General features: G+C 48.6%; 1 protein-coding gene across 1 annotated transcript; it reads right to left on the bottom strand.

The window, feature by feature from the left end:
* Window positions 1-27009: 27009 nt before the first annotated feature.
* Window positions 27010-118103, bottom strand: thbs2a (thrombospondin 2a). Its single transcript, XM_038815978.1, has 22 exons — window positions 117947-118103; window positions 117460-117537; window positions 116757-117310; window positions 116275-116353; window positions 91035-91231; window positions 90727-90867; window positions 76603-76696; window positions 72788-72958; window positions 71376-71552; window positions 69111-69284; window positions 68670-68797; window positions 68422-68574; window positions 64615-64833; window positions 60713-60820; window positions 60434-60593; window positions 58968-59086; window positions 51143-51377; window positions 48664-48891; window positions 47476-47747; window positions 35496-35593; window positions 30590-30729; window positions 27010-29161 (listed from the first exon to the last, which is right to left on the bottom strand). The coding sequence occupies exons 2-22, from the start codon at window positions 117530-117532 to the stop codon at window positions 29154-29156; spliced, it is 3528 nt and encodes a 1175-aa protein (XP_038671906.1). The 5' UTR covers window positions 117533-117537; window positions 117947-118103; the 3' UTR covers window positions 27010-29153.
* Between the last annotated feature and the right edge of the window lie 26076 nt (window positions 118104-144179).

Below are 144179 nucleotides of genomic sequence, written 5' to 3'. Positions count from 1 at the left end.
TTCTCTTAGCCTTACTGGACCCATTCACTGAGTGCCCCACAGTCTCTGTACTCTGTACTGTGGCCCTTTTTGATTTTGGTTTCTCTGCCTGTCACCTTTCCCCTAACTGCCTTTTGTTTCTGTTCCCACTTTACTTCCCTCCGACATCCTACATCAAAAGTCAGTTTGGTGAGATGCTGGAAAGATTTAACTTTGTCACAGATGCCAGAGAAACGGAGGGCCCATCACTGATTTTATTACAGACCTCAAGTTAATAGCACAGGCTGTAATTTAGCTGATTTCAGAGACTCAATGATAATGGATCAATTAATTTCTTGACTATCTGATAAAAATTTGAAGGAAGAACTTTCACAAAATGAGTATCTAACTCGAGAAATCGCTAGACAAAAGTCTTTACAAACAAAGAATCAGTATCCAGAAAACGAAATCCGTAAAAATGGCACGAATACTCACCACGAGGCAGAGGCAGGGTTGAAACAGAAGAAGACGGAAGTTGTGAGCAGCAGCCATCTTGCGCATGTGCAGTCTGACCAGTCCGCACATTATGCAGTTATGAAAAGAGCACACAGTAAAGGATTCTCAGATTGTGCATGCGAGTCCTACGCATGACGTCACGAGCGTCATGACGTCAGAGGACCCGGACCACGCCCACTTAAAGGGGAAATGCCCGAAATCGAAAAAAAGAGTTTTAAAGCGACAGAACCCAATTCCTTTACCTCGAAAGACAGAACAATGCCTGAACTTCGACCAGCAGTTGAAAATAATCTCCGCAGCACCCTGGAACAAGCAGTTTGCACCACCCAAAGTGAAGAGCACAATAACAAATGCAAAGGCAAAGAAAATGATTTGTTCATTGAACATGAAGAGCACAATAACGAATCCGAAACAAAAAGAGCTGATTTGTTTATTGAAGAATACCACTCAGACATGGCTGAGTTATTCGGATACGATGATCATAGCATCAGCAACATGGTTGAAAAGCTCAATAGGAATCTACTCATGGTAGATGAATCCAATACCATGATGCAACGGCAGATCGTTGAAACATTGGATGACAGCAACCTGTCAATCAGCCAAGAAGAAAATGATGCCACACAGAGAGCACAGAATGACTCCGTTGAGAGAGCACAGATCGACTCCAAAGAGAGAACACTGCACGACTCCACACAGAGAGCAATGAGAGACTCCACAGAGAGAGCGACGCAAGCCTCCACAGAGAGCTCGTCGACAGACTCCAGAATGGAAGCAATTAAAGACTCCAGAGCGACAACCATGCACAAAGAAGACTATGAAGGTCCATCCATCTTATCTGAGCAACCAGCAGTAGACTATGAAAGTCTACCAAGCTCACGTGAACAACAAAAAGACTATGAAAGTCTACCCAGTTTCTTTGAGCCATCAGAAGAAGACTATGAAAGTCTACCCAGCTCATTTAACCAAGAAGAAGACACTGAATGTCCACCCACTGTCTGTGAGAATAGTGACAATGTAATCACGATCGACATACAAGATGTGCAAGATCACAGCGCGACTGACAGATCTCAGCTCAGCACTCAACAATCAAAGTGAAACTACTCTCCAGTCCAGTGAGACCACGTCAATTAAAATCTCATCTACTGTAAACTACCCACAAGAAAATTAAATCTTGAAGATTTTGACTCCAGAAGAGGAGCACCAAGAACCCAGAGATGATTCAAGTGAACCAGAAATGACTCCAGAAGAGAAGCACCAAGAAATCAATCATGATTCAAGTGAACCTGAAATGACTCCAAAAGAGGAGCACCAAGGAATCAAAGAGGAATCATATCAACCACAAATGACTGATGTCACCAAAATCAATGCAACATCCGGTCATTCTCACAATCCTCAAGAAGAAACGCTCAATGAAACATTAGACACCAAAAAGGACACTGACACAAATAACTTTGAGACTGACTCGAATTATCCACACAGAACAGTCATTGAGCGCAACAAGAACAACAAAAACTACAAGAAGCACAACAGAAACAAGAGCAACAGCAGCAACAATAAAAACAACAAGAAGCACAACAAAAACTACAAGCGCAACAACAAAAACTACAAGAACAACAAAAACAACAATAAGAAGCATAACAAAATCAACAACAGCAACAACAAGCACAACAAAAACAACAAGACCAACAATGAAAACAACAAAAACAGAAACAACAAGCACGACGAGAACAACAAAAGAAACAACAAAGACAGAAACGACAAAAGCAACAACAATGAAACATCACCTTGTACGACATGATACAACTCTGCACATGAAGGACAATGTAACAGCACAGCTCAAAACAATGGCAAGAGTACAAACATACCATGGCATCACAACGAATCTCACAAATTCACATTTGCTCCACAGCAAACAAGCAAACCAGCTTTCAAGAAAGAAATTCAGAATCAATACCGCAAACACAGGAAAAAGTCTAGGTCAGACAACAAAGATGACATACAGAATGAATACCACAAGCACAGGAAAAAGCCCAGGTCAGATAACAATGATGACATACAGAATCGCTACCGCAAGCATAGAAAAAAAAGTCAAAATCAGACAACAAAGTGATTCGACCAATCGAACACCTCATGACGACTTCTTGGTTACTTAAACACAAGAACGCTGATGATGTTCACAAAGAAATGACAACATCAACATCACCACTTCAACAACAGAAGAAGAAGGTAACTCAACCGAATAAATTCATAAAGTTTGGACTCTTATTTAAGATTAAACTCATAAATATTATAATTATCACAATTTGTACATTTCATCATTTACCTGTTTCAAGCAAATGAAAAAAAAACTAACAGACTAAATGTATTAACATTTGACTGTTTAACTCATTGATTTTATGTAATGCATTTGCAAACTGCATCCATTATGTTTGTTCAATTGTAACACAAGAAATAAAGGGGGATGCAATGATCTCTGTATGTGCATGTACATAAGGGGTTAACGCGTAATCTGTAGCACCACATGATCACGAGAGGGCCGGACCAACAGGGTATAAAAGAAACCATATTGAGTCTCTCTGTCTTTCTTTTTGGTGTACTGTGACCAGGGCAGTATCAGATTAGTTCAGATGGTTAGTGGAGTCAAGCACAGTTACTGCAGTTAGACCTTGTTAACCTTATCACTAGTATCAATGTTAAAGTAAAGAACACATAGAACATAGAACATAGAACAGTACAGCACAGAACAGGCTCTTCGGCCCTCGATGTTGTGCCGAGCAATGATCACCCTACTTAAACCCACTTAACCCGTAACCCAACAATCCCCCCCCATTAACCTTACACTACGGGCAATTTAGCATGGCCAATCCACCTAACCCGCACATCTTTGGACTGTGGGAGGAAACCGGAGCACCCGGAGGAAACCCACGCACACACGGAGAGGACGTGCAGACTCCACACAGACAGTGACCCAGCCGGGAATCGAACCTGGGACCCTGGAGCTGTGAAGCATTGATGCTAACCACCATGCTACCGTGAGGCCCCCATGCAATTATTGTTATAGTTACTCAATAAACCTTTTGTTACTACTGGACGAGTTCGAGTCTTCTTCATCGAGATTCAGAAGACCTCATCAGTAACCGACGTTTGAGTAACACATATTACACTCCGTAGTATATCAAGACACACCGAGAAGTGTAATGAAAGATAATACAGGAGTGTAATAAAAGATATGTGTTACAGCTGGCAAAACTCCAGTTCATAACAGAGGAAATTAGACACAATCCACATAGACAGAATGAAGAAATTCCCCCTCATCCATGAGCGGCCACAACATAACCATAACAATGTTAACCCTTCATACATATTTTATGAGTATATTTATATGTCTGTTTATGTGTACAATTGCGAGTTTGTTCTCTCAGTTCACTAGACGGCTGGTTCGTGACGCAGAGCCAGGCCAGGCTGAGGTTATTCTCGAAGGCCTCTCCTTCTCGAACCTGCCCTTCGCCTGGTGTGTGGTGACCCTCAGGTCAAATCACCACCAGTCAGCTCTCCCCCTCAAAGGGGAGAGAGAGCAGCCTATGGCCCTCTGAGACTGTGGCGACGTTTACATTTTTTTTTCATGGGTTGTGGGTGTTGCTGGCACGGCCAGAATTTGGATTGAATTGGATTTGTTTATTGTCACGTGTACCGAGGTACAGTGAAAAGTATATTTCTGCCAGCAGCTCAACAGATCATTAAGTACATGGGAAGAAAAGGGAATAAAAGAAAATATATAATAGGGCAACACAAGGTACACAATGTAACTACATAAGCACCGGCATCGGATGAAGCATACAGGGTGTAGTGTTAATGAGGTCAGTCCATAAGAGGGTCATTTAGGAGTCTGGTGACAGCGGGGAAGAAGCTGTTTTTGAGTCTGTTCGTGCGTGTTCTCAGACTTCTGCATCTCCTGCCCGATAGAAGAAGTTGTAAGAGTGAGTAAGCCGGGTGGGAGGGGGTCTTTGATTATGCTGCCCACTTTCCCCAGGCAGCGGGAGGTGTAGATGGAGTCAATGGATGGGAGGCAGGTTCGTGTGATGGACTGGGCTGTGTTCACGACTCTCTGAAGTTTCTTGCGGTCCTGGGCCGAGCAGTTGTCATACCAGGCTGTGATGCAGCCAGATAGGATGCTTTCTATGGTGCATCTGTAAAAGTTGGTAAGGGTTAATGTGGACTTGGCGAGCTTACTTAGTTTCCCGAGGAAGTATAGGCGCTGTTGTGCGTTCTTGGAGGTAGCATCGACGTGGGTGGACCAGGACAGATCTTTGGAGATGTGTACCCCTAGGAATTTGAAACTGCTAACTGTTGTGTTATGTAATTTAGAATAACACAAGCTGCCACTTGATGCAGTTTTGAGTAAAAGATGCTCCAGACTTTGAAGTGAGTTCAATGTGTTTATTGAACTATTAGCGCAGTTCTCAATGAGTTCGACTCTCTGCTAATCTAAATGTAGTAACTCAGTCTAACTGAACCAGCCTTGCTCTAAGCCATGTGCTGGGGTGTGATGCTGGGGATACACCCTGTCTCACTCTGTAGATGTTGGTCTGTGGAAAGAGGCGGGGTGTGAGTGCCTCATCCCTTTTATAATGAGATACCACCCTTGAGTGTCCTGACTGCTCATTGGTCGTGTCCTATTCTATGTGTTCATTAGCTGCATGTTTGCATATCATGACACTAACCATCTCCACCTCGGCCCCGTTGATGCTGACAGTGGTGTGCTTCCTGAAGTCAATGACCAGCTCTTTAGTTTTGCCCCGGATTCCTGGTGCGGTGGGATGGAGAATCTGCCCCTTGACTCTCTTAGAATAAGATTAAATCCTTCTATCGATGTAATGGCACTTGTGAACCTGCACCTAAATACACACAAATGTACATATATGTAAAAGACATGTACGCACCTGATTGTTCAGGATGGAAGTGTCCAGAGAATTGGTGGGAAACACATCCCTGCCTACTCCCTCTGTCCCACAGCTATTTTATGTTCTAACAAGCGTTGACTGGCATAAAGCTGGACTTTCGATCTCACACGGGAGGAGGTCCCGCCACAGGTAGCTGTTAGCTAATCTCCAGTCCCTCTGGCACGGCACTGGCACAAGTCCTAGGACCCGAAGGACCATGGTCAGTGACAGGGGTCGCAGGGCCGGAAGGATAGGGAATGCCTGGGGGACCACGAGGGGGACAATCGAGGCCTTGGGGGATAGGGCATGCCAGCCTAAAAATTGAGGCTGGGCGGGTTTGGGCCCTTAAGTGGTCATTAAATGGGCAAGGACCGGCTTCCAGTCCAAGGCTCTGCCTGCCCAGCGTAAAACCTCTATCAATAAATTCAATGAATAAATCTGGAATATTAAGCTCACCTCAGTAATGGTGAATGTAACCCGATCATCAATTGTCACTGATGACCTTTAGGGAAGGAAATCTGCCAATCCTACCCGGTCTGGCCTACATGTGGCTCCAGACCCACATCTGGTTGACTCTGAAGTGGCTCAAGCAAGCCGCTCAGTTCAAGGAGCAATTAGTGATGGACAACAAATTAGGGACGGAAACCACGGCTCAATCGCGAGATTGACTCCCTACTGATGGACAGATCTGAGAATTTCAAGTCAGACGACCCTGACCTATACAATAAATCCAGGTACGACCCCCGCAAAACCATTCGAGATACCAAGAGGGAATATCAAACCAAGCTAGTCACAGACAGACTCTCGGCGATTGTGGCAAGGATTAAACAACATAACAGGCTACAAAGCAAAGCCGAGCAGTATCTCTGTCAGCAGCGCACCCCTCCCCGATGAACTCAATGCATTCTATGCTCGGTTAGAACAGGTAACCAACAATCCGCTGTCGAGTGCCCCAGCAACCCATAATTCACCCATACCCACCATCACAGCTTCCAAAGTCAGATCGCCTTCCTGAAAGTGAACCCTCGGAAGGCGACGGGCCCGGACGGGATCCCTGGTCGTGCACTCAGAGTCTGCGCATACCAACTCTTTGGTTCCAACTCCATCTACAAGTTTGCTGACGATACGACCATAGTGGGCCAGATCTCGAATAATGACGAGTCAGAATACAGGAGGGAGATAGAGAACCTAGTGGAGTGGTGCAGCGACAACAATCTCTCCCTCAATTCTACAGGGGTATAGTATTAATGAGGTCAGTCCATAAGAGGCTCATTTAGTGTCCCCGGGATTCTCCGTCCCGCCAGCCTGCCAATGGGGTTTCCCATCGTGGGCAGCCCCCACGCCGTCGGGAAATCCCCAGGCTTCCGGAGCAATGGAGAATCCCGACAGCGGAGAATGCAGCCCAAGGTCTTTGGACAAACACTATTCAGTCTCGGCCTGACTGAAACTCATCCATTCAGTTTGGGCCTATTTTTTAAATCTGGATGCACGATCGTGACTGTATTTTCTTCAAAAGTTTCTTAGTTTCAATCAGCAATACGGCAGCCTTGAAAGTTTGGAACGCAAGTAATAGCATCGGGAACGCAATGTGCGGAATGCTTCTGAGATAGCTCTCAATCACTGGGACGATGCTGACGCAGAACGCAGTGTGCCAAAATATATCGAGGCCAGAGTGAAGGCCCAAGCCCTTTTGCACAGCGTACAAACTTTAAACAGTACAGAGAGATGATAAGATAAATATAAAGTAGCAATTAATAGATGCCAAAACTAAACTCTGCTGCACACTACTATTGGATGATGAAAGCTCATTGTGTGAGGCCCAAACCCGCTATGTCTGCTGTTTTAATGGAGGCCGTAGAGTAATGGAAGGAGGTTATTCGGCCCTTTGGTTCCATGTCGTCTCAGCGGAGAGCAATCCCATCAGTGCAGTTTCCCCGCCCTATCTAACCCTGCAATTGTATTTCCCTCAGCCGCCCATTCAATATCCTGTTGAAAGGATTCAGCCCCTCTGCTCCCACTGCCCTCATCAGCTGCGAATTCCAGGTCATTGCTTCCATTATGTGGGCAGCATGGCAGCATAATGGTTAGCACAGTTGCTTCACAGCTCCAGGATCCCAGGTTCGATTCCCGGCTTGGGTCATTGTCTGTGCGGAGTCTGCACGTTCTCCCCGTGTCTGTGTGGGTTTCCTCCGGCTTCCTCCCACAGTCCAAAGATGTGCAGGTTAGGTGGATTGGCCGTGATAAATTGCCCTCAGTGTCCAAAAAAGGATTCGGTGGGGTTACTGGGTTAAGGGGTTAGGGTGGAGGCATGGGCTTAAGTCGGGTGCTCTTTCCAGGGGCCGGTGCAGACTTGATGGGCTGAATGGTCTCCTTCTGCACTGTAAATTCTTTGATTCTATGATCATCCGGCCTATCCGCTTCACTTTCCTGTGTGTTTAGTGTCCGTACGAACCTTCAGGTAAGAAGTAGCAGCAAGCCAAGTGTGGTAAACCAATGTAGTATATAATATGTGTATTGTGGTAAACTGCCACTGTATTATATGTAATGTGGTAAACCACTGCCTGATGGCTCCGCCTCTCCTCGGGCTCAGTATAAAGGTGGCTGGTTTCCGCCGCTGCCCCAGTTTGGGATCAGAGGCCAGGAGGCTTTCTGTTTAGTTTATTAAAGCCTCAGTTACGTTCACTACTCATCTTGTGTTCATTGATGGCACATCAATTTAATAAACTAAACTTCTAAGATGAATTCATCGCTCAAGCCTGATAGCTTGGAACTGGACCCACAGGCAGCCGACGCCACTGCAACATTCGAGCACTGGCTAAGCTGCTTCGAAGCGTACCTCAGATCCTTCGCCGACCTCCAAAAGCAGCAAATACTTAACGCACGGGTGAGCCCGCAAGTTTTCCTTCTCATCAGGGACGTCCCCTCGTATACGGAGGTGATAATGCTGATGAAGGGACAATATGTAAAGTCTGTAAACGAGGTGTATGCTAGGCATCTTCTTGCCACGAGGTGACAACGCCCTGAGGAATCACTAGCCGAATTCCTGCGTGCGTTGCGGGTTATCAGCCGGATCTGTGATTGCCAGGCGGTATCGACTACCCAACACACAGAGCTGTTGATCAGGGACGCCTATGTCGCAGGCATTAAATCGAACAACATCCGCCAGCGATTGCTAGAAGGGGGTACACTCGGCCTCTCAGAGACAGTGCAGCTCTCAAACTCGCTGGAGGTGGCCTTCCAGAACATGGAGGCCTACACTTCCAACCACGTGGCACCCTCGTGGACCTTGTGGGCGCTGCCATCATCTGATTCGAGTGCAGCGCAAGCAGCCCGCCAAAGCCGGAAACCCGGAGTGCTACTTTTGCGGCCAGGGTAAGAACCCCAGACAACACTGCCCTGCACGGAACGCGACTTGCAACGGGTGTGGGAGGAAGGGCCACTTTGCAAAAGCCAGGCCCGATCTCTCCCTAAAACTCCGAGGCCCAGCAGCTCTGCCTGCTGCCTGCTGCCTGTCGGGCCCGCCCCCAACTGCCGCGCCGCCCACCATGTGCGACCCATGGGCGCCGCCATCTTCGCTGCCATCTTCGATTTCGCCACCCACACGCGACCCATGGGGGCCGCCATCTTGGGACCATTCCGCAGCCTCCCGGGAGCCCTGCTCACCCGGTCGTATGCTGGCTGCCGCTACCTCCGACCGGCCTACCCATCGCCTTCTGAAGCTCGCCTCCATCACGCTCGACCAGTCCCGGCCTCATCACCTCACAAAATCTACGATGACCGTCCGGATTAACGGGCACGAGACGGCCTGCCTTATCGACTCTGGGAGCACAGACAGCTTCATACACCCAGATACGGTAAGGCGCTGCTTCCTCCCAATTTTACCACGACCCAGAAAATCTCCCTGGCTTCCGGATCACATTCAGTAGAAATCCGGGGGTACTGTGCCACAACCCTTACTGTACAAGGCGTAGAGTACACTAACTTTAAGCTCTACTTCCTTCCCCACCTCTGCGCTGCCCTATCACTGGGGCTCGACTTCCAGTGCCATCTCCAAAGCCTTACTTTAAAGTTTGGTGGACCCCTGCACCCCCCTCACCATCTGAAGCCTTGCGACCCTTAAGGTCGCCCCACCCTCGCTCTACGCTAACCTCACCCCGGACTGTAAGCCCGTCGCTACTAGGAGCAGATGATACAGTGCCCAGGACAGGGCCTTTATCAGGTCGGAGGTCCAGCGACTCCTACGAGAGGGGATCATTAAGGCTAGTACCAGCCCCTAGCGAGCCCAAGTGGTGGTCGTCAAGACTGGGAGAAGCACCGGATGGTCATCGACTACAGTCAGACCATCAACCAGTCCACGCAGCTCGATGCGTGCCCCCTCCCCCGCATATCTGACATGGTCAACCAGATTGCGCAGTATCGAGTCTTCTCCACAGTTGACTTGAAGTCCGCGTACCACCAGCTCCGTATCCGCCCGGAGGACCGCCAATACACTGCCTTCGAGGCAGATGGCGGCCTCTACCACTTCCTCAGGGTTCCCTTCGGCGTCACCAATGCGGTCTTGGTCTTCCAACGAGAAATGGACCGAATGGTTGACCAGTACGGGCCGCGGGCCACGTTCCCGTACTTAGATAATGTCACCATCTGCGGCCATGACCAGCAGGACTATGACAAAAACCTCCGGCCCTTCCTCCATAGCGCTAAACTCCTGAACCTCACCTACAATAAGGAAAAATGCGTTTTCCGCACAACCCGCCTAGCCATCCTTGGCTACGTTGTGGAAAATGGAGTGCTAAGGCCCGACCCTTACCGCATGCGCCCCGACCTGGAACTCCCCCTCCCCCACTGCCCCAAGGCCCTGAAGAGATGCCTGGGGTTCTTCTCTTACTATGCCCAGTGGGTCCCCAATTATGCGGACAAGGCCCGTTCGCTTATTAAATCCACCATTTTTCCCCTGACGGCTGAGGCCCGGTTGGCCTTCAACCGCATCAAGGCAGATATTGCCAAAGCCCTGATGCACGCTGTGGATGAGTCCATTCTGTTCCAGGTGGAGAGCGATGCGCCGGACTTTGCTCTGGCCGCTACCCTCAACCAGTCAGGCAGGCCCGTGGCTTTCTTCTCCTGCACCCTCCATGCCTCCGAAATTCGACACTCCTCCGTCGAAAAAGAAGCCCAAGCCATTGTACTACAATGTCTTGTGTTCATTGATGGCACATCACCAAGAAAGAACAGAAAGGGTTAATGCTTTCTCCTGGACCTGAGGCCTTGGAAATGAGTGAGGTGTGGGAGATCAGGGCTAATTAGTATCAATGTTAACTTTCTAATAACTGCAACCAACTGATAGTAAGATGTGTTGGCTTCAATATAAACCCTGTCACAAGACCTCATCCTGCTTATGAGGTGATATCTCAATGCAAGTGCCGGAACACAAAGGCAGGTTTCACTCTGTGTCCAAGTTGTGAAGTTAATGTGAAGCCATTAATCAATCATGTTAAAGAGGGTTGGCTGTCACGTCCTGTCAAAGAATCCCTTTACATCTTCATGCAGCTCAGACTTTCCAACTTGCGGGTTTGCATTGAGACGAGGTTACTTTCAGGTTCCATGGAAGTGTTAATGGTTTGGTCGGTAACTGGCAGCCGAGGAGGGGGAGATGATTACTTGGCATCCCCATGCTGTTTCATCCAGGAAGAGTGGACCTGCCAGAAACAGAGACTGACATTGTCTCGCACAATCCTGCAACTGAAAAACACTTTCTGTAATGACTGGGACTTATTACGAAGGCACGCAAGCATACTATAGTCTGCTGCCAGAATTTAATTGAATGCAAGTCTTTTGACTGTTTTGTAATGTAGACTTTAAAGGAGCGTTTGATCCACTTGTTCCCAAGCATATACGCATCTTGTGCAGCCGATGGAAACGCCAATGTAAACACGTCGGATTTGCGAGATCCAGTTACCGTGGAGACAGTTTTGTTTCCTTAGGGTTTGTCTAGATCTGATAGATAAGACAGTTTTACACTGGTAATTAAAACGGATAATACTGGAAATACTCAGCAGGTCGGCTAAAGAAATAAGAGATGGATCTAGAGGAATTGGAAAGGGTAACAGCAGATGAACTATCTGCACCTGTTATATGAACAAATAGGAGCAGTGGTTTCACATTGGGACTGCTGCAGTGAGCACAAGCTCCACCTATTAGGCACTGACAACTCTTAGCACTCCTACAAAGCCAGGGTGGAAACAGCTTAGATATAGTTAAATACAGAAACGACAGGCTGACTTTCCTCATGTCTTTAAGAGCACCAATTGCATTCACTGCGGTTATATTCCATCCCTACCTCACTGCCACTGGTACGGTCACTTTTATCCCCACCTGACTAAATCTCAATTTCACCAGTCCTCTCTTCATTAAATCGCACTCGTTCAAAGCCTCTGTCGGCCACTTCCTGTCCCGAATGAGGTCCAGTTTATCCATCGTCCCTGCCTTTGTGAGTCCAGTAAGAAGTCTGACAACGCCAGGTTAAAGTCCAACATGTTTGTTTCAAACACTAGCTTTCGGAGCACTGCTCCTTCCTCTGGTGATCAAAATCACATGCTCATTAGAAAGTTCTTCCTTGTCCCATTGTAACTTGGGAAAATTCACCACCTAGTGTACCCAACCCGAGGAAGGAGCTGCACTCCGAAAGCTAGTGTTTGAAACAAGCCTGTTGGACTTTAACCTGGTGTTGTCAGACTTCTTACTGTGCTCACCCCAGTCCAACGCCGGCATCTCCACATCATGGCTACCATCGACACCGCAAACTGCCGGCTCAAAGTGGAGAGGATATCCAAGAAGATCGCGCATATAGACACTGACATTAAGTTTCTACATTCACCTGAGGAAGGAGCAGTGCTCCGAAAGCTAGTGTTTGAAACAAACATGTTGGACTTTAACCTGGTGTTGTAAGACTTCTTACTGTGCTCACCATAGTCCAACGCCAGCATCTCCACATTATGAGTCCAGTCATGCCTCAATTTTAAAACCGTCCATGGCCTCACCCCTCCCTATCTCTGTAGGCTCCTCCAGTCCAACATCTCAACTCCTCGCCAATTCTGGTGCATCCGCAATCTTTAACGCTTCATCTTCAGCTGTCTCGGCCCCAAGCCTTAAATTCACTTCCTAAATCTTTCCACCTCACTTTCCCCCTTTGAAACACTCCCTATTTCCCAATTCTTCAACCAAAACTTTCGGTCCCCTGTCCTAATATTTGCTGACATGATTTGGTGTCAAATTTTGATTGTTAATTCTGTTTTCTCTCTGTTGTTGCTAATCTCAACTGGGTCCCCAATTGCGAAGTTATTGGGATCAAAATCACAAGCTCATTAGAAAGTTGTTCTTCCTTGTCCCATTGTAACTTGTGAAAATTCATCACCTAGTGTACCCAACGCCCTAGGATTAGCTTGGAGACTCCAGGGATAACGCTGCCGGCATTAAAAAGAAATATCCTTTTTCATGTTCCTTGTTTAATAGTTGCCGTAGCGATCTAGGCTGACTGACTGTCGAGAATGATCCAATTATATAGCGAGGAAACTGCTGGAATTCAACGAGACATGGAAAGGACGGACTCCCCTAGGGTCGACGAGCTGGGGGATCAATTGTGGTGGGTTATGTGGTCGAGCATTTGCAATCCTCCAGTCCTATGGCACCACCCCTGTACCTAAGGAGGATTGGAAGACTATGGAAAGAGGATGGAGTATAAATTAAATAAATTCTTGCTACATTTGTACAGGTCATTGGTGAGGAAAGATTGGGCAGATTGAGTTGACAGGGTAGATGCTGAGCGGATCTTCCCCCTCATGGGGGAACGGGGGCACCATTTGAAAATAAGAGATGTCCCATTTAAGGCAGAAACGAGGGGGAATTCTTTTCTTTCAGAAGGTCATTAGTCTTTGGCATTCTCTTCAACTGGGAGCAGTGGACATCGCTGGGTTACTAGACACAATTAAGACTGAGTTCAACAGATTTGTGATCTGTACGAGAATCAAGGGTTATGGGGGTCGGTTAGTTCAGTTGGCTGGATGGCTGGTGTGTGATGCAGAGCGTTACCAACAGCGTGGGTTCAATTCCCATACCGCCTGAGGTTATCCATGAAGGCCCCGCCTTCTCAACCTTTCCCCTCACCTGAAAGTTGCAACGCAGGTGGAGAAGGTAGTCAAGAAGGCATGCAGCATGCTTGTCTTCATTGGTCGGGGCATTGAGTTTAAAAATTGGCAAATCATGTTGCAGCTTTATAGAACCTTTACAGGCCACACTTGGAATACCAGTATTCAATTCTGGCCTCCACACTACCAGAAGGATGTGCAGACTTTGGAGAGGCTGCAGAAGAGATTTACCAAAATGCTGCCTGGTATGGAGGGCATTAGCTATGAGGAGCGGTTGGAGAAACTTGGTTTGTTCTCACTGGAACGATGGAGGTTGAGGGGCGGCCTGACAGACATCTACAAGATTATGAGGGGTATGCACAGAGTGGATAGTCAGAAGCTTTTTCCCAGGGTGGAAGTGTCAATTACTAGGGGGCATAGGTAGGGGCTGGTTTAGCACACTGGGCTAAATCGCTGGCTTTTAAAGCAGACCAAGGCAGGCCAGCAGCACGGTTCAATTCCCTTACCAGCCTCCCCGAACAAGCACCGGGAATGTGGCGACTAGGGGCTTTTCACAGTAACTTCATTGAAGCCTACTCGTGACAATAAGCGATTTTCATTTCATTCATTTTCATTTTCATTTAAGGTGCGAGAGCCAAGGTTTAAAACAGATGGACAAGGCAAGTATTTGTACACAGAGGGTAGTGGGAGCCTGGAACTATCTGCCAGGGGAAGTGCAACTAACTACGATAGTGACTTTTAAGGGGCATCTGGACAAATACATGAATAGGATAGGAATAGAGGGATACGGACCCCGTAAAGGTAGGGGGTTTCAGTTCAGATGGTCAGTAGGGTTGGTGCAGGCTTGGAGGGCCGAAGGACCTGCTCATGTGCTGTAGTTTTCTTTTTTCTTTGCTTATATGTCAAGGGATTACTTTCTGGATTCCCTTTAACATTAACTGCCAATCTCTTCTCATACTCTCTCTATGCTTCTCTTATTTCCTTTTTCTGACATTTCTATATTCAGCCTGGTTCTCACTGGTATTATCAACCTGAATTCTGGGTCCCCTAATTCTGTATCATCTTATTATCTCTTTTGTCATCCAAAGAGTTCAGGCTTTAGTTGCCCCACCTTTCTGGGAGTGGACCTGGACTGTACCCAAACCGTCTCCCCTTTAAAGATAGTCCATTGTTCTGCTGTTGTTGTTGAAAGTGAAGCAAATTTCCTTGGACCAAAATTCCTCCCTCAACCAGCCCCACCATGGCCCGCCCCTCCAGATCATTGAATATTCACCCTGTTTAGAATGATAGAAGAGTAGCCCAGTACGAGGCCATTCAGCCCATCGAGTCGGCACTAGCTCTTTTGAAGAGCAATCCCCGCTTGCTGCTTCACTCCCAATAACTCCGCATTTTTTCTCCTTTAAGTGCTTATCCTCTTTGAAAGCTGCTATATCCACCATGTGATCAGATAGTGCATTCCTACCCCTTATAAAAAGGTTCTTCCTCGTGTAGCCTCTGGCTGTTTAATGATGGTTGTGAGATGTTATGGCATCGAACAGTCACTTCCCAGCCAAGGTCACCGAGTGTGTGAAATGCTTGGGGGGGATGTTTCACTGGGGTAGCAACATCCTTGATAAATTAAATTCTTAACTGGCATTATCTGCCTATTTAAACAGTTGGTTTCGCTCTCCCCTGGAACAGCTGCAATAATGAATGAACTGTCTGTTCTTGAAGCAAATAGGCAATTTGTGTTTTAATATCGTGACGAACCTTTGCGTCTTGCACTCTCATCCATGGCAAAATGGCTGGCAAGAAATTGTTTTAGACTGGACAACTGTTAATTGGCGGAGGTCAAAGGGGCTTGGCTTGTCTCTGGCAGGACTAGTATTTCTGCTCTTCAATCCTGACAGCAGGGAGCTGTGCAGGCAAAATGTACATCAGCTAATGTGGGTCCCTTAGGATGTAGCTGGGCAGATGGATTAACGTGTGCAATGGGTGCATTCAAGGACAAGGGAAAGCTTGCTTCACCCTCAGTAAAGTCCACAGACAATCTGGGCCTCATTATTGGGGGAAGAGGAGGTGAGTATGGCAACATATTTTTAGTATTCTTTTCTTTTAATAAATTGTTGAGATGAATTTGATGATGATTTTCTGAGCTAGGGGGAGGGAGTGAGGGACCGCAGGAACGTCAAACTATCGATTAGTGCCCACTCCTGGATCTCTTTCTCTTCACATCGGGAGTCAAGCGATTTTTTTCCCCACCCCACCGCCCCCCCACTTTGGTAAAAACTTTGGTTTGCAACGTGCCAGAACTTTGTTTGACATATTCACCAGTCGTGTAAGAAATTATTTTGAAAGAAAGGTCTTACTTGTCAATGAGAACTTTGACATTTATGTCAATGGATTGCCAATAACATGGGCCAGCGATGGCTTACTCTAACATTATGCGTTTAATGTGCAAACTCCTTCAGCCTCCTCGTCCTGAACACTCCTTGCACGGCTCCTGATGTACCATCAATTGGACTCGAGACACGATGAAGATCCAAACTGTGGCTTTAATCAGCTAGTTGTTAGCCAGGTGGTCGACTACAGAGAAAGGCCGACCGCTGGGAAACCTGGGTACTTATACCCCGCCTCGGAGGCGGGGTCTACTTGCCTCTCGACCAATTGGTGAGCAGTCACATGACTAGTCCCAGCCAATCGGACGAGAGGCACATGACCAGCCATAGCCAATGGGGAACCAATGCTCTGCACCAATGGCAGTGCTCACATTCATATCACCACAGCTTCACTGCATTTCCCCCCCGCCCTATACCATGTAGGAGGGAAGTTAAGAGTCATGTGTGGCCAGACCAGGTAAGGACAGCTGATTTCCACCTTTAAAGGTCATGAGTGAAGCAGATGTGTTTTTACAACAATTAATAATAGTTTTGTGGTCTCCATTGTCGAGGCGAACTTTATATTCCTGATTTGATCATTGAAAACTCCGCCAGTGCCATTTGATTTGAATCCATGTTTCCCAGACCATTGGTCGGGGCCTCTGGACTGATAGTCCGGTGACATTACCACCCCTCTAATTCGGGTAATTTGTGGGAGCTTTCTGTGCACAAATTGGAATCTGGGGCAGCACCAAGGAGATCCTGTAGGGTAAAGGTAGAGGGGCAGCTCTCAATCGGGTTGCTAACGGTGGGCCGAGGAGATCCTGCCGGTGGGGAGGGGCTGATAATTCAGCCCAGTAAGTGCATTTTCTGCCCAATGACATCAGGAGGTGACAAGGTGCTAAAAAGAAATCCTTTCTCTGAGAAATCTCCATTTTGCTGGTGGTGGGGGAGGGAGGGGGGGGGGGGGGTTGAAGGGGGAGATGAGGCCAGCTCAAGAGGAAGGGTTTGGAGTTGGGTTGAGGGGGTCCTCAGGTTGGATGGGAGGTCAGACATCGGGGGTGTGGGGGGGAGGGGGAGGATGCGGCAGGGGGTCGGATATTGGGGGAGGTTGGGGGGGTTCCGATGGAGGAGGGGGTTAGATATCTGGTGGGAGTCCGGCCCATGGTTTTTGGGAGGGGCGAATCATAGAATTTACAGTTCAGAAGGAGGCCATTCAGCCCATCGAGTCTGCACTGGCCCTTGGAAACAGCACCCTACTTCAGCCCACGCCTCCACCCTATCCCCGTCACCCAGTAACCCCAGATAATTGTTTGGACACTACAATTGTCTACAATTGGGTGACTCTGTGTGGAGATTGCACTTTCTCCCCGTGTCTGCGTAGGTTTCCTTCGGGCGCTCCGGTTTCCTCCCACAGTCAAAGACGTGTGGGTTACGTGGATTGGCCATGCTAAATTGCCCCTTATTGTATAGGAATGTGCAGGTAGGCTGGAGTAATTTATCACGGCCAATCCACCTAACCTGCACATCTTTGGACTGTGGGAGGAAACCGGAGCACCCGGAGGAAACCCACGCACACACGAGGAGATCGTGCAGACTCCGCACAGACAGTGACCCAAGCCGGGAATCGAACCTGGGACCCTGGCGCTGCGAAGCAACTGTGCTAACCACTCTGCTGCCGGGGAAAGGTGAGTCCATGTGGCTGGGGGGAGGGGGTGCGCATCATCAGTGGGGGGACTCAGCGCTGGTTAATGTTCTGAGGCAAATGCTATGGGTCATTTCTCTCCTGCGGGCATTATGTGTGAGACAACCATGCCAACCCCATGGGGTCATGTGTCGCAAGCAAGCTGTAATCTCAATTTTGGATTGTAAAGGACAATAACATCAACTGCTTTGAAACTTCTTTGACAATTTGAAAGAGGTTTTTGCATTCTTTGGTCCAATGCCAAGCTTGTTTGACTCCAAGCAGTGGGATAGCTTCAGCCTGGTTGCTAAGTTAGGAATGAATTTGCTGACAAATTAAGCAATCCTAAAAATGATCTCAATTATGTCACATTTTGTGGATGTGGAGCCTCTAGAATCTCAATCATCTTCTTCGGCTCTTTGCGTAAACCATTTTTGTTAATGGTATGTTCCAGGCAGTTGATGAAGATTTTAAAAAATTACACTTTTCTTACTTGACTCGAAGATTGTCATTTTGCAAACGTGCAAGTGTAACTTCCAAATTCCTTACATGTTCTTTATCATTTGAACTTGTAATAAGAGTGTCATCTAGGTAACACTGCACACCAGATAGCCTACTCAAAACTTGATCCATGGATCTCTGAAAAAGAGCAGGTGCCAAAGTTATGCCAAATGGAAGTCTCCAATAATGAAAAGGCCCTTTATATGCCACTGTGGTAAGTAACGGTTGTGACTCCGTAGATAAGCTTGAAAATATATATTTTCCTAAATTTTTGGCTTCCTGAGAGTCCAGCGAATAATAAACAATAGAAGATACAAGGTTGATTGTGGTTTTGAAATCTCTACTATTCTACTGAACCATCCCTCTTTAACACAGGAACGATGAGTGTCGCCCAATCACTCGTGGTAATAGGCTCAATGCTTCCTGTCTCAATTAAGATCTCAAATTCTTCTTCCACTTTTGGCCAGAGGGTATAGGGTATGATATGCGTTTTAAGGCACTTAGGCACACTGTCCGCCTTGATATTGAGTTTCACTTCCACTCCAGTCATGTATCCAAGTGACTCTTCAAATACCTTAGCATACTTATTCAAAAGTGGAATCAACGAGTTGATTCACGACTGCCCAGCTGAGCTTTACCTTTCTCAGTCATGATCTACTAAACAATGCTGGAACGTTTCCTTGGACAATGTGGACAGGCGACATTTACCTTGATGCATCCCTTTAATGGCAAGATCTCTTCTGTGTATCTCCTCACGACAACATCTGATGGTTGTAAAGCGAGATGTTTTAGCTTCTGGTTGTACATTATTTCAGGTATCAGTGATTCCGTAGCGCCCATATCCACTTCCATCTTGATAGTGTCTCCATTAAGTTTTGGATAAACCCAAAAGATGTTGCTGATCTCCTTTAACTGAAAGACACCAGGCTTGAATTCTTTAGGCGAACTTGACCCATTGTCCCCTGATGAATCTTTTGTTCTGTCATTTAACTGGTAACCCAACGAGCACACTTAGCTGTGTTTTTCTTGGCACACTCTTGTGCTGATGAAGGTTCACATGACCAACATGCCTTGGCGATGTGGCCTATTTTACCACAATTTTATTCTTCTTACACCAACATTTACCTGCTGAATGTTCCATTTGAGTACAGCGCTGACACGGTAGATTTTTCAGAGACCTGCTTTTAGCAGTCTCCATCTTATGGACTTTTGTTCGGACTCCAATCAAAGAAGCCTCTTTCACTGCAGGTTCCAGGGCAGTAGCGATTTCCATAGCAGTTTTCAGGGCTACTGCATCCTTAGGCAACAGTTTCTTTTGGATGGCTTCATTTCTGAGACCACAGACCAGTCTGTCTCGAAGTGTATCGTCAAGTTTTTGACCAAATTCACAGGACTTGGCTAATTTACGTAGCTACGAAGGGCAAAATACTTCAAAATCCTCTTGCGCACGGCAATGGAAGTGGAATCTTTGAACCATCAGCCGTGGAGGGGGAGAGAAACGTCCTTCCAAGATTGTGATGAACTCTTTGAAGGTCTTTTCTCCTGGTTTAGCTGGGTGGACTCGGTTTTATAACAGGAATGTTTTTCGCCCAACCAAGTGGAAAGGTCACAGCATGCAGATTTTCCGCTATCTGATTTTCTTCAAGATATAATTGGAACCCTTCCTCCTCAGAATTCCATGTCTCATAAGCCTCATCAGACGCATCCATGGTGCCACGTTTTCCCGCCATTTTTGGATCCCCGTTCCCATATCTGTGCTTTTTCAGCCTTTCGCCCTTCCGTTCATTTCCCGAAAGCAAGCAATCGCCAAGCAACAAGAAAACTAGTCCTTTCCTTGCCTGGACTATCGGTACCTGAGCAGTAGGTTGCAGAGTCGGCAGCGTTCTTGGCTCCCGTTCCCACAGTCCATTCACGGTGCCACGTGCACAGTCTCCACAGCTTCTACCCACTACAAGCAGTACGTACGCGTGGAACTTTGATTCTTCGATTGTTTAAACAATATACTTCAGGAACTCACAGTGATGTTCCGATTAATTTCTAAACCCTTATTTTGCACTAGCGGCTGTTATAATCAACCGATTGACTCGCTGACGCCTCTCTATGATCTAAATGTTTCTTTTTACTTGCCACAAACTTGCCGATGATTTTCAGCCCGAGTGTTGACGATGGTGTTCTTCAGACCTCTGAATCTTCATCGATGGTTGTTTACGTCCCAAAACTACAGCGATGGTTTTTTCTGCCCGAATCCTCGCCGCCAGTTTTCTTTTCTGTTATTTATTTGTTGTTGTCGCAAAGAGAAAAAGAAGTAGAGGTGCCATGCTTTAAGTTTGTAAAAACATAGTGCAGGGTTTATTCAGAGATGTTGCTTCTCCAGGGTATGATAGTGAACTCACCCAAATGCCTGCAAAACGCTCTGCTGCTGTCACTGCGTATCACGTGACATTTTGCCAGCCAATAGTGTTATTTGAGTACGTAACACCTCAATTGTGTGGATTGTGAAGCCATGGGCTAAATTTTCTGGCCCTGTTGACATCAGGAAAGAGGATGGATCCCAAATATCACAAGGCCGACTGTCTTGACATTCCCCACATCAGCCATTTTGGTTTCCATAGGTTTGGGCCCTGGGAAGGCTGCCCACCCCCCTGCGAGGTGAGCAGGTAAATAGGTTCATTAAGAGCCCTGTTAAAGGTAGGTAATGGAGACTGATTGGGGCATGGGGCTGATCAATTGCCTGGAGGTGGGAACCCTGCGGCAGGTCGGGATGTCAGCCCTCCTGGTAGGCCTACAAACCCTCAATGCCTGCTTGCCTGGGTATGGGTGCAGCAAAGCCGGACGATAGAGTGAATCCAGGCACCCCTCCCCACCCCACCACCTCCCCCACACACACCTGTGGTGGCCTAACTGCTTTTTATGTTTTTAAATAAAGTATTTAATAAGTGCCTGAGAGGGAGCTTCTGAGTGAAGCGCCGTGCCAGTTACATATCCCTTACTGCAGTTGGGTGCTCCTCTCGAACTGGAAGGCCTCTAATTGGCCCTCCATTTTCTGAATCCTGACTGCCAGCTTTAAATGGACAGGGAACTTCCCTTCAATTAAAGACTTCCCCCATCTGCAGTTCTTGACTTTAATCCTGGCTCCTGTTTCCCACCTCCCTAAGGAAATTTCAGCCCTTTGGTACTGACAGAGTTAATGGTCGTCACTTTGCTCGGTCGTCTGTGGCTTTTTTGCCATGGTAGCAAGACAGGGCAGGTCGATCATGTTGTTTCATATTGAAGTCCACTCCAGTCCACCTTCGTGACTTTTCGCCGCTGTCCTTTTTCTCCTCTTCTCTGTGACACGTGTTGGACCGGGTTTGTGTTGCTTCTGGAGGCTGTCCTGCACATTCGAGGTTGGACAGTCCCCTGTCGCATTCTGTCGCACTGAGGGAGGAATGCTGCATTGCTTTTTGCTTTGGTTGGAGAAAGGTTCAGAAAACCCCATTGGAGGACCCTACTCTACAATTTTTAGTCCTAATTAGCAAAGCTGACTTTTTTTTTGTTTCTTGCTCTCTTCATGCTGCGCTCAAGAGCAGTGAGGGCGTACAACTGGATTCTCAAAATGGTTTCCACAACGTTGCTGCAGGGCCTTCCTATTGTGCGAAGAGGAACTTGCAGGACACCGTATTTTCACATTACCCACACTGCACCGTAGAGATGCCATGTTGCCCCCCCCCCCCCCCAGTAACAACGCTGTCCTAAATATGGCAGGGTGGTATGTACAATTAAACGCAATCCATTAGGGTCACCGTTACGTGCAGGAAGCCATGTGAGGTGTCATAACCGGACCTGGTATTGACTTTGCCCATTCAGCTTATCCGCGCTGAGAAATCTGAAATGTCAATCCATGGAGTGTGGCATATTTGTGTTCCACAATGGGGAGATACTTCCTATTTGGGTTTCGAAGGACTTCAATGAACCTTAGAGCATACAACTATGCGACGAAGGCCAAGGAGGCAGCACGGTAGCATAGTGGTTAGCATAAATGCTTCACAGCTCCAGGGTCCCAGGTTCGGTTCCCGGCTGGGTCACTGTCTGTGCGGAGTCTGCACGTCCTCCCCGTGTGTGCGTGGGTTTCCTCCGGGTGCTCCGGTTTCCTCCCACAGTCCAAAGATGTGCGGGTTAGGTGGATTGGCCATGCTAAATTGCCCGTAGTGTCCTAAAAAGTAAGGTTAAGGGGGGGGGGTTGTTGGGTTACGGGTATAGGGTGGATACGTGGGTTTGAGTAGGGTGATCATTGCTCGGCACAACATTGAGGGCCGAAGGGCCTGTTCTGTGCTGTACTGTTCTATGTTCTATGAAAGGTTGTCAGGCCCATCAGTCAGACATTCGACTTGTCTGAGTCTTCTATTATATCTATAACCCTCTATTGTAACTAACCCCAGGGTCAGTTTCTGGGAGAAATCCCTTCACGATATGTTCCAGGTGACAGTTCCTCATGGTGTATCTAGAGGTGAAATTGTCTAATGCAGGCTATTCCCAAATGTCCTGCTTATTCCTGAACTGCGTCCCGACTACCATACTCGCCAGACCAGCCCAAGCTCAGAACTGGAGCTTTTATTCCACTGCGGCCCTGGTTGACCCCTGGGTTTTTGGAAAGCTTTGTCTCCACCCCTCCCGCCCCCCCCCCCCCCCCCCAAGCTTCCAGTCCAGGAGGCAACACCTCCACCCCCTGCTTTCAAAGACTGACCTTTAGCATGACGGAACCATACAAAACAGAAGGAGGCCATTCGGCCCATCAGGCCAGTGCCAGCTCTTTGAAAGAACTATCCAATGAATCCCATTCCTCTGCTCCTTTCCCCCATAGCCCAGCAACTTGTTGCTTTTCAATTATCCATCCAATTCCTTTCTGAAAGTTTTCATTGAAACTCCTTCCACCAGCTTTTTGGGCAGCACGTTCCAGACCAAAGCAACTGGCTGCATCAACAAAAAGACTTCTTGTCACACAATATTTTCCCACAGGTTGTGCTTCAGACTAAAAGCACAATTTGTGCACAGTGAAAATGTGAAGGCTGTTACTGTCCACCATATAGAAATATATAGAATGCATAGTCACTCATCCCAGAAGGCTGACCTCTGAACCCTTGGTCCACCTCTCCAGGCATCTCCCCCTCCCTGTGGCACCACCCATCTTCCGGCCATGGACATATCCCCGGAGCTGTGTCCCATCCCCTGGGTGTTCGGATATTGCTGCATGTGTGGTATAATCTTTATTATTTTCACAAACAGGCTTACATTAACACTGCAATGAAGTTACTGTGAAAAGCCCCTAGTCGCCACACTCCAGCGCCTGTTCGGGTACACGGAGGGAGAATTCAGAATGTCCTCATTACCTAACAGCACGTCTTTCGGGACTTGAAGGAGGAAACCAGAGCACCCGGAGGAAACCCACGCAGACACAGGGAGAACATGCAGACTCCGCACAGACAGTGACCCAAGCCGGGAATCGAACCTGGGACCCTGGCGCTGTGAAGCAAACATTCTAACCGCTGTGTGACCGTGCCACCCCCACTGTGCTGCCCGCAGTGTTCAAGCACAGTGCCCAGGCATAAATGTGTGTTGGGGTGCTTGGCAATGACTCCCACATGCTACATGGCCCGCCCACCCACGGGAATCCACTTGGGTTGTGTGAAGTGCTCATTTAACCACGCTTACCAATTCCCTATTAGCGATTGCCTTCAGCTGCACAATCAAAGACCTCGGCTGTCGGTGGGGGTTATGGGTGGTCAGTGGGGCAGGTGGACAGGGACGAGGGTTGCCCCCGGAATGGGTAAACACAATCCAGCGGTTGGCATGGTCGTGCTGCGAGTGGTTGCCCCCCCCCCCACCCCACCCCCACCCCCAGCATATCACCCTACCCTCCAAGGGCAGCCCCCCCTGCAGAAGGTCCCCCACCTCCAACCAAGGGTTTCCCCTTGACTCTGGGGTGGCAATCCGAGCGCCCCCGGTCTCTTTGCCCGTGAGCAAAGATGGCTACTCTCCTCCTTGACTCCCTTCAGCCAGGTCCACGTTCTTCAAAAGGAGTAGTACTCAGCGCCAGCGTGACCACTTGCTGGGGAGGCCGATGAATGATGGGAGGCTGTTGGGTATGGGGTGGAAATGGGGTTTAAGTGGGGATAAATGGTTTCTCGCCACGCTATGACAAGATCCTGCTTTCACCTACGAGAGCAGACCGGTTGCATCGCTAACTGTTTGGCGCCTGACCCGGTCCTCGTTTTGACCTCTCCCGCTAATCACCTGACTCGTTTCGTTTGAGGGAGAACGTAATGAGGCCGGAGAATCGCGCCCAAAGTATTATTTTGGGCTATTTTGGCAAAGTGTTTGTCACCAGTTTTGGGGTGAGATCCACACCAGTGTTTACCTCTCAGGGCGCGATCCACTGGTCACATTCTGCCAAAACTGTGGTGCAACGTGGCCGCTAGATCCCGGGAGAGGCCTGCCCTGGGATTCCCGATGGCCGTTAAGCCTCGTGAGATCCAACCAGTTCTCACGAGATGTCATGATCTGTGTCCCGCCCAGACTCGCACGGCTAATTGAGTATAAGGACCCACTTAGCCTGGCTCGCACCGGATCTAACGGCCTCCCAGCATCTACCACAGGCGGCTGCCATTCAGATCTGGTCTCCACAAACAAGGACCAGGCACTTGGGGGGGGGGGGGGGGGGGGGTCTCAAAGCCGATTGGAGGCTCCTGGGTGTTGGGCCTCTGGGAAGGGTGATACCTTGCCACTGCCGGTGCCACCTGGGCACCTTGGCACTGCCAGCCTAGCACCATGGCTGTGCCACCTTGGTAGTGCCACCGAGGTGCCAGCCTGGCAGGGGCACTGCCAGAGCGCCAGGCTGGTACTTTCTGTGCACCGGGATCAGGCCCGGGAGTGCCAAGCCCATGTGAGGTAGGTGCGTGGGGCGGGGATGGGTACGTACAGATGTGCTGGCATGGAGTCGTAAAGTCAAAACTGGCTTAAAGGCTCTCAACGACACCCAAACAGGTGAGTTGGGGGGAGATCCGGGGGTTGCTTCAGGGGGTCGAGTGATCGGGATGCCATTTCATCGGAGCTCCTCAAGTGCAGGAAATGACGCTGAGTGTGGCCTCGGAGGGAGGGGGGGGGGGGGGGGGGGGATGGTTCCCCATCAAGGCGCTAAAAATAGAGTGCGGCTGGATAGCGGGGTGGCCCCCCCGGTGCGTGCGAATCCCGCCCAAAACAGACTGTTTTCTTTTGGTTAGATCCCGCCCTTGGTCGTTGTTTTGGGACTTGGGGAGTTTGTACCCCGTCAAGCCCACACTGGGAAGCTGAATTCCAAGCATTGTAAATCTGGCGGGAGATTCACCCACCACGTCAAGTCACCAATTTGGGCGCGTCCAGTAAATAGCACCTGTTATCGTTCAGATGAAATGTTCAACTCAGGCCCTATTTACCCTCGAAATACAGACAATCCTCAGCTTTATGGCATACAAGTTACGACAAACAGCATTTAGATTATTTATAAATTGACACCCCGTTTCGCCTTTACAATGTCAGTTTTGACTTTACGACTCCATGCCAGCATATCTGTACGTATCCATCAACGTTCTGCACTACCTGTCTGTATGACTGGACAATGTCACTCCAGCCACTGTAACATCTTTATTCGGTCGAATTGTCGTTATTAGGTTGGGAGCGAGTTTATTCTGTCACCCGTAAGGCAATGTCAGGCTTCTCTTGGCACAATAGTTGCGAAAGTGGTCAACTTATCGCCTAACATGCACTCCGAGTCAGACAATTAAGCAGCTACTGACTGTTACATCCCTCGCACTAACCAAAGAACTTGTACAGAGGCGTGCAGGCATCAACAGTCGCCTCGACAGGCCAAGAGTTGAGAGCACTTAACATTGGCAGGCACCCCAGAAGCTATTTGCAGCCTTGGTTCATTAATCAATCCACCATTGTTCCTACGGGGAAAGTGGTTCTGACTGTCATGATGTGCAGACATGCACATAATGAGATACAGACAGGCAGCTAATGAACACAGAGAACAGGACATAACCAATCAGCAGGCAGAACACTGGGGGGGTGGTTTCCCACTGTAAAAGGCACGAGGCACTCACACTCCGCCTCTTTCCACTGGGGACATCTACAGAGTGAGTCAGGGTGTATGTACAGTATCACACCTCCAGCACGTGGCTAAGAGCTAGTCTGGTTCAGTCAGACAGAGTAATCACACTTAGGTTAGCAGGGAGTCGAACTCACAGAGAACTGTGCTAACTGTGTGACAGGTTCAATAAATCAAATTGAACTAACTTCGAGGTCTGGAGTATATTTCAGTTATAGCTGCATCCAGTTGCAGCCCGTGTTATCTCAGTGTGCTTAACACGACCCTGACTTAGGACGCTTTGGCTATCGACACAGTTTTTGGGAACCAATTGTGTCATAGATATCTGAGGACCGTCTGTAGATACAAAAGATCCAATGGAACTATTTCGAATGTCCTGGCCAATATGTGGCCTCAAGCTCCATGGTTACAACAAATGACCTGGCTGTTACCAGGTTGCTGCTTGAAGGACTGCTCTTGTGCAAATTGGCTGCATTTGTGGGGCTGCACTTGAAAAGTACAAAGGCTGTTAAGTGCCTTTGGGCATCCTCAAGTTGATACATAAGCTCATTGTGAGTCTTTTCTCTTAAGGCCTTTGACACGGTTGCTAGCGTTTGTCAATATTTTCCTCCACCGTACTCTGTGGATGATTACCCCAATCGCAGAGGCGTGCTGTCAATGCCAGGGAGGAGAAACTGCTGATTGGCTCCAGTTTGGTGTATCAGCTTTTTTGACCGTGTCCTTATACAGGACGGGGCCGCTGAAGCCACAGTAATTTCTTGCACACGTCTGCTGCAATTCTGATACAAGAATGTTAAAACATAAAGCTGAGTACTTTTATTGAATGCTTCATTGACAAACTGCACTCTTTCGCTATGTACAGTTAATGTGCTGAACTCGAGTGTGCTTATATATATATTTATACATTTAAAAAATAACACAACGAACACGACAAGGGTCAAAACCCAATAAAGGAAATCGAATAATTCTGCAGTACTCAACAGCTATACAATGTGAACGCATGCATAGACGTGGCAAGATTTTGGATCAAGCAACACAGTTATCCTGCAGTTCTAAAGGAGTGGGGTCAGGGGATATCCCCATTTACATTGTGAAGCATTTGAGGTAACAAAATACCACTGGAATGGAGCGACGAAAGATGTGGGAGTTGACTGCCGCCAGCAACGGGGGGGGGGGGGGGGGGGGGCGGCTCAACGGTGACCTTTGACCCAACGTGCAGGCTGCGCGGCCTAGCCCAACAGGGCACGCTGGTCACTGGCAGGCTTGCCCAGTTTGAATTTGCCAGGAAGAAGTGGGGCGGGCTGGTGAGGTTGGGCCATTAGGAAAAAGGGGGTTTTGTTGCATTTCAGGTACGGAGCGGATTAATGGAGAGGTTGATTTAAATGTTGTAGGTGTCTTGAGGGGGCTGCACGGTACCACTAGGCCGGGCCAAAAGCCTTGGCCTCTCCTACTTTACAGAATACCAGAGCTATTTACAGTTTAAAAGGAAACAAGGTAGAGCAAATTGATTCAATTAACAAATATGGCGTATAAACACAAATTGGTTTAACTCACAGAACACTGTTTCAGCCTTTTTTGATAGTTTATTTGCCCAATATTAATCAAAAAAATATAGACTAGGGTTTGTCGGCCAAGTTCCTCTTTCAAATTTCGATATTGCTTCAGTGTAAACAAATAAATAAATTATTTACAATCTTTGGCAAAATTCACTGATTCCCACAAACATTTTTTTTTAAAGAAAGAAAAGGGTGGGGGGGGGGAGGAGAGAGAGAGAGAGAGAGAGAGAATAAAACCATAAATAAATTAAATAGCAAAATATGATACAATTCTAAATATTCACATCTTTTTTTGCCCCCTCGCCCTCTGCAAACTTGGGTCTCTCATTCCTGGAAAGACGGTCGCACTTTGCGATGACTTGTGGAACCACACCGATGTTCCTCGTCCAAAAAAAAGGGAGGGAGGTGGATTGAGGGAGAGAGGGAGGGGGAGGAGAGAGGGAGGGGAGGGATCACATGAGGAAGGAGTTGGTTGCTTCTCAAGTCAGAAAGAATTTTATATAGCCGTTACTAACATTGAAAGACTGCAATGCGTGTGTTAAAAAAAAAGAACAAAAATGATATACGATATATAGAATATATATAGATACACATCTACATATATTCAGATTAAGCCCATACATTATTGGTTTGCGGTTTACTTTGTCCCCCAGCCCTACCCAAATACCAGTCAAAGCCATTTCTCGGTTGGGAGCAAGGAATTGACTTGTCTGTCAGTTAATCGATTAAATGGTACATAAGAGAGTGTTTATAGGATTCGTACACCATCACTGCGATAGCTGTGCCATCCGGTAATATCAAGAGCTGAAAAGCTTCTATATACAAACAATGAAATGTGATAGAAAAAGTTGTAAACAAAGTGGTTTTAAAACATTTTTTTTTTGTAATTCATTAATGTATCCCAGAAGGTGTCATTTTTTAAAAAACATTGTTAAATCAGCTTTCTCATTTAAAAAAAAAACAGTCCACTGCTCGGGTTCCTTGACAACAGCCTTATTAGAAAAATAGTAACGGCGGGCTTACACTGCAGCACGATAAATTTGTTAAGTGATCACTAATCCCTCCACGCAGGCATAGTCACGGGTAGCTGGGACTTGTTTGAGTTCCGGCCGATTCAGCATCCCCGTCGCCACATTTCTGCCCGGCTGTCCAGAGGGCCGGTGGGCAGAGCTGAGAGCGAGTCACCACAGTCGGCCAAAGGCGGGTGTTGGCTGAGGGAGGAGGGGGAGGGGAGGGGGAAGGGTGAGGGTCAGAGGTTACACTCAGGAAGCCAGCGAGTAAAGAGTGGGCGGGAATCGGGACTCCGCCAGTCGGACTGAGGTGACCCGAGGGCTGCGCAGCATGTTCAGGGGTCCCACGAGGCGCGCTGCAGGCGAGGTACTTAGTTATCTGCCGGGGGAGGGAGAAAAAAAAAAGAGACGTTAGTCAAAATTCTTCCTGTTGCAGGCCGGGACTTTTATAACTATTGTCACCCCCACCCACACTCCCCACGCTTTTGTTTCATTCAAAAATTCCCGGGCGCTAGTTCCCTGCTGCATTCTTCCCCAACCAACCATGCCGTGTAAATAGTTGTTCCCTTTGAAATTTGGCACTCTTGCGTCTGGCCTGATGAGTGCAATATGTGGCATTTAACCGGAACGAGGCAGCTACAACCGCGCATGCGCATATAACAGGGACGTTGATTGGCACACTCCCAATTAAATGTTGTTATATAATTACTCTTTAGGTCATTAAATGATTGTTGGAATGTGGCACGGACAGTCAGCAGGTTCTCAGGCCTGGCTGCCAATCCAATCAAAGGTCAAATCATGTGACAGGAAGGGATGGGTATGTTTCACCCCGGTCAGGCCACACCTCGTGTACTGTGAGCAGCTCTGAGCACCACGTCTGAGGAAAGACACATTGACCCTGGAGGGAGTGCAACCTGAATCCATCAAAATTATACCTGGGTTCCAAGGTGCGATCACCCTCAGGAGGACCACGAGGGGTCACTCACTGATCTCCCTGTGGGGCTTGTGGACTGCGAGTTCCCATGGTAACGGGCTGAGATCCTTCCAGATGGGACTCGCTATCGAGCCCAATTTAAACACCGTCCCAGGCGCGGACCGGGACAGTGGGTGCGGCTTTACTTTTGAGTTAATATAAATGTGGTTGAACCTTTATATTCGCGTCCAGGCCCAGACATTTCAGGAGTAAAATTAGGAAACAATGTAAAGGGTTGTAGAAGTTTGGAACTCTCTTCCTCAATTGTTTATTTTAAAACTGAGATTTTTGTGATCGAATGTATGAAGGGATAAGGATCAAAGATGGGTATCTGTGGGCTGGGTCGCAGACCAGTCAGGATTTCATTGAACGGCGGCAAAACAGGCTCGAGAGATTGAGTGGTCGCCTCCTATTCCTGTGTTCAACATTGTGATGAAATTATTCTCTGGCTCACAACCATAGGACAGCTGAATGACTGAGGGGGATTTATTTGTTTGCAGTCTTTCACATTACGTATTTACATTACTACGCATATATTTAAAAACATATAGTAGTAAAATTCATTGCAGTGTAAATGTAATATGTATGTGTACATATCTCTAATGTAAATAGACTGCAAAAAAATTTCTTCCAACTTTGTCCAGGTTGCTTCAACCATTGTGACAGACAGATGGGCCGAATGGACTGTTTCTGAACTGTAGGGATTCCATGATAATATACCTACGTTGAGCCAACTATTGTGATTGGTGCCATAATTCGAGGGATATGGGATGCCCTGTGCATGTTACGGATTACAATATGGACATACAGAGACAAAGGGTAGGGCAGGCTTACCTCGACACTCATACTTGAGGTCAGAGAAGTAGAGGGCCTCCTGGGAGAAGACAAAGAGCCCTAATCGTCCGCCGGCTAACGTCTTATCGTAGATTGGGCCAGAATCAGCCATGATTTGCTTTCCTTCATAAACTACCACCCTGCAGACACAGAAACAGAATTGAGAATCCCACCACAACGGCACTTACAAAATGTCAAAAACAACCTGAAACAGAGTTCAAATGTCAGCAGGTGTAGGTAGATGAAGCATACATGTAGCTGCATTACGACGGAGTCCGTAGAGAATGGTGTGACAGAGAACTAGACTCTTTATGTTCGATGTAAATGTCCCTCTCTCGCTAACTCACATATCTCAAAAGGATAGGTGGTGGTGTAGTGGTAGTCATAGAATTTACAGTGCTGAAAGAGGCCACTCGGCCCATCGAGTCTGCACTAGCCCTTGGAAAGAGCACCTTACCAAAGCCCACACTTCCACCCTATCCCCGTAACCCAGTAACCCCACTTAACCTTTTTGGACACTAAGGGAAATTTAGAATGGCCAATCCTCTGCACGGACAGTGACCCAAGCCGGGAATCAAAGCTGGGACCCTGGAGCTGTGAAGCAACTGTGCTAACCACTATGCTACCATGCTGCCCTATTAGTGATCCAGAGACCCAGGGTAATCGTCTGGAGACCCGAGTTCAAATCCCACCAGGGCAGTTGGTGAAATTCGAATTCAATTTTTAAAAAATCTGGAATTAGAAGTCTAACGATGAGCTGTTGTATAAACCCATCTGGTTCACTGATGTCCTTCAGGGTGGGAAATCGGCTGTCCTTACCGGGTCTGGCCTATATATGACTCCAGACCCACACAGCAATGCAACTGACTCTTAACTGCGCCCCACTGAAATGGCCCAGCAAGCTACTCAGTTGAAGGTCAATTCGGGATAGGCAACAAATGCTGGACCACATCCCAAGAAAATTGAGTACGTCAGTATACTAAGGGCAGTATTTAAAGTGAAGTGTATTCACTTTAATTTTATTTTCTTTTAAAGAGAAGGTTTGCTCTTCACCAATTTAAGATGCAGTTAAGGGAAATATTTATCATTGTCATCCCCACTGTTTATAGATACTGATAAACAGTATCAGCAGCACGGTGGCACAGTGGTTAGCACCGTTGCTTCACAGCGGCAGCAGCCCAGGTTCGATTCCCGGCTTGGGTCACTGTCTGTGCGGAGTCTGCACGTTCTCCCCGTGTCTGTGTGGGTTTCCTGCGGGTGCTCCGGTTTCCTCCCACAAGTCCCGAAAGACGCGCTGTTCGGTGAATTGGACATTCTGAATTCTTCCTCCGTGTATCCGAACAGGCACGGAATGTGGCGACTAGGGGATTTTCACAGTAACTTCATTGCAGTGTTAATGTAAGCCTACTTGTGACAATAAAGATTATTATATTATATATGATCCTGCAGACAACCTTCCGAGGTTTCTTTTTCCTGTCGATTTCCAGTTTTTGTAGTTTGGGTTCAGATTTAGGTTACATTGCTGATGAACTTAACGGAATCACACCACTCGGAGAGCGAGCTGTTGGCAATGACTAGTCCACTGAGGACACATATTTAAAAAACATTCACCCCCATAATGTATTGAAATGGCATCCCACATGCCACTATCTGAATGGTGACATCAAATGGCCTGTGCCTCAATTAAAGTTCATCTTCTTATTCATTCAGGGAATGTGGGCATCATCTGGCAAGACCGACAGTTATTACCCATCCCTAATTGCCCTTGAGAAGGTGGTGATAAGCACTGTTCTTGAAAATAACTAAGTGGCTTATTGGGAGCAGATTTGGGACTGAGTTGAGGAGGAAATTCTTCACCCAAAGGGTTGGGAATCGCTGGAATTCCCTGCCCAATGAAGCAGTTGAGGCTACCTCGGTGAATGTTTTTAAGGCCAAGATAGAAAGATTTTTGACAGTAAAGGAATTAAGGGTTATGGTGAGCGGGCGGATAAGTGGAGCTGAGTCCACAAAAAGATCAGCCAGATCTGGAGGGGCCAGATGGCCTGCTCCTGCTCCTAGTTCTTATGTTCACAGGCTACGTCAGAGGACAGAAAACTTGTCACACGAACGTACTTGTTCTAGCCCTTCCAAGGACCACGGGGAACCAGTGTTGACCTCCCCTTGGGACTCGTGGAGTACGAGCTTCCCAGGTAGGGGGCGGAGGCCACCCAGCTGGAGCTCGTTAAAAGGCTGCACGTGAAAGCCGGCCCAGGCAGGGCCTGGCGTGCTCAATTTCCCTAGCAAGGACTGGACTGGAGTTACGGCTGTGGGAAGAATATTTTGTATAGTTCAATAAATCTTCATTCCACAACCGCTGGCTTCCTCGCATTGCTAAAGTATTAAATATTTATTGGTAATTTTTCTGCAGGAAACTGCCCACACACGAGGATCACTCCCTCGGTCTCGCTTGTGAGTCATGTGTCAGAGTGGCTTGTGAAGGCTTTAGCAAAAATGACGCCTTGGGATTTATATAACACCTTTAACAATAAACTGCCCCAAGGTGCTTTGCGGGAGTGTTATTGAGCAAGAACTGACATCGAGCCACATACTGAGACATTAGTCTGAAGCTTGGCACAGAGGTGGATCTTAAGGATCATCTGAAAGGGGGAAAGAAAATAATTTTACTTTGTCCTTCACATTACTTATTTTTTATTGAACTGTTTTAGCTTTCCAAATGCCTTTTAATCTGATAGTAATAGTTCATCTTGTTTATTTTCTGGACGCAGACTGATAGCTTCACCTTTCACCTTGGCTATTTTGGCTTTGAAATTGTGCTGTGATGTGAGGGGATTTAGTGCATTCCTATGAGATTCCTCTGTCCGCTATTTCAATGAAGGTGTCAACCTAGTTAAAATCAATCGGTGAGCACCTCCGTTATGACGACAGCAGAAGAATTTCATATGACTGTGCCAGGTGTTTGTTGAAGAAAGAAGTACAGTCACCTATTTTTTAAAAATTTAGAGTACCCAATTCATTTTTTCCAATTAAGGGGCAATTTAGCGTGGCCAATCCACCTACTCTGCACATCTTTGGGTTGTGGGGGCAAAACCCACGCAGACACGGGGAGAATGTGCAGACTCCACACAGACAGTGACCCAGAGCCAGGATCGAACCTGGGACCTCGGCGCCGTGAGGCAACAGGGCTAACCCACTGCGGTACAGTCACTTAAATGTACATCTCTCTCACTGGCTACAGTCTGAGATTAAGCCAATCAGTTTGCAACTTTGGTTTCACAGTTGATCCTGAAATGAACTTCCAGCCTCACATTTGTACCATCGCTAAGACCGTCTATTTCCACCTCAGTAACATCACCTGACTTGTCCCGTGCGCCAGCTCACCTGCTGCTTAAACCCTCCTTCATACCTTTGTTGCCTCCAGTATTGACTATTCCAATGGGCTCCTGGCTGATCTCCCACATTCAACCCTCCAAAAACCTGAGGTCATCCTAAACACTGCTGCCCATGTCTTAACGTCCAGCCAAATCTCATCCACCCATCACTCCTGTGCTCACTGGCCTGAATTGACTTTTAGTCAATCAACATCTTGATTTTAAAGTTTACATCCCTGTTTTCAAACCCTCCACGGTCCCACCCCTCCAAACCTCTGTAATCTCCTCCAGCACCCACAACCCTGCGCTCCTTTAATTCCGGCCTCTTGAGCAGTTCCGATTATAATCGCTCCACCACTGATGGCCGGGCCTTCATTTGCCGAGACACCGTGCTCTGAAATTCCCTCTCTAACTCTCCTTAAAACCTACCTCTGACAAAGGTTTTGGCCACCTGACTAGATGCCGTCTTGTGTATCTCGGTGTGATACTTTATTTTCTAATGTTCCTGTGAAGCACTTTGGGATGTTTCTTTATAAATACAAGTTGTTATTATAATCACACATTGCTACAGCATGGTTTAAAAATGTTGTCCCTTTGAAATGGAACTTGTTCCAAAGCTACCCCCCCATGTCCCTTTATCTGTCCTGGGGCGGCACGCTGGCATTGTGGTTCGCACCGTAGCCCCATAGCGCCAGGAACACAGGTTCAATTCCAGCTTGGGCGACTGGACAGTCTGTATGTTCTCCCCGTGTTTCCTCCGAGTGCTACGGTTTCTCCCCACAGTCCAAAGATGTGCAGGTTAGATGGATTGGCCATGCTAAATTGCCCTTATTGTCCAAAGATGTGCAGGTTAGATGGATTGGCCATGCTAAATTGCCCTTATTGTCCAAAGATGTGCAGGTTAGGTGGAGTCATGGGGATAGGGCCGGGGGAGTGGACCTGGGTGGGGTGCTCTTTCGAAGAGATGGTGCAGACTCGATGGGCCGAATGGCCTCCTTCTGCACTGTTGGAATTCTATGGTCCTATCTCTTTTAACTCTTTTCATTTTCAAAATATCTATTCCGCTTCCTTTTGCCAGCAATCGTGGATCCTGCAGCCATCGTCAATTCAGCGAAGACATTTCAGGTCCTAACGAGCTGTTCCTTGGCCATCCAGACTGTCCTCTCTGATTGTCAGCCAATGGGCATGTGAGATCAGGTTTCCTCGATTTACCCTCTCAAAACCCGTCATAATGCCACTTTGCTCAAGTCTACCCATGTAACCGCAGCCTGATATTGTTTTAGCAAAATCCCCTCTGCGCCCGCTCTCATTCTTCCTGGCAAGGCTGTTAACCAGCCAGCAAAGAAAGTAAGAATGGGCCAGCCCAAGTCTCTCCCAATCCAGCATAATGTAACTTGCCCAAACGTCTGCCGCTATGCGATCTATGTGCACTATTTACCCAGAGGAGGAAATGTCCTGGGCGTATAGACCATTTGCCGTAATTTAGTTCCCTTTGCCCGAGTTCCCGCCCAGCAGTGTGGGTATAATGTGCTGCTTACCTGATGAAACCTGTTTTGGGTCGATGGATCAAGTGCCACCTGTAGGCAGTGTAATCCTTCCAGCCAATATTCTTGGGGTCATGCCATAATGTTCGAACCTGAAACATTAACAGATTCACATTAACGTCAATGGAGACTTTCCCGCGGCAAATGCGTTTGCACCAAAGCGGCTCAGGTTCACAAAGCTGATAAAGAATTGGTGGCAAATTCTTTCCAGAAGATTGACTTATCACCTACGTGAAGCTGTAAAGTCTGTTTTGTGTTGGGAACTATTCCTTTTCCTCTTAAAATAAACCACGTCCGGGATTTTCCGCTCCCCCCACCCCACCCCACCCCCCCACCACCACCACCCCCTACCCCCTTTCCGCAGCAGATGCAGCGAGCCATTCAAATCCCGGGGGGGGATCGGAATATCCCACCTGTGGGAGGATCTGGAAAATCTAACCCTATCTCTTTTAAGTTGCTGTTGGAGACTCCTCAACTTATGGCTGAACCAAATTGAATTTTATTGGGTTAATTTGAAGTCAGATAATTGAGTAATTACAAATTGAGATAAATTATAATGCTCTTTATATAAAAACCTACGGGACTAATTTCCTCTTTCCTCCAGCCGTTTCCAGTATTTCATAGAACATAGAACATACAGTGCAGAAGGAGGCCATTTGGCCCATCGAGCCTGCACCGACCCACTTAAGCCCTCACTTCCACCCTATCCCCGTAACCCAGTAACCCCTCCTGACCTTTTTGGACACTAAGGGGCAATTTAGCATGGCCAATCCACCTAACCTTCACATCTTTGAACTGTGGGAGGAAACCGGAGCACCCGGAGGAAACACACGCAGACACGGGGAGAACGTGCAGACTCCACACAGACAGTGACCCAGCGGGGAATTGAACCTGGGACCCCGGTGCTGTGAAGCCACAGTGCTAACTACTGTGCTACCGTGCTGCCCACGCATTAGTCTTTCCGTCCATGGAGGGCCTGGGGAACATCCTCCTACATGCCCACATCCCTTATGCGGTCAGCTTAGCAATAGCCTCTTCATGCGATATCCATGTCTCCACCGCATATAACATAGTTGGCAAAACATCGCACCTCAGCATCCCCTGCCCTGCGGTTCAGGTGCACTTTCTTTGATGTTAACACACCTTCCACTTCACCACCATCGTTTTGGATCATGGATGATCTGAACCTTTATCTACCTGCCTCGGTTCCCTGTCCCATAATAATCCAGCAACAAAAATCAATCACAGACAGTCCTACCCTGCCCATATCTGACGCGCAACTTGCTCTCCAGCATTACTGGCACAATAAATCCCAAATCTGGGTTGAATGACGTTCCAGCTGGGATCAGCCAACTCAGCACAGATTGTGGGTTGAAACGAGGCCAGTCGAGCCCAATGTTTATGGGAGCGCAAATGCTGCGAGTTCAAATCCCACCCCGATTGCCAATGTGCGCTGGTACGTTCAGGACATGTGGTAACTTGTGGATTGGCACCGGATGAATGGTCGTGACATCTGCTGGCTTGTCGTAAAAAATCCAATCTGTTGAGGGAACTGGCCCCTCCTGAGCCAGTCTGACTGAAGAGTGGGCCTCAATCCCACGCTCTGTGGGTAACTCTCACAGCGACTAGAAATGAGACAATTTGGAGCAGGAGTCGGCCATTTGGTCGCACTGACCCGCTCCTCCATCCGAGGGGATCAAGATTGCCCTGACTGTGGCCTCAGCTCCACTTTCCAACCTGTTCCCCTACGCTCCTCGACTCACTGGTCGATCAAAGAATTTGTTGAACTCAGCCTTGAATATATTCAATGAACCAGCCTCCAAGTGCTCTCTGGGGAATCATAGAATTTACAGTCCAGGAGGAGGCCATTCGGCCCATCGAGTCCGCACCAGCCCTTGGAAAGAGCACCCTACTTTTTTTTTTATAAATGTTTTTATTCAGTTTTCGTATTTTATATTGAACAAATTACAAATTGTTAGGAGAGAGAAACAAAAAAAAAAACAAACAAAAACAAACACGCAAAAATTAACATACATATTTACAGGTAAGCATCTTCGTAGTAGTAACTGCGCCCCCCCCCCCCCCCCCCCCCCCAACATGTTTATTTAGCTTGGTTTTGGGCCTTAGCTAGCCATCGAACCCCCGTAGCGAACCTGTAGCCCCCCCCCCCTCCCGCTACCTTCCCCCGACTATTCTTCCTCTTGTACATTGGCCACAAATAGGTCCCGGAACAGTTGCATGAATGGCTCCCACGTTCTGTGGAAGCCGTCGTCCGACCCTCGGATGGCAAATTTGATTTTCTCCATTTGGAGAGATTCGGAGAGGTCGGACAGCCAGTCCGCAGCTCTGGGCGGTGCTGCTGACCGCCAGCCAAACAGGATTCTACGGCGGGCGATCAGGGAGGCAAAGGCAAGGGCATCCGCCCTCCTCCCCAGGAATAGATCTGGCTGTTCTGAAACCCCGAAGACCGCCACTATCGGGCATGGCTCCACCCTCACTCCCACCACTTTGGACATTACCTCGAAGAAGGCTGTCCAGTACTCCACGAGTCTGGGGCAAGACCAGAACATGTGGGCGTGGTTGGCCGGGCCTCTTTGGCACCGTTCACATCTGTCTTCCACCTCCGGGAAGAACCTACTCATACGGGTTCTTGTTAAGTGGGCTCTATGTACCACTTTTAGTTGCGTCAGGCTGAGCCTTGCGCACGTGGAGGTGGAGTTGACCCTATGCAGTGCTTCGCTCCAGAGTCCCCACCCGATCTCCATCCCCAGGTCGTCCTCCCATTTCCTCCTTGTTGCGTCCAGTACGGTGTCGTCCCTATCTACCAGTCGGTCATACATGTCACTACAGTTCCCTTTCTCTAGGATACTTGCGTCCAGTAGGTCTTCCAGTAGTGTCTGTCGTGGCGGTTGTGGGTACGTCCTTGTCTCCTTTCGTAGGAAGTTTTTGAGCTGCAGGTACCGTAGCTCGTTCCCCCCAGCTAGCTGAAATTTCTCTGTCAGTTCGTCCAGTGTTGCGATCCTGTCGTCCGTGTATAGGTCCCTGACTGTCAGTGTCCCCCCGTCCTGCCTCCACCTTTTGAAGGTGGCGTCGGTCAGTGCTGGTTTGAACCTATGGTTGTTGCAGATGGGAGCCCTGTTCGACATTTTGGTCAGGCCAAGTTGCTGCCGCAGTTGGTTCCAGGATTGGAGGGTGGCTGTCACCACTGGGCTGCTGGAGTGTTTTTTGGGTGGGGATGGGAGTGCTGCCGTGGCGAGGGCCCGGAGGGAGGTTCCCATGCAGGAGGCCTCCTCCGCACGCACCCACTCAGCTTCTGGCTCCTGGATCCATCCCCTTACTCGCTCGGCTGTTGCTGCCCAGTGGTAGAATTGTAGATTCGGAAGGGCTAACCCTCCCCTGGTTTTTGTTTTTTGTAAGACCTTCTTTGGGATCCTAGCATTTTTACCCCCCCCATACGAACGCCATGATGAGTTTGTCCAGCACTTTGAAAAAGGCCTTGGGGATGTAGATCGGAATGGATCTAAACAGGAAGAGGAACCTGGGCAGTACGTTCATTTTGATCGTCTGAACTCTCCCCGCGAGGGAGAGCGGGAGTGTGTTCCATCTTTGCAGGTCCTTTTAACTTCCTCCGTCAGGCTGGTGAGGTTCCATTTGTGGATCCCTTTCCAGTCATGGGCTATTTGGATCCCCAGGTAGCGGAATTTATGTCGGGCTTGTTTGAACGGCAGCCCCTTTAGTGCTGCCCCCTCCCCCCCTTGCGGGTGTAATGGGAAGATCTCACTTTTGCTCATGTTGAGTTTGTAGCCCGAGAAGGCTCCAAACTCTTTCAGGAGCGCGATGATTCCGTCCATGCTGCTTTGTGGGTCCGAGATATAGAGGAGCAGATCATCCGCATAGAGTGAGACTCTGTGCTCTCTACCTCCCCTTCGGATCCCCCTCCAATTTTTTGCTGCCCTGAGCGCGATTGCTAGCGGTTCGATTGCTAGTGCGAACAGCAGCGGGGACAGTGGGCATCCTTGTCTGGTGCCCCTGTGCAGCTGGAAGTATTGGGAGTTGGTATTGTTGGTCTGTACACTCGCCATGGGAGCGTTGTACAGGAGCTTTACCCAAGCGGTGAACCCTGTTCCAAGCCCGAACCGCTCCAGTACCTCTATGAGGTATATCCATTCGACTCTGTCGAAGGCCTTTTCTGCGTCCAGGGAGACGATCACCTCTTGTGTTCTCTCCCCGGAGGGGGTCATTATCACGTTCAGCAGGCGCCTGATGTTCGCGGTCAGCTGTCTACCTTTGACAAAGCCCGTCTGGTCCTCTGTGACCACCTCAGGTACACAGTCTTCTAGCCTTTTGGCTAGGATTTTGGCCAGTATTTTGGCGTCTGCATTCAGCAGAGATATGGGTCTGTATGACCCACATTCCGTTGGGTCTTTGTCTTTCTTAGGTATCAGCGAGATTGAGGCCTGTGCTAACGTGGGTGGCAACGTGCCCCTAGCTAGCGAGTCTGTGAACATCTCCCGCATGTGCGGGGCCAGCGCTGTCGCAAATTTTTTGTAGAAGTCCGCCGGGAATCCGTCCGGTCCCGGCGCCTTCCCCGCCTGCATGGAGCTAATGCTGTCCATGATCTCTCCCAGTGCTAGTGGTGCTTCCAGATCCCGTTTTCCTGCCCTCTCCCACAACTGGTATGTTCAGTCCGTCAAGAAACCGGTTCATCCCAGCCTTCCCCGTTGGGGGCTCTGAGGTGTACAGCTCTTGGTAGAAGGCCTTGAAGGTTTTGTTAATCTTCTCTGGTTCTGTTTCCAACGTGCCTCTGGTATCTCTGATTTGCGCAATTTCTCTGCTGGCTGCCTGCTTTCTCAGCTGGTGGGCCAACAGGCGGCTGGCTTTGTCTCCGTGTTCGTATAGGGCCCCGCGTGCCTGGCGGAGTTGGTGTACTGCTTTCCTGGTGGAGAGCAGGTCAAAGTTCCTTTGTAATTCTTTTCTCTCCGCCAGGAGTTCTACAGTCGGGGCCTCGGAGTATTTATGGTCTACCTCCAGTATGGAGTCGACCAGCTTCTGCCTAGCCACCCTTTCCTCCCTATCTCTTTGCGCTTTGTAGGCTATGATTTCCCCTCTTAGTACGGCCTTAAGCGCTTCCCAGAACGTGGAGGGTGAGACCTCCCCGTTTTGGTTGATCTCAGTGTACTCCGCTATGGCCTGCGCTATCCTTTCGCTGAAGGCCTTGTCAGCTAGTAAGGCACCGTCCAACCTCCATTTGGGGCGCTGGGCCCTTCCCGTCTCTAGCCGCACATCCATGTAGTGTGGAGCGTGGTCTGATATCACAATTGCGGAGTATTCCACCTTGTCTATCTCTGGAAGCACCGTTTTCCCCCACCACAAAGAAGTCAATTCTGGTGTACACGTTGTGTACTGGGGAGAAGAAAGAGAATTCTTTCTCCCCCGGGTGGGCGAATCTCCAGGGGTCTACTGCTCCCATCTGCTCCATATAGTGGCTGAGTTCCCTTGCCATGTTTGAGGTTTTCCCCGTTCTGGGGTTTGATCTGTCCGTCGTTGGGTCCTGTACACAGTTGAAGTCCCCCCCCATGATTAGTCGGTGCGTCGCTATGTCCGGGATTTCTGCCATGGTCTTTTGGATGAAGCTCGTGTCGTCCCAGTTGGGCGCGTACACGTTAACTAGAACTACCGGCGCCCCATCCAGGGCCCCGCTGACCATGACATACCGTCCCCCTGGGTCCGTAACCGTCTTTGTCGCCCTAAACATTGTCCTCTTGCCAATCAGGATCGCCACCCCCCTGGCCCTTGCCCCATAACAGGAATGATAGGTTTGTCCCACCCAGCCCTTTCTTACCCGCAGTTGGTCCTGCTCCCTCAAGTGCGTCTCTTGGAGGAAGACTATGTCGGCCCTCATGTTTCTAAGGTGGGTGAGGACTCTAGATCTCTTCACTGGGCCGTTAAGTCCCCTTACGTTAAGAGCACCCTACTTAAGCCCACACCTCTACCCCATCCCAGTAACCCAGCAACCCCACCCAACCTTTTTGACACAGAGGAACAATTTAGCGCGGCCAACCTGCACATCTTTGGACTGTGGGGATGAGACACAAGCAGAGACGGGGAGAATGTGCAAACAGTGAACCAGGGCCGGGATCGACCCCGGGTCCTCAGCACCGTTAGGCAGCAGTGCTAACCACTGCGGCACAGTGCCCCCTCAGGATGTTATGTTTCAAAAGGATCACCTCTCATTCTTTGAAACTATAGGCCCGACCTGCTCAATCTTTCCTTATCGCTTGAGTGAATCTTCTCCGAATTGCTTCGAATGCAATTAAATAAATAATCTTTTATTGTCACAAGTATGAAGTTACTGTGAAAATCCCCTAGTCGCCCCATTCCGCCGCCTGTTCAGGTACACTGAGGGAGAATTCAGAATTCTCAGCCGGTACAGGAATTGAACCCCGCGCTGCTGGCCTTGTTCTGCATCACAAACCAGCTGTCTAGCCCACTGAGCTAAACCGGCTATTTATATCCGTGCTAAAGCAAGGAGACCATAACTGAACACAGTATTCCAGATACGGTCTAAATAAGGCCCTTTCCAGCTACCTTCCATTATATTCCATTAACCTTGCATTAAACACCAGGATTCAGTTTGCCTCCCTACTTCCCAATCATGGGTTATACCCGCATATTAACTTTTTGTGATTCATGTAGCAGGACACCCAGATCCCTCTGCACCAAATAGGCGGCAACCTCGGATTAAATTACAATGGTCAGCTTGGCTTTAAGTTACTTCGTAGGAAAGTTCTATTCAGTGACTGGCCGTGTGTTTGTTCAGATAGATATGCCAATTAGTTTTGTCCACAATCACCTCCTGTACCCGCTCTGTGGCCAATGGCTCATTATCAGCTTTGTTCAATGAAAGCACGATGGTAAAAGATCTTCCTTTTTTTGGTTGCGGGTTTAAAACAGAAGGTTTGCCCGTACAAACACCTTTGTGTGTACACGTGCCCAAGCAACAACAAAAACAATTTCCATCTACACAGCAGTTAGAACACAGTACAACATCCCCGGAACTGTTGACAGGAGCATTATCAAAGAAGAATTTGACACAGAATTTCATAAGGCATTATTAAGACCGGTGGTCAAAAGCTTAGTGAGAGGTAGGCTTTAAGGTGATTCTCTGAGGAGAAGGGAGCGAGAGTCAGAGCGAGGTGGCGGTTTAGGGAGGAGGCTCCAATGCTCGGGGTCTAGGCAGCCAAAGCCCTGGCAGCCAATGGTGGTGCAATTAAAATCAAGAGGGGAGAATTCGAGGAGCGTTGAGATCTCAAAAGGGTTAGAGGACTGGAGGAGATTGCAGAGATGGGGAGAGATTTGGAAACAATGGGCGGGATATTACGGCTCCGCCCACCGCCAGGATCCTCAGTTCCGGCAAAATGGGGAAATTGCCGGACCGGAAACCGGTGTAAGTCAGCAGGCAACGGTGGGGGGGGAGGGGGGTGAAGAGGGGATAGTGATGGGCAAATGGGACTAGAGACAGGTCTGTATTGAGCACGCATCATGGGACCCATTTCACTCGCACCCTCGAACCTCTTCACCCTTGGACTGAGTCTTTGTGGGGGTGGGACACCTCGTGCTGGTGTCACGGGACGGGAGCACACTCGCAACAGCTCTTGACAATCTGAGTTAAAGGCAGATGCATCGATTTCTGAAGTTCCGAACGCAAGTCAGATTGGACTTGCAAACGCTAACTCTGTTTCTGTTCCTCTCTTCACAGGTGCTGCCAGACCTGCTGAGCACGTTCTCTTTTCATTTCAGATGCACCTATCATTGGACCATAACTGATATGGAAAGCTCTGAATTAGCCAGTCAGTAGTCAGCCCAATAAAGTCACATTTGTTCCCGATACAGACACGAGCCAAGAGGATCCAACTGCCCTTGGCTGCTCTGCCAATTTCCCCATTCTCTCTCTCTCATATAGAAAAAGCCAAACTCAATTCACTGCAACCATCATGTACAGACCTGTCTCTGCACCAAGTCTCTACACGGGTCATTTCTTCAGGGAAGATGGTAGCTTAATGGTAATGTCACTGGGCCAGGAACCCAGGCTAGTGATCTGGTGATATGTGTTCAAATCCCACCATGGAAGTAGCTGATGGAATTTAAACTCAATTGACAAAAACCTAGACTATAAAGTTAGCTAGTCGCAGTGTCTATTGTTAAAAACCCACCTGGTTAACTAATATCCTTTTGGGGAGGAAATCTGCCGCCTGGCATCCACAGCAATGTGAATGACTATGATATGGCCGAGTGAGCCAGCCATTCAAGAGCATTTAGGGATGGGCAATAAATACTGGCCTTGCTAGCGATGCCAACATCAAATGAAAGTGGGCAGCACGGTAGCATTGTGGATAGCACAATTGCTTCACAGCTCCAGGGTCCCAGGTTCGATTCCAGCTTGGGTCACTGTCTGTGCGGAGTCTGCACGTTCTCCCCGTGTGTGCGTGGGTTTCCTCCGGGTGCTCCGGTTTCCTCCCACAGTCCAAAGATGTGCGGGTTAGGTGGATTAGGTGGCCATGGTAAATTGCCCTTAGTGTTGGGTGGGGTTACTGGGTTATGGGGATAGGGTGGAGATGTGGGCTTGGGTAGGGTGCTCTTTCCAAGAGCCGGTGCAGACTCGATGGGCCGAATGGCCTCCTTCTGCACTGTAAATTCTATGAAAGACAGTCAGTCGCCTAAATCAATGGCATTTCCTCTCATCTTGGGTGGACTCCGGCACTTACTCAAGGCAGGCGATTCTGCACAGGAAAAGCAGAGACCATGCAGCCCCTCGAGCCTGAACTACTGTTCACCTGGCTGATCTACATATGAAATCCGTTTGCCCACCTTGGCCGTTATAACCCTGAATTAACAAAATCTCAGGTTTAAAATGTCAATAAATCCCTCCAGCCTCAACACCCTTTCTGGGCAGAGAGTTCAATTTTCCACTAACCTTTGTGTGAAGATTATCTCCATGACATCACCCCTGGATGGACGAGTTCTAATTTTAAGGCTATGTCCATTTGTCTGGACTCCCCCAGCCCGAGTAAGTAGTTTCTCTCTCTCTGCCCTATCAAACTCTTTGATTGTCTCAAACACCTCAATTAGTTCTCCCCTCAGCTTTCAAGACTCAGGGGAATTATAAACATATATCACCTTCCCTTATTTTAGTCCTAAATGTCATTGTAAATTAATAAAAGAAAGCCAGCACAGATTTAATAAAGGTAAACCACGTTTAGCTAACTTGCTGGAGCTTTTCTGATGAGGTAACAGAGAGGGTTAATGAGGGTAATGTAGTTGATGTGGTGTACAGGGACTTCCAGAAGGTAAAGTACCAGGTAACAGGTTTGCCAGAAAGATTGAAGCCCGTGGAACAAAGTTGGTAGTCATGGTGAATGGTTGTTTTTCGGACTGGAGGAAGGGTTACGGTGGTTTCCCCAAGGGCCAGACTAGGATCACTGCTTGTCTTGGTCCATATTAATGACTTAGACTTGGGTGTACAGGGCACAATTTCAAAAGCTGCAGATGTTGCAAACTTTGGGCACATAGTGAAGTGTGAGAGGAGGGATATGGGCGGCATGGTGGTACAGTGGTTAGCACTGCTGCTTCACAGCACCTGGGACACGGGTTCTGGTGACTGTCTGAGTGGAGATTGCACGTTCTCCCCGTGCCAGCGTGGGTTTCGTCCGGCTGCTCCGGTTTCCTCCCACAGTCCAAAGACGTGCAGGTTAGGTGGATTGGCCATGCTAAATTGCCCCTTGGTGTCCAAAAAGGTTCGATGGGGTTACTGGGTTACGGGCATAGGGTGGAGGTATGGGCCTAGGCAGGGTACCCTTTCATAGGGTCGGTGCAGGCTCGATGGGCTGAATGGCCTCCTTCTGCTGTAGGAATTCTATGAGAGTGTTGGCATAGATAGGCTGGTGGAATGGGGAGGGAAGTGTGACGTGATACATTTTGACAGAAAGAATGAGAAGAGGCAATATGTAATAAAGGGTATAATTCTAAAGAGGGTTCAGGAACAGAGGGGAATGGGGGTTACATGTGCAGAGATTATTGAAGGGGAATGGGCAGACTGGGAAAGGAAGTGATAAGGTGCGCAGGATGCTGGGTTTATAAAGACTGGCATCAGCACAAAAGCAAGGAGGTTACTGGGAGCCTTTAGAAACTAGACTACTGTGTCCAATTCTGGGCACTACACTTTCAGAAGGATTTGAGCTCTTTACAATGGGTTGAGAAAATAATTATGACAATGGCGGCAGGAATGAGAAACTTCAGCCTCGCGGATCGATTGGCGAAGCTCTGACGGTGTCTTCCTCAGAGGAGATTTGATAGAGGTCTTCAAAAATCACTGGGGCATCTAGACAGAGCCAACAGGGAGAAACTGTTTCCGTTGGCTGAAGGGTTGCGAACCAGAGGGCAGCGATTTTAAGGTGATTTGCGAAAGAAGCAACGGGGGTGCGCGGGAGAACCTTTTCACATAGCGAGCGGTTAGGATTGCCTCAGAGTGTGGAGGAGGCAGATTCAATTGAGGCTTTCAAAAAGGAATTGGAAGAACATCCAAAAAGATATGCAGGGAAAAGCTGGGGAACTGGTACTGGCTCCTCCAGAGAGCCAGCACAGGGAGATTGGGCCGAATGATCTCCGACTGTGCTGTGAGCAGCCGGACTCTGTGCTACACATTGCACCCCCCCCCCCCCCCCACCCCCCCCCCCCCCCCCCCCCCCCCCCCCCCCCCCCCCCCCCCCCCCCCCCCCACCCCACACACACACACACACAAACCCCGTGCTCGATTTCTCCAGTAAAACTAAGGCTGATGGATGACCTGGTAATAGTATTGATAGGGTGGATGCAACACTAAGGGTCAAAAGTGGCTAGCACTGCGGCTTCACAGCGCCAGGGTCCCAGGATCGATTCCCCGCTGGGTCACTGTCTGTGTGGAGTCTGCACGTTCTCCCCGTGTGTGCGTGGGTTTCCTCTGGGTGCTCCGGTTTCCTCCCACAATCCAAAGACGTGCAGGTTAGGTGGATTGGCAATGCTAAATTGCACTTAGTGTCCAAAAAAAAGGATAGGAGGGGCTATTGGGTTACGGGGATAGGGTGGAAGTGAGGGCTTAAGTGGGTTGATGCAGACTCAATGGGCCGAATGGCCTCCTTCTGCACTTTATGTTCTATGTTCTAATAAATCTATAATAAACCCAATGGGGAATTCAGGAGAAACATCAACGAAACATATGGTTAGAATGTAGCACTCAATCATGGAGTGGTTGGGGTGAATAGTACAGATGGCTTTAAAGAAAAAGAACAAAAGGACATGTTAACATAAGTGATTGGTGGAAGGTAAGAGGAGGCCCATTTGGAGCATAAACACCAGCATAGACATCCCAGAGTTGAAGGGGTTGGATTACGAGGTAAGGTTGAGTAGACTGGGACTGTACTCGTTGGAATCTAGGAAGATGTGGGGGGATCTTATAGAAACATATAAAATTATGAAGGGAATACATAGATGCGGGTGGTTATTTCCACTGCGGATGAAAGCAGAACTAGGGGCATAGCCTCAAAATAAGGGGAAGTAGATTTAGGACTGCGTTTAGGAGGGACTTCTTCACCCAAAGGGTTGTGAATCTATGGAATTCCCTGCCCAGGGAAGCAGTTGAGGCTCCTTCATTAAATGTTTTCAAGATAAAGATTATTAGTCTTTTGAAGAATAAAGGGATTAAGGGTTATGGTGTTCGGGCGGGAAAGTGGAGCTGAGTCCACAAAAGATCAGCCATGATCTAATTGAATGGCGGAGCAGGCTCGAGGGGCCAGATGGCCTACTCCTGCTCCTAGTTCTTATGTTGGGCGAATGGCCTGTTTCTGTGCTGTGTATCCTGTGTAACATGACCCTTTACCCATGCGGAGCTGGTGAGGATCTGAAGGTGGCACCCAGTTGGTTGTAACTGGGCAATGCTTACCTGTCCACGGGTGTTCCCGGTGTGCCAGAGCGCATTCCGCAGGTGCTCTCCCCGGCCTGTGGTTGAGTTCACCACCTTGAGGGAAACGCCGGCGTAGCCATGGGCCTTGGAGGGCTTCTCCTCCCAGTAGGTCTGGGTGACCTGCTTCCACATCACCACGTAAAACCGACTGCTGGACTGGTAACCAAAGACAAACCCGGCGTAGTCGTCGTCTCGGTCCGTGTTGACATAGAATGTTCCGCTGAAGTCGATAGCATTGAACTGATCGAAGCCTGCGGATTATCAAGGGAGATATTTCCCCTCAGGTACAATCGCAACTCAAAATCAGATCATCTCAATGTATTCATTTCAAATGGGTGACGGCTGACACTTTCTTTATGCATTCTGGGCGTATGGCATTTATTGTCCTTCCCTGGAGGGGGTGGGAGATCTTTTTGAACGGCTGCAATACATGCGGTGGAGTTGCTCCCAGAGTGTTATTGGATATTTGGGGGAGAGGGGTGCGGTGTTCCAGGATTTTCACTCTGCGATGTGTCGGTGAGTTCCTAACCCCTATCAGTGAGCTCTCACAGACTGATCCCAGTAACACTATTCGCGTCATGCTGCACTGGGGGGTTGTTGGTCTGAAGATATCAACCACATCCCAAAATGCAAGGGTGCCTCATTATAATATTGAACTGTGTCTACAGCTTAAACTCGAAAATACTCATGGGTGCTGGGGGTGGGTGTGTGGGGGGGGGGGGGGGGGGGGGGGGGATCTGCGTAGGGTGCTTATTGTAGATGGGACACAGTCCCAGGAAATGATGAACCTTTTAAAGACTCCTGCTGCATTCGGAGAAAAGCTTATAGGCTGTTGGGGGGAGCGAAGGGTCGCAGGAGAAAACCAAAACTGTCCAGGAGACAGATTAATGCTAGGTGTCTCCTCCAGTGCCTGTTGCTAATGGTTGCTGAGTGATTGGTGCACAGTCAGAGACAGCAACTAGATCATTAGAAGCACCCTTAATTGGTCTGAGCTCTGATGCCTCCACAACCGTGGCACGGTTGATACAAAACATTCCACCCACAATGTCATCTACTTTGCTAGCCACGAGGTTAATTAGGCACCAAGTAGGCCTCAAGCCTCGATGTCCACTGACATGGGGCCCAGGCACCTGAAGCACCTCAGACTGGCTCCTCATTATTGCTTACCAACGGCTAGACCAGGGTCAGAGTTGGCTGTCTGCAGCAGCTCCTTGCCCTGGTTACGCACCACCCAGTTAGGATCGATCTGCGTCGTCCCCTTTGGATCCAGGTGGACCATCTGGAATTTCCTCAGGTCGGTATGGCTGATGGCGTTGTTCTCAGGACACACGTCGTAAATGTCCGGGATGCTGTCATTGTCAAAGTCGTCCTTGCATGCATCCCCTCTGCCGTCACCTGCCAGAAACATTCAAAAGGGGTTAATTCCCGGTGCCCAGTCCCAACCTGCTGAGAAAGAGGAGTCAAAGGTCAAAGACTTCAAAATGGCGGAGGGGAATGATTGCCCATCATGTGTGCAGGATATGTCACGAGAAAACACTGGGCTGAACATTTAGGATGCTGTCAGGATCATTCCTCGGTGTCAAGCTGCAGGGGTCGGCGGTGTGCCGACAGTTGGAATCTCAAAGGGAGGCGGCCTCTCCATGTTAGCCATCCAATTAAGGATGGCGGACTGGTTCCCATGGTGCAAGGCCCAATCAGAGGGCTTGTAGCACTGGCAGCCCCACCAGCAAAGGTAGACAATGCTGAAGCCGGTAGGGGGACATGAGGGCGTCCAAAATGGAAGGTCCCTTGGAAGCTTTCGAAACATGTTAAAATGGAGAGGATCTACAGCTCAAAGAGCCATCATTGTAAACAGGAAGGGCTATGGTTGAGGCTGTGGGCTTCTGACATTTGCAACCCCTTTATGGGGCAAATAAGATAACACCCTGATGACCTTCCAGCTTACTGCTGGGAGGGGCCTCCAGGATGTCCCTGGTCAGCTGACTCCGAGGACGAGCTCAAGATCCCAGCAGTGGCCCAACCTGCCACAAAATTGGCCGTTATTTAAGTTTATTCTATAGTTGCCTCTGCTCGTGAGTATTCCCTGCCAGGGTGACCCCGGCACTGGAAATATCGCTCGCATGTGGGAATGCGTCAGGGAGCTGACCTCTGCGCAACTTTCTGAATTTGTTCCTGGCCTCACCTCCATACCTGCCTTTTACCTGCTGAACGCAGCCAATTATCCGTAGAATCCATAGAATACCTACAGTGCAGAAGGAGGCCGTTCAGCCCATCGAGCCTGCACCAACCCCTACCAAGTCCCTCTCCCCCACCCTATCCCCGTAAACCCACCTAACCTGCACATCCCTGGACACTAAGGAGAAATTTTAGCATGACCAGCCCTGTCTGTGTGGAGCCTGCACGTTCTCCCCGTGTCTGCGTCGGTTTCCTCCGGGTGCTCTGGTTTCCTTCCCACACTCCCAAGATGTGCAGGTGAGGTGGATTGAACGTGCTGAATTGCCCCGAGGGGTTGCGGAGTAGAGTCGGGGATTGGGACTGGGTTGGATGCTCTTTCTGCGGGTCGGTGTGGACCTGATGGGCAGAATGGCCTCCTTCTTCATTGTCGGGATTCTATGATCCCACCCAGTCACCCAAGGCTGGAATTGAATCCTGGTCCCTGGCGCTGTGAGGCAGCAGTGCTAACTGCCACCGCCCCCTATCCCCCGTATCCACCCACTAATACACAGAGACATTCAGAACAAAACAGGGAGTTTTATTACAGAAAATAGAGAGGTACTCTTTTCACTGGCGGGGGGGGGGGGGGGGGGGGGGGGGGGGGGGGGGCTGGTCACCAAAGGACACAGATTTAAAATTATCGGCAACAGACCGGACGGGAGGTTAGGAGAATTTTCTTTTTCTGATCTGATTGCGTTTTCTGAACGGGAGGTGGAAGCAGATTTAACAGTAACTTTCAAAAAGGAATTGGATGAATACTTGATGTGGAAAATATTGCAGGACCACGAGAAAAGAATGAGTGAGTGAGGACGAATGGAATAGTTCTGTCAAAGAGCTATCACAGGTACGATGGGCTGAATGACCTCCTTCCAAGCAGTTATCCTGAATGAATTTACTCAATTCAATGCTTTCATTATGTGGCCAATCCTCACACCAGGGTCCAGGCACGGAACATTCAGAGGGGGATTTCAGTTGAGAGTCGACTACATTATCTGCGGCTCTGGAGTCACCAGTAGGCCAGACCAGGTAAGGACGGCAGATTTCCTTCCCCAAGGAACATTAATGAAATAGATGGGCTTTTACAACAAAAAGTAATAGTTGTCATGGCCACCATTATTGAGACAAGCTTGATATTTCAGACTTATTAATTGATTTTAAATTCCTCCAGCCGTGTGGTGGGATTTGAACTTGTGTCTCCAGCCTCTTGGGGTCGACTCCAATGACATTACCACTACCCCATCATCTCCCCACATGGTGTGGAAGCCTCAAATGCATATTTAAAGGGGTCCGCCACTTCAAACAGGCAGTTGTTTCGGGCACCCACCAGTAGGAGGCCCCCAACATAGCGTTCGCACATTGATTCTCATCTACCATCACCATTCCTGAGACTGTTACCGGGTCCGCCGTCAGACCAATAAAAAGAGCCTCTTACCATCAGTGTCGATCTGGTCAGCGTTGGGGACCAGACGGCAGTTATCCCTCCCGTCGGGGATCCCATCGTTGTCATCGTCGGGGTCGCAGGCGTCCCCTTTGCCGTCCTTGTCATGATCGGCCTGGTTGGAATTGGCGACGTACGGGCAGTTATCCAGGTTGTTTTGGTGCCCGTCCTCATCAATATCCTCATTGTCATCACATTGATCACCCACCAGGTCAGAGTCCGAGTCTTCCTACAGGACAATATTACATGAGTAGCCTTTGTTACATGGAATGGAACAATTCGCATTCACATAGCACCTTTCACAACCTCAGGCCATCCCAAGACACTTTATAAGCAACCATGCCCTTCCAAAGTGTGGTCAACTCAGCAGCCGAATTGCGCATAGCAAGATCCCACAAGCAGCAATGTGACAGTGATATTGCAATCTGAGATAGCGGGGTGGGGAGGATTCCGGCCATTCTCACCAGGGGGCATGTCCGGTCCCACCGCCTGCAAACCCTCGCTGCAGATTTCCCAGTGGCGGAGGGTAGGTTCAATGGCAAATCCCACTGACAGCGGCGCGACCAGAATATTCCGGTACCGGCCAACAGTGGACAACATCCCACCGTCGAGAAACACGCAGCAGGGACGCATGAGAAAAAGCCCCAAGTGTCTGAGGGATAAGAATAATAGGACATACAGTGCAGAAGGAGGCCGTTCGGCCCATCGAGTTTGCACCAACCCACTTAATCCCTCACTTCAACCCTATCCCCGTAACCCAATAAACCCTCCTGACCTTTTTTGGACACTAAGGGCAATTTCGCATGACCAATCCACCTAACCTGCACGAAACCCACGCAGACACGGGGAGAACGTGCAGATTCCGCACAGACAGTGATCCAGCAGGGTAATCGAACCTGGGGCCCTGGCGCTATGAAGCCACAGTGCTAATCACTATGCTACCATGCTGCCCAATCCAGGAGAACTCCATTGCCGTTTGTCAAAATATTTTACATCCAACTGAGAGGAGAGGTAAGGAGTAGTTTAACGACTTGTTCAATAAATCAGCACCTCTGACAATGCGGCACTGGCTCAGATTTGCACAGGAGTGTCAGCCCACATGTTTACGTTCTGGACTGAGGTTACAAACCCATGACTTTCTGACTCAGAGACAATCATGTTATCAACTGACCCATAGCTGACATGGAATCACAGCGAGTCTGGTGGAGGTTTAGCAGTAAAGCAGATTTTACTTGATCTTGTAATGTGGGCATTGCTGGCACACCAGTTTTTGTTGCCAACCCCTGTTTGTACTGAGGGCGTTAAGAGCCAACCATGTATTGGGGTCTTGTCGATGCCCATTCCACCGCAAATTATATTGCCGATGCCCATTACACTACCGATGACCATTACACTGCTGATTCCCATTACACTGCCGATGCCCATTACACTGCCAATGCCCATTACACTGCTGATTCCCATTACACTGCCGATGCCATTACACTGCCGTACCATTACACTGCCGATGCCCATTACACTGCCGTACCCATTACACTGCCGATGCCCATTACACTGCCGATGCCATTACACTGCCGTACCATTACACTGCCGATGCCCATTACACTGCCGATGCCCATTACACTGCCGTACCCATTACACTGCCGATGCCCATTACACTGCCGATGCCCATTACACTGCCGATGCCCATTACACTGCCGATGCCCATTACACTGCCTTACCCATTACACAGCCGATGCCCATTACACTGCCGTACCCATTACACTGCCGTACCCATTACACTGCCGATGCCCATTACACTGCCTTACCCATTACACTGCCGATGCCCATTACACTGCCAATGCCCATTACACTGCCGTACCCATTACACTGCTGTACCCATTACACTGCCTTGCCCATTACACTGCCGATACCCATTACACTGCCGTACCCATTACACTGCAGTACCCATTACACTGCCTTGCCCATTACACTGCCGATACCCATTACACTGCAGTACCCATTACACTGCCTTGCCCATTACACTGCCGATACCCATTACACTGTCGTACCCATTACACTGCCGTACCCATTACACTGCCGTACCCATTACACTGCTGATTCCCATTACACTGCCGTACCCATTACACTGCAGTACCCATTACACTGCCTTGCCCATTACACTGCCGATACCCATTACACTGTCGTACCCATTACACTGCCGTACCCATTACACGGCCAATGCCCATTACACTGCCGTACCCATTACACTGCCGTACCCATTACACTGCCGTACCCATAACACTGCCTTGCCCATTACACGGCCAATGCCCATTACACTGCCGTACCCATTACACTGCCGATGCCCATTACACTGCCGATGCCCATTACACTGCCGTACCCATTACACTGCCGTACCCATACATTGCCATACCCATTACACTGCCGTACCCATTACACTGCCGTACCCATACATTGCCATACCCATTACACTGCCGTACCCATTACACTGCCGGACCCATTACATTGCCGTCCCCATTTCACTGCTGATTCCCATTACACTGCCGTACCCATTACACTGCCGCACCCATTACACTGCTGTACCCATTACACTGCCGCACCCATTACACTGCCATACCCATTACACTGCCGTATCCATTACACTGCTGTACCCATTACACTGCCGCACCCATTACACTGCCATACCCATTACACTGCCGGACCCATTACATTGCCGTCCCCATTTCACTGCTGATTCCCATTACACTGCCGTACCCATACATTGCCATACCCATTACACTGCCGTACCCATTACACTGCTGTACCCATTACACTGCCGCACCCATTACACTGCCATACCCATTACACTGCCGTATCCATTACACTGCCGTACTATTACACTGCCGTACCCATTACACTGCCAATGCCCATTACACTACCAATGCCCATTACACTGCCGATGCCCATTACACTGCCGTATCCATTACACTGCCGTACTATTACACTGCTGATTCCCATTACACTGCCAATGCCCATTACACTACCAATGCCCATTACACTGCCGATGCCCATTACACTGCCGATGCCATTACACTGCCGTACTCATTACACTGCCGATGCCTATTACACTGCCGATGCCCATTACTCTGCCGTACCCATTACACTGCCGTACGCATTACACTGCCGATGCCTATTACACTGCCGATGCCCATTACACTGCCGTACCCATTACACTGCCGTACTCATTACACTGCCGGTGCCTATTACACTGCCGATGCCCATTACACTCCCGTACCCATTACACTGCCGTACTCATTACACTGCCGATACCCATTACACTGCCGATGCCCATTACACTCCCGTACCCATTACACTGCCTTACCCATTACACTGCCGATGCCCATTACACTGCTGATGCCTATTACACTGCCTTACCCATTACACTGCCTTACCCATTACACTGCCGTATCCATCACACTGCCGTACCCATTACACTGCCGATGCCTATTACACTGCTGATGCCTATTAGACTGCCGATGCCCATTACACTGCCGTACCCATTACACTGCTGATGCCTATTAGACTGCCGTAGCCATTACACTGCCGTACCCATTACACTACTGATGCCCATTACACTGCCGTACCCATTACACTGCCGTACCCATTACACTGCCGATGCCCATTACACTGCCGATGCCCATTACACTGCCGTACCCATTACACTGCCGATACCCATTACACTGCCGTACCCATTACACTGTCGATGCCCATTACACTGCCGCACCCATTACATTGCCGTACCCATTACACTGCTGATGCCCATTACACTGCCGATGCCCATTACACTACCAATGCCCATTACACTGCCAATGCCCATTACACTCCCGTACCCATTACACTGCCTTACCCATTACACTGCCGATGCCCATTACACTGCCAATGCCCATTACACTGCTGATGCCTATTACACTGCCGATGCCCATTACACTGCCGATGCCCATTACACTGCCGTACCCATTACACTGCCGTACCCATTACACTGCCGATGCCTATTACACTGCTGATGCCTATTAGACTGCCGATGCCCATTACACTGCCGTACCCATTACACTGCTGATGCCTATTAGACTGCCGTAGCCATTACACTGCCGTACCCATTACACTGCTGATGCCCATTACACTGCCAATGCCCATTACACTGCCGTACACATTACACTGTCGTACCCATTACACTGCCGATGCCTATTACACTGCCGATGCCCATTACACTGCCGTACCCATTACATTGCCGATGCCCATTACACTGCCAATGCTCATTACACTGCTGATTCTCATTACACTGCCGTACCCATTACACTGCCAATGCCCATTACACTGCCAATGCCCATTACACTGCCGTACCCATTACACTGCCGTACCCATTACACTGCTGATGCCCATTACACTGCCGATGCCCATTACACTGCCGTACCCATTACACTGCTGATGCCCATTACACTGCCGATGCCCATTACACTGCTGATTCCCATTACACTGCCGATGCCCATTACACTGCTGATTCCCATTACACTGCCGTACCCATTACACTGCCGTACCCATTACACTGCCGATGCCCATTACACTGCCGATGCCCATTACACTGCCGTACCCATTACACTGCCGATGCCCATTACACTGCCGATTACCATTACACTGCCGTACCCATTACACTGCTGATGCCCATTACACTAGCGATTCCCATTACACTGCCTTACCCATTACACTGCCGATGCCCATTACACTGCTGATTCCCATTACACTGCCGTACCCATTACACTGCCGATGCCCATTACACTGCCGATGCCCATTACACTGCCGATGCCCATTACACTGCTGTACCCATCACACTGCCGATGCCCAATTCACTGCCGATGCCCATTACACTGCCGTACCCATTACACTGCCGATGCCCATTACACTGCCGTACCCATTACACTGCCGATGCCCATTACACTGCCGTACCCATTACACTGTCGATGCCCATTACACTGCCGCACCCATTACATTGCCGTACCCATTACACTGCTGATGCCCATTACACTGCCGATGCCCATTACACTACCAATGCCCATTACACTGCCAATGCCCATTACACTGCCGTACCCATTACACTGCCGATGCCTATTACACTGCCGTACCCATAACACTGCCAATGCCTATTACACTGCCAATGCCCATTACACTGCCGTACCCATTACACTGCCGTACCCATTACACTGCCGATGCCCATTACACTGCCGATGCCCATTACACTGCCGATGCCCATTACACTGCCGTACCCATTACACTGCCGTACCCATTACACTGCCGATGCCCATTACACTGCCGATGCCCATTACACTGCCGATGCCCATTACACTGCTGATTCCCATTACACTGCCTTACCCATTACACTGCCGTACCCATTACACTGCTGATTCCCATTTCACATCCGATGCCCATTACACTGCCGTACCCATTACACTGCTGATTTCCATTTCACATCCGATGCCCATTACACTGCCAATTCCCATTACACTGCCAATACCCATTCCACTGCTGACTCCCATTTCACTGCCAATGCCCATTACACTGCTGATGCCCATTACACTGCTGATTCCCATTACACTGCCGATGCCCATTACACTGCCGATGCCCATTACACTGCCAATGCCCATTATACTGCATACCCATTACACTGCTGGTGCCCATTAGACTGCCGATTCCCATTACACATCCGATGCCCATTACACTGCCGTACCCATTACACTGCTGATGCCTATTACATTGCTGATGCACATTACACTGCCGATGACTATTACACTGCCGTACCCATAACACTGCCAATGCCCATTACACTGCCGTACCCATTACACTGCCGTACCCATTACACTGCCGATGCCCATTACACTGCCGATGCCCATTACACTGCCGTACCCATTACACTGCCGATGCCCATTACACTGCCGTACCCATTACACTGCCTTACCCATTACACTGCCGATGCCCATTACACTGCCGATGCCCATTACACTGCTGATTCCCATTACACTGCCTTACCCATTACACTGCCGTACCCATTACACTGCTGATTCCCATTTCACCTCTGATGCCCATTACACTGCCGTACCCATTACACTGCTGATTCCCATTTCACCTCTGATGCCCATTACACTGCTGTACCCATTACACTGCTGATTCCCATTTCACATCCGATGCCCATTACACTGCCAATTCCCATTACACTGCCAATACCCATTCCACTGCTGATTCCCATTTCACTGCCAATGCCCATTACACTGCTGATGCCCATTACACTGCTGATTCCCATTACACTGCCGATGCCCATTACACTGCCAATGCCCATTATACTGCGTACCCATTACACTGCTGGTGCCCATTAGACTGCCGATTCCCATTACACATCAGATGCCCATTACACATCCGATGCCCATTACACTGCCGATGCCCATTACACTGCCGATGCCCATTACACTGCTGATTCCCATTACACTGCTGGTGCCCATTAGACTGCCGATTCCCATTACACATCCGATGCCCATTACACATCCGATGCCTATTACACTGCTGATTCCCATTACACATCCGATGCCCATTACACATCCGATGCCCATTGCACTGCTGATTCCCATTACACTGCCAATGCCCATTACACTGCCGATGCCCATTACACTGCCGATGCCCATTACACTGCCGTACACATTACACTGCCGATGCCCATTACACTGCCGATGCCCATTACACTGCCCATGCCCATTACTCTGCCAATGCCCATTACACTGCCGATGCCCATTACTCTGCCGATGCCCATTACACTGCCAATGCCCATTACACTGCTGATTCCCATTACACTGCTGGTTCCCATTACACTGCCAATGCCCATTACACTGCTGATGCCCATTACACAGCCAATGCCCATTACACTGCCGTACCCATTACACTGCTGATTCCCATTTCACCTCTGATGCCCATTACACTGCTGTACCCATTACACTGCTGATTCCCATTTCACATCCGATGCCCATTACACTGCCAATTCCCATTACACTGCCAATACCCATTCCACTGCTGATTCCCATTTCACTGCAAATGCCCATTACACTGCTGATGCCCATTACACTGCCAATGCCCATTACACTGCTGATTCCCATTACACTGCTGGTTCCCATTACACTGCCAATGCCCATTACACTGCCGATGCCCATTACACAGCCAATGCCCATTACACTGCCGATGCCCATTACACAGCCAATGCCCATTACACTGCCGTACCCATTACACTGCTGATTCCCATTACACTGCTGGTTCCCATTGCACTGCCAATGCCCATTACACTGCCAATGCCCATTACACTGCTGTACCTATTACACTGCCGATGCCCATTACACTGCCGATGCCCATTACACTGCCATACCCATTACACTGCCGATGCCCATTACACTGCCGTACCCATTACACTGCTGATTCCCATTACACTGCTGTACCCATTACACTGCTGATTCCCATTACACTGCCTTACCCATTACACAGCCGATGCCCATTACACTGCCGTACCCATTACACTGCTGATTCCCATTACACTACCGATGCCCATTACACTGCCAATGCCCATTACACTGCCGTACCCATTACACTGCTGATTCCCATTACACTACCGATGCCCATTACACTGCCAATGCCCATTACACTGCTGATGCCCATTACACTGCCAATGCCCATTACACTGCCGATGCCTATGACATCACCAATGTATTACACTACTATTCTAGGGACAACAACAATAGCAGCAAATGTTCTTTCTTACCTGGTCAGGGTTATGCATAAGAGGGCAGTTGTCACACATGTCCCCAACCCCATCCTGATCTGTGTCTCTCTGGTCAGTATTGTAAACGTAAGGACAGTTGTCATTCTCATTCAAGATATCTGTTGACGTCAGAACAAGATTATGAAGAACAGCACTCAGCATCTCAACATGAAGTTTTAATCAGCTCCAGGTTTTAATATACCTTTTGGTCACAGATTGACTGCATGCATCTGAGGAAGACCTATAAGCCCATCCATCAATTCTATAGGCCCATTCACGAACCTCCCACTCTGTACAAATATATCTTAAATATTTCCAGGGTTAACGCATGCAGGAATCCATCTGGAGATCCATTCCAAATTATGTTAGATCTTGGCATGATGAAAGATTAGTCAAGAAGACACATACAGAAAGAGGTACCCTGCTAAGCGAGGACATCTGGCACATTATTGGTTATGGTGCCAAGAGCATTTCTTTATGTGCTTTCGCTGGCCTGAGAGTGTCAAATCTTGACATGCAGTCCCAAATCAAATGCACTTCACTCCCCACCCTTATCAAACAGGAAACAGAATTATGTAGAATTTACAACATAGACAGAGGACATACAGGCCGCTTGACCCAAGCTCCATACAAGCCTCTCGCCACCTACTTCAGATACCCAGATGCATATATTTCTCTATTCCTCTCTCCCTCGTCTCGCTTCCCCTTCATGCATCCACACTATTCACATCAGCTACTCCTGTGCTAGCGAGGTCCACATTCTCCCCACTCTCCAGGAAAAGGAGCTGCTCCTGAATTCTTTATTGGGTACAGCAACGACAATCTGATCTTTTATGGCCCTCTTTATTTTACTCTTTGTTACACTTTCTCTGTGGTCTTGTGGCGGAGTAGGTAGCACCCCTACCTCTGTGCCAGAAGCTCTGGCTTCTTGTCCCAGCCCAACACTTGATGGCCAAGGAAGGTGGATGCATAATGCAGTCAAACAGATTGAGCATCAACCTTCAAAATCCTTCCAAACACGCCAATGGCTGGCGGTAAGAGTGGGAGACACTCCTGGTCAGCCAGGCTTGATGTGGAGTGGTGCCTATCAAGCTATAAGCCTCTGGCGACAGACTAGCAACCTTTTCCAGGAATTACTGGCTATGGAAACAGATTAAAGTCTGCATCACAAAGTGTGGGAAGAGAATTGGAATTGGAACACCTTCTCTCTGTCTACTCTGTACAATTCCTTCGTAATCTTAAAGACTTTTCTCAAGTCACCGATTGGCATTTATTTTTCTGGAGCAAGGGTGCCTATTCTTTCTTGATAACCCTTCAATTCTGCTGCCAGTTGTCTGGATCAGGTTTACTTTCTCAGAGCACCCAATGATGTCTCATTCCGGTGCATAGAACCCGGATGCACCCACCAAACAGAGGTTCGACCCAGCTCCGAGAGAGTTGGCACGGTGCTTTGCCACCACACTCACCGTCTCCATCAATGTCAACCGAGCAGTCATCGCCTTCACCATCTCCATCCGTGTCGATCTGTGCCGGGTTGTGGTTGTAGGGACAGTTGTCACAACGGTCACCCACATCGTCCTTGTCATAATCAAACTGCCGTGGGTTGTAGAGCAGAGGGCAATTGTCCTGGAAGAAAAAAAGATGGAGGGAATGATCCCCATTTTATCCCCACATATGTGGCACGTCACAATTATTGTATCTTATTTTGATGGGTGGGAGGGAAACGAAAGGGTTCCGGAACTCACTCTCTCATCATTTATGCCATCGTTGTCGTCATCCTTATCGCAAGCGTCACCCATTCCATCCTTGTCAAAGTCCTCTTGTCCGGAATTGGGCAGGTGAGGGCAATTATCCTGTTCACGGGATTAGAAAAAAGGATAGTTACCAGGACATCAGGTACGGGTGACTGTATTGACACAAAGAACCCGCGTGTCAGAAAAAACAGGTTCGTTTTCAATCCACAGCTGGGAAATAGCCCAAACATTGTCTCATGGTGAACGTTTCAAGTTGTGAAGTTCTGCAGGCCCGTCTGCTGATTTGCACAAACTTTTCTGGAAAGCTCGATGAGAGGGGAAAAAAAAAAACTGCCTTGGGAACCTTGCACTGTAAGAGTTTTCTTCATCGGTCTGGCCTGCTTCAGGGAGCTTTTCCAGCACTGGTGAAATTTTAATGGATTATTATTGCTGCCATTATCCGCAGTGTTCGCTGTTATGCCTTGAGGGGGGCTTTAATCCCAATGCACAGCGAAGGCCCATCCATCAGACTCTGAACCCTCAGCTTTGATACAATCCATAAACATCCTCCCTTCTTCGAATGTGAAAATGTGGCAGTCTATCAATCTCGCAGAAACACTGATTCCGTTCATCCATCAATGAAATGTGTCAGCCGCGTTTCTATTTGGCAGATCAGCTGAATGTAAAATCCTTTTCTTCTGACTCTTCCTCCTGCAGCTGACAGTCATCAGGCTCCATCCAGTTAGTTAAAGTTCAAAGCTTAATGCTGGACAGTAACAATTGTCATAAAACCCATTAGCATGAGGCAGTTGACTGAGAGCCATTGACAGAGTATTTTTTTAAACTCATTGTTGGGAGCATGAACACTGTTGGAAATGTCGGCATTTATTGCCCCATCTGTGGTGCCCCCAGATACAACTGAGTGGTGGTTAAGAGTCAACCACATTGCTGTGGGTCTGGAGTGACACGTAGGCCAGACCAGGTAAGAACATTAGTGAACCAGTTGGGGTTTTACAACAATCGACAGCTTCATGGATCTCAGTATTTTAATGGCAGGATTTTATTTTTTATACTGGAGAAATGCAGCAGAATTCATAGAAATTTAGCACTGAGATCATTGTTCTGATGTCCGAGTTGGAACTTGAACTGGGAACATCTGCTCTACTCCCCTTGTAAATATTAACTGTGAAAATCGGCAAGGTAGAGGTCACCATCAATATGCAATGTGGCCTCAAAGAGAGGAACATGCAGATTAATCATGATCTCACTGAATGGTGGAGCAGACTCGATGGGCCGAATGGCCTACCTCTGCTCCTACATCTTATGGTCTTATGTAAATTCATTAAACATTCAGAGCACATCGCCAGCATTAACTTCTCATTTTAGTAAATTAGGGGAGCTAAACTTGCTTAAATAAATTTGAGGCATGTGAGAGAGATAGATGAAGAGAGAAAGAGAGAAGGTGAGAGACGGAGAGAGGAAGTCTATGAGAGATAAAAGGCGGGATTCTCCGTTGCAAGGCTGCCTCGCTAACGCTGCTAGCGGGGACGGAGAATTTGGCACTCGGCCAAATCTCCATTCACTACAGCGGGAACGGAAAATCCCGCAGGCGTGAAGGAACATAAAATTCCATCGGCAGGGAGGAAGAGTGAAGTGCGATAGACAAGGGCAGGAATTTCTGCGCTTCTCGCTCTTGTTTCGCGGCCTGCCATTGGCGGGTGGTACGATCTTCCATTCTGGCCGTTGTCAACAGGGTGTCCCATGCTCTGCGCACCCAGCGCCAGAAATTCCAGGGCAGGGATACGCCAATGGCTGGACTGGAAGATCCTGCCGACGATAACAGCCGGAAAATTCCGACCAAAGAAAGGAAAGTTGGAGGGGGGGGGGGGGGGGGGGGGAAGTTGCGAGAATAAAAGATAGCGGGAGAGAGAAAGAGGTGGAAAAAAAGTAAGAGAAATAGGTAAAGAGAAAGAGAGAGAAAGATAGAGAAAGTGAGGGGGATATCGACGAGTGATGGAAAAATAGAGTAAGAGAGATAGAGGGAGAAAGCAAGAGAGAGAGTCATAATCATTAACAGATGAAACATCTAGTGGGGAATTTTTTTAAATCATGCTCGTGCATACACTTTGCATTTTCTGATGTAACTGCTGGGTGTAAGATTACTGCCTGAGGAAGATTTGTGAGCTGTCTGTGAGATTCTCCAGTGATGTGATTGAGGTCAAAACTCTCCATTCAAATTGGGAACATATTTCAACCTTCCCCTGATAACAAAAGGAATTGTGAATTTTCTTTTCAATTTCACAAACCACAGGCACGTTTTCTCTGAAAACAGAAGAGTTAACGATTTAAAAAAATAAATTATTCATGATCTTTAGGATTCCACCCCGATCGTCGAGTCAGGATTGCGCGCTGTGTGTGTGCATGTCCATTGTCAAGTCGGGGTGCCTTGCAGTTAATGTCTTACCTTGAAGTCAATCTGTGAATATAATTCCAATTCCAAAATACATACCGAGTACGATATTGACTGTGTAGTGTGTGTAGCAGCCCATTGCTGGCCACCATCAAATTGGGGGTTAGGCACAATCTCCAAATGCAGTCTTGTGTGATTACTGTGTCTGCTGTTGTAATGGATCGTCACCATGGGTGGACACCATTTGATGCACTTTGGTATTTATGTCCCACGTAAGCTTCCTCCAACCCATCTCCACCTACACTCCTCTACATATCCTTCTATTCCTTTCTCCCTGGCGTTTTTATCCAACTTCTCCTTAAAGGCATCTATTCTATGTCCCACGCAGTAGTGAGTCTCACATTCTAACCAACCTCTGGGCAAAGAAACTTCTCCTGAACCCATTGGGTCTACTCGTGACTATAATTCATCACCAAGTGTTTTGATCTTGCCCACAAGTGGAAACATCTCTATATCTACCCTACATCTGCCCACTTGGTAATTTAGAGGTCATCTGAGGTCATATCTCGGCCTTGTATTAGGAGCCCTAGCCTGTTCACTTTTGCCTGACAGTTGTAACCTCTCAGTTTTGGTATCATGCTTGCAAATCATCTTTGCACTTTCTCCAGTGTCTCAAGAGGTAATATGGAGGCCAGGACTGTGCACAGGACTCCAAATATGGTGCAACCAAAACTCATGGTGCAGACCCAGCAAAATCATTTTGCTTTTCAATTCTCTCCTCCCCACCCCAACCTAAAAATGAACCTCTGAGCTTTGTTTGAATTTTTATGACCTTTTTAACCTGTCTCACTGCTTTTAATGATTCGTGCATCCAAACTCCCAGATAGTGATGGCCAACCTAGGCTGGTGAGTAGGCCACATGAATGGCCCCCCCTTCATCTCAGTGGGCTGCAAGGTTGAAATCGGGCCTGTTCACTAACCATGACCCCGTGAATTAGATTAAATACATTTAATACACGCCAACTATTTCAAAATGAATTATCGAAAATGTTCAATCATTCATAGATTAATAGAACTATCATCAACCCCAAGTGGTAAAAGCAAAATAAATATTTACACTTTGGACACAGAAGGAGTGCATGGCTCTCTCAGTCAATGTTGTGAGCAATCAGCACACACCTCCCGTCCCTTACCCTCGCTTTATTTGTGAATCACTTCAGTCAGACCGGTAGGAAAAAAAACTACGTGAACAGAAATCAGCAGAATTGGCAGCCCTGAAGGTGGACAGCCGTCAACAAAATGTCTGGTAGGCCGCACATGGAACCCAGATGGGATGTATGTGGCCTCCAGGCCACAGGTTTCCCACCACCGCCCTAGAACCATTTGCTCCATTGACTTTTATTATCCGTGGAGTAGGAGGCTTCTTTCTTTCTCCTTCCACAATGCACCACCGCACGCTTATCGAGACATCTTATTCTTATATATTGACTGTTCCTTCCCTTACCTTCTGACAGTGGTAAGTGGCATTGGCTGTACACGTCAGCTGTTCATTAGGCCAGCCGTCCAGATCGGAATCTTCTCCACAAACAATGCCGTCCCCGGCATACCCTATCCGACAATCGCACTTGTATACGGGTTCGCTGAAGATGCCCAGGTAGATACACCTGGCGTACTTGTGGCAGTTGTGTGACCCGTCTTTGCACGGGTTATGGGGCTCGCACACCTAAAGGGGATCAAATCATGCAGGGTCACAGACAGTAGCAACAACTTGCATCGAGCCTTTATGGTCACAAAGAACAATGTCAATGAAATTTGACACAGAATCATATAATTGTTATGGTGCAAAAGGAAGATCTTTGGTCCATTGTGTCTGCACCAGCTCTTCGCATGAGCACCTCACCGAGTGTCGTTCCTGTCTTCCCTATAACTCGGCACATTCTTCCTTTTCAGATAACAATCTAATTCCCTTTTTAATTAACTTGCCTCCACCACACTCTCAGGCATTGCGTTCCAGACCCGAACCACTTCCTGTGTGAAAAGGTTTCTCCTTAAATCTATGTCCTCTCGTTCTCAATCCTCTCACGAGTGAGGACAGTTTCCCCCATGTACTCTATCCAGAACCCTCAGAGCGCTGTTAAATCTCCTCTCAACCATCTCTTCTCCAAGGGAAACAGTCCTAATTTCTCCGATCTACCTTCATAACTGAAGTTCCTCGTCCCTGGAACCAGTCTCGTCCATCTTTTCTGCACCCTCACTTATGCCTCCACATCCTCATGTGAGCACAGTAAGAAGTCTTACAACACCAGGTTAAAGTCCAACAGGTTTGTTTCAAACACTAGCTTTCGGAGCACTGCTCTCCTCAGGTGCTCCTCAACAGTGCTCCGAAAGGGCAGCACGGTGGTACAGTGGTTAGCATTGCTGCCTACGGCGCTGAGGACTCGGGTTCAAATCCTGGCTCTGGGTCACTGTCCGTGAGGAGTTTGCACATTCTCCCCGTGTCTGCGTGGGTTTCACCCCCACAACCCAAAAGATGTGCAGGGTAGGTGGATTGGCCACGCTAAATTGCCCCTTAATTGGAAAAAAATAATTGGGTACTTTAAATTTAAAAAAAAAAACAATGCTCCGAAAGCTAGTGTTTCAAACAAAGCTATTGGACTTTAACCTGGTGTTGTAAGATTTCTTACTGTGCTCACCCCAGTCCAATGCCGGCATCTCCACATCATCCTCATGTGAAGGAGAGCCGTGTAAGGTGATAGCAGGACAGGTGAGCAAACATGTGGCCAAAGAGGTGGGATTTAGGGAGTAAGTGAAAGGAGAAGGGAGGTAACGAGGCGGAGAGGTTTACGGAAAAACTTCCAAAGCTGGGCCCCCAGGCAACGGGAGGCATGGCCACCAATGAGGAAAAAAAGTGGGGATTCCCAAGAGGCTAAAATTAGAGGAGCGTAGATATCTCCGAGGGTTGTAGGGCTGCAATTGGTTACAGGGGTAGGGGAGAATGAAACAATGAAGGGCACTGATCAAAAGGGATGAAAATTTTAAGATAGAAGGTTTGCCAGCCAACGTCAGTCAGTAAGCCTGGAGGTGAACAAGATTTGGTTCAAGTATAAGATATAGGCAACATGGGTTTGGATGAACTCAAGAGTATGGTTGGTGTTAGATGGAAGGCTGATTTTGGAGGTAATCAAGTCACAATCCAAGTAAAGTCGAGAGTGAAAGCAAATTGCTGAGGATGTTGGATTCTGAAATAAGAACAGAAAATGCTGGACAACCTCAGCAGGCCTGACAACATCTGTGGGGAGAGGACAGAGCTAACGTTTCAAGTCCGGATGACTCTTTGTCAGAGCTGGGGCGGAGAGTGGCCATTTTACATTCACCCACTTCACATTATTCCTCATATCACCCCCTGGATTGTAAATGGATCTTTAACTTTTGCTTTCAACACATTATCCAAAGGGCCAGCCATATTGGTGTGAAGAAGATCTTCCTGACATTAACCCTGAATTGACCTTTGACCCATTTGAACCCATGACCTCCCCATCCTTCGACATTACTGAAAAGAGAGACAAGTTACTGAGGTTTTTCATCTTGCACTTATCAGGACAAGAATGCCACGTTTCAAAAGTTCACAATTTACACTGCAGGAGAAAAAGGGTGCTGATTGGTTGGCAAGTCAGTTCTGATTGGCTGAGAAATTGCCATGGAGAAAGCAACAGGGAAATATATCCCCAAGCTCCCAGGTAATTAAAAAAAGGCAATTGGGCAGCAATTGCTGAACAATCCTGAATGCGCTACATTGACAACTGACGTAAGCTAATCATTTGAGCTCCTAACACGGCTCATTTATGCTTGCTAGAAGTGACATTTATTCATAGGCTTCTCTGCAAATAAAAGGAATATGTCCAAGCCTTGTTTCTTTTTTTTTGAATTACCCAAAGGTTTGGGAGCCTATAGTTCCCATCACTTTCTCCATGGCAACATCTTGGCCAATCAGCATTGACTTATCAACCAATCAGTGTCCTTTTCTCCTGCCGAGTGGGACTTGAACATATAACATTCAGCTCCCAGAGGTGTGACTGTACCCACCGAGCCCAGGCTGACACATCCGGCTGCATTTTACAGGGCAGGAGGAAGCTGCTCACCACCCACACCACCCACTCACACTGAAGAGCCTGCCCCACGGCCATAACACACTGCAGGTGGGCTAAATTATGTAACAGCGTGACCTCTGCCCTTCGGTAGGCGGAGGACCCGGCAGATGCCAGCCAATGTGATGTCCTGGCAGCGCCAGAGCTCAGTAGTGGGCATTGCTGGGACTGCAGGGAGGATGGTGAAGAAGAACATGGCTATCCGGTATGGTAAGTTCCAGCGTTTTAAGTGGGGTGGGGCACCCTAGTGCCCAGGGAGAGGGGAGAGGTGGGGTATGTTGGGTTTTGTAGGGAAGGTGGCAAGGAAGGAAGAGGGGAGCCTTGGCGAACTTGCCCCTGATGTGCACAGGGCACCCTCCAAATGAAATGCCCCTACCGGTGCCACCTTTTCTCATTTAGGCTCCAGAAACTGCCCAGTGCCACGGCTATGGGCAGCGTATTATTCAGGTCAATAAAAATCACATTGTGGGTTCATTTATTAAGACTAGGCACAGGAGCACAGTTATACACAGGGGTAAAGCTTGAAGACGTCAGGGCTGTTTCTTTTGGGGTAACCACATAAACTTAAACAACAAACTGAGGGATAAATTAAAAAGCAGCCTCTTAAAGAGAAACGACATCAAAGTAAACGGAATCTCAAAGGAAGCTTAATACAGCAAAGCAAAATGTGACAAAAAGGGGTGGATAAAACACCCAGAGCCTGCAGTGCCCATCAGGCACGGAATGCCCCGATGGTGCCAGCAAACACTGCATGCTCCCTTTACAGCGAATAGCCACAGAACAGGGACAGACAGTGGGGTCAGATGACCACTTGACCACCGCCCGCTGCCTGGACCTATTAATAGCCGCTTGGCTAGGTCCATGAGGAGGTCCAGCTCCATCCCTGCCCCGCGCACCCCCCACACCCCCTCCCACACCCCCCGTCTGCACTTCAATGGGGCTGAAGTGCAACCAAATAGAAAGTGACAGCTCATTTGTCTTTGCCCAATATGACGGGAAATCCATATCCGATTGGTCTGAAGTATGCACAACATCACCGTCCATTTTGGGGACGTTGCCAGCTGCCTAGTTGCCTGAAAAAGCGACCCAGTTTCTCGGCCATATTAATCTCCCCGACAGTAATACTGAAGATCAAACTTAACAGTCTCATTTTATGTGCTCCATACCTGCTTGTCAGTCTTGGCTGCTTCAATTCCCAGACCAAAGGGTTGGTTCCCTCGGTAGCGTGGTGGGCAGGGCAGGCAGTGAAACCCAGGCTCGGTGTTGACACACCTCTGAACTCCATTCACTTGGTGGCAGACATCAGAGACTTCTCGACACTGGCAAAACAGACAGGCAAAATTCAGTACTCCGACAAGGAACCTTTGGCTGACATATTTAGAATCCAAACTGCGGAGTGACCGTCTCCTCCTACCTCATCGATGTCATCGCAGAATGTGCCGTTGCCCCGGTAACCTGAAGGGCATGGGCCACAATCCCAGGAGCCGTCCGCAGAACTGCTGCACTCTACCCCAGCAAAGCATGGATTGGACAGGCACCCATCTGCCAATAGATATAGGTAAAAGCTCGAGTGACAGCGCAGTAACAGGACTAACAATAGTGAACCATAACGTCACAAGCATCTCACTGGCTCATCCACCGAACCATGCTGGATTGTTGGAAGGCACTGGTTTACTGATCACGTTTCATGAAGGAAGCCTGGCCTTGGTGTGACTCCAGTAACACATAAGCGTGACTGACCTCAGCTGAGCAAATGATTCAAGGCTTTGAGGCCTTCCAATAAATCAAGTTAAACCGTACAAAAAAATGTGCATGTTACCTCACGAAAACTAATATCTCAGGTGCTTCCACCTACCGATCGGACAGGGATCATTGTTGCAAATTTTAGCGTCCTTGGCATCCCCCAGGCATTTCTTCCCTCCGTACTTGGGCACTGGGTTGTTGCAGTTTCGTTTGCGCTCGTGCAGTCCGCCACCGCATGTGGCCGTACAGAATGACCACGGAGACCAGGGGCTCCAGTTGCCGTCAACTGCAAAGGAACATGGCAGTCAGTCAGCCAGACACGGGAAAGGAGTGAGGGAAGGGGCTCGTGAAGCACTTCAAATTAAGGCCTGGCAAACATGATCTTCAGTTGGCCCTTGCCTTGTCCTGAATCTTTCCCAAATGTTGCCTTCTGACAAATGTTAGAAACGTGATCAAAGTTCTAGGCTTGTCTTCTCAGACGTTGGCAGGTCTGCTGTGTGTTTGCAGCATTTTCCAACATAGAACGTTCCGGCAAAGAAGAAGGCCATTCAGCCGCATTACGGCCCATCCGGCTCTTTGAAAGATCTATCCAAATAGTACCACCCTCCCTGCTCCGCCACAGCCCCTGCAGATACTTATCCAATTGCCCTTTGAAAGTCACTATTGAATCTGCTTCCATCAACCTTTCAAAAAGTCCGGTAAAAAACCGACACCGCTCCAAATTTTCCTGACGCACCCACAATGGCGCCTGGACCAGAAAACCCTGACCCACCTTCCAGACCATAATAGCTCGCTGCATAAACAGATTCTCCCATCTCCCCTCCACATCACCCATCAGTTATCTTAAATCTGCGCCCTCTTGTTTCTGATCCTTCTGCCAGAGGCTTTCTTCACTCCATCTAAAGCCCCGTAATTTTGGATACGTCTATCAAACATCCACTTTAACAAACGCTGCTCTAAGCAGAACATCCCGGCTTACATGGAAACATACATAGAAAATAGAAGCAGGAGGATGTCATTCGATTCTTCGAGCCTGCTCTGCCATTTATCACAATCATGGCTGATCATCAAGTTCAATACCGTGATCCCACCTTCCCCCCCATATCCCTTGATCCCTTTAGCTCCAAGAGCGATATCTACTTCCTTCTTGAAATCACACAACGTTTTGGCCTCAACTACTTTCTGTGGTAGTGAATTCCACCGATTCACCACTCTCTGGGTGAAGACATTTCTCCTCACCTCAGCCCTAAAAGGTTTACCCCTTATCCTCAAACTATGACCCCCCTAGTTCTGGGCTCCCCCACCATCGGGAACATTCTTTCTGAATCTGCCCTATCTAATCCTGTTAGAATTTTGTAAGCTTCCATCAGATCCCCTCTCACTCTTCTAAATATGACAGTCCTGCCATCCCAGGAATCAACCTGGAATCGCTGAACTCCCTCAGTCTCTCCATATAACTGGGGTTCTTCATCCCGAATACCATACTGGTAAATCTCCCCTGCACCCACACCCAGGTCTTGACATATTTTAAGAAGTGTGGTGCCAGGAATTGTGTCAGTGTGCCCATGGGCAGATTTACAGACCATGATGCCCATAACTAATAAGGTCATCTCTTATGTCGTAGGGGGTAACTGTCAGCCCATGGCAGAAAACATCAGAACAAAAGATTATCAATCAGGCTCGCAGTGTGGTGCATTTACATGTATTGGAAGCTAAATATATTAATGCACAGGGTCCTGTTCTTTACAGGCAGAAAGAACATGTACACACATTGCACCTGTTTCAGTTAAACTATATCAGGAACAGCCGTTTTCTGATTCACTCCCCAGGGGAATGCCTTAACCAATCAGAGTCAAGCTGTTTGGTTTAAATTTCAAAGCATGCTTGGCAGTTAACTGTCAGTTACCATCTAATGCTGCATTCTCTATGACAACGGCTCTACCAATTAGAGTCTACTTGCCAACCATTCAGCACTCTCTTTTTGTACAGTGGGCGGGGTTTTCCGGTCCCCTAGCCGCGTGTTTCTCGGCAGAGCAGCATTTGCTGGGGGTCGGTTTCCCTACTCCTGCTGATTGTCAACGAGATTTCCCAATTAAGTCACCCCACGCCGCCGGGAAACTCACGGCTAAGGAAACGGGGCTGGCGGGAACAGAGAATCCCAACAGCCAGAGAATTCTGCCCAGTATAAATTGTTATTCCCTCTCTTTTATTGGTATTCGTGATGAGTGCAAGGCAAAAAGCTTCGACATGTCTCCTTTCTCAGCGATGCTCAAGTTCTGTGCTACCAAACGACTATTTACAACCAATCTGTTAGTTCCAAACGAATGTGTAAAGAGGCAGCCGGCTGCCAGCCAAGGAGCCGGCTGTGTGAACTTACTGGGGCACGGAGTCCTCATACATTGCTTCGTCTCCCGTCCGCTACCCTGGCAGTCCTGGCCATTGAGCTGTGGCACGGGCGAGTTACAGAGGCGGATGCGGGTGGTGATGCCGTCACCACAGGTGACCGAACACGGAGACCACGGTGACCAGTGGCTCCAGCCGCCATCCTGACGAACTGAAGAGGCAAAAATTCACATCAGCAGAGGGAATCAGACCGTGAGAAATGGCAATGCCCCCCACACCGCCCCCCCCCCCCTCATTGAAAGATACGGGGCTGATAATGGATTGACCGATAGACAATGGAACTGGCTGATTATTAAAACTCCCCAAACCTTTATTTCACACGTAGGGTTATATCCCAGCCATGAGCAGGAAGACACCTGCCTTGACTTGAATATATATCACTGTTGCTGGGTAGAAATCCTGGAACTCCTCTCTGACAGGACTCAATCACACTCCAAATCAGCTCTGCCACGAGAGCCTGAGAGTATGTGAAAGGCAGCAACTGCCTGAATGTCTGACAGGGTCGCCTCGGGCTCTTTACAAAAATTCAAAAGTGAGGGACTCCACACTATCCAAATTCATCAGATACATCAAATATATCTGCGAGCAAAGGTAAGGAGCTAACATTGAGGATAAACAGGAGGGGGTGGCTCTTAGACTTAAGGCAAAACTGTAAAACTGTTAGGAGCAAGACAACAGCAGTATGATTCACTTCTGTCTACCTTGACTTTAATGGATATTAAAGTTGCAAGTGCTGTACAAGTTCACTATCACCTGTTTTGCACCATTGCACAAAGTTGAGATCTCCCCCAGACACTTTTCATTCTCATATCATCCCATTATTTTCTTCTTCACCTTCCTCATGTGGCATGACTACCCTTCGCGAGGGTGCAGTTTTGAGAATGTCAGGCACTCACTTGCCCGCGTGACCAATTCTCATGGATGGGCCCAGACAAGCTTTCCAACCACACGGGAAATTTCCATCTTTCATCGCCATGTTCCGGCTGCCAATCTCAGGTGACAGACATGGCAAGAGCAGCAACTGGGCATGGGAACTTGTGGCTTGAATGGTTCAGTTGAAAAGAAACTTATATATGTGGGCACCACTGGCAATGCTGCCATTTATGGCCTGCCTTGAATTGCCATTTGAGAAGGTGGTGGCGGTCGCCCTACTTGAACCACCGTGCTCTCACCGTCAGGAGAGAGTTCCAGGACTTTGACCCAGAAACAATCAATATATTTCCAAGTCAGGATTGGGTTTGACCTGGAGGTGAACTGGGCAGTGATGGTCTTCTCAGGCATCTGCTGCCCTCACCCTTGCAGGTGACAGAAGTTGCAACTAATTGTTACAGTGGGCATGACTGACTGCCCGAGAGGCATCTAAGACATCGGCCGAGTGAAACTTACTCCGTTTGTCACATTCCGCTGACTGGCAAGATTTAGTCTGGATGGATGGGCCCTCGCAACGGCTGCTGGTGGGATCACATGACCTTCCACGTTGCTGCGTTCCAGTGCCGCAGGACACGGAACATTCCGTCCATTCAGACCAAGGAGACCAACCGTCCTCACTGTCCTTAACTAGAGAGGGAACACAAAACAACTGCTGTGTATTCAATGATAGAACAACAACTCAACATCATTTTATTATTGAGAAACTAAGATGAAAGGCCAGTGGTCACAGTGCAAAACACCACCTGAGCTCACCATAGAAAGCATCCTATCGGGCTGCATCACAGCCTGGTATGGCAACTGCTCGGCCCAAGACCCCAATAAACTTCAGAGAGTTGTGAACACAGCCCAGTCCATCACACAAACTCCTTCCCAGCCATTGACTGTCTACACCCCCCACTACCTTGGGAAAGCGGGCAGCGTAATCAAAGACCCCTCCCACCCAGCTTATTTACTCTTCCAACTTCTTCCATCGGGCAGGAGATACAGAAGTCTGAGAACACACACACAGACTCAAAAACAGCTTCTTCCCCGCTGTTACCAGACTCCTAAACGACCCTCTTATGGACTGACCTGATTGACACTACACCCTTGTATGCTTCACCCGATGCCTGTGTTTATGCATTTACATTGTGTACCTTGTGTTGTCCTGCTATGTATTTTCTTTTTATTTTCTTTTCTTTTCACGTACTTAAAATACTTTTCACTGTATCTCGGTACATGTGACAAATCCAATCCAAAAAGCTGATTAAAGCAGAACTTGGAAGTTAGGAATTACAGAGGGTGCACAATGCTTAGTTTGGGTTTGAAGATCGCAGGAAGAAGGGCAGGTTGAGGGAGGTAAAGGGATTTCCTGCTAAGACTAGTCAAAGCAGGAGGCTTCCCAATGACAATTCTTGGTAATGCAATAATAATCAGGGAAGAGTAACTATGATAGTATATTGCGATAGAACAAGAGATGAAGCAGAAAGCAAAAGGTATTATTTCAGTCGAGCTTGTGCCATATCATTCATTAGTAAATGTGTCATTCAGCCCAAGTAGTCCATGCCAGAGTTTAACCTCCACTTGAACCTTCCCCCATCTAAGTCCAACTGCATTGTGGTGATCACAAGTTAACTAGATGCAATACAACTGAGCAAACACTAGAGGGAGAGCTATAAATACACCGGGACAGGATGTACAATTTTCTTTAACGATGTACAGAAAATATGTAAAGAGAAAAAGGGGGATGTGGTGATCACAAGTTAACTAGATGCAATACAACTGAGCAAACACTAGAGGGAGCACGGGAGAGCCATATAAATAAACCGGGACAGGAAGTGAGGACACACTTCACGGAAAGCAGGACACAGACACACAAGCAGGCAAGCAGGCAGGCAGGCAGCCAGCACTTGAGGTAGCCGTATGTTAAGCTCTGAAGAGAGAACAAATTCACAATAAAGCATCTTCTCCACATTTGAGACTACAAGCTTTATTAAGACACGAGGAACAACACATGCATAACTTTCTATCCCCTTCCTCCCTAGTCTAGGTTACCCTTAACTACGTCTGAACTACTTGCTTCTACTCAACCCAGTGTCCCAGCTATCCCCTATTTATATGTGCTCAAAGGCATTTAATACCAATCCCTTGTCTCTCCTAACCGGAACAATATACTTGACGAGACATTAACAGTGAGTTCCACATTCTCACCACTCTTTGGGTGAAGATGTTTCTTCAGGGTTTCCTGTTGGATTTCCTGGTGACCGTCTCACTGATGGCCTATTGTTATGATCTTCCTCACAAGAGGGAGCATTCTCTCTGTATCCGCTCTAACAAAACCTTTAGTCGCTGTAAAGATTTCTATGTGGCTCACCTCTCAGTCTTCGTTTTCAAGAGAAAAGAGACACAGTTCACCCTCTCCTGACAGAATCAACCACTCTCTCTTCTAGTTTAAGGTTAGGTGGATTGGCCATGATAAATTGCCCTTCGTGTCCAAAAAGAACCCCGTTAGGTGGGGCTAATGGGTTACAGGTATAGGGGTGGAGGTGTGGGCTTAAGTGGGGTGCTCTTTCCAAGGGCCAGTGCAGACTCGATGGGCCAAATGGCCTCCTTCTGCACTGTAAAATCCCTGATGCTGTGATTCTTAAGGTGAGTTTTCCAATTTTCCCTCCTCTGTTTAAAATTTGCCATTTGGCAGTAACCTCTAATACTATTCTCTTTCAAGCCGGCTGCTTGAAAAATTGAAAACTGCTTTGCAGTCCAAGTATTTGAGATGGTAATTAATGACTGCTGGTCTGTCCAATCAGGGTTTCAGATACGAATCAGCCTGTGCACTAATGACCTGGATTGTATAATCACAGATTTATTTCTAGAATGTTTCAGTTTGACCAGCTATGTCATCTGTTATGCAAAAAGTCATTAATTCTATGTTTGACAGGGTTTGGGCTTTGTGCTCGTGAGGAAGCACAATACCTCAATCATAGCAAGGGTTGGTCAGGTTGCCAAGTGTTTTGGAAAGTTTTGATGTGTCGTACACTCTTGTCCAATTTTGGTCATAATCGTGACCCATGGCTGAGTTGAAACGAGGTGATGTGTTTTCTTGTGCAGCGCTGAGGGAGCGCTCCAGGGTCGCGGTCGCTGCCTTCCCCCATAGACATCAAATTGGGGCCTCAAATTGCCCCTCTCAGCTGGGGGGGTTTTCCCCGTCATCCTGGCTGATATTTGTCCTCAACCATCAACACCAAAACTGCTAAACTGGTCATAATCTCATTGCTGTGTGTGGGAGGCCTACTGAGCTACACTTCAAAAGTATCTCCTTGGATGTAAAGGATCCTGAGATTGTGAGCGGTGCTGTATGAATGCAGGTCCTTTCTTTTCCAATGTTACAGAAGGCACGTCACGTTTGTAGTGACTGCCTGCTCTTTGATTGTGCTGGAGTCTTTCCATTTCTCCCACCTCACCTGCCAACCCCACCCCCAGCAGTGCCTTTTCTATTATTTCATCAAGTGTGGGCGTCGCTGGCTAGGTCAGCATTTGTTGTCAATCCCTAATTACGTTTCAGAAGGTGGTCGGGAGCCGCCTTCTCGAACTGCGGCAGTCCATGTGGTGTAGGGATGAATATTGATCAGTGTGGTGTTCTTTGTGTTGTTTATTTCAGGATGGTTGGCGTAGTGTTCACAAAGACCACAAAATAATAGCTTCAACTTAAACAAAGCGATACATTTATTAACACTACAAACTTCGATTCGACATGTACTCCTAAAGAATACACAGTTGATTAATAACATCTAAACTACACTCATCTCCAGCTAATCTCACTACTGATATAAACCATGATCTGCTCTCACTTACACCATTTGTACTTCTGATTCTCTTTAGCTACCTCCTTCACACACTCTCCCCCAAGGTTTAGCGTCACTGCCTTATATAGTTGCAACTGTAGCTCCCTCTAGTGGCTACTCGCTACACCTCATTAACCCTTGCAGTGCTGATTGTTATGCTAATTCCACAATCAGGACACTGCGGGTCATGTGTATGCTCTGAGGATGTTGTCATGGAATTTATTACATCCACCTGACAGTGTGGAGGATTTAGAGTCGCATCTAGCAAGGTCACATCACTGGGCAGCTCCCTGTCAAGACTGAACTGGTAGTTTGCTCCCCCGCGGCTCACCCCAAACTGAGGTATTTGCTTTTATTCCCCCCTCCCACCCCCCCCCCCACCCCGGGCACACAGAGCATGAGACATGGCAACACAATTTGAAAATACAAATCTTTCAAGTGTTTACTTACGGAGACAGGAGGGACAGCACTCGCCTTCGGTAAATGAGGGGTTGGCGCAGGAGACAGGCGGACAGGTAATCCGCCGGCAGATGATGCTGAAATCCTGCCGAGGGGGAGGGGAAAAGTTAAATTTTCAATGAAAGCTTGAGAAACACTTTTATCCTGAATGTGAGCCTTTGAACATTGTTATTCCGAAGCTTGAAAGCCGTTTAGACCACCATTCTCTGGCCACTCTGTAACTTGAGGGGAGCACTTCATGTTTTATTCTAGTCTTAACCCGCGCCAAGTCCCCTTCACCGATCACCCCCTCCCCCCCCCCCCCCCCCCAAACCCCACCATGTTCGCTAACCTCACATTGCCCCAATTTAAATTCTTACCTGGTGTTCAAACCCCCCCCCCCCCAATGAATTTGCGCTCCCTAGACCACTCCCCACAGCCCCCCCCCCCCCCCCCCCCCAGCCAATAACATCCTCCAGCCTTACCGTCCTTTGAGATAATAATAATCTTTATTGTCACAAGTAGGCTTACATTAACACTGCAATGAAGTTACTGTGAAAAGCCCCTGGTCGCCACACTCCGGAGCCTGTACGGGTACACTGAGAGAGAATTCAGCACGCCTTTCGGGACTTGTGGGAGGAAACCGGAGCACCCGGAGGAAACCCACGCAGACACGGGGAGAACGTGTAAACTCCGCACAGACAGCGACCCAATCCGGGAATCGAACCTGGGACGCTGACACTGTGAAGCAACAGTGCTAACCATTGCCGATCCATGATTTTCATCACACCACCACTGGTTGCCGAAAGACTTAGCGTTCGAATTTTGTCCCCGAACCTCTCCGTCTAAAGGGCTTAGAATGCTTTTGGTCACTTGTCCTAATACCTCTTTCCAAACTCACAAACTCTACCGCCTAGAAGGACAAGGGGCCGCCGCTGCCTCGAAGTTTCCCTCCAAGAGGCAGCAGGGTAGCATGGTGGTTAGCATAAATGCTTCACAGCTCCAGGGTCCCAGGTTCGATTCCCGGCTGGGTCACTGTCTGTGTGGAGTCTGCACGTCCTCCCCCTGTGTGCGTGGGTTTCCTCCGGGTGCTCCGGTTTCCTCCCACAGTCCAAAGATGTGCGGGTTAGGTGGATTGGCCATGCTAAATTGCCCGTAGTGTCCTAAAAAAAGTAAGGTTAATGGGGGGGGGGGGGTTGTTGGGTTACGGGTATAGGGTGGATACGTGGGTTTGAGTAGGGTGATCATGGCTTGGCACAACATTGAGGGCCGAAGGGCCTGTTCTGTGCTGTACTGTTCTATGTTCTAAGACACACACACTTCTGACTTGGAAATACATTCTGGTTCTTACACTGTCGCTGGGTCAAAATCCTGGAACTCGCTTCCGAAAAGCACTGTGGGTGTACCTACATCACGTGGACTGCAGCGCTTCAGGAAGGTGACTCACCACCTCCTCCTCCAGGGCAATTAGGGATGGGCAATAAATGCTGGTATTGCCAACGACACCCACATCCCAAGAATGAATGAAAGAAAATGTGACTTGGGTGTTAAATGTTGCTGGACAATGGCTCTGTGAAGTGCCTCACAGAATTTACAGTGCAGAAGGAGGCCATTCAGCCCATCGAGTCTGCATCGGCTCTTTGAAAGAGCACCCTACCCAAGCCCACAACCTATCCCCATAACTCAGTAACCCCACCCAACACTAAGGGCAATTTTGGACACTAAGAGTAATTTAGAATGGCCAATCCACCTAACCTGCACATCTTTGGACTGTGGGAAGAAACCAGAGCACCCGGAGAAAACCCTGGAGCTGTGAAGCAATTGTGCTAACCACTATGCTACCGTGCTGCCCTAATGATCTATCAGCACTTTCAAATTGGAGATGGTCATCCCTCGGTACGTTTTACTTTGTTAAAGGCGCTATGCAAACGCAAGTCGCTATTGTTGTTGTTGAGTGTCCAGAGGATGGCTGGTGTGGGAAATGGAGGGAAATCCATCACACATGTGCAATCCAGCGTGCTTGTAATGCTGGTGCACAGGCTTGTTGTTGGGGCCAGCTCGGGGAAGCTCCAGTCTGCATCCGACTCTGCTATTCCCCAGAGGGGGAATGCTGAAATGGGAAGAGATCCACTTCCAAAACAATCTCAGAAGAGGAAATGTAGACCATCTTTGTAGAACCAGAGAGGCCCAGACTTGAAATGAAAATCGCTTATTGTCACGAGTAGGCTTCAATGAAGTTACTGTGAAAAGCCCCTAGTCGCCACATTCCGGCACCTGTTCGGGGAGGCAGGTACGGGAATTGAACCGTGCTGCTGGCCTGCCTTGGTCTGCTTTCAAAGTCAGCGATTTAGCCCTGCGCTAAACATCCCCTCTGGCCCCGTGGGGCCAGACTTCTGATATAGCCGAGCACGGAAACAAGTACATTCAGGTTCCAAATCAAATAAGCCGCTGAGAAAATTGTGGAATTTGTGCTTGGTGTACGCAAGTATAATGGGCGGGATTCTCCGCAAACCGGCGGGGTGGGCCACTCTGGCGCCGAGGAGTGGCGTGAACCACTCCGGTGTCGGCCCGCCCCGACAGTGCAGAATCCTCCGCACCTTCAGGGGCTAGGCCGGCGCCGGAGTGTTTGGCGCGTTCCAGCCGGCGCGGAAGGGCTTGGCGTCACGTCAAACGGTGCCGAAGTTATTTTCCGCACCGGCTATGGCGGAGGTTGACGGCGACTGGTGCGGAGGGAAAGAGTGCCCCCATGGCACAGGCCCGCCCGCGAATTGGTGGGCCCCGATCGCGGGTCAGGCCACTGTGGGGGCAGATCCCGCCGCACCCCCCCCCCCCCCCCCCAGCCCCCGAGGCCTCTGCAGGCCGCCCGTGGAGCCAGGTCCCGCCGGTAAGGACCTGTTGTGATTTACGCCGGTGGGACCGGCCGAAAATGGGCGGCCACTCGGCCCATCGCGGGTCGGAGAATCGCCGGGGTGCCGCTGCCAACGGCCCCCGACCGGCGCGGCGCGATTCCCGCCTCTGCCAAAACCTCGGCGCCGGAGAATTCGGCAGCCGGTGGGGGCGGGATTCACGCGCCCCCCCGGCGATTCTCCGACCCGGCAGGGGGTGTTGTAGAATCCCGCCCAATATTCCTAAATCTCATCAATGTCTGCCTGTCAATCCCTCTATCCTAATATACATTCTCTGCCCATTAAACTTTCCCTACCCCGGAGTACAGAGTCTCATAATCTGGTTTCCTGTAATTTTACTCACTCAGAGTCTCTCCTCAAATTACCACCAGATTTACAGGCCCGACAGGAAACATGATCATTTTCCTGATGTTTTACTGCAGTTGCGTTGACTACTTTTTCTCTCTCTCTCTCTCTCTGTCTCTCAAATTTAGCCCTGTTGAGATCTGCTCTGTATTGTCCGTTTCTTTGAATGAGATTTTTATGGTGTCAACACATTCAAAAATTGTAACGCTTCCCCGATTCCCATGCATGTGGGGTGCCAAATCTGTGTGACTGGCAGTTGAAGGAATTGGAATTTTTTGCTTGCACACGGGAACAAGGATTAGACTCGGTGAGTTTGGCACTTTTCCGGGAGCCGGAATATTTTCCCTAATTTATGCCCGTCTTTCAGGCTCAGTAGCTTGACAATGCCTGTTGAGAATGGTTCAACATCCGGGATGTCCCCAGGTATGAAACTCAAGCCCACAGCATTTGGCCGAAATATTGAGACCTTCACTACCTGCCTTCAGGGAGTAGAAGCTCAGGGGATAAAGGAGCTGAGTCCAATAATTGGACTCTGCTAAATAAATAGACATGTTGACGCAGTTTTTCATGTTGTGCGCATCAGGACAAATGCAAGAATACCCAATTTCAGAGGAAAATCTGGTATTTCTGTGAATCTGTTCTGTTGAGTGCAAGACAAAAAGTTTCAACAGCCTTTCTCAGTTGTCAGCAATACTCAAGTTCTGTACTGCCAGGCGACTGTTTGGACAATTGAAAGTCTCCCGTTGAACTCCTGGCCATAAGATGTGATAATACTGTCCGCTCATGGGGCGAAGATCAGTGTGATACAAATCAGATTAACTGAATCTGAGTTTATGTGGGCAGCGGACCTGACGTAGATGAGACAGGAGGAGGTTGGAGCTGGCGAGGCCATGCACTCGCATGGGTGACCGTGTGCTCAAGGCTCCAGCTGGCCTGGGGAGAGAACGGGAATGCGGAAAGCTGAGAAATCCATGGCCGAGGTTTTTTTTACTTGCTCTCTGGATCAGCCACTTGTGAGAATATGGCTGGTTATTTGCCATCGCTGATGGCAAATGGCCGCATGAATTCTTTGGGCCAAATGTCTTGTTGTTCAGTCGAATAGGGGACATATTAAAATAGGAAAGAAAGAGATGAAAATAAGTCTTCTTGTGCAGCTAGTCAGTATAATATGAGACTCTCTGAAAGTTCGGTCGAAGCAGATTGAAGAGTAACTGTTCAAAGGGAGTGAGAGAAATACTTTAAAAGGAAACATGTGAGCAGCCCGGTAGCACGGTGGTTAGCACAGTTGCTTCACAGCTCCAGGGCTCCAGGTTCGATTCCCGGCTCGGGTCACTGCCTGTGCGGAGTCTGCACGTTCTCCCCGTATCTGCGTGGGTTTCCTCCGGGTGCTCCGGTTTCCTCCCACAGACACACAGATGTGCAGGTTAGGTGGATTGGAAATGATAAATTGCCCTTAGTGTCCAAACAAAAAATGTTAGTTGGGGTTACGGGGATAGGGTGGAGGTGTGGCCAAGGGCCAGTGCAGACTTGATGGGCCGAATGGCCTCCTTCTGCACTGTAAATTCTATGATTCTGTGTGCAGGGCTATGGGGGGGAAATAACAGGAGGAAGTGGGGTGAATTGGACAGCTCTTTTGAAGGGCCAGCATCAGGCTGAAAGGCCTCCTTCTGCGCTGTAACGTTTTTATGATTCTATGAGAGTCTGTTTCCACATGTTCATGGACAAGGGCTAAGAAAATATCAGCACTCGCTCTGGCTGATCGCCCATCTCGTGGATGAAACCGCAGAGGAGCAGCTTACCGTCACTTCTGGCACTGCTTAAAGCTACGAGACCTCAAGCAAGAACAGATGATGTCTATCAGTTCTACAGGGCTGGAGGGCCCCATTTACACTGCAGACCCAGCCTTAATGCACAGGGGGCTAAGAAAAGAGAAAGAATTGCATTTTCTAACCCGCCTTTCATAACCTCAATCTGCCCCCTCAGGGCTTCAGTCCATGAAGTACTCCTTTGAAGTGAAGTGACACAGCAACCAATCTGTGCACAGCAAGCTGCCACAGTCTTCAATGAGATAATGGACCAGATCATCTGTCGGTTGAAGGATAAATATTGTCCGGGACACTGGGGAACAGATGCGTTTCGGAATGATTAAACGCACAGTCAATCGAGGGTCTGCCTCCGCCAGAACTCTCTCGAGAAGACTGATTCGAACCATCGTGATTAAAACCTTTCACAGGCTTCAATTACATCTGTTACAAATCTGATTTTAAAAGTCATTATTCACTCTTTGGTGTGGTTTTCCATCCGAGGCCAGGAGCTGATGGTGTGTGTGTTGCACTAGACTCTCCACTCTGCCACCCAGCTCCGGCTTCACTGCAAATCTTCAAAACTCCGAGGAGCACGGCCGATGATTCAGATGAAACCAATTATTGCCCATTTATTGAATTTAGAACAGAGCATAAAACATGTGTCGGAAACCCGGCTTGGGTAGCAAGAAGAGGAAAAGTCATTTAGAGAGCCCGAGGACCGGAATAGCATTGTGCATAATTACATGGAGTCTAAAATACAGAAACAGGCCATTCAGCCCAACTGGCGTTCACCTATCCCATTCCAGTATACCCAGCCGGCATATCCTTGCATTGACGTCTCCCTGATGTATTTTCCTGCCTTTTCTTAAATGCATCTATACTATTCACCACCACTACATGTTACATATTCTTATCACTCTCTGGATAAGGATTCACCTGAATTTATTTGTAACAATCTGATAGTTCTGGCCTCGAGTTATAGTCTTCCCCAACAAGTGGAAACAATTCACGGATGTTTATGCGATCAGCTGCCTTTCTTATTCTGAAGACCTTGAAGAAAACGTTCGAGCTTGTTCAGTTTCTTTCTTTAGAAAGTGTATCCTCTGCTATCAACGTTAGGAATCTCTCCGAGTGGAGAGGATACAGGAATCTCTCAGAGTGGAGAGGGCACAGGAATCTCTCAGAGTGGAGAGGGCACAGGAATCTCTCAGAGTGGAGAGATTACAGGAATCTCTCAGAGTGGAGAGGGTACAGGAATCTCTCTGAGTAGAGAGGGCACAGGAATCTCTCAGAGTGGAGAGGGCACAGGAATCTCTCCGAGTGGAGAAGGCACAGGAATCTCTCAGGCTGGAGAGGGTACAGGAATCTCTCAGAGTGGAGAGGGTACAGGAATCTCTCAGTGTGGAGAGCGCACAGGAATCTCTCCGAGTGGAGAGGGCACAGGAATCTCTCAGTGTGGAGAGGGCACAGGAATGTCTGAGAGTGGAGAGGGCACAGGAATCTCTCAGAGTGGAGAGGGTACAGGAATCTCTCAGGCTGGAGAGGGTACAGGAATCTCTCAGTGTGGAGAGGGTACAGGAATCTCTCAGAGTGGAGAGGGTACAGGAATCTCTCAGAATGGAGAGGGCACAGGAATCTCTCAGAGTGGAGAGGATACAGGAATCTCTCAGGGTGGAGAGGGTACAGGAATCTCTCCGAGTGGAGAGGGCACAGGAATGTCTGAGAGTGGAGAGGGCACAGGAATCTCTCAGGCTGGAGAGGGTACAGGAATCTCTCCGAGTGGAGAGGATACAGGAATCTCTCAGAGTGGAGAGGGTACAGGAATCTCTCAGGCTGGAGAGGGTACAGGAATCTCTCCGAGTGGAGAGGGCACAGGAATGTCTGAGAGTGGAGAGGGCACAGGAATCTCTCAGAGTGGAGAGGGTACAGGAATCTCTCAGGGTGGAGAGGGCACAGGAATCTCTCAGAGTGGAGAGGGTACTGAAATCTCTCAGTGTGGAGAGGGTACAGGAATCTCTCATAGTGGAGAGGGCACAGGAATCTCTCAGAGTGGAGAGGGCACAGGAATGTCTCAGAGTGGAGAGGGTACTGAAATCTCTCAGTGTGGAGAGGGTACAGGAATCTCTCACAGTGGAGAGGGTACAGGAATCTCTCAGTGTGGAGAGGGTACAGGAATCTCTCAGAGTGGAGAGGGTACAGGAATCTCTCAGAGTGGAGAGGGCACAGGAATGTCTCAGAGTGGAGAGGGTACAGGAATCTCTCAGAGTGGAGAGGGTACAGGAATCTCTCAGAGTGGAGTGGGTATAGGGATCTGAATGGAGAGGGCACAGGAATCTCTCCGAGTGGAGAGGGCACAGGAATCTCTCAGAGTGGAGAGGGTACAGGAATCTCTCAGTGTGGAGAGGGTACAGGAATGTCTCAGAGTGGAGAGGGCACAGGAATCTCTCCGAGTGGAGAGGGCACAGGAATCTCTCAGAATGGAGAGGGTACAGGAATCTCTCAGAGTGGAGAGGATACAGGAATCTCTCAGAGTGGAGAGGGCACAGGAATCTCTCAGAGTGGAGAGGGTATGGGAGTCTGAATGGAGAGGATACAGGAATCTCTCAGAGTGGGGAGGATACAGGAATCTCTCAGAGTGGAGAGGGTACAGGAATCTCTCAGAGTGGAGAGGCCACAGGAATCTCTCACAGTGGAGAGGGTACAGGAATCTCTCAGAGTGGAGAGGGTACAGGAATCTCTCAGAGTGGAGAGGGTACAGGAATCTCTCTGAGTGGAGAGGGTACAGGAATCTCTCAGAGTGGAGAGGCCACAGGAATTTCTCAGAGTGGAGAGGGTACAGGAATCTCTCCGAGTGGTGAGGGTACAGGAATCTCTCAGGGTGGAGAGGGTACAGGAATCTCTCCGAGTGGAGAGGGCACAGGAATCTCTTAGAGTGGAGAGGGTACAGGAATCTCTCAGGGTGGAGAGGGTACAGGGATCTCTCAGAGTGGAGAGGGTACAGGAATCTCTCACAGTGGAGAGGGCACAGGAATCTCTCAGAGTGGAGAGGGCACAGGAATCTCTCACAGTGGAGAGGGTACAGGAATCTCTCAGAGTGGAGAGGGCACAGGAATTTCTCAGAGTGGAGAAGGTACTGAAATCTCTCAGAGTGGAGAGGGCACAGGAATCTCTCAGAGTGGAGAGGGTACAGGAATCTCTCCGAGTGGAGAGGGCACAGGAATCTCTCAGAGTGGAGAGGGTACAGGAATCTCTCCGAGTGGAGAGGGCACAGGAATCTCTCAGAGTGGAGAGGGTACAGGAATCTCTCACAGTGGGGAGGGCACAGAATCTCTCCGAGTGGAGAGGATACGGGAATCTCTCCGAGTGGAGAGGGCACAGGAATCTCTCAGAGTGGAGAGGGCACAGGAATCTCTGAGAGTGGAGAGGGCACAGGAATCTCTCAGAGTGGAGAGGGTATAGGAGTCTGAATGGAGAGGGTACAGGAATCTGAGTGGAGAGGGTACAGGAATCTCTCAGTGTGGAGAGGGCACAGGAATCTGTCAGAGTGGAGGGGGTACAGGAATCTCTCAGAGTGGAGTGGGTATAGGAGTCTGAATGGAGAGGGTACAGGAATCTCTCAGTGTGGAGAGGGCACAGGAATCTCTCAGAGTGGAGAGGGTATGGGAGTCTGAATGGAGAGGGTACAGGAATCTCTCAGTGTGGAGAGGGCACAGGAATCTCTCAGAGTGGAGAGGGTATAGGAATCTCTCAGAGTGGAGAGGGTACAGGAATCTCTCAGAGTGGAGAGGGTATAGGAGTCTGAATGGAGAGGGTACAGGAATCTGAGTGGAGAGGGTACAGGAATCTGAGTGGAGAGGGTACAGGAATCTTATAGAGTGGAGCAGTTAAAGGGTTCGCACAGGCCAAAGAAGGTACAGAATTCTTTATCACGTTGTGCCAAAAAAACTGCAGGAGCTGGTAGGTGGAATAGAGAAGGTCCATATTTATTAGTCTATAAGTATCGAACTGGCCTACGCGGGCAGTGGAATCACTGGTAAGACAAGCATTTGTTTCCCATCCTAAATGCCTTTGAAGTGAATGGCTTCCTAGTCCAATTTAGCGGACAGTTAAGAGTCAACCACATTGCTTGTCCTTTTTGTCTCGAGTCACATGTAGACCATGTGGTGAATGCATTATGCCAATAATCCACCAGTGTATTTGTATCTGTGCTACGCTGTTGCCCTTGTGGGCTTCTCCTATGAGCCATTGTATGGCATTATCTATAGGGGAACATGTTGAGGCATGTATGGACTCCGCCCATGGCTCCTCCCCCTTGAAGGGAGATATAAAGAGCAGTCGACCTGTAGGCGGTTCTCAGTATTGGTTCAGTCGCAGGCAGGCACTGTTCTTTTTTTTATTAGAACAGTACAGAACAGGCCCTTCGGCCCTCGATGTTGTGCCGAGCAATGATCACCCTACTCAAGCCTAAGTTGATTAAAACCACGGTTTACTTCTACTCATGTCTCGAGTGAATTGATGGTCGCATCGAGCCAGACCACGTAAAAAATCACAGATTTCCTACCCTGAAGGACCCTAATGAACCAGATGGAGTTGGCCAAATTCCCCTCCAACTTGATTTTCAAATTTGCTGATGACACCACTGTAGTGGGTCGGATTTCAAACAATGACGAGACAGAATATAGGAATGAGATAGAGAATCTGGTGAACTGGTGCGACGACAATAATCTCTCCCTCAATGTCAACAAAACGAAGATTATCATCGACTTCAGGAAGCGTAGTGGAGAACATGCATCAATGAGAACGAAGTAGAAAGGGTCGAGAGCTTCAGGTTTTTAGGTGTCCAGATCATCAACAGCCTGTCTTGGTCCCCCCATGCCGACACTATAGTTAAGGAAGCCCACCAATGACTCTACTTTCTCAGAAGACTAAGGAAATGTGGCATGTCAGCTACGACTCTCACCAGCTTCTACAGATGCACCATAGAAAGCATTCTTTCTGGTTGTATCACAGCTCGGTATGGAGCCTGCTCTGCCCAAGACTGCAGGAAACTGCAAAAGGTTGTGAATGTAGCCCAGTCCATCACGCAAACCAGCCTCCCATCCATTGGCTCTATCTATAATTCCCGCTGCCTCGGAAAGGCAGCCAGCACAATTAAGGACCCCACGCACCCCGGACATACTCTCTTCCATCTACTTCCATCAGGAAAAAGATACAAACGTTTGAGGTCACGTACCAACCGACTCAAGAACAGCTTCTTCCCTACTGCCATCAGACTTTTGAATGGACCTACCTCGTATTAAGTTGATCTTTTCTCTACACCTTGCTATAACTGTAACATTATATTTGCAGTCCCTCCTTCCTTCCCTATGTACGGTATGCATTGTTTGTACAGCATGCAAGAAACAATACTTTTCACTGCATACTAATACATGTGACAATAATAAATCAAATCTATCAAATAACAGATTCATGGTTACTATTACTAAATTTCAATTCCAGATTTATCAATTATTTGGATTTAAGTTCTCCAGCACATTATTCTTGATAATTAGTTCAGTGGCATTACCATTATGTCACCATCTTCTCACCTGTTTATCCCTAACAGTACTGAGAATGTGGATATCGGTACTGCAGGGAACGATAGATAAACTTAGGAAGCTGGATAAAGTCCTGAGGGAGAAGGGAATAATGGATAATTTGATGGAGTTGGATGAATAAGCGTGAGGTCAGGTTAATGTGAAGCATAAATATTAGCATGGCCCTGTTGGGCTGAATGGCCTGTAAGTCATGCTATGTCAATAACCATGATGTGGAGATGCTGGCGTTGGACTGGGGTGAGCACAGTATAAAGTCTTACAACACCAGGTTAAAGTCCAACAGGTTTGTTTCGAATCACTAGCTTTCTGAGCACTGCTCCTTCCTCAGGAGAATGAAGAGGTGGGTTCCAGAAACACATATATAGACAAAGTCACAGATGCAAGATTATACTTTGAATGCGAGTCTTTGCAGGTAATCAAGTCTTTACAGGTCCAGATGGAGCAACTGGAGAGAGGGATAATCACAGGTTTAAGAAGTGTGAATTGTCTCAAGCCAGGACAGTTGGTAGGATTTCACAAGCCCAGGCCAGATCGTGGGGGGTGAATGTAATGCAACATGAATCCAAGGTCCCAGTTGAGGCCGTACTCATGTGTGCAGAACTTGGCGCTAAGTGTCTGCTCGGCGATTCTGCGTTGTCTCGTGTCCTGAAGACCGCCTTGGAGAACGCTTACCCGGAGATCAGAGGCTGAGTGCCCTTGACTGCTGAAGTGCTCCCCGACTGGAAGGGAACATTCCTGCCTGGCGATTGTCGCACGATGTCCATTCAGCCGTTGTCGCACTGTCTGCATGGTCTCGCCAATGTACCACGCTTCGGGACATCCTTTCCTATTTCTGGAACCCACCATCATCATTCACCTGAGGAAGGAGCTGTGCTCCGAAAGCTAGTGATTCGAAACAAACCTGTTGAACTTTAAGCTGGTGTTGCAAGACTTCTTACTATGTCAATAACGGCAGTCTACGATGCCTTTTAATGTGAACGCAGTAATTAGAAATAGATGAGCTTTAGTAACAGGGCTGCATTGGAGAGGGGAAAATGGCGACCCTCGTCCCAAACAGTTGGGTTGACATTCGGAATTCACCTTCATTTGGAGTGCCTCAATACCAAGCAAAAATCGCCACTGATTCATATTCATAATATTTATTAGTGTCAGAAGTAGGCTTACATTAACACCGCAATGAAGTTACTGTGAAAATCCTGAGTCGCCACATTCCGGCGCCTGTTCGGGTACACAGAGGGAGATTTCAGATTGCCCAATTCACCGGGACATGTGGGAGGAAACCGGAGCACCCGGAGGAAACCCACGCAGACATGGGGAGGACATTTAGACTTTGCATAGACAGTGACCCAAGCCAGGAATCGAACCTGGGACCCTGGCACTGTGAAGCAACAGCAGTAACCACTGTGCTACCGTGCCACCCAATATAATCTTGATCTAGTATAATTTTGATAAATAACTTTCTCACATTAGTTTGAAAGAGACTGCTGAAACGTACAGGAGACTGATCATTCACAGCACTATTAATCAAATCCAGTCCAGGGTAGACAGCTTGTAATTTGTTATTATTTGCATTTTATGAGTCTCCTAACGAGTATTTTACAGCAGAGAGTTTAGGGCCAGTACCATGTGAAGGGATGTGAAGGGATCTCAAAGGGTGTTAGACACCAAGCTGGGTCATATTCTGACAAATGGGATGAGGTTAAAGTGGCTTTCTCATGTCACAGCGCCCTAACTTTCAATAATGACCCTGGAGCATTCTGCCTGATGTGCAAAAAATATGTTTGGCAATTTTTTTTTTTTGCTGCCCACTTCCCCTCTGACTGGTAAAATGCATTGGGATCATGTGAATGCCATTTCTCTGCAGTTGTTAATGCGCCACGCTTTATTGAGGTTCCCTGGACATTCCCTGGACTGTTACCTCTTTGTTATGTGGGCCTGTCCAAGGAACCCTGTTTCATGACAGAGCCCAGACAATGAGGACTGGTTGACTGGCCTTGGAAAGGGTCCAGAGGAGATTCACAAGAATGATCTCAGGAAAGAAGAGCTTGTCATATGAGGAACGGTTGAGGACTCTGAGTCTGTACTCATTGGAGTTTAGAAGGATGAGGGGGGATCTTATTGAAACTTACAGGATACTGCGTGGCCTGGATAGAGTGAACGTGGAGAGAATGTTTCCACCTGTAGGAAAAACTTGAAGCAGAGGACACAATCTCAGACTAAAGAAATGAAATGAAATGAAAATCGCTTATTGTCACAAGTAGGCTTCAAATGAAGTTCCTGTGAAAAGCCCCTAGTCGCCACATTCCGGCACCTGTTCGGGGAGGCTGGTAAGGGAATTGAACCGTGCTGCTGGCCTGCCTTGGTCTGCTTTCAAAGCCAGCGAAGGGACGATCCTTTAAAACAGAGATGAGGAGGAATTTCTTCAGCCAGAGGGTGGTGAATCTGTGGAACTCTTTGCCACAGAAGGCTGTGGAGGCCAAATCACTGAGTGTCTTTAAGACAGAGATAGATAGGTTCTTGATCATTGAGGGATCAGGGGTTATGGGGAGAAGGCAGGAGAATGGGGATGAGAAAAATATCAACCATGATTGAATGGCAGAGCAGACTCGATGGGCCGAGTGGCCTAATTCTGCTCCTATGTTTTATGGCTTTATGGTCTTATGGACTGTGGAGGGCATCACAGCTGAGCCTAATTGCGTCTCCACCTGATCTCCACACAAGTACACTCTCTGGTAAATCTAAGGGATTTTTCTTTACCCGCTTCCCCCCCATCCTGAACCCCTATTCCCATTGCCTCCTCCTTCCCTGCCTAAAGACACGGAGGCCAATGACGAACTCAGCTGAGAACAGCTAATTCAGCATAGAGGAAGGAACACCCTCAACCAAAGAAACCGAGTTAAAAGCTTTTGTCCTGAGAACAGATCTCCATTAAAAAACTCTTTTTTAAAATAATTGACCCGATGGTAATAATACCTTTGAATAATTTTGAAACGATACTGACGAATGCTTAGCAATGACTCTATAAAGTTTACAAAAACCAGTTACTTTTCCTGCCTACACCATGAACCGCATTTGTGGTTGTTCGCAAACTTTGAACAATTCCTACCTAGTCAATTTCTATAATTATAATTCCCCAAATTGTCACTTGCAGGAGTGCAGAACTCGAATCTTGCTGAAAAGGACATGTTGTCAAAACTTTTCATCGTGCACTCTTCAGGACAAACACGAGAATGGCAAATTTCAAGCGGTGACTTGCCAACCAATCAGCACCCATATCCTCCTGCAGTATAAATTGTCGAGATTGTATGAAATTCGCCATTCTTGTGTTTGTCCTGATGAGTGCAAGGTGGAAAACTTCGGCAGCCTGCCTCTCTGTTCAGCAATAAAATATTTACTGTCGAAGCAAAGTAACGTATCATTAATCTAATCATTTGCACAGAATGGATTCAAAAGCCAGGGGGACCCTGTAGGCACTGGACTCACCTGACAGGTGCACTTGGTACAGCTGTCCACCGTCCACTCCTCCTTGTTGTCAAAGAGACGGCCACCGTGCCAGCACTGGCCTGGCGGCATCTTCTTTATGGTGGCATCCAGGGTATCGCGAATGATTGCATTTTCTTCCGTCTGCAAAAAAAAGAAGTATTTTCCAGGTACTGCAGCGTTGTTAAATTGTCCACGTGTGTCATTTAAAGTTCATGCCACTTTACTGTGAGGTACATTACCCGGTGTTTGAGTCTCCCTTTGCCAACAGTGCGAGGTACAAAATTATAAATAAGTGTTGTGACACGTACCACCTTGACCAGTCCGTCGGCCAGGTTGCTGACAAGAACCCTCAGCCCGTGCAGCTCCTTGAACATTTCCCCAATGTCGCTGCAGGAGTGGTCGCAGAAATCCACCACCTTGTTGGTTTTGTGGCCGATGAAATCGCTCTTGATGGCGGGGCCCACACCGGCAAACTCTTGGCTTTCTTGGCTGCTCGCTGTCACGGCTGTGCCGCGGAAACGAAAGAACAGAATTATCACCATGCGCCGCACTGAAGCTGTTTTCAAAATTAGGTCGGAGGTTGTGGTGGTGGCACGGTGAGGGATTCACGCTCTGGTGACGGGCGTTCAAATCCCACCATGGCAGCCGGGGAAATTTAATTTAATTTACCTCAAAATTTGCAATAAGCACCAGTCTAGTTAATAATGATCATTCAATCATTTATGGGCAGCACGGTAGCACAAGCGGATAGCAATGTGACTTCACAGCTCCAGGGTCCCAGGTTCGATTCCCCGCTGGGTCACTGTCTGTGCGGAGTCTGCACGTTCTCCCCGTGTCTGCGTGGGTTTCCTCCGGGCGCTCCGGTTTCCTCCCACAGTCCAAAGTTGTGCAGGTTAGGTGGATTGGCCATCCTAAATTGCCCTTAGTGACCAAAAAGGTTAGGAGGGGATAGGGTGGAAGTGAGGGCTTAAGTGGGTTGGTGCAGACTCGATGGGCCGAATGGCCCCCTTCTGCACTGTATGTTCTATGTTCAACCACTGGATTGTTCGAAAAACCCATTTGGCCCTCTAATGGGAAGGAAATGTACTATCCATACCTGGTTAAGCCAACATGTAACTCCAGGATACAGGAGCCATAGAGTTTTACAGCACAGAAAGAGGCCCTTCGGCCCATTGAGTCTATGCCGGCCATCAGGCACCTATCTATTCTAATCCCATTTTCCAGCACATGGTCCATGACATTGTATGCTATAGTGTTTTAAGCGCTTGTCTAAATGCTTCTTAATTGTTGTGAGGGTTCCCACCTCTACCACCCTTTGATGTGGAGATCACCTGAGGAAGGAGCAGTGCTCCGAAAGCTAGTGATTCGAAACAAACCTGCTTACTTTAACCTGGGGTTGTAAAACTTCTTACTGTGACCACCCTTTCAGGCAGTGAGTTACAGATCTGCACCACCCCCTGGGCGAAAAAAGTCTTTCCTCAAATCCCCTCCAAGTCTCCTGCCCCTTACCTTAAATCTACGCACCCACCCCTACCTCCACAATGGGGAAATGTTCCTTCTTATCCAGCCTATCTATGTCCCTCATAATGTTTGTACACCACAAACACCTCGCTCTCAGCCTTCTCTGTGTCATCATAATTGAAATGACTCACCTTGATCAACAAGCGGGTCCAATTTGAGGTGGAGAGCACAGTCGCGGACGGGGGCAGCAGATTTGTTATGGTTAGGGGTAAGCTCGAGGGTGTGAGAGTAGTCCTGGTCAACGTATATGCCCCGAATTGGGATGATGTAGATTTTGTTAAGAGGTTGCTGGGGAAGATCCCTGACTTGGACTCATGCAAACTGATCATGGGTGGAGACTTTAACACAGTTCTTGATCCTGGCCTGGACCGATTGTGTTCAAAAACGGGTAGGGTGCCAGAGTTGGCAAAGGAGCTGAGAGGGTTCATGAAGCAAACGGGGGGAGCTGACCCATGGAGATTTAGTCAGCCGTCGACGAAGGAGTTTTCGTTCTATTCTCACGACCACAAGGTGTATTCCCGAATCGATTTCTTTATCATGATCAGTGACTTGCTGACAGGGATGACGGGTGCAGAATATTCGGCAATTACCATCTCGAACCATGCTCCGCACTGGGTTGATCTGCAGGTTTGCAAAGATAGCTTTCAGCACCCACAATGGAGGCTGGAAGTTGGGCTGCTGGCGGACGAGGCGGTGTGTGAGAGGCTGAGGAAATGCATGCAGAATTACCTGCAGGTAAATGATACTGGAGAAGTCTCAGCAGCGGTGCTCTGGGAGGCACTGAAGGCAGTGGTGAGAGGGGAGCTGTTTTCAATCCGAGCTCATAGGGACAGGATAGACAGGGCAGAGACGGGCCGACTGGTTAAGGAAATTTTACGGATGGACAGGAGCTATGCGGAGTCCCTGATGCCATATTTAGTTAGGAAACGACAGAGACTGCAGACCGAGTTTGGGGTGTTGTCTACAGGGAAGGCCGGAGAGCAGCTTAAAAGGGCAAAGGGCGCATGGGGAGGAGGCTAGCAGAATGCTTGCCCAACAACTAAGAAAGAGAGAAGCGGCTGGAAATAGGAAAGGTAGTCGACAGGGACGGAAACCTGGGGCTGGATTCTCCCCTACCCGGCGTGACGGAGGGTCCCGGCGTAGGGGAGTGGCGCCAACCACTCAGGGGTCGGGCCTCCCCAAAGGTGGGGAATTCTCCCCACCTTTGGGGGCCAGCCCCGCGCCGGAGCGGTTGGCACCAGAAGACTGGCGCAAAAAAACCGGCGCCCCCGGCAGCGGGGCTGGCCGAAAGGCTTTCGCCGGTCGGCGCATGCGCGATGTGGGTTTCTCTTCCGCTTCCGCCATGGCGGAGGCCGTGGCGGCCGCGGAAGGAGAAAGAGTGCAGCCAGGGCACTGGCCCGGAGTCTGAGCGGGGGGCCCCGATCGCGGGCCAGGCCACTGTGGGGGCACCCCCCGGGGTTCGATCGCCCCCCGCCCCCCCAGGACCCCAGGGGCCCGCTCGCGCCGCTGACCCCGCCGTTCCAGAGGTGGTTCAAACCTCGGCGGCGGGAGAAGCCTCCCAGCGGCGGGACTTCGGCCCATTCGGGCCGGAGAATCACCGCAGGGGCCTCTCCGATCGGAGTGGCGAGATTCCGCCGCCGCCACTTCCTGGGTGGCGGAGAATCTCTGCCACGGCGGGGGCAGGATTTCCGGCGGCCCCAGGCCCTGGTGGGGGACCCGGGAGGACTGAACAAGGTGTTTAGGTACTTCTATAGCAAGCTGTACACCTCGGAAACCCCCAAGGGGACCGGAGGGGATGAGGCGCTTTTTGGACGGACTGACCTTCCCAAGAGTAGGTAGGGGGTTTGTAGACGGGCTGGGGGCCCCGATCAGGACCAAAGAATTAATTGGGGGCCCGAAGGTCATGCGGTCGGGTAAGGCCCCGGGGCCAGACGGATACCCGGTGGAGTTTTATAAAAAGTTCTCTGAGATAGTGGGGCCGGTGCTGGTCAGGGTATTCAACGAGGCAAGAGACAGAGGGGTCTTACCCCCTACAATGTCGCAGGCCACTATCTCGCTTATACTAAAATGGGATAAAGACCCGGAGGCATGTGGGTCCTATAGGCCGATCTCTTTGATTAATGTAGACGCTAAGTTACTGGCCAAGATCTTGGCATCTAGAATTGAGGACTGTGTACCGGATGTAATTGTGGAGGACCAAACTGGGTTCGCAAAGGGCAGGCAGCTGGTAGCCAATCTAAGGAGGCTGCTCAATGTGATTATGACGCCCCCGGAGAGCAGGGAGGCAGAGGTAGTGGCGGCAATGGATGCCGAAAAGGCTTTCGACCGGGTTGAGGGGACTATTTATGGGAGGTGCTGGGACATTTTGGGTCCGGGTGGGATTCATTGACTAGGTTAGGCTGCCCCAGTGGCTAGTGTGAGGATGAACAGGACGACATCTGACTACTTCAGACTGCACCGCGGGACTGGACAAGGATGCCCCCTCTCCCCACTGCTGTTTGCGCTGGCTATAGAGCCGCTGGCAATTGCTCTGAGAGCTTCAAAGGACTGGAAAGGGCTGGTCCGGGGGGAAGTGGAACATAAAGTCTCAGTATAAGCTGATGACCTGCTGTTATACATGTCAGACCCAATGGCGGGGATGGACGGAATCATGGAAAACCTGAGGTCGGTTCTCAGGATATAAATTGAACATGGCAAAGAGCGAGTTGTGGGTAGTGCAGGCGAGGGGTCAGAAGAGTGGGCTGAGGGGGCTGCCGTTCAGGCTGGTAGGGGAAAGCTTCAGATATTTAGGGATACAAGTAGCGCGGGACTGGGGTAAGTTGCACAAGCTAAACTTGTCCTGCTTGGTGGAGGGACGAGTTCCGGAGATGAGATGCGCTCCCGGTGTCATTAGCGGGGTGAGTGCAGACAGTGAAGATGACGATTCTCCTGAGATTCTTGTTCATATTTCAGTGTCTCCCCATTTTCATCACGCGGTCCTGCTTTAAGAGGCTAAATAAAATTATCCTGGGATTTGTTTGGGCGGGAATGTCCCCACGGGTGAGGAAGGCGATGCTCGCGAGGAACCGAGGGGAAGGGGGGCTGGCGTTGCTGAACTTTAGCAACTACTACTGGGCAGCTAACATAGCGATGGTAAGGAAATGGATGGTGGGTGCGGGGTTGGTTTGGGAGCGGATGGAGGCTGCTTCGTGCAGGGGCACCAGTTTGGCAGCCTTGGTTACGGCGCCGCTGCCGCTCCCGTCGGCACGATACCCCACCAGCCCTATAGAGGTGGCAGCTCAGCGAATCTGGGGCCAGTGGATGAGGCATATAGGGGAAGTGAGAGCATCAGTTTGGTCCCCAATCTGCGGCAACCACCGATTTGCCCCGGGGAATATGGACGGTGGGTTCCAACTATGGCGGAGGGCGGGGATTGCGAGGATGGGCGATCTGTTCCTGGGAGGGAGCTTCCCGAGCATGAGGGCGTTGGAGGAGAAGTTCGGGCTGGTGAGAGGGAGTGATTTCAGGTTCTTGCAGGTATGGGATTTCGAACGCAGACTTGTACCATCCTGCCCACGCCTCCCACCAAGGGCGATCCAGGACAGGGTAGTTTCCAGAGGGGAGAGTCTCCGACATCTATAGAGGAGGCATAGACCGAAGAACTGAAGCTTAAGTGGGAGGAGGAGCTTGGGGGAGGGGGGGGGGGGAGATAGAGGACGGCATATGGGCAGACGCTTTGAGTAGAGTAAACACGACCGCAACATGCGCCAGGCTCAGTCTGATCCAGTTCAAGGTCGTACATCGGACCCACGTGACGGTGGCCCGGATGAGCAAATTCTTTGAGTTGGAGGACAAATGTGCTAGATGTGCCGGAGGACCAGCGAATCATGTACACATGTTCTGGGCGTGTCCTAAGCTCAGTGGGTACTGGCAGGGATTCGCAGACGTCATGTCCTGGGTATTGAAGACTAGGGTAGCAATGTGTCCTGAGGTGGCAATTTCTGGGGTTTCGGAGGACCCGGGAGTCCAGGAGGAGAAGGAGGCCAACGTCTTGGCCTTTGCTTCCCTGGTAGCCCGGCAATACTGTTGGCATAGAGGGACTCAAAGCCCCCGAAGTCTGAAGAATGGCTTTCGGACATGGCGAGCTTTCTTGGGCTGGAGAAAATTAAGTTGGCCTTGAGAGGATCGCTGTCAGGGTTCACAGGGAGGTGGCAGCCATTCATTGACTTCTTCGCGAGAATTAATCGTCAGCAGGGTGCGGGGGGTTAGGGTAGCATAGAGTAGGGGGTTGCTTAGGCAGGTTCTTGCGAGAGGGGAGCCGATGCTTGCATGTCTTATTTGCTTTTTGTACACTGTGGTATAATGTTGCTGTTTTATATGCCAAAAATACCTCAATAAAATTGTTTATTAAAAAAAACATAAGTGAAATGCCGCCGCCCAGGCACCATCCAGCTGTGTGTGGGGTTGACTCTGAAATGGCCCAGTAATCCACCCAGTTGTATTTGTACAAAGAACAAAGAACAAAGAAAAGTACAACACAGGAACAGGCCCTTCGGCCCTCCAAGCCTGCGCCAACCAGGCTACCTGTCTAAACTAAAATCTTCTTCACTTCCGGGGTCCGTATCCCTCTATTCCCATCCTATTCATGGAGTTGTCAAGATGCCCCATAAATGTCACTATCGTCCCTGCTTCCACCATCTCCTCTGGCAGCGAGTTCCAGGCACCCACTACCCTCTGTGTAAAAAACTTGCCTCGTACATCTCCTCTAAACCTTGCCCCTCGCACCTTAAAAATGAAAATCACTTATTGTCACGAGTAGACTTCAATGAAGTTACTGTGAAAAGCCCCTAGTGGCCACATTCCGGCGCCTGTTCAGGGAGGCTGTTACGGGAATCGAACCGTGCTGCTGGCCTACCTTGGTCTGCTTTCAAAGCCAGCGATTAGCCCTGTGAGCTAAACAGATGTATAAACCCATGCGTCCTAGTAATTGACCCCTCTACCCTGGGAAAAAGTCTCTGACTATCCACTCTGTCTATGCCCCTCATAATTTTGTAGACGTCTGTCAGGTCGTCCCTCAATCTCCTTTGTTTCAGTGAGAACAAAGCGAGTTTATTCAACCTCTCCTCATAGCTAATGCCCTCCATACCAGGCAACATCCTGGTAAATCTCTTCTGCACCCTCTCTAAAGCCTCCACATCTTTCTGGTAGTGTGGTGACCAGAATTGAACACTATACTCCAAGTGTGGCCTAACTAAGGTTCTATACATCTGCAACATGACTTGCCAATTCTTATACTCAATGCCCCGGCCAATGAAGGCAAGCATGCCGTATGCCTTCTTGACTACCTTCTCCACCTGTGTTGCCCCTTTCAGTGACCTGTGGACCTGTACACCTAGATCTCTCTGACTTTCAATACTCTTGTAACTGTTACAAAATACAGCCCTGGCTCAGGAAGGTGGCTCCCCTTCTCAAGGGCAATTAGGCACGAGCAATAAATGTTTGTCTTGCCACATCTTAAAAATTATTAATTTTCTAAATCCTCAAAATAGCCTCCGGGCAACAGATGTTGATGTTTTCTACCCAGTTGCTAGGCGATTGCTTTTAAGGGACATGCTAGAGAGCCGAATCAGCAGAATTTTAATGGGCTCAGCAGGACCAATCTGTGGCGACGACCTCGTTGGCTTTCAAAATCGCCAACTTCACAAATAAAATTCTCACATTAGGCGTCGAACCATTAGGGAACAGATTCCAGAGTCAGCATGCATCCAAAGTAAATCACGGCCGGGGACTGGAAAGTGTAACGATGCTGGAAAAGCGATGGCAGATACATTTACGGAAGTGCAGCCCAGATGTGAAGACAGTCGCGCTGCCAATGGCTGGAAAGCCAACACACACCATCCTTTCAACACTACAGTCCCCTTTGCTAAATCTGGAATATTACCACTGACAGAATATTACACTGTTGCTGTTGGGCCCCCTCGGAGAGAAGGAACACCACCAAATTCTTTACCTATCGGGATTGTTGTTTTGCTAAGGTTATTATTTTTGAGCCACTTCCCCACCAGAGCAAAAATGAAACCACGAGTTTTTAAAAATGGATCAGAAGGAGCATTCGATCCACCCCCACGAGAAAAGGTTCCAGGTCCACCCAGCACGACATCCAGCTCTCTCTCTCTCTCTCTCTCTCGTACAATTTCAGTCTCCTACATCTTACATCTAACCTCATTAAACCCTGTCTGCTTCCTCAACTAGCCATAAAAGATTCCATCTCACTATTTGGCTAATAGAGGAGTTCATCCTGGTGGCCTGGTGCCACACATATCCCTCTTCCTGCATCACTAAAGAACAGAGTATCTGGCCATGACCACTTTGCTGTTTATGGAAGATACGCAAATTGGGCAGCTATGCCTCCTCTTTTGCAACAGTGGCTACACTTCAATAAAGCACTACGCTGCCCGCAACATGTTTCTGCGATTTTCTGAGGTTGCGAAAGGTCTGATATCAATGCAAGTCTTCCTCTTTATGCATCTTCTGAAGGATGATGTGAAATGTCATGTGGCTGTGAACTCGTTGACTCGCTCCCTTCTCCATGTATTATCGAGCCAACTTCAACAGGCTAGATGGAAAACATGCAGCACAGTGTAAGTCCATTATCCCAATGGTTAATGAACCATATCTGCCAAGTTGATGATGTAAGTAGATAGCCTGAAGGCAAGGCCTCAAAAAATGCTGACATACGAATTTGGATCAGGATCTGGCCATTTCGCCTCTCGAGTCTGCTCCGTCATTCAATAAGATCACGTCTTATCTGATTGTGGCCTCCACTCGACATTCCACCTACCCTCGATAACCTTTGAATCCTTTGTCAGTCAAGAATCTATCTACCTTTGACTTCAAACGATCCATTGTCCTTCCTCCACTGCTCGCTGGGGAAGAGACTTCCAAAGACTAACAACCATCTGAGAGAAAAAAATTCTTCTCATCTCCATCTTAAATGGGAGACCCCTGACAGCTAATTCCAGGCCGGAATTTTCCAGCTTTTCCTGTTGGTGGGATCTTCCAGCCCCGCTGGGGTGGATGGAAGTTGAAAAGCCCACACACCACCCCTTGTGGGAGAATGGACCGGCCTCACCAGCGGCAATAAATCCTGGGCCTAGTCGGGGAAACATCATTGCAGCATCCACCCCATCAAGTTCGCTCAGGATTTTTATTATTTATTGCTTTATTATTATTACCAACTTATTGCCGAAGAATTGGCCTTCATCCTGCAGCTGAAAGTAGACAGAGAGATTAGGGTGACTGAGTCAGAAGCTAGTTTCATGTCGGTGACTGTGGGCTGTTTGCAGCGGGGTCCTTCAGTGTCAAGCTGCAGGCCAAGTGTAAATCCACAATGACTCTCAACATCTACTAACCATGGGTTGTTCCCTCCTGGAGACCTGGGTGAGTCCAGGTAGGTTTATAACTGGTTAAATAAAGCCCCCAACACTTAGACATGGTGGTGCAAACATTGTACTGACACCAACGTAGAAGAACCTAAAGCTGGATTAACATCTGTTCCTGTGTCTGTCATCTGCGGCTCAACTGGTAGCCCTCTCACCTCTGCCATTGGCCAGCAGATCCAGCAGTTCAGGCAGCGTCAAGACTACATCAGTGGCCGCTGCTGGGATTACAACCCAGTCCCAATGGATCCCGGAGTGAGACAAGTCTGGGGTATTGGGCGGGAGGGTTTGGTCAGCTGAGGGAGGAGGGTGGGCAGTCGGGATGGGTGGGCTTTGGAGAGCAGGCACGTGGGAAGGAAGGGTGGGGGATGGCTACTATCTTAGGGGGGCTGACATTGATGTGCAAAGCAGGAGATAAAATTGAAGATTAGGGAACCATGACCATACTGAATGCGGGAGCAGGATTGACAGGCCGATCGGTATACTCCAGATCCTATTTCTTATATACTTAGGTCCTTATGGATCCCGCAACCTGTGTTAAGTTAAGATGGTTCTGTTGTTTCTCACTGACTTGCACTCGTCTAATTGGTGAGTGTCGTATCAATGAGACTTCCTGAGGCACTCTCAATTACGACACGAAAGTTAGGTCAGTAATCAAAGGCTTTAATAAGCAGTGAACAATGGCAGCCTCCATGAGAAGTGTGCTCGCAAAATGGAGTCTCATCTTAAGTACTGTTTCCCAGGGGGCGTAGCCAGAGGCGGAGTCCCCCAGGGTTCCAAGCCTCTTAAAGGGGCAATGTATTCCGATCATCACAAGCCTCTTAAAGGGGCAAGGTATTCCGATCATCACACTTCCTCAGCACAATAAAAGACATTTGGACAAATAAAAAAAGGGTGAAAGCATTGAGAGAAGCCAAAGTGTAAACTGTGGGCACAGTTTGTCTTCCTTTTCTTTGCGGCTAACCAACCAAGGCAACTGGCACATTCGCAATAATATCCTGGGCAAATAGGGATATCACAATGGCATTCTGGGGAATTGTTAATACCTCAATGATAGGCTGTGAATGTCACAACGATCATTTTGGCCAATGGTAATCTGAGAACAATTCTCTGGGGAATGACAATAATATTCTGGAGAATTGGATGAATGGTAATATCTCAATGTTATTCTAGGATATAACTCGAAGGAAATTGGTAATATCATGATGATAATCTGGTGCATTATTAATGTTTGAATGATACTCTGCAGGAAGGTATCGCAATGATACTCTCGGGAATGATAATAGCAGAACAATACCCTGGATTCTCAGAACAAGAGGTCAGCCTTCCAGCACTAAAATGAAAGAAATGTTTTCATTCAAAGGATTGTGGATCTTTGGCGTTCCCTACCCCGCAGGGTGGTCAGTCTGTTGACATGGGTTGTGATTCAGCGGCATCATTGCGACCGACTTGGTGTCAGGACGAGGCCGTTGACGCTCCCGAACAGCCTCTCACGAGATTTGCGGCGCTCAAAACATCTCGCAAGATTGACAGATTCTCACGAGACGTTGCAATCTGGATCTTGCCCTCACGGGTCGTGATCCAGTTCAGCATGTTTAAATGAGCCATTGGGATTCAACCGGCTGCGTCTGGGAGACCTTGCCAAGACACGCAAAGGTGGACCAGGTGTAATGTCACTGGGGGCATTGGATACACCCGGGTGGTCGGGGAACCTGGCAGGGTGGCACATTGGCTCTCCCATTGGCACCCAGGCACCTTGGCATCGCCAGCCTGGAACCCTGTCAGTGTCATTGGGAACCCTGGCAGTGTCATCCTGGCACTTCCAGGGTTTTAGGATGGCACTGCCAAGATGGCAGGGGCACTGTCATGATGCCAAGTTGGCAGTGCCAGGATGCCTGGGATCGGGTCGGGGGGGGGGGGGTCTTACTAGGTAAAGGGGAGGTTCCCACGGGCCTGCCCAAGGTTGGGAAGTTGAAAACAGGAGGGGGGTCTGAAAGGAGAGAGGTTGGGAGATTGGGTCAGCCTTGCAAAATGGTGACCCGATCTGCCAGGAGCCTTTCCTGTTTGCCAACAGGAAACCCCTCTAAGTGCAGCCTGAATGGAGAGAATCTCCCCGAGGCCACAATAAATGGCTGAGTGCCGTTGAATAGCGAGATGTTTCCCAGTGCTGCAGGCGCCAAGAGACGCCCCGCTAAACGCGTCTGCCAAGGAGTTTAACAAGTTCGCTGAATCGCGCCATCGTATATCACACTCGTCTGTCTTGCACATCGTCACATATCCACGGAGCTCGGCTACAACCACTCTGACATCCATCATCCAACTACACCAAGGTTGACCCCTCTTTCTGCTGCCCCCCATTTTTCCTTCTCGGAGGTCTTTGTAACTTTTCACCTCTGATCAAATGGCCAAAACACTAACATTTTCACCACTGGATGTCACTTTGTAACGAGTACGTTGTGCAATTTCAAACACCTCTTCATTGGTCTTCTGGTCTGTATTTGGAATTTTTAGCATTCGTCAAAGCATCCACAGTGGCTTCAATTTCCTTCCACAGATCTTTATTTATTGTCCAGGTTTCTGAGGCAGACAGGAAAGTGGGGCAAATGTAGCATCTTTCGAGTTACCCCCTTGTCACAAGTTTCAACTTTCCTGTTCTTCAAACATCCTTCATCTTCACAAAATTACTCCCGGCTATCTCGAGTACACGGAGGGAGAATTCAGAATTTCCAAATTACCTAACAATCATGTCTTTCGGGACTTGTGGGAGGAAACCGGAGCACCCGGAGGAAACCCACGCAGACACGGGGAGAACGTGCAGACTCCGCACAGACAGTGACCCCAGCCGGGAATGGAATCTGGGACCCTGGAGCTGTGAAGCAACAGTGCTAACCACTGTGCTACCGTATCCAGTCCTTCCATCCTGTTTGCCATTCCCTGCATGTTGCGATCAGACTTTCTTGTCCCTTTTACATTCCTGCAGATTTCACATTGCAGATATTTCATTGGTACTGATAGAGCTAGAGCAGGATTTTCAATAGCAGCAGGTCAGAAGGCAGAGAAATGTTTCCGTGTCTCTGGTAGCGAACGGATACATATTGAGATTTTAAAATAAATCAGGAAAAGTCAACTTTGCAAGGAGAATAATTATACTTGGGGGAATTGAAAATATCACAATGATACTTTGCCCCAAGTAAGATAACACAAAAACTCTAGGGAATTATAATGTCATAACACGTAAAGGCAAAGTCGCCATAGTCCCTGATGACCATAGGTTACTTTCCCCTTTGACAGGGAGAGCTGGTGTTGATTTAACTTGAGGATCACCACACCTCAGGCGAGGGGGCAAGGTTGAGAATTATTCATGAATTATTCAATTTTATTCAAAGTCATAATAATATGCTGGGGTATTGTAAATATTGCAATAATATGCTTAAGGAATGCACTTAACACAATGGGACTGTGGGGGATTATTAATGGGCTGTGTTTAATGACACTACTTAGTTTAACTAACAATGTGGTACACAGTGTATTAATGTGGGCACCACGGTTGCACAGTGATTAGCACTGCTGCCTCACAGTGCCAGGGACCTGTGTGGAGTTTGCACTTTCTCCCCGTGTCTGCGTGGGTTTCCTCCGGGTGCTCCCATTCCCTCCCACAGTCCAAAGTTGTGCAGATGAGGTGGATTGGCCGTGCGCAATTGCTCCTTGGTGTCCATACGTTCGGTGGGATTACAGGGTTATGGGGATAGGGCAGGTGCGTGGGCCTCGGTAGGGTGCTCAATCAGAGGGTAGGTGCAGACTCGATGGGCCAAATGGCCACCTTCTGCACTTTAGGGATTCTATGATACTCTTGAGTTCGGACAATGCACAGCACTAACATTCATGAGACTGGTCAATGCACATTACTAACCCTTATATATTCAGATAACAGTGCTAACCCTCAGGATAAAGCACAATTCTTGTGAGTTTAGGTATGACTGGATCTCCGATGATGATGAGCTTAGGACTGGCAGCCAGGATGTACCAGTCAAATGGGCAGCATGTTGCTTTAGGAAGACCCTGTGAAGTGCACATGAGCAGCAAGGGTTTCATCAGGCGGGAGGGCACTAGTACATAGGTTCGATTGGTTGGACTTTGCCCTTACAGGTATCTGGGTAATCCTGCACATGGACATGGACTGAAATAGAAGTGATCGGCCCTGGTCAATATTCGGGCCATTTATTGAATCACAATGCTGCTATCACAATGATAACCTGGAGGAATGAGAAAACCAAGGCTTTATAAGAGTAATGAGCTGAAACATGAACATAGGTCTTTTTTATTAGAGAAATGCGGCAAAGTCTGCAGCAAGAAGGTAGAATTCACCAGGGTAGCTAAGAGCACACTGTTTCCAGATGGTGTGGTGTGTAGGATGAATCACCATGGATACCAGACTAAATGTACGAGATTTGGCTCAGAGGACGTTACGGATGGTATTCTGAAAATCTGGAATTCACTTCCAGGGTTAATTATTGAGGGGCAAACACAGCGACGGAATTTCCTGGGAGCATCTCCGATCTCGGAGATCAAAAATGCAGACTGGTTTCCAGCTGTGGAACTCGTACAGAATCAAGGAAACTGGGTCTTTCCAACAGTGACGGTAAGATTGGCCAGGTAGATGAAGGAAAAAGGGTTGAAAGGATACAGAAACTGAGGAAGCGTGATGGGACCTATTTAATCAAACATGGACTAGCTTAATCGACTGACCAGCTTCTATGTTGTAACTTCTTTTACTACGTAAATCCCAATGATATCCTGGGGTATTGATAACCACAAAATCCTGAGATAATGCTAATATCACAATAACATTCAGGGGAACATCCCTTTTTGTTTTACTTGAAATGAAATTGTAAACTGGTTTATAAACAGTGTACAGGTAAAGGCATCCTATTTTCGCACCTGCTCCAATCCCACCAAAACAATCTGGGTTTCATATGAAGTTAGTGGGCAACAATTGAGGTGATTGTCTTCTGGGCCGGGCATTAAGCAAACATCTGACAACCACAAGGGTCAGATATTGCCATTCCCAAGAATAGTTGTCACTCATATCTCTTGGGACATGCCTTATGTTACTTTTCGACAAATAATGGCCGGGATTCTCCTGGAATTGGCGGGGCGGCCGGTACCGGCGCCAAAGAGCGGCGTGAACCACTCCGGCGTCGGGCCGCCCGGAAGTTGTGGAATCCTCCGAAGGGGCTCCGCCGACCGCTGGCGTGTTTCCTGCGCAGGCGCGGGGGAGTTTCTTCTCCGTGCCGGCCATCGCTGAGCCTTACAGAGGCCGGCGCGGAGGGAAGGAGTTCCCGCACAGCACAGGCCCGCCCACAGATCGGTGGGCCCCAATCGCAGGCCAGGCCACCGTGGCCCCCCACCCCCCCCCCGGGGTCGGATCCCCCCCCCCCGTCCCACCCCTCCCTGAGGACCCCACTAACCGCCCTCCAAGCCAGTCTCGCCGGTATGGACCATGTCTAATCCACGCCGGCAGGACTGGCTGAAGACGGGCGGCCTCTCGGCCATCGGGGCCCGGAGAATTGCCGCTGCCAACGTCCCCCAACCGGCGCGGCGTGATCCCCGCCCCCGCCCGAAAACCGGCGCCGGAGAATTCGGCAGCCGGCGTCAGAGCGGCAGGGCGGGATTCACGCCACCCCCGGCGATTCTCCGACCCGGCGGGAGTGTCGGAGAATCCTGCCCAATATTTTTTAAGAACATAGGAACTATGAGCAGGATTAAGAAATTCAGCCGTTCAAGCCTGCTCCACCATTCAATGTGATCATCTCGGCCTCAACTCCACCTTCCTGCCTCTTCTCCATAACCCTTCTAATTAAAAATCTGTCTATCTCCTTCTTAAATGTGCTCACTGTCCCAGCAAGAAGTCTTACAACACCAGGTTAAAATCTGGTATTCTAAGACTTCTTACTGTGCTCACCCCAGTCCAACGCCGGCATCTCCACATCACTGTCCCAGCATCCACCGCACTCTGGGGTAGCGAATTCCACAAATTCACAACCCTTTGGGAGAAGTAATTTCTCCTCATCTCTGTTTTAAATCTGCTATCCCTTCTCCTAAAACTATGACCTCTCGTTATATATTGCCCCACAAGAGTAAGCATCCACTCCACGTGTACTTTATCCATGCCTTTTATCATCTTCTATACCTCAATTAGATCTCTCGTTATTCTTCTAAACTCGAGAGTATCGGCCTGAACTGCTCAAACTCTCTTCATAAAACAAACCAATTGGGCAGAATCGTGCCCGGCGCGGGGGTGGAGAATAGCCATTCACGCCGGAAATCTGGCACGACGGCGCTTTCGAATTCTTTGCGGACCCGCCAGTCGCGTGCGGGCGACGCGGCGCTGGTTTGGCGGCCGTTGGAAGAGGCCCCAATGGCGATTCTCCGCAGTTGACCGGCCGAGTTGCCGCCGGTGTTGTTCGCATCTGGTACCACCCGCCAGGTGCTCAGAGCCGCGGCCGCGGTGGCGGTCCTGGTGGGGGGCGGGGGCGGGGGGGAATCTGACTCTGGGGGGGGGGGCCCTCAGCGGTGGCCAGGACCGCGGTCGGGGGCCACTGATCGGCAGGCCATCGCAATCTGGGGGGGACGTACCTTAATCCGCACGGGCCCGCTGTGGGTCCGCCATGTCTGCGGCGCCCACGCCAAAGTGGGCCGCCGCGCGGAGGAAGGCAGATCCCCCCCAGATCGCGATGGCCCGCCAATCGGTGGTCCCTGATCGCATGCGCGGACCCACTTGCAGCCATCGTGTGGGGACTTAGTCCCCAAAAGGGAGAATCCCGCCCCTTATCTCAGGAATCAATCTAGTGAGCCTCCTCTGAACTGCCGCTAATGCTACTACATCCCACCTCAGATACGGGGACCAAAACCACTGAAGAGCAGTTAACATATCAAGGATGTTAATACCAAACAGCTAGTTCAGGGATACTGTGCTCTTGGATCAAAGTCTCGCCATTTGGGAGGACCATTCAGAGGATCAGGTCTCCTGTCATAAGAGTCTTATCTCCAATTTGTACCTCTGTCTCCAAGAGTGCAGCTTTGCTGAATTCTTCTTCAAAAGGCCTCGATTACTGAACAGAGCTCAGATATATATGATATTGAAAGGCCTAAGGAAGTATACTACAGGAAAGTACCGTATATATAGGAGTATAACTTGACATTCATAAATCATTGCAATGGATTGAAGCCTTGGGTGTTCAGTAGGTAGGCTTAGTCCATTTACGGGACAAGACAGTGCATGTCCAATTTATCCATCATAAAGATCAAATTTGCACAGTGCCATTAGCTCATCTATTGAATATTGATTTAACCTTTGCTATCGCTAACCTAGTTAGAGGACCATTATGATGTTGATCGATCTTTGAGTTAATAGGTTACTCCTGGCAGCAGTGCTAAATTTGTTCCAGTTGCTGGTCTCCCAACTCTATTGTTTTCCCATTATAGCTCCCGGCTGCCTCTCAGATTGTGCCCAGTGTCTCGATCGCCATGTCAATCGTGTATGCTCTGTGTGAGCGCATGATCCCTGGGGTCGGCCTTGGGTGAACCCTTCACCTATGTCGCCCCTGCCCTGGTACCTGGGCAAACGTGAATGTAGATTTTAATAAAACTATAGATTTTTTTTAATGTGCATGTGGAAATTCTGATGAGCCAGAACTCAAACTCAGCATTCTCGAATGTCAGATCTCCTCTTTCCCAAGCTCGTGTGAAAATTAGGACTGTGCCCTTGCTGATAGGGCTTTGAAGAGCTGGTTAAGATTTGAAAAGATTTCCATTTAGAATGCGTCACACACAAAGGAATTCTAATTGTTTCAGAATTCCATGATCAGAATTCACTGGAATGGTTATTTCGCTGTCTCCAAACACTATTCTCACAAATTTAATATGAAATCACCTTAGTGACCATGTAGTGGCAGCACGGTAGCCTTGTGGTTAGCACAATTGCTTCACAGCTCCAGGGTCCCAGGTTCGATTCCGGCTTGGGTCACTGTCTGTGCGGAGTCTGCACATCCTCCCCGTGTGTGCGTGGGTTTCCTCCGGGTGCTCCGGTTTCCCCCCACAGTCCAAAGATGTGCAGGTTAGGTGGATTGGCCATGATAAATTGCCCTTATTGTCCAAAATTGCCCTTAGTGTTGGGTGGGGGTTACTGGGTTATGGGGATAAGGTGGGGGTGTTGACCTTGGGTAGGGTGCTCTTTCCAAGAGCCGGTGCAGACTCAATGGGCCGAATGGCCTCCTTCTGCACTGCAAATTCTATGATAGATAGTAGTATCCGATTCACCAGTAGCAGTGCTATATTGCAATTATCTGGTTGTCTGGTACTGCTCCCGTACCCAACAATGATTTGGAAAATTGTGGCTAAAGCTTCCATCACCGTCAACTTTTATTTACCCCTTCAATCTACGATAGATCGCATCAAGGTGACTTTTCTACCTTGAGTACTGCCTGTCTTATAAGCACAACCTCTCGTATCGATTTTTATCTTGTCCACTTTTCTCCTAATTCCTCCTTAAATGCGACACGGGCAGCATCTCCTTCTGTGAAGCGGGAAATTGTGGCGCAGTGGTCATGTAATGTGGAGACTGATTAATGCTTTGGGGAAATGGGTTCAACTCCCACCAGGGTGGAATTTAAATCCAACGAATAAAACCTGGAATTAAAAGCTAGTCTTGGTAATGGTGACCACGAACCCATTGTTGTAAACGTCCTGTTGCACTAATGCCCTGGCCTGGCCTATGTGTGTCTCCAGTTCCTCAGCGATCTGGCTGACTCTTAACTACCCTCAGTTCAATGTGATTCAGGGGTGGGCAACAAATGTTGACCTACCCAGCAATGCACACAGCCCGTCAAATAATAAATTAAGGCAGATGTATTCAGTTAGTACCTCTGCCTCCACCAGAAGATCGATCTCCTTTTGGTCACACTTGACCACTGTTTTACTATTTATATATTTATAAAAGATTTATGATGTGGAGATGCCGGCGTTGGACTGGGTGAGCACAATAAGAAGTCGCACAACACCGTGTTAAAGTCCAACATGTTTGTTTCAAACACTAGCTTTCGGAGCATTGCTCCGAAAGCTAGTGTTTGAAACAAACATGTTGGACTTTAACCTGGTGTTGTAAGACTTCTTACTATAAAAGATTTAGGTATTACCTTTAAAGTTAATCTACTCTTGCATACTATCTCCTCCCTCCTTGATTCCTCTTTGAGCTCTCGTCTCTATTTCTGTGTTTGGCTTGGTTCTCTATGTTGCCGGGATTTGTGACACGTAGAGCCATGCCTGTTGATTTTTTTTGTGGACATCACTAACAAATGGACAGGGAAGTGTCTCTGGTCGCTGTCTATATGGTCTTACTGAAGGCATTTGACAAAGTTCCGCCTGGCGCAAAATAAAAGCTCACATGTAACCTTGCGACTTGACTCAGTACTTGGTTGGGAGGAAGGGCCTCATTCTGATAGACTCATTTTCCAATGGGCCTTTCCCTCCCCGTAATGGCAGCAATTCCCTTTCAATGGGGCCTCACGGTAGCATGGTGGTTAGCATCAATGCTTCACAGCTCCAGGGTCCCAGGTTCGATTCCCGGCTGGGTCACTGTCTGTGTGGAGTCTGCACATCCTCCCCGTGTGTGCGTGGGTTTCCTCCGGGTGCTCCGGTTTCCTCCCACAGTCCAAAGATGTGCGGGTTAGGTGGATTGGCCATGCTAAATTGCCCGTAGTGTAAGGTTAATGGGGGGATTGTTGGGTTATGGGTAGGGTGATCATTGCTCGGCACAACATCGAGGGCCGAAGGGCCTGTTCTGTGTTGTACTGTTCTATTGACCTTTTGAAATGAAGCAGCCCATCTTCTGCCAGAGGGAGAGGATGGTATGGCATAGTGCAAAAGAAAGACACAAAACAAAACAGCTTTGTTCTCTTCCTGGCACGAGCTCCATCACTGGAACCCACGAATAGCATCGTAAAGTATTATCTTACATTCCAAACACTGCCACAAGAACAGCTCCCCTTTCAGCAAGCGTGGTGAGCACGCACTCCAATTTGCAGTGTGAAGTGTTCCCGGGCACCACAGCTGAGGCACGGGCCGGAAACCAACTGCTGTTGATCTCCGCAAAGAATGACACTCTGAGTAATCGCTGGCAACAACTGGTGTCTCTTTCAGATGCACGTGTGCCTGATGGGGTCCTGGCAAACGCGCTCAGGCAGAGCTGTCTAATTACTGCCTGCGGGTGGCGGTTCAAACTTTCTTGTTTTCGGTGGGTTTCAGGAACGCCACTGAGCTCAGTTGCTAAGCACACCACCCAACGCGGAACTGAACTTTGTAGACCTGAACGTTTCCTGGTTTGTTCCACAGCGTTTGAGCGGAGTTAGTGAGATTTCAGGATGGGTTGAGTCAGGAAGGCCCAAAGCTCATTCGATCACATCTTTCCACAATATCCATTATCTACCTCCCATTAGCTACCTTCTACCTGGATGTCCAATACTCTGGCCTCAGCTGTCTTTCACAGCAATCTTTCAACTGTTTATCGTCCTCCATTAAATACCTCCCAACTCCCCTGCTCTTCTCTAAAATGGTTCCCCGGAATCTTTTGGGTGGCATTCTCTGTTGCCCGACGCCGATATCGTAATTGGTGATCGGGCGGAGAATCCCTGTTTACGACCAAATAGAACATAGAACATAGAACAGTACAGCACAGAACAGGCCCTTCGGCCCTCGATGTTGTGCCGAGCAATTATCACCCTACTCAAGTCAACGTATCCACCCTATACCAGTAACCCAACAACCCCAACCCTATTAACCTTATATTTTTTAGGACACTAAGGGCAATTTAGCATGGCCAATCCACCTAACCCGCACATCTTTGGACTGTGGGAGGAAACCGGAGCACCCGGAGGAAACCCACGCACACACGGTGAGGACGTGCAGACTCCGCACAGACAGTGACCCAGCCGGGAATCGAACCTGGGACCCTGGAGCTGTGAAGCATTTATGCTAACCACCATGCTATCGTGCTGCCCCAAATAGGTGCACGTTTTTGGATGCTCCGCCCCCTCCAAAACGACATCATCAAGGAGCGCGCGACACACTGTTGGGACTGAGTCCAGCGCTGCCACATCGGGGGGGGGGGGGGGGGGGGGGGGGGGGGGGGGACCATGCTGCTGGTTGGGGGCGGGGTTTCGGCGAGGGCTAGGGGGAGCTGGTGGGAAGTGGGCCGGGGGTGGCAAAGGGGTGTCTGGGGGGCACTACCGTGCACGTCGGGTCCGCGCACGGCCGGCGCCATGCTGTATGGCACGGTCGCTGCATGTCGTAGCCGTGCGCATGCGCGGCCACGGACCCAGCAATTCTCCAGGCGTCTATATCGGGGAGGCCATGTGTTTTAAGCAGCGTGGCTGCTAGCCCCTTACCGGTCGGAACATCAGTGCTGGGGCGGCGCCAACAGTTTTGTCATGAAACCAGGCCCTTCCCCCGGACAGAGCCTCAAAATCGGAGAATCCAGCCCTTTATGTCCAAACCAGAACTTCAGACAGTTTAGCATCTCCCTCGCAAAACGGCACCTCTGGCATTGCTGGCTTCCCTCAGTCCTATACTGAAGATTTGGAGGGTCAAATCTCAGGATTAGGAACCATGGAAATCAAAGGGGAAAACAGGAGATGGGGAAGCACGGCAAAATACAACCAGTGAAGGAAGAACAGAATGTGGGAAAAAAAAGAACAAAAAAGCACAAGCAAAAGAAAGGAAAATAAATATATGCGCCCCAAGCACAGACTGATAGAACTCATGAAGCAACTCAGCCAGTTTTGAACACCAGCTGCTAACATAAGGGTTACTCACATGGCTCCTGAGACAGGTAAAGTAGCGGTTTGCAATCTGCCCATGAGAAAACCCCAGCCCTAGCATCTGCACTCCCTCTAACTCAGTCTATCCTTCTCTCGGTGCAGCACCCAGAAATGAACACAGTAACCCAGTGAATGTCTAACCAGAGCTTTAGATGAACCAACCTTCACTTATTTGTTTTCCAGCCCACGTAAGGTGAAGGCGAACATTCCATGAGGCATTTCATTTGTTTTGTAGCTGTCCATTAGCTTTAAATCACATCTGTATGTGTACTCCTAAAATCCCTCTGTTCCTCTACAGCTTCCCATTTCCTCCTTTTAGAACATACTCTGACCTAACTCTCCGAAACTATTTAGATGAGCATTTGAATACATACAAAGCTATGGACCAAGTGCTGGAAAATGGGATTAGCATAGATAGGTGCTTGATGGGCCGGCACAGCCACGATGGGCCAAAGGGCCTCTTGATGTGCTGTAAAACTCTCTGACTCAATGTACTGTGGACGCAGGGAGTGTGAAATAATCTGATCAAAGATGATCAGCTACTGCCTAACCTGACCTACCCTTTCCGGGGCCAAAGATGGAGGACCTCATACTTCCCCCACGTTGAACTCTGTTTCCGCAGTTTTGCCCATTCACTTAATCACCCATGTCCCTTTGCTAGTTTCTGCTGTCAGTGCTGAACTCCTGCAGCATTTGTCCTCCGACATGGTGACCCACCGAGTCACTCGACTGAATGGTAATCAAAGAGTGTCCAAATTTGAATGGGCTCGAAGCCTGAATCAAATCCAAGTCTTTGTATTTTCTGATGGACAGGCAACTGTCCACATTGGGGATGGTCATAGGCCTATTCAGCTATTTGCTGTCATTTGCTTTGATGTGGAGTTGCCGGCATTGGACTGGGGTGAGCACAGTAAGAAGTCTTACAGCACCAGGTTAAAGTCCAACAGGTTTGTTTTGAATCACTAGCTTTCAGAGCGCTGCTCCTTCCTCAGGTGAATCGCTCAACAAACCTGTTGGACTTTAACCTGGTGTCATTTGTTTTGACCGAGGACCTGCCCACAGCAGTTTCTTGGTGATGCAGATGCTCTGCTTGGTGTGTTGCAAGTAAGGTGTCACCTTAGTTTCACAAGAAAAATAAAACATTGAGGCTATCCGGAGGTTCATAGAATTTACAGTGCAGAAGGAGGCCATTCAGCCCAAAGAGTCTGCACCGGCTCTTGGAAAGAGCACCCTACCCAAGGTCAACACCTCCACCCTATCCCCATAACCCAGTAAACCCACCCAACACTAAGGGCAATTTTGGACACTATGGGCAATTTATCATGGCCAATCCACCTAACCTGCACATCTTTGGACTGTGGGAGGAAACCGGAGCACCCGGAGGAAACCCACGCACACACGGGAAGGATGTGCAGACTCCGCACAGACAGTGACCCAAGCCGGAATCGAACCTGGGACCCTGGAGCTGTGAAGCATTTGTGCTAACCACTATGCTACCGTGCTGCCCAGGTAATCAGTGATTTTTAAAATCTCCCTGACTGGGCATTATAGTGTCTGCTCCTTTTACTGTAGTGAACTTAGCAGAAATATAACTGATATAAACACAGATACAGCAATTGGTGACATTGACCCAGAGAATAATGGCATCAAGTGTGACTGCAGTGTTACAATCGGGAATCTTTTCAATTATATTGTAAGGAAACAACACACCATTCGACAGGAAAGAGTAACGGATAGCTGGGAGTTTGTTTTGAGAATGTTGAGAACTTAATGGATTTAGTTGAGATTATAAAGTGGGCATTGTTGAACTCTTGGCATACCCCAAATCATCTCTAAAGTGAAGAGTTACATATTCAACTCAAAAGGTTAACCTGTTTCTTTCACCACAGATGCTGCCAGGCTTGCTGAGAATTGCCAGCATTTTCTGCTTTTACTCAATCTCTCAGGTGATTTGTTTCCCTGGTGAATCGAAGTTCATCAATGAATTTCACAATATTTTAAAGATGCAGGCCATTCAGCCCCTGGAGCCTGGGGGGATAGTCTCTGCTTGACCCCCTTCCCCATCTTGACATTTTTAAACTTAGTGACAATCGATGATGCAGCCAATGAGAAGGTACAAGACTAAATATTTCCAATCACAAGTCCACACGGTATGTGTATAGACTAAGGGAATTCAACCATTTCAAACAGTTCTTTCATGGAATGTGAGCATGAATTTGTTGCCAACCCTATTTTCCCTTGAGGAGGTGAGGGTGAGCCACTCAACTGTTCTTGAACCGCTGCAGTCCAAGTGGTGTAGGTACACCCACTGTGCTGTTCGGGAGGGAGTGCTAGGATTTTGACCCAGCGGCTGGGACGGAATGGCGATATATTTCCAAGCCATGATGGTGTTTGGTTCGAAGGAGAACTTGCAGGTCATCATGTTCCCATGCCACCCTTGCCCTTCTGGGTGGTGGAGGTCGCGGGTTTGGAAAGTGCTGTCAATAATCTTCATTATTGTCACAAGTAGGCTTACATTGACACTGCAATGAAGTTACTGTGAAAAAGCCCCTAGTCGCCACATTCTGGCACACTGAGGGAGAATTCGGAATGTCCAATTCACTGAACAGCACGTCTGGAAGGAGGAACTTGTGGGAGGAAACCGGAGCACCCGGAGGAAACCCACGCAGACACGGGGAGAACGTGCAGACTCCGCACAGACTGTGACCCAAGCCGGGAATCGAACCTGGGACCCTGGCGCTGTGAAGCAACAGTGCTACCCACTGTGCTATCGTGCCACCAAGGAGCCTTGGTGAGTTTCTGCAATGCACCTTGCATGCGGTTGAGAGGGTGAATGTTTATGGTGGGGTGGATGGGATGCTGATCAAATGGGCTGCTTTGTCCTGGATGGTGTCGAGGTCCTTGAGTGTTGTTGGAGCTGCACTCAGCCAGGTAAGTGGAGTGTATTCCATCACACTTCTGACTTGTGCCTTGTAGATAGTGGACAGGCTTTGGGGAGTCAGGAGGGGAGTTACTCACCACAGAATTCCCAACCTCTGGCCTTGGAAGGACACCCAGGCCCTCCTCACATTATTCAACTGTTTCTAAAATGATTCCAAGGCTGTTGGGAAAGTGCAGGAAAATGAGTCAAAAGAGTGGATATGTGTTCAAAGAGCCGGTACAGACAGGATGGACCTCCTCGGTGCTGTGTACTTGTGTGAATAAAGGGTCAGTGTTTCAAGTCGATGACCATTCATCCGAAATGGACCTGAAATGTTAAGCCTACCCTCCCGTGCCACATATGTTGGGTGTTTCAACTGCAGACTTCCAACAGCTGCAACATTTTGCTCCATATTTAAGGAGTTGACTGCCATCTAGCGCAGGGAATGATTAAACCAGTTTTTTAAAAAAAACAATAAATGGCCTAATTCCTGAGCCAGTGGGAAGATTGATGATTGAGCTCCTCATTATAAGAGGCGGGAGGTAAAATAAGTCAAAGCTAGCTCCTGTTCAAGGACCTATCTGAGTTGCCTGAACTGAAAACAACATAAAAACCTGCCCTCCACATCATTCTCTCCTCCCGCCACCATTACTGATCCTTCATTACCTCACCATATGTGGCTTGTTAATATTTCCCTTATTGAGACAGAAGCAAAGCTATTATGGCTGCGGAGATTGTTCTCCAAGGTAAACCTAAGACAGCTGGAGTTTTCTGCAATACATCCATATTCTATATTCTGCCATTAACATTATTCAGTCATAATTATCAAAAAAAACTCTGATATAAATGTTCCAGTTAGCAAATCACATATTTTTTCTCTAATATTGTTCCAATCAAGTTCTTTGCAACTATCAAACCATCAACAAAAATGTAACAATTCAAACGTCTTTTACTCAAGCAACTTAAACAAATGAGACCTTCAATAATATTTGTTCGTTCTGATCTGGAGGCAGCGGACTCCTTTTGTTTCGCAGGTGTGGAGCCTGTTCCACAATTTGGGGCTGATCCTAGGCACTGCCCACTCCCCATACTCCTTGATTCCCCAAGAGACCAAAAATCTACCCCAGCCTTAAATGCATTGAATAATGGAGAACCACTGTCCCCTGGGATCAACAATTCCAAAGATTCACAATCCTTTGAGTGAAGAGTTTTCTCACCTCAGTCCTAAATGATCACCCCCCCCCCCCCCCCCCCACTTATCATGAGATTGTGTCCCCCGTGTTCTAGGTTCGCCATCCAGTGGGGGACAACCTTCCAGAGTTCATACTACGAAGCCGCCCGCGTGCCCCCCATGTCTTGTATGTTATTCGTGGTGCATTTCAGATCAGAACATAGAATTTACAGTGCAGATGGAGGCCATTCAACCCATCGAGTCTGCGCCGACTCTTGGGAAGAGCACCCCACACCTATCCCTGGAACCCAGTAACCCCCACCTAACCTTTGTTGTGGACACTAAGGGACAATTTATCATGGCCAATCCACCTAACCTGCACATCTTTGGACTGTGGGAGGAAACCAGAGCACCCGGAGGAAACCCACGCAGACATGGGGAGAACGTTCAGACTCCACACAGACACCGACGCAAGCCGGGAATCGAACCTGGGACCCTGGAGCTGTGAAGCAACTGTGCTAACCACTTTGCTACCACACCACCCTCTGGGACGTGAGGGTAGGGTTGACATGATGGAACCACAAAACAATTCGAAACCACCATCACCAAACAGATCTTCGGAGCGGACTGGAAATTCGACCCTACCTGTCTGGAGGCAACCTTTATTCCGGAGAATATTCACGATGGAAGTACCAAATATAAACTGGACATTCTGCAGGAAGCCCTGAGGATAACAATTCATACCGATTAGTGGTGGGATATGAATAAACCAGACCAGTCAGCTGTATATTACTGCCATTTTGGAAAGTGTCAGATAAAACATTTGGAATGATTGAATAATGGACAAATCTATCATGTGTAATTATCAGGATTCAACACCAATTATTAATTCATTATCATTACTAATTACGATCAACGGTCTGATTTCTGGAGGTTAATTTGTTGCTAACTCTGTTAGTCAAAGGGTTCCATGGTGTGTGGATGGGGGGGGGGCATAATAATAATCTTTATTAGTGTCACAAGTAGGCTTACATTAACACTACAATGAAGTTACTGCAAAAAGCCCCTAGTCGCCACATTCCCGCGCCTGTTCAGGTACACAGAGGGAGAATTCAGAATTCACCTACCCTGAAGTTCCTCCCAGGTGTTAATCCTTTGGCCACATACAGTCTGCTGTTAGTCGCACTTAGTTGCTCATAGAAGGGGTCATCGAGGATGAAGCTGTCGGCGAGTTCACAGCCCACGTACAGGTAAGCATTCTCCCCATTGACATGGATGGTGATATTCTTCCAATGCGAGTCAGCGATGTCCACGTCCTGGAAGGAGACCAGGCTCTGGGACTGTTCGAGCGAGTACTGCAAGTCCAGCGTGTTGTCCAGCCCATTGGAGATGACCTCCAGCTGGCGTTTGTAGCCAGGGCCCTCGATGGCCAGCAAGGTGCCCCGGCTCCTCCTGTCCTGTCGCAGGTTAGCCACCAGGATGAAGCCCTCGTAGTACTGCATGAGCCGCACGATGTCCCGGAGCTTGTCCCCCGCGGCCGGGGGGATGGTGTCGAACCTGGAGAAGCGGTAAGCCGGAGTGGAGGGGTCAGGACCTCGGAATAGCTTCACCCCGGCCGTTTGTCTGTTCACGTTACTGATGGCGAGCAGGTCGAAGACAGCTTCCTCTTCCCGAGCAATGGCTTAATAGACAACGAGAGAGGGAGAGAGGGAGAGAGAGGAACAATTAAAAAACCCAACAAGAGACAGTCAGAGAGTTGTGCTGACCCCACACAGGGGGGGGGATGAGATTTGTAAATGAAGAGGTGGACAGGGGAGGGTTGTTCCTTACCGAGGGATTGACTCCTGACTTCCAAAGCCAGTAACACAGACAGCAACCACCACAGTCCATTCCTCAGCAACATCAGCCCTGGAAACAGAGAGAGAGAGAGGGGATCTTCAGAGAAACCCTTTCAACCCGGCTTAAGAAGCAGACTACATGCAGCAACCACAAGAGCTACAATTCTGTGTGTTTTGAAACTTGCTCTTTTTAAAAAAAAATAAATATATTCCGGTGACTGTGACAGTAAGCCAGCTGGAATATGGCAGCGAAAAGTTAGAGCTGAAGAGGCTTAAAAAACTGTGACTTTTGGAGAGCAGACATTAACAGCGGACAGGAACTTTCGAAGGATTATTTTGCAAAGAACTTTTTCATTGAGCTGGGCAAAACAAAAATTGGAAACACAAAAAAAGTTGGGTGCAATATTAGTTTATGTATAAAGTAATTCTGTATATCTATCTATCTCTGTATAATATAAATACAGATGTAACTGTCTCACCTGGCGTCGGATCTCTTTAAGAAGCAGCTTTGTATCCAGTTGTTGCAGTGCAGTTGTGTGACAGTGAGGAGGGGAGTGTGAAAGGGTTTGGTAACTCCCAATCCTGGTGAGGCGCTGCTGTGCTGAAGCAGCTTAAAGTAGCGGGACCGCACCTCGCCCGCCTCTTTATACACACTTAGATGTCAGGCTGCTGTCAATCAGCCCGAGAGGCAGTGCTGCTCATTCAACCCCCTCTCCTCAGCCAACTTACATAATGTTCCCCGCCCAGCCTGCCCGCCCCAGGCACAACCCACCCCTGTCTGGACCTCCCTTGCGGGGACACCCTGGGTTCCAGCCTCCTGCAGCTCACCCCCACCACCTCCTGTCTCCATCTCCCCCCCCCCCCTCCCCCCCGGCCCTCTATCACAGTGTTGGACAAGAACTTGGGAGGGGTGTGCAGTGCAGGCGAGCCCCTCGCGTGTGAGGGGCAGGCACACATTCTGACATCAATGGTAAATTAAACAACAGAAAGAAATAACTGGCAGAGAATTCCCAACCGGGAGAGAAGGACATAGGGAGGCTTTGCGAGTTTAAATTCAGCCCGACTATCCACCCACATACTCCAGTCGATTCCTGGGTAACGGGAGGGGGGAGGGGGGGCGGAATCTAATCTATGAACATACACACATAGATATACACACACATATACGCACAGATATACACACATCTGTCAATTCAAGTCAAGTTTACAGTTACAGCTACACATACAGTCAAGATTAGCACAGTGGGCTGGTTTGTAATGCAGAACAAGGCCAGCAATGCGGGTTCAATTCCCGTACCAGCCTCCCCGAACAGGCGCCGGAATGTGGCGACTTGGTGCTTTTCACAGTAACTTCATTGAAGCCTACTTGTGACAATAAGTTATTATTACAGATAGACACAGCGATACACACACACAGATACATGCACAGATACACAGATATACATACACACACAGATATACACACAGATACGCACAGAGGGATACAGATACACATACATATGCATACCGAGATACACACACACACAGGTAGATACACTCACAGGTACACACAGGGATACACACTGCAGGAATATACACACATAGACACAGGGTTACACAGAGTTACACACACAGATACACACACATACACACAGGGATACACACACACACAGATACACACACATACACATAATACAGATACATACAGATGTACACACAGAGATACAGATACACACACACACAGATACACACAGGGATACACAGATATACACACAAGAGGCTGTTTAGCACAGGGCAAAATCGCTGGCTTTGAATGCAGGCCAGCAGCACGGTTCAATTCCTGTACCAGCCTCCCCGAACAGGCGCCGGAATGTGGCGACTAGGGGCTTTTCACAGTAACTTCATTTGAAGCCTACTTGTTACAATAAGCGATTTTCATTTCATTTTTTTCACACACAGATATATATACACACACAGATACACACAGGGATACACACACACAGATACACACACAGAGATACAGAGATATATACACACAGATATACACACACACAGGTATACACACACACACAGATACACACACAGAGATACACAGAGATATATACACACAGATATACACACACACAGGTATACACACACACACACAGATACACACACAGAGATACACAGAGATATATACACACAGATATACACACACACAGGTATACACACACACTTCATTGCGTGTCTACTTGTGACACCAATAAAGATTATTATTACATGGTACAGTCTAAGCAACTTTAAACCCAGAATCTGCTACCAGAAAGTGAGAGGGCGGCCGTTTAATCCGTTCACGCAGCCTCTAATATATACCGACCCTCGTTTTAATCCCCGACTGGATAACTCGCCCACTGGATTAACATCTCCACTGGATTAACATCTCTACTAGATTAATTCATCCACTGGATTAGCACCTCCACTGGATTAATTCATCTACTGATTAGCACTGCCACTGGATTAATTAATTCACTGGATTAGCATCTGCACTGATTAATTCACCCATTGTATTAGCATCTACACTTGATTAGCATCTCCACTTGATTAGCATCCCCACTGGATTAACTCAACCAGTGGATTAGCGTCTCCACTGGATTAGCATCTCCACTAGATCACCTCACTCATTGCACTAGCATCTCCACTGGATTTTCATCTCCGCTGGATTAAACCACCCACCGGATTAGCATCTCCACTGGATGAATTCATCCACTGGATTAGCACCTCCACTGGATTAATTCATCTACTGGATTAGCACCTCCACTGGATTAATTCATTCACTGGATTAGCATCTGCACTGATTAACTCACCCATTGTATTAGCATCTCCACTTGATTAGCATCCTCACTGGATTAACTCAACCAGTGGATTAGCGTCTCCACTGGATTAGCATCTCCACTGGGTTACCTCACTCATTGCACTAGCATCTCCACTGGATTTTCATCTCCGCTGGATTAAACCACCCACCGGATTAGCATCTCCACTGGATGAATTCATCCACTGGATTAACGCATCCACTGGATTAGCATCTCCACTGGATTACCTCATCGGCCAGGTGAGCATCTCCACTAAATCAACTCGCCCACTGCATTAGCATGCCCACTGGATTAACTCACCCATAGGGTTAACACCTCCAGTGGACCTCACAGCCTTCACTGGGTGAACATCTCCACTGGTTTAACTCATCTACTGGATCAGTACATCCACTGGATTAATGGAGTTAAAACCTCTGCCGGGCTAAAACCACCTCTGGGTTAACACCTCCACTAGCCGTAGCACAAAGTAATGTTATTTAGAAGAACTAATATGGTTCAATGAATGGTCCAATAATCTTTTTAACTGCAAATCCAGGGGTCAGTGTCCATCCTAACCTACAGCCTGCAAAATAATTATTTCCCCTCCACAGCCCACAGCTGATAATTCAAAGTTGCTTTCGTGCTGATGTTTAAACACATTGAATCATCGAAACATTTCAATTAAGCAGTGTAAATAACACACCAATGTGTGAATTTAACATTAAAATATTATCAGATATTTTGAATGATGTAACTTTGATTTGAGAGTGGGACGATCCGATGAGAATCTTTCCATCCCTGCTTCTCCTGTGTTATACCCTCTAACATTGTTAGCATCACAGTGAAGCCATTGTATCGGTTCTCCTGCAGAGAGCCTAACTCAGACTGGATTAACTCTTCCACTGGATCAGCATCTCCACTGAATTCACTCGCCCACTGCACTGGCATGCCCGCTGTGCAGAAGACGCATTGCAGATGAGGCCATTCAGCCTTAATCAGCACATGCGAATACTTATGATTCACTTGCTTCTCATGGTGACTGAAGGTGAGCAAGCTATTGCTTATTCACAAAGGGGTCAGCAATTGAGGCAGAATTGCTCAATTCAGGGAATTATTTCTTTCTTGAGAGACTAAAGTAACACTTTCTGCTCCTGGCCCGTTTGACAGAGCAGGTCTGGAATGCATTATGTCCGACGCAAATATGACGCATCTGCGGCATCAGGACAATGTTCTGTAAAGTGTCTGAGCTGAAACTACCTCCCACTTTCATATTTCTGTAATATCTGTTGTCGGGAGGGAGTGGAAGGCAACTTGTCAAGGTATGGAACGTCAGGGCTTAGGAATTCGACCAAGTTTCTACTTTGGCACCCAACACCATTATCAAAGTGTTCCTAGTTCGGGTGCTGCCCAGGTCAAGTGGAGAACAATCGTCCCTCAATGCATTCCCAGCAGCACAACATCCCAGCATCACATTTCCAGCAGCACATTCCAGCAGCACACCCCAGCAGCACACCCCAGCAGCACACCCTAACAGCTCAACACCCCAGCAGCACATTTCGAGCAGCACACCCCAGCAGCACAATCCAGCAGCACATCCCAGCAGCACAATCCAGCAGCACATCCCAGCAGCACACCCCAGCAGCACACCACAACAGCACACCCCAGCAACACATCCCAGCAGCACACCCCAGCAGCACATTCCAGCAGCACACCCCAGCAGCATACCACAACAGCACACCCCAGCAGCACACCCTAACAGCTCAACATCCCAACAGCACATTTCGAGCAGCACACCCCAGCAGCACAATCCAGCAGCACATCCCAGCAGCACACCCCAGCAACACATCCCAGCAGCACACCCCAGCAGCACAATCTAGCAGCACATCCCAGCAGCACACCCCAGCAGCACACCACAACAGCACATCCCAGCAGCACATCCCAGCAGCACACCCCAGCAACACATCCCAGCAGCACACCCCAGCAGCACATTCCAGCAGCACATTCCAGCAGCACACCCCAGCAGCACACCCCAGCCGCACACCCCAGGAGCACGCCCCAGCAGCATATTTCCTGCAGCACACCCCAGTGTCACACCTCCTGCAGTGCCAGTGTGAATTTTACATTTCCCTCATGAGCTTTCTTAATGAGGTATGTGTTACCTTAGTGCCAATTTGTTCTGAATTATGGGGCAGTTTTGCACACTGGCCCTGTGCCTGTAAGGAACTGGGTTAGCGTTATGCTGGCTTGTTTTTGTTAACTTGGCAGAGAGAGAAAATGTCCCAATCCTGCTCAGAAAGAAGTGTCCGACAATTGACCGAATCAAGGTCTTTAAAATTTCGAAAGGATTCGATAGGGTTGATATAGAGAAGATGTTTCCACTTGTGGGGGAGACCAGAACTCGGGGTCCTAAATGTAAGATGATCACTGATAAATCCAAAATATCATTCAGGAGAAACTTCGGATGGAGACGAGCAGAAATTTCTTCAATTAAAATGTTGTGAAATTTTGGAACTCTACCACAGAGAGCTACAGATGCGCAACATTGAGTATATTCAAGGCAGAGGTCGATAGATACTAAGAAATCAAGGGATACGGGGACAGTGGGAGAAGGTGTAGCTGAGGCAGAAGAGGAGCCACGACTTTATTGAATGGTGAAGTAGACTCAAAAGGTCAAAGGTCAAAAAGTCTCCCCCAGTTCCTATTTCCTCTCTTCATGTGTTTTAATGTCCTTTACCCAGAGAATGTGGAACTCACTACCACATGGGTTGGAGAAGGTAAATAGGATAAATGCATTGCAGGGAAGCTTAGATAACCTTATGAGGGAAAAAGGAGTAGGGTTGAAAGGGTGATATGAAATGGGTGTGGGTGGAGGCTCATGTGGAACATTAACATCAGCACAGACCATTTGGACTGAATGGTTTGCGCGTGTGCTGTAAATTCTGTCTAATCCATCATTCTGGGCTAGACTTCAACCTCTGTCTCAGAAGAAAAAAAAATATAGCCTTTAATAAATAGTTTTTGACTGAGTTTCCACCTGCACCCCCTCTATCTACTACTGAAGTCATTCTCGGTTGCTCATTTGGCCAGGATTACACACAGCAATGCTGATCGAGATATAGTGGTTGAGACCCTGTGCATCAATAACCTCGCTGAATTGTGATCGACTGCGTCACAATTAATCAGAGCTCCATATTATGCCTCATGGAGGTAACGTTTGGTTACTCAGCTTCATAAACAACTATAAGGGAATCATCATGATGGGAACATCGTGTTTATAACATTCCGTCAGATGAATTATCTGTAAAATACGAAAGTGGAAAAAATTCCATTCGTAAATCCCGTTCTCCTGGTTCTCTGATTTCAGATCAACCCGACAATGATTTATCCTGGGTGTCTAAAATATGAAGCAATAAAATACTTTATTAGTTCCAGCCAATTGTGGTTGCATTAAAGAACATTCTACAGGAAGCCACATGAGTCATACCATCCGAGGCAGATTCATAAGTCTTAAAGCTTATCGTTCAAAATTTCTCAAATACTGTCATGTACCTATGTTCAGTTGAGGAGTCCGTGTCGGTGCTTTATTGAGTGATTATGGAGACCGGAACCATTAGCCTTCATTGTAATATCAGTAAACCACAATTACAAAGGGAGAACAACTTAAGTGAAGTTGTTTGGTAGCACAGAACTTGAGTATTGCTGAAAAAGAAGACATGCTGAAACTTTTCATCTTGCACTTATCAGGACATTTCACAAGAATACCAATATAAGGGGAACTCAACAATTTACACTTTGCGAGAAGAGATTGCTGATTGGTTGGCAAGTTGACTCTGATTGACAGAGGCATTGCCAAAGAGAATGCACCTGTTGAGGGTGACTGATAGTAAACTGAAAAGCACTGTTCGAAATTTAAACCAGGCAGCTTGATTCTGCTGGGTCAAAACATCGTCCTGAGGAAAGAGGCAGCGAATGGCTGTCACATAGTTTGTTCAGATAAAACAGGTGCAATGTGCGTACATGTTCTTCCTGTCTGTAAAGAACGGGGCCCTGTGTATCAATATATTGTCTGTTAGTTTTCCCTCATACTGCTTTTCTTGTGAAGTGTTCTGATAAGTGCACAATGAAAAGCTTCGACAGGCCTCCTGCTTCCGCAAATCGAAGGAAAATGAGGAAAGCTTCAAAAATTGGCAGAGGTTTGTCTGGACATCAAACTGATGATTGTTTAGTTGGGAAGACAGCAGGTAATCGGAAAGGCAAGTTGAATGTTGGCCTTAATTTCAAAGGGAATGTAGTATAAAAATTGGGAAGATCTGCTAAAACTGTACAAGGCACTATTTAGACCACACCTGGAATATTGTGAAATGTTTTGGTCCCCTAATCTAAGGAAGGATATACTGCCATTGGAGGCAGTCCAGAGAAGGCTCACGTGGTTGATCCCAGGTATGAAGGGATTTTTTTATCAGGAGAGGTTGAGTAGATAGGCCTGTACTCATTGGAGTTGAGAAAATTGAGAGGTGACCTGATTGAGGCATATAGGAATCTCAGGGGTCTTGACAGGGTGGATGCTGAGAGGGTGTTTCCCCTTGTGGGAGAGTCTAGGACCAGAGGGCATTATCTGAGTAAGGGGTCTCCCATTCAAGACAGGGATGATGGGGATTTTTTCTCCTGGTACAGAGAGCTGTAGAGACTGGGTCGGTAAGTATGTTCAAGGCTGAGATAAACGGATATTTAATCCGTAAGGGAATCAAAGATTATGGGGATAAAGTGGAGTTGAGGATCATATCGGATCAGCCATGATCTCATTGAATGGCGGAGCAGACTAGATGTGTTGAGTGGCCGCCTTCTGCTCCTACATCTTATGGTCTTGTCGTCGAACTTTGGTTGACCTCAACCAAAAATGGCTAGAGTTTGGAATCCGTGAGCAGGCGGTGTGGTTGAGGTGAGTCACATTGAAGTACTTAAAAGGAAGTTAGATAAACATACGAGGGAGAAAGGAAGTGAAGGATACCTTTGATTTACCCGGTGCTTTAGTTACCCGCCTTGATATGGATCCATTATTATATTTCAGGATCCCTGGCTGCAGTAACACTGGTACTTCCTTTGGGGAAGACATTGCTGCAAATGTAGCAGCACATTCAGGATGTGGGTTTCGGAGCATCCCAAAACCACTCAAGAATATTTGCGTGCAAAGTGTCCCAGTTTTCCATATGTTCCTCCGGGGAAGGTGCTCGATTTATTTCATGGCACAGGTTTAGTGGCCTGAATAGTTTCCTTCTCTCTGTAACCATTGTCTGATTTTAATATGTTTCAAAATGTTATTAAAGCAGTGCCGATCCTCCTCCTGCGCCCCTCCATTAATAATAATAATAATGGCCACCCCAAGAGGCAGATCATTGCACACTCACGTAACTACATTTCAGCAGAGGTCCGATGTCACTGAGGGGAACGTGTTAACGATCAGCAGTATAACTCAGGTCTTAGCACTTGCCAAAACGAAACATGCAGCGCAGAAGGAAACCATTTGGCCCACCGTGCCTGTGCTGGCCCTCTGGGAGAACCACCCAATTCGTCCCCTTCCTTTGCCCTTTCACGTAACCCTTCCAACTTCTCCTTTTTAAAGAAATGGCCAATTCCCCCTTTGAAAATTACTATTCGATCCGCTTCCATTGCCCTGTCAGGAAGCGCGTTCCCAATCATGACCATTTTCTTGGCAAAAATATCTTCCCATTAAACCCCTGTTCCTCCCCACCACCTTCCCTGATTTTCTGTTGATCTGTCTACTCTAGTTATCAACTCACCTGTCGATGGAAACTGTATGCACGTCCCCAAATCCCGATACAATTTGGAAAACTTCTTTGAGAGCTCCATTTAACCTTCTCTGCTCGAAGGAGAACAATCCCAGATTCTCTTATCACAAGGGAATGGAAATGAGGGGCTGAATGGCCTCCTTCTGTAGTGTAACCACCCTATGAAAAGATATGGGCACTGCCAGCTTCTCAAATCGCCAATCTCAGGTTATGGAGCTGGACATGGCTTCATCTCCTCATTGCAAAAACCAAGCACTGTGCTTGCAAGGATAGGGTTACAGATCAAGTCATTGTTGGTCAGGTCTGCCAAAACCCACCAGGCACCATTAATTCTTGAACTCTCAGGCTTGGGTCCCATTCAGACACCCAAGGTTAAATCATCTGGAATACTATGTTGGTCTCAGGCCATCAAAATAGACAAGACAGTGAAACAAAATCAAATACTTGGCATCCCTTCACTACTTGTAGGTATGAGATGGGGGGAATATTGTGTTCTTGTGGTCTCAAAGGAATGCCAAACTCACAAGGAGCCTAGGTTGGAAACCTTAGATAACGGTACTGCCTCTAAGGAGTGTGGCCTGCCCGCTGGGTATGCCAGGATTGCTGGCATCTAGTGGTTTAATATTGGTATTGCAGCAAGCTTTATTTTGATAAGATAAAAAGCATTAACGCTGGCAATCTCAAATGTTAAAATGTCATGCTGGAAATACACAGCAGGGCCTGCAGCATCGAAAAGCGGCAGGTTTACATTTCAGGCAGGGAGTTTCTTTGGATCTGAAGGAACATAGAACATAGAACATTACAGCGCAGTACAGGCCCTTCGGCCCTCGATGTTGTGCCAACCTGTGAAACCACTCTAAAGCCCATCTACACTATTCCCTTATCGTCCATATGTCTATCCAATGACCATTTGAATGCCCTTAGTGTTGGCGAGTCCGCTACTGTTGCAGGCAGGGCATTCCACACCCTTACTACTCTCTGAGTAAAGGAGTCACTAGAGTCACCCGAACAATCAAGCCCTTCTACAACAGTACCAATTTCTGCTTCAATCCACTTTTGCTTGATAGAGGAAAGAACACCAATGGGTCTTTGGAAAGGTCAACATGCTCGTTGCCTTTTTGAGAACATTGGTTTTCTGTCCCGGTTGCATAGTTGCCCCTTTCTGCAATGTCTAACTCAGAACATCAACCATCCATTTTACAAAGTGTTACAATGAATACACAACCTTCACTTATAATCAGCAAGAGTTGATAACATCATATGGGTGCTTCTGGCCTCTTCCCTGGATTGCCACCTTGCCGTGTTGGGGAGGGTCGAATGGTCCGCTGATCCCGAGAGCAATGCCGTGGGGAGTCTCAAGCTCCTTGGGGTCACCCGAAGGTCAGAGGGGAGGAACCAGGCAAAGTGCAATCCAAAACAAGTCCTCAACAGCAGATCGGGCGGAAGATACGCGGATGGCATCAACGGCTGCGATGGAGGGTGAAGGCTGCAGCAGTGGGGCGTTCCCGGTCATCGAGGTTCCTTCACCACTGGAACTGGACCCACCCTCTGTCAAGAAACCGTGTGTCTGCTGATGTGTGACAGCACAACCCACGTTAAAAGATGCCCCGAACCAGGCATCTACCGAGAGGAAACCCCCACCCCCCATGACCAGTAACACACAGTTTCTTAGTTGTACAATCATACTCGTTAGAGAATGATCACCAAAGAAGAAGATGTTGAATGCGGTTGGTATAGTGGTAATGTTACTGGATTTATGTATCTGGAGACTTTTTTTCAATAAATTTAGAGTACCCAATTAATTTTTCCAATTAAGGGGCAATTTAGCGTGGCCAATCCACCTACCCTGCACATCTTTGGATTGTGGGGGTGAAACCCACGCAGACACGGGGAGAATGTGCAAACTCCACACGGACAGTGACCCAGAGCCGGGATCGAACCGGGGACCTCAGCGCCGTGAGGCAACAAGGCTAACCCACTGCGCCACCATGCTGCCCTATGTATCTGGAGACATGAGTTCAAACCCCATCACGGCAGCATGTGATATTAGTTAATTAACAAATCTGGAATATAATTATTGTCATAGCCATCACAAAACTACTGGATTGCTGTTTAAATCACGTCAGGCTCACGGAGTTTTATGGGCAGCACGGTAGCACAGTGGGTAGCACTGTTGCTTCACAGCTCCAGGGTTCCAGGTTCAATTCCTGGCTTGGGTCACTGTCTGTGTGGAGTCTGCACGTTCTCCCCCAATCGGCGTGGGTTTCCTCCGGGTGCTCCGGTTTCCTCCCACAAGTCCCGAAAGACGTGCTGTTAGGTGAATTGGACATTCGGAATTCTCCCTCTGTGTACCCAAACAGGTGCCAGAATGTGGCGCCTAGGGGCTTTTCACAGTAACTTTGTTGCAGTGTTAATGTAAGCCTACTTGTGACAATAAAGATTATTATTATAAACCCCATAGGATTCGCTCGCTTCTTGCAGGAAATCTGCCACCCTTTATCTGTCCTGACTTCTATGTGATCCCACGTGCACAGCAATGGGGGGTGACCCATAACTGCCCTCTGAAATGGCCTGGCAAGCCAGTGAGTTGTGTCAAACGGCTACCTACACTATATGGACCGCAGTGGTTCAAGAAGATGGCTTGTCACTATCACATTTGCCAGCAATGCTCACATCCAAAGGATGAATTTAGAAAACAATCCTCCGATTTTTCCAGTCGTGCTGTGGCGGGGCCCGTCATGGGTGTCATGTGAGAATACCTTTAAGAAATAGGTGTTTATCAAATAGCTGTAGTGGGTGTACCTTTAAGAAATAGGTGTTTATCAAATAGCTGTAGTGGATGTACCTTTAAGAAATAGGTGTTTATCAAATAGCTGTAGTGGGTGTACCTTTAAGAAATAGGTGTTTATCAAATAGCTGTAGTGGGTGTACCTTTAAGAAATAGGTGTTTATCAAATAGCTGCCGTGGGTGTACCTTTAAGAAATAGGTGTTTATCAAATAGCTGCCGTGGGTGTACCTTTGAGAAATAGGTGTTTATCAAATAGCTGTCGTGGGTGTACCTTTGAGAAATAGGTGTTTATTAAATAGCTGTAGTGGATGTACCTTTGAGAAATAGTTGTTTATCAAATAGCTGTCGTGGGTGTACCTTTGAGAAATAGGTGTTTATCAAATAGCCGCTGTGGGTGTACCTTTAAGAAATGGGTGTTTGTCAAATGGCTGCTGTGATGTCAGAGAGTGGGTGGAGCTGGGCTGTCTGTCTGCTTTTACTTTCGCTTTAAACAAAAACTGGTGTGTGTCTGGTGAGTTTTAGTTTTGTTTTGAGAGCTGGATAGCTGCAGGCAAAGCAAGCAGCTGTATAAGGATCTCTCTCTGCAATCTAAAGACTGTCTCCAGATCATTTGAGGGTTTCAAAGTGGTAACTGCTCTCAGACGAGAATTTGAATCTGATTTCTGTGTTAAAGAGGGTCTTTTGTCGTATGGGCGTCGGAAGGAAAGATTAAGGGTTACTTATAGAATATTGTATCTGTGGGGATTATTGGTGCTGATAGTTGTTAAGATGTTTACTGTGGGTTTATAAAGTGTTAACTGGATTTCATAGAATAAACATTGTTTTAGCTCTCTGTTGCACCACACCTGTAGAGTAGGCCCTTGTGCTCCCCAGACCACAATCTATTCAAAGTTATGGGTCAGGTGAACTCCATGATACTCTTTGGGGTTCTCCAAACCCTGGCCCATAATATGGGGGAATGCAGCAGCCCAGCCGAAGTCCATTGACTTTCGGCAGGACTGGACGATACTGGTGGCAAGGCAGGGCTGGAAAATCCTGCCCCAGTCATATTCGACTTGAAAGTGAACTCTGTTTCTCTCGCCACAGACGCTGCCAAACCTGCTGCGATTTTTCCAGCATTTTCAGTTCTTATTACAGATTTCCCGCATCCGCAGCATTTTGCTTCTAAATAAGACACACGCCCATCATACCTATTCGACCAATTACAGCGCTTCTGAGAATGAACATTGCTACTTTGTGGTACAACCCTCACCTTAAAGAAAACCATTCACAGCCATTACATGGTTGGATCCATCCTGATGTTTCCCAAATCCAGTGGTTAAAATTAGGAATGCCAAGAAAATCCTGCTGTTGCAGATGTCGTACTCCAGAAAATACTTTGAGAGCTAAAAAAATCTTCCAGTTTCCCAAGAATGACTTAATAAACTGTTCCTAAGTGTTCCAGGATGCAAAGTATGACTAGCGGATTATTTTGGGATATTTGTGGTTATTTTATCGCCAACAATGGAACACATGCTGGAATCTGATGACTGCAAGTTCACCCATTGTCTCACTCGAGCCCTTTTGTTATGCCTCATATTGAAATGTCTAATCCCCAACAGGCTACCCTGAAATGGCTGAGGGAGAAAGTGATAAGTCTATCGGAGAGCTTTTCATCAGGGAGTTTCCCACTATCCACTGTTATATCTGCGACAACTGCAGTCTGATGCATCCATTTACTGCATTGAATAAATAAAATGTGGATGTCTGTACTTAGTGCCTTGACCTTGTGCTTGTTACTTGCACCAAATAGCATCTTAAACATAGTAAAGTGCTCACAGGACTGTCATTGTAATAACTTCAAGAACTGGCTCCACCAGTTAATTTGTTAGACACAACAATTTATTACAACCATAATACAACTATTTACAGAGTGCTTAAAATTATCTTTTTTTTAATAAACATTTTATTGAGGCATTTTTGGTATAGTGACAACAACAAAATAAACAATATACATGAAACCATAAACATAGTGCAAAAGCCATTTACCTCTCGTACAGGTCTCACCCTTATTGACTCCCTACTCTAATCTAAACTATCCCCCCCCCCCCCCCCCCCCCCCCCTCTGCTGACGATTACTTTCCCACAAAGAAGTCAACGAACGGTTGCCACTTCCGGGTGAACCCTAACAGTGACCCCTTCTAGGCGAACTTGATTTTCTCCAAACAGAGAAAGCTAGCCATGTCCGATAGCCAGGTCTCCGACTTCGGGGGCTTTGACTCCCTCCATAATAGTATCCGTCTGCCGGCTTCCAGGGAAGCAAAGGCCAGAACGTCTGCCTCTTTCTCCTCCTGGATTCCCGGATCTTCCGACAGCCCAAAAATCGCCACCTCTGGACTCAGCGGCACCTTTGTTTTTAACACCGTGGACATGACATCTGCAAACCCCTGCCAAAACCCCTAAGCTTTGGACATGGCCAGAACATGTGGACATGGTACGCCGGTCCTCCCGCACATTTTACGCACCTGTCCTCCACCCCAAAGAATCTGCTCATCTGGGCCACTGTCATGTGAGCCCGGTGATGGGCGGGATTCTCCCATACCCGGTGGGACGGAGCAGCATGACCCATTCCGGCGTCGGCCCGCCCCAAAGATGTGGAATCCTCCGCACCTTCAGGGGCTAGGCCGGCACCGGAGTGGTTTGCGCCCCGCCGGCCGGCGTGGAAGGCCTTCGGCTCCATGCCAGTCAGGGTCGAAGGGATTCACGCCGGCCGGCGCGATTCTGCGCATGCGCGGGAGCGTCAGCATCTGATGATGTCATCTCCGCGCATGCGCAGGGGGGGGTCCACCTATGCGTCAGCCATCACAGAGGCTGACACGGCCGACGCGTAGGAAAAGAGAGCCCCCATGGCACAGGCCCGCCCGCGGATCGGTGGGCCCCGATTGCGGGCCAGGCCACCGCCCCGCGCCCCGCTCAGGACCCGGAACCCGCCCACGCCACCAGGTCCCGCCGGTAAGAGACCTAGTCTAATTTACGCCGGCGGGACTGGCAAAGAACCAGCGGGACTTCGGCCCATCGCGGGCCGGAGAATCGCCCGGGGGGGGGGGGGGCGGGGGGGGGGGGGGGGGGGGGCGCTGTGAGCGGCCGCCAACCAGCGCGGCGCGATTCCCGCTGAATCTCCGGTGCCGGAGAATTCGGCGGCCGGCGGGGGCGTGATTCACGCTGCCCCCCCCCCCACCCACCGATTCTCCGACCCGGGATGGGGGGTCGGAGAATCCCGCCCGTTGACTCTACTCAACGCGTCTGCCCATAGCATAAAATGATGTTTATATACTCAGCTCTAGGGTCCAATTGCTGGGACAAGTCCCAACACAGCCCAGTGAATTCTCAATTCAGTCCCTGATTCGATGGATGGGTCGCATGACCCCTCTCTCAGAGAATGGGCTGTCTACTACATCAATCATACAATGACACAGAGCCAAAGAAGGAGACACCAAAATAGATGACTAATAAACTGAGTCAAAGAGTTAGGTTTAAGGAGGATATTAAAGCAGTGAGATCAGGACCGGAAACCGCCCAAAACTCCAGCTATCTGAGCAGCTATGTCGCACGCTACCCTTCAGATGATCGAAGCTGTGTTAACCCTCATGAGGACCATGAAGGATCATTCATCGATCTCCCTGTGGGGTCCGTGGTACGAGCTCCCATGGCAACAGGCGTAGGCCCGTCCAGCTGGGATGATTATCGAGCCTTTTAAATACTGTCCCAGATCTGGAACGGGACTTCCTGTGAGACCCGGGCTGGGACACTAGTGTTGTATGTCGTGGGTGCGGCCTTTGAGTTAAAATAAATTTGGTTTAACCTTTATCTTCCTGTTTCCTGGATTACTACAGAAAGTTCACAGCAAATCACAGTCCAAAGATGTGCGGGTTAGGTGGATTGGCCATGCTAAATTGCCCGTAGTGTCCTAAAAAGTAAGGTTAAGGGGGGGGGGGGGTTGTTGGGTTACGGGTATAGGGTGGATATGTGGGTTTGAGTAGGGTGATCATGGCTCGGCACAACATCGAGGGCCGAAGGGCCTGTTCTGTGCTGTACTGTTCTATGTTCTATGTTCTAAATCACATGATCATGAGCTATGTTGGCCAATGGATGTGTTCTTGCGATTCCTTATACGTTTTGTGAATTTACAACAGAAAATTTTCAACCCAAAGTTCAGTCCGTTTGTCAGAGTGCCTCAGGAAATTTTCAGTGAGGAGGTTCCCCAAGGTGGCCAGAACCCTCTGTTCTGTAGTCTAAGTTTGGTGGTGGACATCGAAGTGACAATGTTTTCCACGAGGAGAGGGGTGGGATAGCTGACCACGTGCCATCTTGTACTGTTCTGCTCATTACATAAGGATCTGCTAGGAGCTCGCCAATTCCATAGCGGAGGAGGCTATGAATTCGTCACCCCCACCATTACCTCATGGGATTGATGATTTGAAAATTAAATGAAAATGAAAATTGCTTATTGTCACAAGTAGGCTTCAATGAAGTTACTGTGAAAAGCCCCTAGTCGCCACATTCCAGCGCCTGTTCGGGGAGGTTGTTAAGGGAATCAAACCGTGCTGCTGGCTTGCCTTGGTCTGCTTTCAAAGCCACTGATTTAGCCCAGTGTGCTAAACAGCCCCTACTTGGGCGCCATATTTAAAGGGCATACGGGCAGCCTGCACTATCCCTTCCACCTTTGCCCGTCCACTGCTCCGTCATCCCCTGCTAACCCTTCCTCCCTCCCATAGTCAACTTCCATGTAAAATTGCACTGCCACCGGCTGCTCGAAAACGTAGGCTGGCATTTATACACACTCCTCAAACAGGGAAACGCAGGATCAACTCACTGTTCACCACGGAGGAGATCTACATCTCCAGCTGAACGACACACATGTCCAGTCATGAATGTGAACGTTCCAATTCCTCACTGACGGGGAGCTGAATTGGAAGCAGCAGCTTCAGTCTCGTCAGGGGGCCCTAAATTTAGAGCACCCAATAATCTTTTTTCCAATGAAGGGGAGTTTAGCGTAGCCAATCGACCTACTCTGCACATCTTTGGTAGACACGGGGAGAATGTGCAAACTCCACACGGTCAGTGACCCGGAGCCAGGATCAAACCAGGGTCCTCGGCGGCGTGAGGCAGCAGTGCTAACCACAGTGCCGCCCAGTAAGGTGGGCTTTTTTTTCTTTTTTTTAAATTTAGACTATCCAATTCATTTTTTTCTAATTAAGGAGAAATTTAGCATGGCCAATCCACCTACCCTGCATATCTTTTGGGTTTTGGGGGCGAAACCTAGGCAAACATGGGGAGAATGTGCAAACTCCACACGGACGGTGACCCAGAGCCGGGATCGAATCTGGTACCTTGGCGTCGTGAGGCAACAGGGCTAACCCACTGCGCCACCGTGCTGCCCCAGAGGTGGGCTTTTAATGAGTGCACATGATATGCAATTGCACGCAAAAAGACCTTCCTGACATTGTCAGAAAGCATGACGTAACTTTCAAGTCCTGAGAACAGAATTCCGAGCGTTTATCCCGATGATTGGGAAAGTAATTTTTGGCCTCACACCACCCGTCGTGCCTCCCACTGCTGGTGGGACCAGAAGGTTCTGCTTGACGTTTTTGTCCACAGGCTCCAGAAGAGGTCTTCTCGAGTCGGGCTTCAATAGTAGGCCCGGGTTGCTCCTCTGGGCAAGCCGCTATTTGGACCAGATCCATAACCTGTGACCCAAACTCTGAGCATAAAGTGAGGGGAGATTACAAACTGTGAGCAGAATCTTACCAGGATTTGGTGAAGGGTCAGGCTCAGACGGAAAACTGACGTGTAACTCTCCAGGTTCACAGAGCAGTTTTATCTCCAACTATTGAGCCTCTTAGAGAAAAGGGAAGGAATGGAGGTGTTTTATGCCTCCACTTGCTGACCAGCACTGTTCCAACAACATCTTGATTTTAAAATCCTCACCCTCATATTCAAATCACTGATGAGACCATCAAATCACGCGACACGTGGTTAGAAGTGAACAGTGGTTTTAATCATCTTACAACAAAGCCTGCCTATGACGAGATGAACTCTAGATGAACTGGCAGGCAGGCTCTCAGCATCAACCTTTATACTTCCGGTTAGGGGGAGGAGCCGTGGGTGGAGCCAAGGGTGGAGCCAAGGGTGGAGCCCAGTACAAACCCCCCCTACACTCCCACTGCATCTCCCCCTAGTGGCAGAGCAGCGCAACTGCTCGTGTGCCGAGCTTACCGAGACATAGTACAACATGTGTAATACAGTGTGAATTAGGCTACTGTGATTCACCACAATCACTTCATGGGCTTCGTCCCTCCACATCTCTGTAATCTCCCCCAGTCCCGCATCCCTCCGCCGTCTTCCAGTCCTGGCCTCATGTGTTCCCCAATTTCCTTTGCAGAACATTGTGTTCGACCTGAGCCCTAAGCTGTGGGATATGCATTCCTCATCCTCTCCGCCTCACCTCTCCTCCTGCGAGATACTCCTTAAAACCTCGGACTTTAACCAAATCTTTGTCCAAAGAGCTCCTTATGTGACTCGGCGTCAAAACGTTGTCTGTGAAGTACATCAGAATGTTTTACTATGTTAAAGGTGCTTTATAAATGCAAGTTGTTGTTGCGGATCTTGACAAGGGTCACAAATGAGGGTGGCCATTCAGACAGGGCGCAGAAGGCTGGCTGGAATCTGTGGGAATATGGCACTACATGAGCTGGTGGATCACTAGGGATGGGAGCAAAAGGGCAGCACGGTGGCGCAGTGGTTAGTGCTGCTGCCTCACAGCGTCGAGGTCCCAGGTTCGATCCCGGCTCTGGCTCACTGTCCGTGTGGAGTTTGCTCATTCTCCCCGTGTTTGCGTGGGTTTCGCCCCCAAAACCCACGGGCGCGATTCTCCGCAAATGCGGAGAGTCGTGAAGGCTGCCGTGAAACTGGCCGTGTTTCACGGCAGCCTCCGCGCCCCCTCCCGGGACCCGATTCTGCTCCCCGGTCAGGGCTATCAGTGGGGCCCCGTGAACCGCGGCATCGCAGGCTTAGCGAAATTCACTAAGCCCGCGCGCCAAGGTTAACGGCGGCTGACGCAAACGATGACATCAGCCGCGCATGCGCAGATTGGACGGCTCCAATCCGCGCATGCGCGGATGTCGTCATCACGCATATGCGTGAAACCCGCGCATGCGCCGGCCGATATGCCCCTCAGCCGCCCCGCGGTCTGATCCAGCGGGGCGGCGGAGGAACAAAGAGTGCGCGGGGTTCGGACCCGCTGCCCGCGATCGGTGCCCACCGATCGCGGGCCCATGCCACCCTTGGCACGGCTGTGGTGCGGCCATGCCAATCGGTGGCATGGTTCTCCAGAATGGCACTCTGCAGCCGTTTTCACGAACTGTGAGAGCAGGTGTGTTGGAGTTCGTGAAAATGGCCGTAAAGGCCTGGGAAATCGGCCCATCGGCTAGGGGAGAATCGCTGCTCGCCGTTTTTTTACGTGTCGTGGGGCGGCCGTGGGGGGCGAGAATAGCGGGAGGTCGGGAAAAATGTCGGGAAGGCCCTCCCGCTATTCTCCGACCCGTCATGGGGGGCGGAGAATCGCACCCGTGCACTTTAGGTGGATTGGCCACGCTAAATTTCCCCTTAATTGGAAAAAAAAAAAATTGGGTACTCTAAATTTATTTAAAAAAAAATAAAAACGGATGGGAGAAAAATAGGAGGGAGTCAAAAAAGTGAGGCTTTAATTTCCTCTGAACTCTTAGCACATTGTTCAACACATTCATGTGAAATTCCAGTCCGAGCTACTTTAAAACCATGTTGTTAACCCTTTTTTGAAACAAAAGGAAATGAAAAGTATCAGTAATAAACTAAAGGTCACGGAAGCTACTTATATTAAACCCAGACAAATCCTGTCTCAAAAAGAACAGTTCAGTTTAAGAATAACAAGCTTCAATCCTGTCAAAAGGAATGTAACCCAACATAATTCACACAAAGCCTCTGATGATGCCTCACTGGAATTCAGTGTAAACGAGTCAACATGATTCAGTTTGAGGATTTAATACTTGCAATCTGGAAAATGTTTGTGTGAAAGCGGAGAATGGCAAGACCGTTCACCGAATTATTGCTTCTCAGAAACTTCACCCCTCTCTCAAAGGAAGAAGGAGTCCCATTTACCAAGAACACTCAAATATTTAGGTGACTGGTACAATTTCTCCAGCTCCATGTTGCCCAGATATTATTTCTTCATTTGCGTTGCATTGGCAGAGTTAATTTGGACAATGGATAAGCCCAAGTTGCCGTTGATTGAGTTTAGCGTGGGGAAAACTATGAGACCATAAGAATAGGAACAGGAGTAGAACCTTCAGCGCTTTGAGCCCGATTCACTATTTGATAGGATCAAGGCTGATCTAAAACTCATGAAGTCTGCCTTCCTGCCTGATCTCCACAATCCTGAGGCTGAGGCTGGTTTAGCACACCGGGCTAAATCGCTGGCTTTGAAAGCAGACCAAGGCAGGCCAGCAGCACGGTTCAATTCCTGTACCAGCCTCCCTGAACAGGCGCCGGAATGTGGCGACTAGGGGCTTTTCACAGTAACTTCATTGAAGCCTACTTGTGACAATAAGAAATTTTCATTTCATTCATCCTCAATCCTCCCACTGAGCAAAAACCTATCAATCTCAGCCTTGAGATTGCCTCCACAGCGTCCTGAAATAAAAAATTCCCAAGCTTCCAAAAGGATGGCCATTATTCCACAGCTAACATCCATTGGGATACCCATGTGGGCAAAAGGTGAATGTTGTGTCTTGACTGTGGCTGAGACAGTCCAGCTCTCCAATCTTCAGGAGGTTAAAATTGAGATGGACAGTTTTGCTTTGGTCACGCAAGCAGTATTAAAGTTGACCCCAGGCAGGTCGATGGAGTCAGCTGTGATCGAATCAAATGAAAGAACAGGCTTGAGGGGCTGAATGGCCTCTTCCTCTATCTCTGGATGATGTTTTACCACTGTAGGAGAGACTACCAGAGATTTAATGTCACTGAGCATGCTGAGTTTCTGCTTTGGAAGTTTCATTCACATAAAACAGGTCGATGCGGCAGTAGGAAAATGATAGGCGAGTAAGTAGAAGGGGTGTCATTGGAAGAAATGTCTTCTTTACCCTTGTGGTCTTTTTAATCTTGCGATTTGACTTTTCAGACAGTTTTCACTGCCCCAAATGATCTTGCCCGTTTTCGCTTTACAAGTGGCTTGAGTGGCGTCATTTAAGAAAAACTCAATCCTGGAATGTGGGAGTCGTTGGCTGGGCCAGCATTTGTTGCCCATCCCTAATTGCCCTTGAGAAGGTGGTAGTGAGCTGCCTTCTTGAACCACTGCAGTCCCTGTGCTTTGCAGGTCATGGACAAAGACTCTGACACAATAAACTCGAGGGGCATGCATATTAGATCACCCACTACTGTGGTGAATGTGTAACCACTATAAATTCACACTGTACATTACTGTGTCCCTGCGGGCTCCATCTGTGCGCCGTTTCGCAGCTCTGTCCACAGGGGGAGACGAGGAGCATGTACAGGGCTCCGTCCTTGGCTCCGCCCCCAGCAGGAAGTATAAGTACTGCGGTCCTGCGAATCCGCCCTCAGTTCAGCATAGTCGCAGGCAGGCTCAGTTGTAAGCCGATTAAAGCCACAGTTTACTTCAACTCGTGTCTCTGAATGAATTGCTGGTCGCATCAACTACTTAATCCAACAGAACATTCAGGAGAAAACAGAGAGTGGTCAGAATGTGGGAACTCAGGACTACATGGAGTAGTTGAAGTGAATAACAGAGAAAGAATCATGTAAGGGGAATCCAGGGAGAGGCGTGAGGGGGAAATGAATAAAAGGGCACAAGGAAAAGGTAAGATAAAGAGAGGTGGGAGGAGATGTAACATAAACTTGCCATGAACCGGTTGGATCAAATGGCCTGTACCTGTGTGGTATACTGTACGTAATTCTACAGCCGGAATTCAGTGAGGATGGCAGGGGGCTCAATGTCCGTCACCAAAACTGCTGGCATTCCCCTCAACATGATCTCTGCGAGTGCCGAGGGAATAAAGCCCCTACATGGCATGAGGAGGTCAGAGATCAGGGCAGCAGGCTGCCCCCAGTCAAAGTGGCAGCTGCTGCCGGTAATACACTTGGGCCTTCACTAAGGATCATCATCGGAGCCACTGAGGGAGGCAAGGAAGGACAAGCTGGAGGTAGCGGGTTAGGTGGATTGGCCATGCTCAAATTGCCCGTAGTGTCCTAAAAACTAAAGTTAAGGAGGGGGGTGAGATCAGGACCAGAAACCGGCCAAAACTCCAGCTATCTGAGCAGCTATGTCGCACGCTACCCTTCAGATGATCGAAGCTGTGTTAACCCTCATGAGGACCATGAGAGATCATTCATCGATCTCCCTGTGGGGTCCGTGGTACGAGCTCCCATGGCAACAAGCGTAGGCCCGTCCAGCTGGGATGATTATCGAGCCTTTTAAATACTGTCCCAGATCTGGAACGGGACTTCCTGTGAGACTCGGGCTGGGACACTAGTGTTGTATGTCGTGGGTGCGGCCTTTGAGTTAAAATAAATTTGGTTTAACCTTTATCTTCCTGTTTCCTGGATTACTACAGAAAGTTCACAGCAAATCACAGTCCAAAGATGTGTGGGTTAGGTGGATTGGCCATGCTAAATTGCCCGTAGTGTCCTAAAATGTAAGGTTAAGGGGGGGGTTGTTGGGTTACGGGTATAGGGTGGATACGTGGGTTTGAGTAGGGTGATCATTGCTCGGCACAACATCGAGGGCCGAAGGGCCTGTACTGTTCTATGTAAACTTTTTTAGACACTAAGGGCAATTTAGCGTGGCCAATCCACCTACCCTGCACATCTTTGGGTTGTGGGGGTGAGACCCACACAGACAAGGGGAGAATGTGCAAACTCCACGCGGACAGTGACCCAGAGCCGGGATCGAACCTGTGTCCTGAGCGCCGTGCTAACCACTGTGGCACTGTGCCGCCCAGGACGAGCATCCTTGAGCCTTCCCACGCCACGCTGAAGTGGGGGGAGCTGGGGTGTCGGCAGGGTCCTCATCCGGACCCTCCCACCTGAACAAACTGCCCCCACCCCCTCTTGAAACTCAGCTCTGGCGGGGGAGGGGGGGATATAAATTCCATTGAATATGTATTCAAATGGGGAATGGATGCTGGGATGTCTCTGAGGTACAAAATCTCTCAGTCAGAACAAAACAAAGTTCACCATTCAACATTCAGTTGAAAGTATCAGTAAACATTTTGTTCTGCATCCAGTTGGCATATTATCTTAAAGTTTATTCTCCTTAGTACACTGAACCTCTGGGAAGGTTGCTATCTGGAATGATTAAACTTTTAATCATTTGGCCTCATATAGAACATAGAATATACAGTGCAGAAGGAGGCCATTCGGCCCATCGTGTCTGCACCGACCCACTTAAGTCCACACCGCAACCCTGGATAAAAGCAAATTACTGCGGATGCTGGAATCTGAAACGAAAGAGAAAATGCTGGAAAATCTCAGCAGGCCTGGCAGCATCTGTAGGGGAGAAAAGAGTTAACGTTTGGAGTCCGATGACTCTGTCAAAGCTGACAGACAGAGAAAGTGGGAAATATTTTTAGTGTGGAGTGAGAATGAAAGATGAGTCATAGCCACAGAAACCCAGGGAAACCGGGTGCTAATGGCCACAGAAACCAAGGGGAAAGAATGTTAATGGCAGTCCCCAGAGAGAACAAAAGGCGTGAAAGGCCAAACAGCAGAGAAACTAACATCAGAGGATGAACTGTAGATGTGGGGGGAGGGGAAGGGGGAAGCAAAGAGGAGAAAGGTGAAGGAAAGGTGGATAAGATGGGGGGGGGGGGGGGGAGGGAAATTAAATATATAGTAAGAAAGAAATGGTAAAAGCCAGTTAAAATGACATGGGATGAAAACAAATTAGTCAAGGTGGGTTAGAGCTAATCATTTGAAGTTGTTGAATTTGATGTTCAGGCCGGAAGGCTGTAGCGTGCCTAACCGGAAGATGAGATGTTGTTCCTCCAGTTTGCATCGAGCTTCACTGGAACATTGCAGCAGGCCAAGGACAGACATGTGGGCATGGGAGCAGGGTCTTGTGTTAAAATGGCAAGCAACAGGAAGGTCAGGATCCTGAATGCGCACAGACCGAAGATGCTCAGCAAAGCGATCACCCAGTCTGCGTTTGGTGTCTCCGATATAGAGGAGACCACATTGGGAGCAGCGAATGCAATAGACCAGATTGAAAGAGGTGCAAGTGAAACGCTGCTTAACCTGGAATGAGTGTTTTGGGCCTGGGATGTTAAGCATGGAAGAGGTAAAGGGGCAGGTGTCACACCTTCTGCGATTGCATGGGAAGGTGCCATGGGTGATGGGAGACGTACTGGGTATGGTGGAGGAGTGGACTAGATGACTTGAAGCAAATGGTCTTTGCGGAATGCTGTCAAAACATTAAAAAATAGGCTGCTAGGTAGATAGCGAGGTGGATTGCTGTCGGCTGCAGGAAGATATCAATGGACTGGTCACAAGGACAGAAAAGTCAAGCCAGAGAAGTGTGAGATGATGGATTTGGCGAGGTAAAACAAGGCAAAGTATTCGGGAATAAATGGGAGAATACTGAGAGGTGTGGAGGAAGTGAGTGAATTTGCAGTGAATGTCCACAGACCCCTGAACAGGTCGATGAGGTGTTGAAGAAGGCACAAAGAATCCTTCCCTTTATTAGCCGAGGTACAGAATATAAGAGCAGGGAGATTATGCTGGAGCTAAATAAAACATTAGTTAGGCCACAACTTGAGTGGTGTGTGCAGCTCTGGTCACCTCAATACAGAAAGGCTGGAATTGCATTAGTGATAGCACAGAGGCGGTTACCAGGGGTGGAAAATTGCAGCGATGAGGAAAGATTGGAGAGGGTGGGGTTGTTCTCCTTGGATCGGAGGGGGCTGAGGGGAGATTTGATTGAGATGTTCAAGATTGTGAAGGGGCTGGGCTAGAGGCCTGTTTCCCTTAGCAGAGATGTCAGTGTCTCGGGGGCATAGATTTAAAGTGATTGACAGAAACAATGGAGGGAAGGTGAGAAAATAAATTTCACCCAGAGGGCGGAAGGGAACTCACTGCCTGGAAGCAGGGCCGGCCCAAGGTACCGGCAACTCGGGCAGTCGCCCGGGGCGCCATGTGCTAGGGGGCGCCAGAGACTCGGGTCCCGCGCATGCGCAGTTGGGCCGGTGCCAACCAGCGCATGCGCGGCGGCCGCCCTCTCCCAGGGCGGCCCCCTCCGCCCCCCCCCGCCTGCCCCCCCCGCCTCGGCCCCGCCCCCCCCACCTCGGCCCCCCCCCCCCGCCCCGGCCCCCCCGCCTCGGCCCCGCCCCCCCGCCCCGGCCCCCCCCCGCCTCGGGCCCCCCCCGCCCCCACTCGGCCCCCCCCCGAAGGGCGCTGAAGTTCAGCTTGCCCGGGGCGCCAGCAACCCTAGGGCCGGCGCTGCCTGGAAGGGTTATAGAGGCACAAACCCTCAACTCATTTAGAGAGTGTCTGAAATGCCACGACCTCCAGGGCTATGGGCCAAAGGCTGGAGAGTGGGATTAGGCTGGGTGGCTAGTTTCTTAGCCAACAGAGGCATGATTGTAACAATATGTGTATTGTAAGAAAAGCAAAGGGTTAACAATATGATATTAATACTTCTCACCACCAGATGGAGATAAGGAGCAGTTGTATAAATGTGCCTCCTGGGATTCGAAGAGAAGGTGTTCAGGTGTGAGAGAGAATAGTTGCATTGTATAGAGTTCTGAAGTAAGGGATATTGTATCGATTTATTTAATAACTTATGCCTTGTTGACTGGTTAGAATCTTAATTTAGTAGTGTAAATAAATCAGCTTTGCTCAACAACTCAGCTTGATGTTCTTTGTTAACACTACATGCTCAAGACGTCCTGATAGACACAACAGAGAACATCACAGTGATGTACTGAGTTCTGTGCTGCAAATCCAACGAGTCTATAGCCAGGATTTTCCAGTACCCCCTTCCACTGGGATCTTCCGTCTGTGCTAAACATCAATGAGCTTTTGACTGGTCCGATAGGTTCTGCCACCACTTGGCTGGAAAACCACTGACTGTGTCACTTTGAATGGCACTGTATGGTTTGTGTTATATCTACAGAGAGGACCTCGCAGTACATGCAACTGGATGATGATTCTGAGAATCAAACAAAGCATTATAAACAGGACATTTCACGGCTAATAAGAAATGCCACGATTTGAAAAATTATGAAATACATCAGGCAGGATCAACCAGATGTCTATCTGAATAGGAACCCGCTCTCTGAACCAGCAGTACATCATTTTGTGTTCTCAGTATTACTTTAACTTCATAGCAAATCTGGTCATTAGTCAATTAAAAGCAGTTCATGTTTTGGGAAATACTTGATTCACCAGAATACCGGGAAATTTCAAGTAGCAGGGAGAATGTGGTGAATGAAAGAATGACTGCAATCCTCTCATCAATAAATCATCGTCATGGTTTGGAAAGAAATATGGTCCTCATTTAAGAGCTGCCAGACATCATTGTGGTTAGTCCCTAACCTTCTACTGGACTGGACTGCGGCCGGTTTAGCTCAGTTGGCTGGACGGCTGGTTCGTGATGCAGAGCAAGGCCAGCAGCGTGGGTTCAATCCCCGTACCGGTTGAGGTTATTTATGACGGCCCTGCTTTCTCAACCTCGCCCCCAGCCTGAGGTGTGGTGATCTGCAGGGGAAATCAGCCTATGGTCACTGGATTGAAAACCATGTTAGTCATAATATTAGTCATTAGTCACAATTGGCCAAATCATAGACTTTACAGTGCAGAAGGAAGCCATTCAGCCTATCGAGTCTGCACCAGCCATTGGAAAGAGCCCCCACCCTATAGCTGTAACCCCACCTAACCTTTTTGGACACTAAGGGGCAATTTGGCATGGCCAATCCACCTAACCTGCACACCTTCGGACTGTGGGAGGAAACCGGAGCAGCCGGAGGAAACCTACGCAGACACGGAGAGAAAGTGCAGACGCCGCACAGACAGTCACCCCAGGCCGGAGTTGAACCCGGGACCCTGGAGTTGTGAGGCAGCAGTGCTAACCACTGTGCCACCGTGCTGCCCATGGCCTCCTTCTGCGCTGTAACAAGACTTGAGTCTTTGTTAACAAAAGAACTTCATATGTGTCTTTAACGAAAGACACATTAAACACTTTTTGACTTCAATTGCAGAATATCTATTCTTCCACTGAACAAG

Source organism: Scyliorhinus canicula, chromosome 1, assembly GCF_902713615.1.
Source record: "Scyliorhinus canicula chromosome 1, sScyCan1.1, whole genome shotgun sequence".
NCBI classification, from domain to species: domain Eukaryota; kingdom Metazoa; phylum Chordata; class Chondrichthyes; order Carcharhiniformes; family Scyliorhinidae; genus Scyliorhinus; species Scyliorhinus canicula.
The sequence above is the reverse complement of the archived record's forward strand: the minus strand, read 5'-3'. Positions and strand labels throughout refer to the sequence as shown.

What these genes read in the sequence shown, in the direction of transcription:
- thbs2a (XM_038815978.1), bottom strand. Translation starts at nt 117,532, where the DNA reads ATGTTGCTGAGGAATGGACTGTGGTGGTTGCTGTCTGTGTTACTGGCT. An exon ending in TAAAGGTTGCCTCCAGACAG is followed by an intron (nt 91,232 to 116,274) that starts GTAGGGTCGAAT and finishes TCCGCGGCACAG; the next exon opens with CCGTGACAGCGAGCAGCCAA. An exon ending in CAATGATCCCTGTCCGATCG is followed by an intron (nt 68,798 to 69,110) that starts GTAGGTGGAAGC and finishes ATCTATTGGCAG; the next exon opens with ATGGGTGCCTGTCCAATCCA.